Source organism: Phyllostomus hastatus, unplaced genomic scaffold (genome assembly GCF_019186645.2).
Source record: "Phyllostomus hastatus isolate PE091 unplaced genomic scaffold, TTU_PhHast_1.1 phas_scaffold_142, whole genome shotgun sequence".
NCBI classification, from domain to species: Eukaryota; Metazoa; Chordata; class Mammalia; order Chiroptera; family Phyllostomidae; genus Phyllostomus; species Phyllostomus hastatus.
This window is the reverse complement of record NW_025334010.1, coordinates 1-140,180: the sequence shown is the minus strand read 5'-3', so window position 1 is coordinate 140,180 and position 140,180 is coordinate 1. Positions and strand designations below refer to the sequence as shown.

The 140,180-nt window shown below is 49.9% G+C and overlaps 1 protein-coding gene, 1 pseudogene and 21 gene segments (V, D, J or C); all 23 read right to left on the bottom strand.

Moving 5' to 3' along the window:
• LOC123830964 overlaps nt 1-3,882 on the bottom strand; it is a 5,654-nt gene extending 1,772 nt beyond the window's left edge. Inside the window, 1 exon segment of the C gene segment in view lies at nt 3,638-3,882. Within this exon segment, the coding sequence occupies nt 3,638-3,867 (230 nt within the window).
• A 3,174-nt stretch (nt 3,883-7,056) lies between these two features.
• On the bottom strand, nt 7,057-34,769 carry LOC123830967. The segment is given in 8 exon segments: nt 7,057-7,303; nt 7,584-7,690; nt 7,818-7,835; nt 8,246-8,635; nt 13,123-13,165; nt 14,567-14,572; nt 34,259-34,557; nt 34,681-34,769. Coding segments are annotated over 8 exon segments (933 nt in total).
• LOC123830965 (anionic trypsin) lies at nt 19,611-23,085 on the bottom strand. The gene is made up of 5 exons (XM_045857585.1): nt 22,959-23,085; nt 21,797-21,959; nt 20,516-20,769; nt 19,964-20,100; nt 19,611-19,818 (listed from the first exon to the last, which is right to left on the bottom strand). The coding sequence occupies exons 1-5, from the start codon at nt 22,996-22,998 to the stop codon at nt 19,666-19,668; spliced, it is 747 nt and encodes a 248-aa protein (XP_045713541.1). The 5' UTR covers nt 22,999-23,085; the 3' UTR covers nt 19,611-19,665.
• Nucleotides 34,770-41,170: 6,401 nt separating the features above from the next.
• On the bottom strand, nt 41,171-41,811 carry LOC123830940. The segment is given in 2 exon segments: nt 41,171-41,571; nt 41,699-41,811. Coding segments are annotated over 2 exon segments (450 nt in total).
• A 5,869-nt stretch (nt 41,812-47,680) lies between these two features.
• Nucleotides 47,681-48,372, bottom strand: LOC123830939. The segment is given in 2 exon segments: nt 47,681-48,108; nt 48,242-48,372. Coding segments are annotated over 2 exon segments (477 nt in total).
• A 4,131-nt stretch (nt 48,373-52,503) lies between these two features.
• On the bottom strand, nt 52,504-53,153 carry LOC123830938. The segment is given in 2 exon segments: nt 52,504-52,931; nt 53,063-53,153. Coding segments are annotated over 2 exon segments (477 nt in total).
• Nucleotides 53,154-57,316: 4,163 nt separating this feature from the next.
• LOC123830937 lies at nt 57,317-57,954 on the bottom strand. The segment is given in 2 exon segments: nt 57,317-57,744; nt 57,876-57,954. Coding segments are annotated over 2 exon segments (477 nt in total).
• Nucleotides 57,955-62,192: 4,238 nt separating this feature from the next.
• Nucleotides 62,193-62,855, bottom strand: LOC123830936. The segment is given in 2 exon segments: nt 62,193-62,575; nt 62,707-62,855. Coding segments are annotated over 2 exon segments (432 nt in total).
• A 6,563-nt stretch (nt 62,856-69,418) lies between these two features.
• Nucleotides 69,419-73,290, bottom strand: LOC123830935. The segment is given in 3 exon segments: nt 69,419-69,735; nt 72,813-72,866; nt 72,977-73,290. Coding segments are annotated over 3 exon segments (456 nt in total).
• A 6,592-nt stretch (nt 73,291-79,882) lies between these two features.
• On the bottom strand, nt 79,883-80,701 carry LOC123830933. The segment is given in 2 exon segments: nt 79,883-80,307; nt 80,617-80,701. Coding segments are annotated over 2 exon segments (456 nt in total).
• Nucleotides 80,702-84,032: 3,331 nt separating this feature from the next.
• LOC123830932 lies at nt 84,033-84,873 on the bottom strand. The segment is given in 3 exon segments: nt 84,033-84,074; nt 84,192-84,490; nt 84,626-84,873. Coding segments are annotated over 3 exon segments (390 nt in total).
• LOC123830931 lies at nt 84,737-86,563 on the bottom strand. The segment is given in 3 exon segments: nt 84,737-84,759; nt 85,851-86,150; nt 86,460-86,563. Coding segments are annotated over 3 exon segments (363 nt in total).
• Nucleotides 86,564-90,241: 3,678 nt separating this feature from the next.
• On the bottom strand, nt 90,242-90,969 carry LOC123830930. The segment is given in 3 exon segments: nt 90,242-90,287; nt 90,385-90,703; nt 90,839-90,969. Coding segments are annotated over 3 exon segments (414 nt in total).
• A 5,858-nt stretch (nt 90,970-96,827) lies between these two features.
• Nucleotides 96,828-97,592, bottom strand: LOC123830929. The segment is given in 2 exon segments: nt 96,828-97,264; nt 97,400-97,592. Coding segments are annotated over 2 exon segments (486 nt in total).
• A 168-nt stretch (nt 97,593-97,760) lies between these two features.
• Nucleotides 97,761-99,294, bottom strand: LOC123830928. The segment is given in 3 exon segments: nt 97,761-97,773; nt 98,586-98,919; nt 99,228-99,294. Coding segments are annotated over 3 exon segments (387 nt in total).
• A 403-nt stretch (nt 99,295-99,697) lies between these two features.
• LOC123830927 lies at nt 99,698-103,395 on the bottom strand (annotated as a pseudogene).
• Nucleotides 103,396-103,616: 221 nt separating this feature from the next.
• Nucleotides 103,617-105,189, bottom strand: LOC123830926. The segment is given in 3 exon segments: nt 103,617-103,629; nt 104,454-104,787; nt 105,096-105,189. Coding segments are annotated over 3 exon segments (378 nt in total).
• A 6,071-nt stretch (nt 105,190-111,260) lies between these two features.
• LOC123830925 lies at nt 111,261-112,093 on the bottom strand. The segment is given in 2 exon segments: nt 111,261-111,682; nt 111,991-112,093. Coding segments are annotated over 2 exon segments (465 nt in total).
• A 2,000-nt stretch (nt 112,094-114,093) lies between these two features.
• LOC123830924 lies at nt 114,094-116,110 on the bottom strand. The segment is given in 3 exon segments: nt 114,094-114,156; nt 115,413-115,711; nt 115,847-116,110. Coding segments are annotated over 3 exon segments (411 nt in total).
• A 1,848-nt stretch (nt 116,111-117,958) lies between these two features.
• On the bottom strand, nt 117,959-120,865 carry LOC123830923. The segment is given in 3 exon segments: nt 117,959-118,389; nt 118,675-118,864; nt 120,850-120,865. Coding segments are annotated over 3 exon segments (637 nt in total).
• Nucleotides 120,866-124,617: 3,752 nt separating this feature from the next.
• LOC123830922 lies at nt 124,618-125,209 on the bottom strand. The segment is given in 2 exon segments: nt 124,618-124,991; nt 125,085-125,209. Coding segments are annotated over 2 exon segments (423 nt in total).
• Nucleotides 125,210-127,759: 2,550 nt separating this feature from the next.
• LOC123830921 lies at nt 127,760-130,362 on the bottom strand. The segment is given in 2 exon segments: nt 127,760-128,319; nt 130,248-130,362. Coding segments are annotated over 2 exon segments (609 nt in total).
• A 4,659-nt stretch (nt 130,363-135,021) lies between these two features.
• LOC123830916 lies at nt 135,022-135,654 on the bottom strand. The segment is given in 2 exon segments: nt 135,022-135,455; nt 135,557-135,654. Coding segments are annotated over 2 exon segments (483 nt in total).
• Nucleotides 135,655-140,180: the final 4,526 nt, after the last annotated feature.

Here is a 140,180-nt window from a genome sequence, read left to right as displayed (position 1 = left end):
TAACCTTCCGAGTATGCTATTTCATTTCTTCACCATCAATAGAAGCTACCTGTTGACTTCTCACCATTGCAGTAGTTACTAAAATGGAGCACTGGACTGGAATCCGAAGAGCGGGATCCAAATCGCAGAGCTGACTTGGCCCACCTGTGTGACTTCAGGACCTTGATTTCTCTGCAGCAGTTTTCCTGCTCTGTAGGGAAGCTCAGAACATTGATGGGGCAGAGTGGGAGTGAAGACCCAATGATGAAAGGATTCAGAACCCCCCCGCCCACAGCGGGTTATTTGTATCTGAATCTCAGCAGCTGAGGAGGAGAGGGGAGCTGGGGACAAGGGGGATATTTGGGGGCTGGGGTTGTCTTCAGATGACAGTGTGCATATGGCATAGTTTTGTGCACTCAGGTGAGGGCACCCTTTTGTGTGGCGTGCTCATGACCTTGGTGAGGTTCATGGAGCCATCCCAGCCATGCCTTCCCTGCCACGTCCCCCCCGCCCCAGTTTTCCTCAGCTCAGACAGAGCACAGTCTCCCCTGGTGTCACACTCAGGCATCGCCAACCTTCTCCGCCCCTTTGTTTCCAAAGCCTGTGTCTTTCCCCACCAGCAAGCTTCCTACGTCAGCATCTGAGGACATTACAGCAACAGATTGCTGCTCCCAGTTGTTGTCACGATGCCGTGTGTGTCCCGAGCCTGTCTACAGGGTCTCCGGGGCCACAGGTGAGGGGCATTCCCGTGGACCCGCGCAGCCTTCTGATTGGCCGGCTCACTTCCTCTGGGCTGTTCTGCTTCCATTGTATCCTGATCTGTGCTTTCTGTGCACGTTGTTTGTTTCTTTCTAGCCACTCCGTTAAACATTAAGAAACCTCGTTCTTACGAGAACCTACTTCAGCCTGGAAGATGGAGAAGACGCTCTTCTGACTGACGCGTCCTATGTCTGTGGCAGTGGGGTCACATCTGCAAGGTCACACAGGGTCCCGGACTTCCCCGGGGCCGCACACTTGGATTCAGGGCCGCGGGCAACCGTTTTGAAATTCTAAATAATTTTCTAACAAGAGCCCCCCACATTTGCACCCTGAGCCGGTCCTGCGTCCCTGCCTGTCAGCTCCCGGCCCTGCATGTCCGCCCTGCGCACTGCTCCTGTGTCCCCGAGGTCTTCACTGGCCGGCCCAGAGCAAACGGTCACGTCCCTACTGCTGCCCGCAGCTCCGGCTCCATCAACCCTTCCGCTCGCAGCCTGGTTAACTTGCTCTCGTCTCCGAGACCCTGCCTCTGGGATGCCCCCCCAGCCTTCCAGGGGTACCACACATGCACCCCTCTGACCCCTCACCCCGGGGGACCCCTCATACTGAGTATGGGACCCCTCACACTCGGTCACCAGTGTAGACATTACATGTGTCCTCTGAGCTGCGTGTGGCACTCCCCTCAGTGTTTACTGATGCGACGGGCAGGACAAGCAGAAGCAGGGGCTTTGTGACACTTGGAGGTGCTGTCTGCACAGCCCTGCAGTGAGAGCAGGCCGGTTATCCCTCCATCTTTGTGAGTCCCTGTGGGGCGTGTACTGGGGTGTGTGTGTGTGTGTGTGTGTGTGTGTGTGTGTGTTCTGCTTGTGAAGTGTGCAGTTTATCTTCCCGGTTCCTGACTCCCCTCTCACCCCCACCCCCAGGGCTGCACCCCATTATCCACAGGCCAAATCCTGCCTCTGCTATGGGACTGGCCTCAACCCCCCCTCCCCCTCCCCCACTGCACAGCGATCAGGGCTGGGGAAGGGGAGCACTGAACTACAGCCAGCCACCCCTTGCTGGATGCTCTACCAGGGCCTGCCCTTGTGAGCCTCACAACGTCCAGTGGGAGGCTCTGCTGATGGTGCTGCTCAGCAGAGGGAACTGAGGGTCACACCGACACATTTGCTCAAGGTCACGGATCATTAGAGAGAGTCAAGGGCTGAGGTCTGGGTTTACCTGGGCCTAACCTCCAGGCCTGTCCTCCACCCTGGCTGACCGCAGGAAGCCAGCGTGTCCTCTGGGCAACTCCAGCTGAGCCCCACTGGCTGCAGCTGAATGAGTCTAACGCAGCCCGTGCTTGTGTCTGGCTACCAGAGAATCCAGGGCACCCGGTTCTCCCCTCTCTGGCCTCGACCCCCTCATCACCAGGTGGCTCGGAAGGCCCCCCTCACCCCCAGCTCTGAGAGCCTCAGGCTGTCCTGACAATTTGCCTCACCTCACAGCAAAAGATCTGCATTTTAACGTATTGGTGACCAGTGACCTTCCCGCAGCATCCAGACCGTTTAAGGTGGAATACTTAGTGTGAAGACAATGGTTTCAGGCTGGGGGAGGGGGGTGCATCTGGGGGTGAGTGCGCCCCAATGGCCGAGGTTAAGGTCCCCCACCCCACCCAGGACCAGCCACCGGCCGGACTGGGTGCTGCACAGGCTGCCCTGGCCCCCAGGGGCCTGAGGCTGAGGACAGACAGGGTTTTAAATCGAATTTCAAATCCAAGCTTTCTAATATCAAACCCATGCTTATTTTACATCTAATAAAAGAAAAACCCTAGCTTTTCCTCAGTGACTCCTATTTCTCTGTCGTCCTGGCCGCCCTCTTCCACCGTGTTTGCCGTCCCTTTCCCTCCTCTGCTCAGGGTTCGCTCCACCTGCAGCTCCCGGGATCCGGGCCTGCGGGGTGCCCACCCGCCCAGCTCATCCCTGCTCTCTCCCGCCCCGCCACCGCCACCGAGTCCCCCCGGTGCGGCGGTTAACCCTCTCCTACCCTTTCCCCGGCCCGGGTAGTCCCGACTGAGTCTCCCTCTCCCATCGAGCAGCTCTCAGAGTGCTATTAAACCCCCTTCTCCACCGTGTCACCGTGTCCCTAAATGCCCCAGAAAGAAAAAAAGACCCAAAGCCCCCCTTACCCTCCGTCCACGTTCTCGGACCTTCAGCGCCCCACCCCTCTTTCCGCCTTCGCAGAGCCGGCCCTAGGGAGGGAAACTCGCCGCGTCCCAGCCCTGGCCACCCGCCCTTCTCCGGAGACCCCGGGGCTCGGGATGGAGGACTGGGCGGCATCGATTCTTACCTACGACCGTGAGCCTGGTGCCGGGGCCGAAGTACTGTTCATACGAGCACAGAGTGGCAGCCCCGCACGCAAACCCCTCCGCGCCACAGCCGCTTCCCTCTCCCCGGCCCCAGCCCGCCTCAGGCGCGGCGCAGGGGACCAGGTGCCCAGATGGGGAAAGACCCTGCGCCGCCGCCGTCCATCCCGACCCGCCGCCGAGTCCCGCGGCCACTCACCCAGCACGGTCAGCCGGCTGCCGGCCCCGAAAGTCAGGGCTGCGCCTGTAGTGCACGGCCCCAGCGCTCCCCACCAAAACCTGGCCCGCGCCGCTCACCTAGCACCAGGAGCCGCGTGCCCGGCCCGAAGTACTGGGTCTCTCCGTCACGGCCCCGGAGCCCCACACAAAAACCCGCGTGCTTCCCGCGCGTCCCTGGCGGGCGCCTCCGCTTACCTAGCACGGTCAGCCGCGTGCCCGGGCCGAAGTATTGAGTGTTTTGGCCCACAGCACCCGCGCACAGCACAAAAACAGGCGCCGCCACCCCTGGCGTCCCGCAGCGTCCCCACTGCCCCTCCTGGTCCCCCTGGCGCTCCTGCTTACCTAGCACGGTCAGCCGGGTGCCTGGGCCGAAATACTGAGTATCTGTGTTCACAGCCCCGAGACGCAGGACAAAAACCCTGGTGCTGTCCTCTGCGGCTGCCCTGCACTCGGCCAGGTCCCCAGACACGCTGGGCGCTGCGCAGCTCACTCAGCACCCCGATTCCGGCGCCCCGCGCCCAGGAGCGGCCCTGCCTCTGAATGGGGCTGGGTAGCTGCCCCCCTCTCTCCATCCCGTCCCGCGGAGCGCTCTGGACCCCCAGCTGCTTTCCTTACCAAGCACGGTCAGCTTGGAACCGTTGCCGAAGTACAGTTGTCCGGTGTTTGCACAGCCCCGGGGACCCAGGCGCAAACCCCACCTTCGCGGACTTGGCCCTTCGGAGGGTCCAGCGCCCAGTGTCTGAGGGCCAGGGTTCAGGGGCTCCTCCGGGCTGAGCAGCCGCCCTCCCTCTCACCTGGAGTGGCTCTTACCTAGCACGGTGAGCCGGGTGCCTGGGCCAAAGTGCTGCTCGGCGTAGGAGCACAGTGGGAAGGGGCTGGCCAGAATTCCTCCCCCTTCTCCACCTCCCTTGGCGAAGCCTGAGGGCCACCCTCCTGGTCCTTCCCGGCTTCCCTCTTCCCACCTCCAGAACTGGCGGGACCGGTAATGTGGACACCGCAGGAGGTCACCGCCAGTTTGCAAAGGGAATTAATTTGGCTTGGGGACAAGACGGCGGCGCGGCGGTGGTGGTGGCGGTGGAATCTGAACGCGGGTGTCGGTGGGGTGGTTGCGGCTGGAGCTGGGGGGTGTTCCAGGGTAGACCCTGCCTCATGATTCGTAAAACCTCTGTGGCCTCAGTTTCTTCATTTGAAAAATGGCATAATGTCTTTCCCATGGGGTCACTGTGAGTGTTGATGCTTAACGCACGTGCAAGCACTTTGTCAACAAAGGGCAGGTTTTAGGAGAGGTGCTGAGTGAGGATCCCACGTTGCCGCCTTGGCCCTCTGCATTCTGGGAAGTTGATTCTGGGGCAGAGAGACGCAGAGGTGTTCGCAGAGTCCGGGTCCCTGCAGGCCCTCCTCAGGGACCAGCCCCAGAGACCTGTCCCCATTTGGGAACTGCCCTCCTGGCACGGGTTGTGGGTATTTTTCGAGGCAGGGCTTTTTGTAAAAGCATCTCCTCCACTTGAATCATCGTGGCCCCCCCACTGTTGCCACAATGCTACACCATGATACAAAAAGGTTTCCTCCCCTCTGGGCCCCTTCCCCCAGCCACTGCGCAGAGGCAGGAAGCGCAGGTGGCAGAGGGTGGTCTGACTGCGGGTGGGGTGGGGGGAGCTGGGGAAAGAGCAACTCAGAGTAGGGTCTAGAGTGGGGAGGGGCGTGGGGAAGCGCAGTGTTTGTGGGGGTGGGGCGGAGAGGCCCCGCTCTGGAGCCGACAGCACTCTGAGCTCTTCTGTGTCACCAGGTCTCCCCTCTGGGGCTCACCGTGCCCACCTGCACATTTATAGTCGGGCGTGGTGGGAGGAGCCAGGGGTGGGGTCCATAGAGCAGGTGACAGCAACATAGGGGCAGCCTGTGCCGCTGCCCCGAAACCTCTATGATCCCCCCCTGCTTCCTGAACAGAGTCCAAGGTCCTTAGCCTTCCTTCAGTCCACAGGTATTTCATGAGCATCTACTATGTGCCGGGCCTCACACTGGTCCGTCCTGAGAGTGAGGTGCACCGACCCGCCTTTTCAGCCTCACGTTTATGACCCCTGTCTCTGAACCTTGTGCCCAGAAGCTCCCGGCCCTCTGGCTGCCTTGTTTCGGCTTTTGTGCGTGCCCCTGGGCGTCACAACCCCTCTCCCACACTGCTCACTGAGATCAGTCCTTCCTCTGAAGAACTTTTCCAGCCTCTCAGGCTCTTTCCTGAGGATCCCGGTCAGAAATCGGAGCACTAGCCTCTGGCTGCGTTTTAGCAGACAGCTCACATTGCTGTTTCCAAGCACCACTTTGTATCTCAGCTATTTCTATTCATGAACGATCCCTTTTGGGAGCAGGGGAGCTTGGGGACTGCGACTTGGATATCTTTATTTGCCCCCAACGTTCATAGCAAAGCATTGCGATGTATGCGCCCAACGTGTGTGTTCATACATGTGTGCATAGAAACGTGTGTGTGTATGCACATATGTGTGTGTGTGCACAACCCCCCACTTGAATGCACGCGTGTGCTGCTCTAGAGAAGGACGGCTGTGGGCTGTGCTCTGGGCCCTGCAGACGGCAGGGGGAGACGCTGTTTCAGGATGTCTGCTCCCCAGCTGGGTCGCTTTGGGTTCACCCATTCATTCACTCATGTATTCAGAGACAGTTTATGGGGTTCCCACAACGAACCAGGGTCCTCTGCCGCACCCCAGGGTTACCGTAATGAAGCACAGCCTTGTCGTCAAGGAGCTGACCGCCAAATGGGGGTGTCGGACGAGGGAAGAGGTGGTTTCTACCAGGTGTGGTGTCCTGCAGGATGTGTGCAGAGGGCACTGTGGCAGCAAAACATAGGGTGCGTTTCACCCAGCCCCAAGGCAGTGAGGGGCCAGGAAGCTCCAGAGAAGGCCTCCCGCAGGGGAGATGCTGGAGCTACGTCTTTAAGGCTGAGGAGCTCTCAGAGGACTTGACCTTGCTAGGTAGAGGGGTGCAGGATGGCCTGGAAGCAGGTGGCTCAGGGGGTTCGGGGGTGAGAGGAGGGGAGCAAGTGTGGTGGGAGGAGGTGGAGCACATGGCCCCCCCCCCCCCCCACACACACACGCCGTCCTAAGAACTTTGGACTACATCGCCACGGGGAGGGAGACAGCAAGGAGCTCTGGAAGGATTTCTAGAAATAGTGATAAGGCTGATCCTTGGCTTTAGGGAAACTATTTTCTATCCTTCCCGGCACGATCCAAGTGCCTCCATGCACCCGTTAAATCGCTGGGGAGAAATGTATAAACAAGTCTATCCCTCCAACTGGAAGACACCATGTCCAAACCAGCGCACTCTCTTCTCGGCTGGGAAGCCTGGCTGGTGACAAGGGAAGATGGGCAGGGCACTCAGCCAGACGACTGACAGGAACAGGGGCGATGTATGGGACACCACGCTTTGTGGGCCAGGGGGAAATGACCCTTTGATGGGTGGACACACCTGTGTGGGTCAGCTCTTCCACAGAGCACCTTTGTCCAGGTAGGTCTGAGGTTGCTATGGCCAACATCACCACGTACCCAGGCTGTTCGGGAGTAAGCCTCCTCACGCCCTACCCCCACCTTCCATTTTTCTGCAGTTCCTGAGGGGGAGGAGCAATGCCAGTCACGGGCAGGGCCCCTGGGTACCCGAGGCGACTGCACTTTCCCTGAATGCCTCTTGTTTCTATCCCAACTGGCATCCACGAGAGCTTAGAGGTGGGCAAAGGAGCTAAGTAGACACTGCAGGCAGAATCAAGCGAGAACAGGCCATTTTTATTGGTTCAGGCCATTCAGGCCCACCGGGGCGCCCCTGGGGTCAGGGAGATTGCAGTCACGAGCACCCCGCTGTGCAGGTACGTGGGGATGAGCTGAGAGACGAGAACGGCTCTTCAGAAGCACTGGCTGGGAATGGGAAAAGGGGAATCCACACTGGGGTGGTAGCAGGCTGGAAGTTCGTGGCTCTGCCTCTGAGCTGGCATCAGGAATCCTTTCTGTTGACCTGAAGGGGAGAAGGTTTCGGACTTACCCAGAGTGGTGGGGACTGAGAGGAAGCAGGATGGCCCACTGACTCTCTAGTGGGTGACCCCAACTTCCCTTTCCCTCGTGGCTCTTCCACTGAGATCCCAGAGATACCGGGCCTCTTCTAAGGCGTGCAGGTAAACCCCCTGTTCCCTCTGCCCACCTTGGATCCTGGCAGAGTCCCTGTACTCCTGGCTCTGAGTACATTACTGTGCTTCAATGTCACCTCCAACCTGCCCACCGCACCCTGCCCCTCATACCATGGCCATCAGCACCAGGGCGCTGACCAGCACTGCATACACAGTGGCCTTCCCCAGCAGGATCTCATACACGAGGGTGGCAGACAGGACCCCTTGCTTATAGGACGCTGTTGGCAGGAAGGGAGAGCAGGTAAGTACCTGTGAACGGGTATCTCAGCCCCGCCACCCCCACCATTCTCTGGTTCCACAGCAAAACCACGGGGGATGGAGAGCAAGAAGCAGAGGGTCACTTACCTGAGGTGACACCACAATCTGAAAGAAGAAAGGGGAGGGAAGTGGGTGAGCAGGTGACACACTAGGTCAGCCTTGCAGTCAGTGTGACTTGAGGCCCAGACCAGAGGAGCCCAGCACTGTCTGCCTTCCTTTGTGCCCATGAGGCCATGCTGTCCTTGACACGCACGGGGCGCATGTGGCAGCTCTGACACACGCCACACAGATGCTAAGCCACCCAGTCCGGCAGTGAGAGGCCTGGCAGCGAAGCAGCACGGTGTGGGGTCTGGGGAAGAACTCGTCCGAGGGGCCCTGTTCTCCTGCATGGTGGGCTTTCATGTCCCCACCCCACCCCTTTCCTCTGGACCTGGCCTTGGGGGTTTCCACACGCCCCCTCCCCCGTCTCCCTGGTCTGCCTCGCTGCTTGCCTGGCCCTCCCAGGCCCCGCTCACCTGCTCTGCCCCAGGCCCCAGCGCTGATGTTCTGGGTGGTGGGCTTGGGACCGTCCTTCTCCTCCCAAGCGTCGTCCTCTCCCAGCCCGTAGAACTGGACTTGGCAGCTGAAGTAGTTGCGGGGGTTGCTCCAGAAGGGGGCCGAGACCCTCAGCCGGCTGCTCAGGCAGTAGCTGGAGTCATTGAGGTCGGAGTGCTCCTTGTAGGGCTGGGGGTCGGTGCTGACCCCACTCTGGACCTCCTTGCCATTCACCCACCAGCTCAGCTCCACGTGGTTGGGGTAGAAGCCCGTGGCCAGGCACACGAGCGTGGCCTTCTGGGTGCGGGCGATCTCTGCTTCCGATGGTTCAAACACGGTGACCCGGGGTGGCTTCACCTTTTTCAGGTTCTCTGGAAGGGGAGAGGGGTGGGCACCAGGGTCAGTGTGAGAGCTGTCTGGGTTTGGTAGAGGCTGTGTGTGTGTGTGTGTGTGTGTGTGCACACTGAGAAGGAGGTCATTGTAAAACAAAATCGGCAGTAGGTCCTGTGTGTTTTGGTATTTCAGTCCCATTCTTTGTTGTCATTCTCTTTCAACTTTGCCACCTCCTTTTCAGTCACCCCATGTCCTCTCAGTCTCCCTAGGGGGACTTTTATGTCCCGATTTTCTTGGGTTTCTTTGCAAAGGCTCACCCTCAGGGCCTTGCTCGAGTATCTATCAGAAGAGTACGTCTGTGTATTTTTCGTCTTTGTTCAAAGCCCTCTTTGGGGCACGATGTCATCTTTGAGACTTAGAAGTGGCTCCGGCAGAGCTGAATGAGCCTGGATTTTGAGGCAGAAGATTCTCGCTAGCAATGTAACCCTAGGAACTACATGGCCCCTTTCTTGTTATCATTGCCCTGTTTCCTAAACTGTATGCATTTTACAGCTTGGACGTTTGCACATATAAGCATTAGCCTTCCTTGCCTAGAAGAGACACTTTCCCCGTCACATCTGACTATATTGTTTTCTCTAAACTATACTCAACTCTCTTTCTTTCCCCCCTCCCTCCTTCTCTGCTTCTGCCCTCCCTCCCTTCCTTTGTTTTTCTTTTTTCCTTTCCTTTCCTTTCCTTTCCTTTCCTTTCCTTTCCTTTCCTTTCCTTTCCTTTCCTTTCCTTTCCTTTCTTTTCTATTCTTTCCTTCTCTTTTCTCTTTTCTTTTCAGTGTAACCTGCTTTGAGGAGCCAAGGTGCCTCTGGCTACTATCTTCTCAGATGTCCACACTTCCTCCTACCCTGGGGCACATGGGGTGTGCGGTAGCTTGCCCAAGATGACTCCCGTGGGTCGAGACCTTTTTTCCTTCCACTGCTCAGCAAGCCTCCCTGCCAGGTTTGGGGACCTAGTTCACACCCAAGCTTTGCCGTCTTAAAAGCAATAAGAGCTTGGTCACTGGATAGGAACAAATCCCAAAGTCCCAATGTCCTTTCATCAGCGGGTCCATATTACATGCCCCTGGGCCTGTTTCCAGCCTGGCAGATGGGAGAGAAAGGAGTTCTCAAATTATGTGAAGACACGTCCCCACTTGAAGACACAGAGAGATGGGAGAAACCACGTCCATCTTTCCAGCACGCTCCTTCTGGTCAGCGTTTACTGAGCCCTGGATTCGGCTCTGTTTTGACCACAGGCATGAGGTTTGGCAGCGGCGGCGTGGCCAACCCAGATAGCTCTCCTTGATCCAAATTTGGGACAAGTTTCTGACAGGGAGGTTGAGACACAGGTCTGGCAAAAGGCTGACTCTGTGGCCCAGGGAACGTTGAACAACGGGAATGAAAAGAATGGCCACCGAAGGCGAGTCTTTCACCAAGGATTTTCGCTCCAAAGCCAGCCCCTGCCCGCGTGAGGGCCCCGAGCACCTGGCGTCGTTATTGCCGTTTCATACATGTCACTTTCTGATCGCGGGAGCCCCTTCCCCCAGAACCCAGGCGTTCTGAACCCCCGTGATCTGAACTTTCAGCTTCCATCACAGTCCTGGCTTGTGCCCCGTCTGTGGACAAAGCCTGGTCCAGCCAGCCAGGCAGCCAGTCTGGGGCCCACGTGTCCCCTTCCTCCAGCCTGGTCTGCCTCTCCAGCCCAGACCCCTCTGTCCCTGCCCTGCTCCTCCAACTGCTGGCTTCCCCCCGAAGCGTGGTAACGGGGTGTTCGTGTTTCACGATGGACCCCTAGCCCTGTAATCCCAGCCAGAGGTTTGAGAAAATGCGGCCTCCTACCTATTTCTCCTCTTCACGCCTTGTCGGTTGCTAAGGTGGCGTGGGTTTCCAGCTGTAGTGGTCTGTACGGACTTATGTCCTCCAGCCCCGACCAAGCACAGTGGCTCCAGAGACCCCCTCCCCCGCAGTTCCAGACAGGGACTTCTGCCCTCGGGGCTCAGGGTCACCCTTCACACCACCCCGGCCTCACCGGTCTGGACCCCCATGTTCCTGAGCCCTCCAGCAGCCACAGAAAGACACACAGGGGTCTCTGGAGACCAGCTGAGACAGAGGGGGAGGGTGATGAAGGCCAGGGCAGAGCTCTGGGCTGCAGGCAGGTGCCGGGCAGGCTGTTCACGTAGAACACAGAGCTATTCGCCACAGCGGAGTGAACAATGCAGGGACGGAGTTAAAACAGGAGGGAGAAAAAACGGAGATCAGATAAGAAAGGGAAAGTAAATCGACACAGCCATTAAAAAAGGAGGAGAAGAGAGAAGGAGTCTGGGGAACAACAGAAAGGGGAGAGAGAAGCACAGAGCCCTAAGACCCAGCAGGGACGTGGCACACACACAGCAGAGCCAGGTGGGGAGGCTCCGGGCAGGGTGGGGATGGCCCCCGAGCTCCGGCAGGAAAGGGGGGCTCTGATCCCGTCCTGACACCCCACTGCCCTCCCAGGGACCCATCACCGTGGTCCGACACAGGCACCCCGCCCAGTCTGGAGTTCAACCCCGTACCTGTCACGGTGAGCCTGGTGCCGGCCCCAAAGTTGAGGGGTGAATTATAGGAACACAGCAGCAGAGGCCTGTGGTAAAACCCAGCCGCGGTCTCCCTCCAGGAGGCAGACCTTAGCTACCTGACGGCCTCCTTTCCCTGCCTGGAGTCATGGCCCTGGGCCAAGAGATTCCGTTAGGAGGAAGACCAAAGCATGGAACAGGGAACGGGGAGCGAGAGGAAAGAAGAAGCAGCTCAGGAGGGGCATGCAGCCTGTGTAAGGAGGAGGAGGATGAACCAAGAAAGGGGTGAGGAGGCTGGGGACGCACTGCAGACTGAGTCCACCAAGCTGCACCAAAGCGGAGCAGATACAGCTCCTTGGGAGCCCCTGGGGGGATCCCTGGGGGCATCACAGAGTGTACTCAACCCCCTTCCACCAGGCCTGGGAGGAGCGCCAGTGTCCAGGTCCAAGGGACGGTGCTCTGCCGCCTCGGTCCTTTGCCTTACCTACGACAGAGAGTCGAGTCCCAGCTCCAAAGTGCTGCACCTCGTTGTTGCACAGCACAATGGACATGTACAAAACCCCAGAACCGGTGGGGCCACTCTTTCCAGAAGCTAGCGTCCCCCAGGGCTCCTGGGGGCTCTGCCCCGCTCACCCACACGCTCTGAGCCTTTTTCCTGTGGTGTTCTCAGTCTCTGTCCTTTCTAAGGGATCCTCCCGAGCCTCCAGCCTCATAACACACTCTCCCGGGGAAGCCTTTTACTTACCCAAGACAGAGAGCTTGGTCCCGCTGCCGAAAAACAGCTTTTCATTACCCACACAGCACGGAAGCCTCATAGGGAAACTGCCCCTGCCGCCCTCCTCTCCTCCTCCCCGAGGCCACCTGCCAGCTCTCTCCTTTTTCTCAGGTGAACTTTAGCTCCAGGCGGTAGGTGGAGGCAGCGGGACAACGCTGGCCCCTGAAATACTATAGTAAGAGGACCTATTCAGCCCCATGCACCCCGTGCCCCCTGCTTTCTCCTGTGTCTGTCCCCTTCTGTGTGAGGGACAAAAGCAGCAGGACTGTGGCGTCTCTACGTCCAGAGGCTCTCCATCTGTCACGGCCATGGTGGGGCCCCCTCCGAGGAGACGGAGAAGGACAAGGAGGCCCCTTCCTAGCGCACACCCCTCGCCTCCGTAGGGGAGGGGAGCCCAGACGTGGCCCAGCCAGCCCCTGGCGTGACTGGAGACAGAGCCTGTCCCTTCTCGGCTGCATCCAAACAAGAATTCAGATCTTTCCAACAAAAACGTGCTTTCACCTGAGCCCCCAAGATGGTGGCTTCGTCTGGGTCCCCACCCCTCTTGGTCAGCTCCCAGCCCTCCAGCCCCAACTCGCTTACCTACAACTGTGAGCCGGCTGCCCTGCCCAAAGAAGACGGTGTTTCCAGAACACAGCCTCCTGGGTCCATTTCAAAACCCCCCTGGCGTGCTGGATACAGCTGGGATCCCCGCCCTGGGGCCCTGGCCCAGTGCCGACACCCTGCATGCCCTACCGAAGCTGGCCCCGAGACCCAGGGAGGGAGACACAGTGTGGCCTCCCGGGAAATCCAGACAGAGGAAGGACAGGAGCCTCTGCCCGCGAGGAGAGACGGGCGACGTCAGAGACCGTGCACGGCCTCCTAGGCCTCCCCCTGCTCCCCTACCCCAGGCCAGCACTCGGAGGGGCAGCGCCGTCCCCTCCCCTTCTCTGCCCACTGCCTTCCAGGCTCAGCTCTCAGTTCCCAGGGCAGCCCAGGTGGCCGGGCAGAGGTGCCCTCCAGGGATCCTCGTCTGAGTCCTCCGCAGACGCAGAGATGGTGTCTCCTCAGCCGGGACCCCAGAGCCGGGTCACCCCTTCCTGCCCACATTTCCTGGGGTCGAGTCCTCCCTCCTGGACCTCCCTCTGCCCCCCACTCCACCCCACTGCCAGAGACCCTGGCCTTACCTACGACCGTCAGCCTGGTCCCTGGCCCGAAGGTATAGTCATAGTTAACACATCAGAACAGGACCACTCTGAAATGCACCCCTCGGCCCCGCCGTCCCTGCCAGGGGCCCAGAAGACCTGGAGCGTGTCTTACCTACAACCGTGAGCCTGGTGCCGTCTCCGAAGAAAACTTGGGTGTTTGCACAGTGACATGGGGCCAGGAGGAAAACAGAGGGAGGCGTGGAGAGGGGGGCCCTGGCTGGTCTGGGGGGCTCCAGGATGAGCGCTGATGGGAGCACCCCCCACCCCTGCTCTCTAGATGTTGCACAGGGCTGGTTCGGCTTTGGCTCCTGGGGCCACGGAACGAGGCTAGGGTCCATCCAGAGGGCCCAGGGCCCCTTTCCTTTCTCGGTGGTCTCTGGGGGTCTCTGAAGGGGATGTGGCCTGGAGAGGGGGACAGAGTCCCAGAACCCAGGTTTCCTCTGTCTTCTTCCTCTGTAGGATGGGTCCTCTCCCATGTCCCTTGCCAGTGACCTTGCCCTGAGATGCAAGGGTCTCCATGAGTCCTTCCCCTATGACCCCACTGAGGTGTCCTTACATGTGGGCTCTCTCTCTGCCTGGAAGTTTCAGTTCCCATCCAGGCCTGTCCTTACCCTTGGCCTTGAATGGGCAGTAGACCGGGGTGCACTGGAGGCATCCTGAACCAAGTCACCCTCGGGCCTGTGACCCTGGAGGCCTGCGGGGATGCGACAGGCAGAGGGGTTTTTGTAAAGGTTTCCCATAGAGATGAATCACCGTGGCCCCCTGTCCCCACAATGTTTCATCTTTGTACAAAAACGCCCCTCCCACAGCCGCCCCTCCCACAGGCCCACCCCTCAGAGCCTGGAAGCGACTGCCAGAGCAGCTGCCCTTTGAGGGGGTCAGAGTTGGGGGGGCTGTGACATCAGACCCCGCCCCGTGGTGTGAGGTGGCAGTGGCAGGGTCCCACAGGCGGGAGGGTCTCCCTCCTGACGCCACACCCTGTCTTCAGGACCTTCTTAGCTCCTCAGAGACCAGTGTCTTTATGAGACTGCCTGCCCCGGGGGGCTGGTTTTCTCCCCACCCCGTATCCGCCCCTCTGCGGGCTGCCGTCATTGCAGTGGGGAGCCGCCCTCCCTAGTAGCGGAAGCCCCCTTCTACCCTGGGCCTGCCCCTGGGGCTGTGGCATTCAGACGTCACAGCCTTCACCCAAGAAAGAGACCCTGAAACACTCAGACTCTGTCCCTTCAGGCCAACTCGGACCCTCCAGGGAGAGGTCTGGAGGAGAACGGACCGCCAGGGGCTCAGGGGCAGGGCTCCCCTGCGTGAGGACCGAGGGAGAACCGAGAGCCCAGCACATTCCAGGGGGCGTGGGTGGAGGACCCGTGTCTGTCACTGTGGGCCTCAGGTGTCGGTGGGAGGTCAAGGGCGCTGGGGAAGTGGGTATGGGGAGCTGGGGACAGAAAGTCTCAGGCACAGGACTCACGTGGGCAGACAGACGGTCACGCTTCCCCTGAAGGGCGGATGCATTTTACGTTGTTGGTCGGTATTTTAGTCTCCCTGCCTGGGTTGCCCTTGATTAACCTCCAGGTGGGCGGCCTACCTCTCCTTTCACTAAATGGCGCTTCCTTTTATCACCTTACAAACTCCGACTTAAAGTCTAGGGAAAAAAAAAGAGAGAGAGAAACTTGACCACCTAATGATGACAGAGTTACACGGAAAAATATACACAGAGTCCAGAGATAAATGACAATATGGGACACTTGCAGTTCTCATCGTAAGGGCCAGTATTTCCAATACATGATGAACTCCTAGAAACAAGAAAATAATCCAGCAGCCCAACCAACTGGGCAAAGAACAGGCGGTTCAGACCTAAGATCCAAACGGTGCTTAGCCACGGGAAAACACCCGTGCCGTGACGAAGGCGAACTGCACTCACACGGACCTGTTGCTTTCCGCCAACTGGGCCGCGCTGGATCGCGGGAGAAGGCTCCCTTGGCCGATGTGTGGTGAGGGATGCACTTTGACACCGAGTCCCCTCCTCAGCCACGGCTCTGCACCCCACAGTCACCCGAGGTCTGCAGGCGGTAACTGGAACATCGCAGAAATGTGAAATTTATACATTTTAACCTGCGTGTGGTTCCGAGTCGGTTGATGAGATCTCATGCTGTCCGGCTCCACCCTGCTCGGCCGGCCGTGGGGCACCGCCCCCCCCCCCCCACCCGCCCCCAGTGTTCGGCGTCTCCACGCTGTTGACACTCCGCCGACCATCAGTCACTCAGCAGGGATCTCAGCTGCCAGACCAACCGCAACGGAACCACTTGTGTTCCAGCCACCCTCCTTTTACTCAGTAGTGGCCCCAAAGCACAGCAGTAGTGATGCCGGCCATTCAGACATGCCAAAGGGAAGCCGTAAAAAAATGCTTCCTTTAAGTGAAGAGGTGAGTACAATACAGTGAGATATTTAGAGAGACAGGGAACACTCACATAATTTTTATTATAGTATATTTTAAAAATGGTTCTATTTTATTATTAGTTATTGTTGCCAATATCTTACTGTGCCTAATTTATAAGTTAAACCTTTATCAGAGGCGTATATGTATGGGGGGAAAAAGCAGTATGTGTAGGATTCGATGCCATCTGTGGTTCCCACTGGAGGCCCCCACTGGAGACCCCCGCTGGAGACCCCCCCTGGAGGTCTTGGACTGTATCCCCCGCGGGGGGAGTGGGGACCACCGTATCGATTGCTGAGAGGACTGCAAAAGGATACAATCGCTGTGGGGAACAACTTGGAAATACCTATAAAAATTACAAAACGCATTTACTTTTTCAACCAGAACTCTACTGATGGGAATTTATCCCATAAACATTCTTAAATATGAATTAAAAATGTGTGTAAACTATTTGCATTATTTGTAATAGCAAAATGTTGAGAAAAACAAGTGCCCCTTGGTGAGAGATCGGATAGGTAAACTGGGATACATTCACAAACTGGAATGCTATTCAGTGCTAAAAAATAAGGAGATGTTGCCCTTGCTGTGGAACGTTCTCTAAGATGCATTGTCAACTGGAAAAAAAGCGAAGCTGCAGAATGGCGTTCCTGTGTGGTACCATCTGTGCAACAAAGGGGCAAACTCAGAATTACACTTTTGTTTGTTTGATGCTGCAGGAACTAACACTGGGAGGGAAGGGACAAAGACGGAGAAAAGTGATTACCCATGAGGAATGAGGGGCCCACGCAGCAGCAAAGTGGAAATAAAAGTAACAATTTTCAGGGTCACCTTGTTTTGATTCTTGTGTCCCGGCTACATTATTTATGTAAAATAAAATAACAACATTTTAAAGGAAAAAATAACAAATACTGCTTTAAGTAATACCTCGAAATCTGCTACTTAAAAAAAAAAACAACCTACTTGTTTAATTTCCAAAGGTATTATTTTTCCCCAAGAAGATCAGTTTGCATAAGAAGCTCTTTCATGGCCGTGAATCTGCTGAATGAGCTTCCAGTCACTTAGAAAGCTTGTGAAAAATGCATATTTCTGAGAAGTCCCAGGATCTTTTCAATGACAAATTCTAGGATTCAGTTTACTAATTGGCTTGGAAATAAACAATCAAGCCCTAAATTACATTGGGTATTTCTATTTCAGTGCCAGGCCGGGGACCCGCTGCTTGTCCCAGACACGGGAGAGGACAGGTGCCAGCGTGGAGAACACCAGAGTGCTACCTGGTGGTGTCACGAGTGGGTGCAGCGGCGCGTCTCCTAGAATTTAGCGGAAAAACGAAGAGGGAGGAGAGACAGTCTGTGTATTTCACTCAGGCGTAGCGACAGACCTCACGACGCACGACCGCAAGCCCAAATCAAAGGCAAGACCCTGTCTTTATTCCTTTTCCACGTTGAGAAACAAGTTCATCAATGTAATGACTTATTTCGATTTATCTCGGTGTATTTTCCTGTCTTATTCGCTCCTTAGCCTACCGATAGTTGACCCTCTGAGTAAATTGCCTTTGGACCATCTAGTTGGGGACCCCCCTCCCAACTGGCCTTAAAAAGAATAACGCCACTCTGGCTTGGTATCGCAGCTATTTTTAGTTCTGCTGGGATTGGTCCCAGCTGCGCGATTCTGGCCCACTGTCACGTGACCAGCGCGCAAGCAGCTTTTTTTTCTTTTAAAGGAGCTTGTGCTGAGTGGGATCATTCATCATCTTGGGCAGCAGGGGGCACCCTTTCCTCATTTTTTAAAAACTGAAGTAACTGCACATTTCCACGTGGCCACTTGAGGGGGTGAGAAGAATGCGGATGGTGTTCCTGGGGACCGGAGTGGAAAGCCGGGCTACCTGCATGCCTTTCTCATGGTGTGCATTGCCCTGTGGGGAGGAGATACACAAATGACATCTTATATATGTGTGCAATTCTTGAAACCTCTGTAGCACGCGATGGCTCTCATGTTCACCTAAAATTTGTCTCCTGATTTCCTCAGAGGAACTGAGATCTGCAGGCCACATGGGTTGCCAGTCAGGCAGATGCAGAAGCAGAGCTGGAATCAGCCCCCAGGCCTTGCTTATGGTCCGGGCTCTGCTAGGTGCCCTTGCACCTGAGGCCGCTGAGGGCCCTGCCCCCAGGGAAGCCCACCTTCTGGCCCCTACCCAGGCCCTCCTCTTCTGTGTATGGGACCCTGGGCAAGCCGCCAAAGCTCTTCAAGTCCTGTCTCTGCATCTAAGAATAAGAATAATAATTATGACCGATTCCTCGTGGGGCCTGAAATAGTAAACATGTTAGTCACTAGGGCTTGCACTGGGAGAACAGCCTAGCAATCTCTCCTACTGCACGGGTTTTACAGCTTTAGCTGGTATCAGAATGCCTGGGAGGGCTTGGCAACATGCAAGTCGCTGGGTCTTGGCCAGAATTTCTGACTCAGTAGGCCTGGGGTGGGACCCAAGAATTTGCACTTCTCCTAAATTCCCAAGTGATTCTGGGGTGCTGGTCCAGGGATTTCACCTTGGGAAACATATATATATATATCCCCCCGCCATCTTCCTTTGGTACATTTCCCTTGGGAAATATATATATATATTCCCCCCCCATCTTCCTTTGGTACATTTCCCTCCACTCCTAGGTCATACTTTATTCACTCAGGCGCTGGGGGCCTCTTGTGTTCTGGGCATTGTTTAATCACTAGATATATCAGGATGAGCAAGACAAGATTCCTTCTCCCAGGAGCTCCCTGTCGAATGCCAAGGTAGACGCAGCGTGTTTACTAAGTTGCACGAGCAAAGCTGTCAGCAAGGACCAGAAAGGAAAACATCTCGCTCAGGCCCTGGGGCCACTGGCGCCAGCGCAGGGGCGAGGAGAAGAGAATCGGGGATGGGAAGAGTCAGAAAAGACTTCTCTGAAGGGTGTGAAGGGTCCAGTGGGAAGGCCGTCGAGCGAGATGCATTGTAGTGCTGAAGCTGGAGGTCAGAGGTGTGCGGCTCCTTGGAGGAACCACCAGGACTTCTGAGCACGGGAGCATTGCAGGGGAGAGAAGGAGCAGGGAGAGGGGCTGGGAATCCAGGCCAGGGCAGAGCCGTAACAGCGCCCCAGGCATCCCCAGGGTAAGGAGCTCCGGTCCTGTTTCAGAAGCTGTGGGAGGTCTGGAAAGGGATGAATCGGGATGTGCTGTAATATGCAAGACCCCTTTGCACGCAGTGTTGGAGAGTGGACAGGAGACCACACGCTCCCTCCGGAAGTGCAGTGAGGCAGGGAATGCATTGGAGAGACATCGGGGAACAGAGCTGATGGACCACAGAGGCCAGAGGAGAGACCGTGAGGTGGCCTGGAGAGAACACAGGCTTTGGGGCCAGGCAAATAAGGAGACTGCCCTCAGATCTACCATTGGCTAGACGAGGGACGTGAGTAAACCAACATCTGCTTTCTTGTCTGGACCAGTGGGATAACATCCACTCCAGAGGGGAGGGCGAACCACCCCTGGAAATGTCTGGAAAGCACTCAGTATGGTGCATACCCATTGGTATCATCAAGTATGATGAACAAAAGGCAGATTTCTCTGGAGCTTGAGAACTTGAGGCCCCGGGAAGACACGTGGGCAGGTTGTCAAGAACTAGGCCCAGTGGGGCTCTGGGCTGCCAGGAGGGAGCACAGCCTGGGTGAAAGCACAAGACAAAGGGACTCGGAAGCGGCCAAGGTGTTTGCACGGTGCTGGGAGCTGTGTCGGGCACTCACCAGCACTGTGCTCAAGTGCAACCACAGTCAGGGAGCCTCTGGCACGCGGACTTTCTGAAACGTACTTCCCACCAGAAAACAGCCTGTGCTCGCCCCCTGCGTATGATTTGTTTTGGATTCCATCTGCTGCTCAACTAGGATTCTAGGGAGCACAGGTGGTAAGGGGGTGCTCTGCTCATACGTAGGGGCCAGGGCCCCGTCTGGCCCCGGGGGTGAGGGATGTTTCCCAGAGCCGGCTGGCAGCGGTGGGAGCAGGCACAGACACAGGTGGCTGAATCAGAGTCGCTTTATTATTAGCACAGGATGGCAGAGGGATGGGCAGGAGCTTCAGCTGTTCTTGGCAATGGTCTCCTGAATCCAGTCCACGAAGTTGCAGACCCTGGTGTACACGCCAGGCCTGTTCTTCTGGGCGCAGCCGTAGCCCCAGGAGACGATTCCCTGGAGCTCTCCATTGCAGACCACGGGGCCACCGGAGTCACCCTGGGGATGAAGAGGACAGGACACACTTTGTAAAGAGTGAGAAAAAAGGGAGTACTGCCCCACAGCCTTGGCGGTTCCAGTCTGACTCCCCGGCAGGTCAGGGGAAGGAGCAGGTCAGGTCTCCGCATGGGAAGGGGCCAATCACCTGGCAGGAGTCCTTGCCACCCTCGAGGAAGCCGGCGCAGACCATGTTGTCGGTGATCTGTCCGGGGTAGGAGGCTTCACACTGTTCCTGGGACAGCAGCGGGGCGTCCAGGCACTGCAGCAGCTCAGGGTAGTTGACTTTGAGGAGCAGAAAGAGATAAAGGAAATGTGAGTAAGGCCAGGATGGGGGACAACAATCTGGGGCTGAACACGGAGGGCAGCTGGGAGAGGACCCCAGGAACATAAGCTGCAGCAGGCAACAGCGTTCTTTCTCCCTGGCTGGTGTAGCTCAGCGGATAGAGCGCCATCCTGCGAACCAAAGGGTCACTGGTTTGATTCCCAGTCAGGGCACATACTTGGGTTGTGGGCCAGGTCCCCAGTAGGGGGCACTCAAGAGGCAACCACACATTGATGTTTATCTTCCTCTCTTTCTCTCTTCCTTCCCCTCCCTAAATAAATAAAATCTTCTGTGTGCAGAGAACACTGAGAGAGGGTCTGGGAAATGTTGAAATGTTGGGAAGTCAGAGGGTAAAGAAACAAGGACCCCACTCACCACCAGAGCTCAAGGTGTTGCCCCAGCCAGAGATGAGGCACTGGGTGCCAGCGGGCGCACAGGCAGTGGGCAGGGCGATAGCGGACACCCGGCTACTGATGACTGCAGGCGAGGAGAGCTTGATCAGCATGATGTCATTGTCCAGGACCCAGCTGTCATAGTCGGGGTGGCGGATGACCTTGGCGGAGTTGATGAACTGCTCATCCCCCTCCACGACATCGATGTTGTGTTCTCCCAGCCTCACTTGGATGCGGCTGTCAAAAGGGAAGCGCCTGAGGACCTGTTCTCACACCCCCACTCTTGCCGGGGAGCTGCTCGAGGCGGGGCCGTGGCGATGTCGTGGGGCAGTAGAGAGCGGGTGGGCAGTGCGGGTATGACACCAAGAACTGTTCTGCTTCAGGGGCAGGTGTTAGTGGAGAGGGGATGGGGTGAAGGGGTCCAGTTGCAATGGCTCTTCAACCTGCTTTTCAAGCTGCCTTCTCCTGCACCCCCTGTTCCATATCTCCAATGTCAAGGGCACAGATGGGTGGCTTAAAGTCCCCCAGACAGTCCTGACCCTCTGTAACCTGGCTGAGTATAGCAGTGACATTCACTCCCTCCTGTCCTGGTCTGGTGAGCACTGTCATTCTGGATGATCTAATCCGGCGGGTCTCAAAGTGTGGCCCCAGGACCTTGGTAGACGTACGAAGTGTCTGTTCCCACCCCAGACTTGCTGAATCAGAATCCCTGGGGGTGGGGTCTGGCCTAGCTACCCAAGGTCCAGCCGGCCCTCCGGATGATGCCCATGCCCATTCAGCTCTGAGGCCCCCTGGTCTATTAGGCAGCGGTTTCCAGCTCTCTGTAGAACAGAACCACCGCAGAGAGAGAGAGAGAGCATTCAAAACTCACCAGCGTTCAGACACTCTTCCTGAAAACTCCGAATTAATTACCTTGGGATAGGACCCAGGCATCAGTATTTTTTCTTTTAACATTTCTTAGGTGTTTTTAATGTGCAGCCAGCTGGCAAAGGTTATTTGTGTGAAGTCCTTGCCTATTTCTCGGTCGGGTCTTACACCCTCAATAGCGCCCCCTGGAATGTTCTCAGGACTGTAGCCCCCACTGTTTTATCTGTTTTGGGTGTGAGAGTCCTCCTACATGTGCCACCCCGCCGTCACCCCCACTCCTGGGCATCAGCTGTCATGGACAACTCGTCCTCTCTGCATTCCCACCCATCTTACACGTTCCCCGCCCTCCCCAAGGCTGACCCGAGCTCCGGGAGAGGACCCCGCACTCGGCACTTACGACTTGTAGCAGTGAGCTGCGGACACCACCCACTGGTCATTGATGAGGGAGCCGCCACAGAAGTGGTAGCCAGAGTTCAGGGACACCTGGTAGGGGACGGAGTTCCTCTCGCAGGTGTAGCCCCCGACGATCTTGTCATCGTCGTCATCCTTGGGGAAAGCGACTTGGGTGGAGAGAGGAGGGAGAAACAGATTGAGCGGGATGTTAGGGGTGGAGCCGTGCACTGTGGCTGGATTGCACTAACTAGGACTCCTCGAAAGCACAGGGTGACTGACTAGCAGCCAGGGTGCACTGCCATCCCCGGTCTGTTCAGCGGAGGCGGTCCTCCCGAATCTCTCTGTGTGTCTGCAGGGCACACCGCTCGGTACCCCGCAGGGCTCCAGCCCAGACCCGGGGCATCAGGAGGCCAAGGACCAAGAAGGGTCCTCATAGTGCCCTCAGTGTGATATGACTCTGAATGCGGTTTTCATGCCCACTGAATACTTTTCTCTCCCTTATTCCTCACCTGTTCACTCCCCCCAGCTGTTTGAGCCCCCGATTGTCGGGATGGGTTGGCCCAGCTAGGAAAATCTCCGGGCTTGGTAGCTCTGACAGTACCCAGCTTCTCCCAAAGCTCAAATCTGCATGGCAAGGGCCAGGGAGAGCAGCCCCCAGGCCTATTCAATGGGACAGAGGTAGGCACTGTTATTGGCCAATAGAACAGTGATTCTCAACCTTGGCTGCACACCTAGGAATCTTGAAATGACATGGAAAATTTGAAAATTCAAGGCGCAGGCCGCACCCCAGGTCCTAGAGTTTCTAGGGCTCGGGCTCTGGCCTGAGTGTCCCTCCAGCCTCCCTAGGTGTATCTGGGGCCAAGGACAGTGCAGCGGAGCTAGCCCATCACCGTCAGAGCTAAGCCACAAGACCACTGGCATATTCCATGGACCGCCTTCCCCTGGCCTCCCTTTCCAGCCTCTCTGATGAAAGCCCTGGGATGGATCCATGATGACAGGCTGGGAGTAGAGTCAGGCAGAAGATGGACAGGTGAGGCTTAAAGACAGCCCAGAACAATGGGACAGAGGGGTGCTAGACAGGGGAGACACAACATCAGCAACGGCAGGGCAGGTATTTCCACCAGGAGACAGGGCTAGAGGGGTCTGAGGGGACGCGTGGGACTCACCAGCAGCTCCCACAAAGGCGAGGATCAGAAGTGGATTCATGGCGGCCAGCCTGAAATTGGTTGAGAGGTGGATGGTGGAGAGCCTTTATACCTCCCCGGGCGGGGGGAGGCGGGGGTGGACGTGGGGGTGGAGGGCCGCCGCTGCTCCCTGCACGAGCACACCTGCAGCTTTCCCCTTCCCAGGGCCTTGCGTCACTTCTGCTGTGTTTGGCCACTCTGTGGGCTGTGACCTGCAGGAGATTAGCAAACCTCCCTGCGGAGCACAGAGAGGAAGAGCAGCTGACTCCCAGAAGTGTTCCGGGATGGGGACAACAGGGGCAGCTGAGCCCCCACATGTACGGTGGGGCCTCCTCAAGCTGAGGAGGTGAGGGTAGGGAAGAGGTGAGAGAGAAGAATATCCAGGGCCCTGAGGAATCCTCTGACCTCGTGGAGACTGATGTAACTTACACTAAGGAAGGGCTCACATTGGGGGCGAATGGGGCGGCTCAGTGTCCTGGAGACCCCTGAGAGGAAAGGAGTCTCTATCGGTGACCCTTCTCTCAATGCTACACCAGTGGGCAGGAAGGTCAAACCCAGGGCTTGGGGGAAACCAGGATTCTAACAGGAAGAGGTGATGAAGAGGAAGAGGCAGAGTCTCTTGGGAGTCTGGGTTTGCAGCTGCTCTCCTGCCTGCTGAGGGTATGGAGCGGGTACTCGGAAAGCAGGCAGGGCAAAGGTTAAATAAGCGTCTGCCCAATACATCTGGGGGATGGAAGACCAATACCCCATTTCTCCTCTTCCCCACAATCAGAGACTTGGTCTTTCTCAACACTCATGCTATTATGGGGTCTCTTTTAAACAGCCTCCTGGTTGCCATGGGAATCTGCACAAACGGTGATGAAAATTGCCCTACCTGCTAAGAGCTGACAGCCTGAGCTAGAATGATGTGCTACAAAGCCAGATATTAGGAAGGGTTTGGAGGATAATCACTCTGGGCTGTGGCCGGAGGCTCAGCAGTGGGTAGAGGGATTAGCGCACGGTGAAGGAATCAAGTATTGGGTGGTCAAGAACAGAGACGCAGTGCACGTGGAGGGTGGGGGCGGGATTCGGAAATTTTCTATTTTAAACACAATGGGGCCACTGTGCTGGGCTCCATATGGAGTGAATCTTCCCCAAAGCTGATTTCAGTCTGGGACCTGCCATGGCCGCCAAGATGCAGCCCTGCGATTTTTGGAGGCACAGCCTGGCCAGCAGTATAGAGATGGAACTCGGCCACCTCGGAGTCTGTGGGAGACAGGCAGGAGGAGGAGCCCTCTGAGAAAGAGACTTCTCGGCTCCTCTCAGCTTGGGGTTAGCGAGGGGCAGGAGCCGGTGGAGTTCATCGAATTCTCTGAAAGGCAGAAACGAGTCAATGTTCTGGAGCTGAAGGAACAAGTGAGAAAAGCTCAGAAGTCTGGTGGTGAGACAGGAAGTAGGCTGGAGGAATGGAGTAAATGCAGACCAGAGTGAACTGGGGGGAGGGAGGCTGCAAACGCGGGGGGGCTCATGGGGCTGAGAGGGACCCAGGGGGCGTCTCCTGGTCCAGTAGCTGGCACAGCTTCTCACCGCCAGGAGACCCACCGCTCGGAGCTGGGCCCCGTCCTCACTGCGCAGCCTCCAACCATGCACGGGCCCGTAGCTCGCGGGGATCCTGCTATGCTGCCCGGTGCCCGACAGATTTTTACGAGCTTTCGCACACACCGTGCTGATTTTGGTTGGTGTTGAGTGTCCAGTTTAACGCCTCACAAATGTTTTCATTGTGAGGCATGGAGAAGAAAGCTGTTTCGCTTGATGGAAGATGAGGCCGAGACTCGCACAGGGTCTGCCTTGCCCAAGAACACGGATCTAAGAGTAGCCCCAAGGCCACAGGAGGCCTGGACGGAGTGGCGGAGCCTGGGAATCGTGGCAGGTGCCATGGAAAGAAGGTGTATTTGGCATCAAGTCAGAGGACAAACCACCTCCTGGTCCCCCCCCGATGCTTGTCTCCCTGGCAGAAATAGAAAGTTGAATAACCTTCCACCTGGCACCTGGTCTCAGAACCTTGCCTTACCATGCATGGCCCAGGACCCCTCTAGGACACATCTGGGCATAGATGACATACCTCTCTGCGCTCACAGGTAGCTGGCCCAGGTTATGGAGCCTCACTAGTAGGGGCTTGGTCCATAGTGTCACCCAATATGCTACTTCGTTTTATCCCCTTGTCGTGAGGTCTTCATAGGAGATCCCTCTAAAAGGGAACACCCGAGAGCTTGGGGCTTTTCTGTGCCAAAAGCCTTCAGACCATCCTTCTCCTGATATTTGGTGCTCCTTCTTAGAATAAACTATCATGCCATACAGACTATGAGGTCAGTTTTCTTTAAAGGAACCACCTTACAGGCAAAGAAGATCGCTATAGGTGGGGACCCTGACGTCACAGTCTAGGCTTGGATGCGCAGCATGGATCCAGGTGTGCAGGATGGATTCAGGCCCACCTTCGCCCCAGTTCAGTTTGGATAAGTCATGCAGCTCTTGGTACTCTTCGACCTGACCTATGGATTCCTTTGTCTATCTATATCTTTAAGACATTCTCCTAGTTCATGTTTAGTGCTTAACATCAAACTACTGTCTTTATTTTTCTTTTAATGATTCGAGAGAGAGAGAGAAAGGGAGGGAGAAGAAAGGGAGAGAAACACTGATGTGAGACAGAAGCATCGACTGGCTTCGTCTCGCACACACTGACTGGGGACCGTACTTGCAACCCAGGCACGTGCCCTTGATGCAGAGAGATCTGATCAGATCACTGGGGAAGAGTAGCAAGGGGCCGCATGAGGAGGTTACCTAAGGCAATGGTAAACAGCTTAGGACGGGATTGGCTCAGATGCTGAAGGCTCCCAGAGTGCAAGAAACTACGGGCAGGAAGGTCTGAAATAGAAGAAGGGCTCTCGGGATCTTAGACGGGCCAGCTCTCAGCCTCTTCTTCCCCGAGGGTGCCTGGGTGGTCGCGCTGCGGCTGCCTGCGTTTCCCAACAGACGGTAATTTGGATGGACTTTGTGTAGATTTTGCATGGGAAGGAACTCCGGGTGCAGCCTAGGATCAGGCTGGCCTGGCAGAGGGTGTCTGGGGTATTCTTTCTGGGGTGTTCTGGAGGGGACGAGCTCTGAGGCAGAAGCCTGCCGTTCTTCCAAAATGGTGTAGCCTTTGTACCTTAAGTTGTTTTAGTTTGTAAACTAACCCTACAGAAATAAGATAATTAACAGCTAACAGGGGGAATGGTGCTATAGGACTTTAGGAGAACATGGGAGTTAAAGAGTCTAGCCTGAATTGATAGGCTTAAGTGATGAAAGCTGTAGCTAAAAGAGTTAAAGAGCTTTTGCCTTGAGTGACTAATGCAAGTAGAAAGCTGTTATTCCAAAACTGTGCAGTCATTGAATAAAAACTCCTTTTCTTTATCACCAAAACTTTGCCTCTGGAATTTTGCCTGGAGGGTGGTGGTGGGCAGCAGGACCCCACTTGCTGTTTGGCAATACCCAAACCAGGAATCGAACCAGAGATCTTTTTGCAGAATGACACCCAATCAGCTGAGCCACACTGGCCAGGGCTCAAACCACTGTCTTTTAATTATGATAATATTGACTAGTTCCTCTGTGCTTACTGTACCAAACATTGTGTAAGTCTTTCAGGGACCTTGGAAACATTTTTTATTATCACGGCCACCTAGGGGGTTGCCCATCTGATAGATGCTAAAATGAGCTGTGCAGAGTGAAGGAGCCCACCCGAGGTCACGCAGCCAGTCAGCGGTGGAGATGGAATGTGACCTGGGAGTCTGACTCTGGGGTCTCTGTGCTCCGCCGCAGAACCTCCGGCTGCCCTTCCCCGTACCCAGCGCTCCGTGCGGCCTCACAAGGTGGGCAGGAGGTGCCATTCTCTTCTTTCTACCAGTGAGGAATCTAAAGCTCAGAGGCGAAGGGACTTTTCCAGGGTCCCCTGGCCGAGGATGAACAGATGATGCCAGAACCCTTCCCTCTTCAAGCCAAGTCCATTTCCCATCGTGTTGCTCCATGTTGGGCTCTTGCAGACCTCCCAGTGGTCTGAAACGTAGACTTTGGTCAGACTGCAAGTCGGTAATTTCTTTCTAAAAAAATATTTTTCTCCCCAAGTCCCCCCAGCTCAGGTATTTCTCCTCAGTTCTTAGTCTCCGGTGTCCCTTTCCACTCTCCAACCAGATTGTCACCTTCTGGGCTGTCTTTTCTCCAAAACCCTAGCTCCTTTCCTCATCCCTTATTTTTCTAGACAATGGATTTTTCCCCATGGCACAATTTCTCTTTTTCTGATAAGAACTATTTTCTTGAATATCTTAGACTGGAGATCACTGAGTCTGGGTGGTGCAGAACCACTCGGTGTGATCCGGAAAAATCGAAGAGAGAGGGAGGTGGAGGCATGGACTGGTTGTGGCCGATGGGCTACCCGGAGTAAGCTCTGCTCCTCCCCCAGCCCCATGCGATTCCCCACCCTGAGGCCAGGACACGTAGGCATGTTTTCTGCCCAGAGGGAAGATCTGAGTATGTTATGTATCCTTCAGCCTTCTATGGAGGGGTGAATGGGGAAGTCTTTAGCAATTGAGGTTATTTTTTTTAAACCTAAAGATAGGTTGGATCCTATAATACAACGTCTCACTGCCCACATTTCAGTCACTCTTTGTCCCTTCCCTGGACCTACTAAAACTGTGTAAGAGACCCCCGAGTCCATTGGAGAGTAAGCAGAGGAGATCCAGCAGAGAGTCCAGGAGGGCGACCCAGGTGGGGTGCTGTTACTGCAGCAGCCGCGACTTCTCCACGATACCCAGGGCTTAATGAATGACATGTGTATTTATTTCCCTAAATCATATTAGACTCAGATTGAACTCCCCAAGCCCAGTGTGGTGATAAGCCAGCTGGGCTCCCTCCACTCACGTGGCTCATCAGACTCTAGACTGGTTTGTCTGTTTGGAAGGTAGCCAACTGGTTGCCTACTTCCTATAGGCCGACCTGCCCTATAGCCGCATCTGCAAAAGGCTCCCCAGGTTCAGAAGCGCGTGCTCCGCCCACACAGGTGCCAGCCAGCACAGTTCTGGCTGGAGGACCAGCCACTTCAAGGCTGCTGTGTTTGAGCAGGTTCTGGGCTGACGTATCTAGAACCGATTACACCTGTTTCTTTCCCAGCCCTGGGGGCAGGCAGCAGCAGCGGGCTTGCCACATGTTGTTGGGCCGCCTCTCTCTCCAGGTATAAAGGTCGAAGCAGCTGTTCCCTCCTGTTAGAACCATCGAGTTCATTTCCTTAAGGGCTGACGTTGTCTAAATTCAAGTGCTTTTTTTCTCCAAGGAAGCCCGTACTGCGTGGCCAGTTTTCCTCTATTTCGGAGTCATATTTCTCTACTCAGTGTGTTAGTCCGCTAGGGCTGCCCTAGCAGAATACAGCAGACTGGGTGTCTTAAACAACAGGAGTGTATTTTCTCATGGGTCTGGGAGCTGGAAGTCCAAGATCAAGGTGTCGGCAGGCGTGGTTTTTCCCAAGGCCTCTCTCTTTGGCTTGCAGAGGGCCGCTTTCTCCCTGTGTCTTCGCACGGCCTTTCCTCTCTGGGCACGACCCTGGTGTCTCTTTGTGTATGTCCTCTCTTCTGATAGGGACACCAGCCGGATGACATTCGGGCCCACCCCAAGGGCCTCAGTTAGATTTAATTAGCTTTTTAAAGACACTGTCTCCACATACAGTCACACTCCACGACACTGGGGGCCAGGACTGCAACACAGGGGTTTTGAAAGAATACAACTCAGTCTATAACATTCAGTAAATTGTTCCTGGATTCCTGTGGTGGTGTGTGGTTTTTCTAAGCGGTAAGGAAACAGCGATGCAGAAGATAGAAAAGGTTCTTGCTTTCGTGGCATTTACGTGGATTTGCGTGCCAGCAGTGGGAGATGGACAATAACTAAGAATATACATTATGCATCTGTGGCCTATACATTCCTATCAGACAATGGTGATTAGGTGTAATTCAAGCAGGATAAAGTGATCATCGATGTGAGTGGTGGCTGGGGCGACAGTTAGTAAAGTGGTCTGGAAAGATCTCTTTGGGGAGATGATATCTGAGTTGAAATCTGAATAAGAAGGAGTCAGCCTTGTGAAGGTAGAGGAAGGGGTTTTGGTGAATGTCTGCTGAGTCTGCAACAGAAATGAACCAACACACACAACCGTTGCCTTTCAAATTAAATAACCCTGCCGTCCAGCACATGGAGTTTTACCTTGCCACCGTTTATTGACCGTAAAAACTGATATATAAAGGATGGTCACTAATACATTAAACTGTTCTTATGGAAGTAAATATAAAGTATGTTTTTTCACATAAAATTGTATTTATGAAATATTGTTGGGTTAAGAGAGTAAATTATAAAGCAGTATGTATTGTATGATCTAACTTCATTTAAATGATTAAAATGTTTATTTTAATAATCTATACATATGACAATAACACACATTTATATTGTAATTGAAGCAATTGTAATAATAAATAAAAATTTCCCAGACAGGACAATAGCTAGCCTCATGAAAGGAATTGCTAATGGTAAAGTTTCATGTATTACAGCGAGAAATAAATTTAGGCGGTAACTAAGTAAATTCCATGGTTCATCTTTACCAGGCACAGGGTTATGTGGTTTATATGGATAATTTCATCTCATTCTTATAGCAAACCCTCCTGATTCATTTTGTGGGTATCATTATTATCTTCACTTTATATATGAGGAGATGGGTAAAGAACTTGTGCAACTTTTTCAAGGTTAGACTCACTGATAAAGCAGTAGAACCAAGTTTTAAACTCACGTCTGTTTGGTGACAGAGTTCAAACTTCTAACCAGTGTTTTGCTGCTTCTTCGGAGAAACTTGGGCTTGTATAGGAAGGTACTCACCACGCAAGGCTTACCTGTAGGGGCAGGTGCCCGCTCCCGGGGGACATGGGAGCGTGAGGCAGGAAGGGAAGCTGGCAGGGGCCCACTAGCACGTGTGCAGACCAGGCCAGACCCACGGGACCCCGCACTGAGGCAGGAGCGAGAGGGGAATCGTTCCTGTGTGGAGCCGGGGTGTGGGAGGGGCCACACCCTTGGTGAAAGGGCAAACAGAAAAAATAATCCCACGGGCGGTCAACAATAAATATTGTTTTTCTTGGTCTTGGCTTAAGGTGGAGGACTTTAAAATTTCTTCTAAATATTCATGCCACTGAGTTGTCAGCCCTTCGGGGTTTGGGTTACACATTGTAGGGCCGAGAAGATACATGCTGAGAACTACAAAGTGAAATGACATTGGGTCTGTTCATCCCAACTGCTTGGCAGAGGCAAAAAAAATTTTTTTCTAAAAAACCCATCTTTTTTTAAAGATTTTATTTATTTATTTTTTAGAGAGGGAAGGGAGGGAGAAAGAGAGAGAGAGAGAAACATCAATGTGTGGTTGCTGGGGGCCGTGGCCTGCAACCTAGGCCTGACTGGGTGCCCTGACTGGGAATCGAACCTGTGACACTTTGGTTCACAGCCTGTGCTCAATCCACTGAGCTACGCCAGCCAGGGCCTAAAAACCCCATCTTATTCCAGGATTTAAAATATTCCCCAAGATGAATTCATAATATCAAGTTACATGATGCACAAGAAACTGAGCCACCCAGAGGGAGAATCAGCAGAACCTACAAACAAGAAAACCAGATGCAAAAGTCATCAGCAGTTGGCTGATCAAATTCTGAATAGATGCTTAATACCCTTAAAGAAATAAAGTAATTTCAAAAATACACAAGGAGTGAGGTACTTCCAAAAAGGGCCACTCCTTTTCATAAAAGACCCAAGTAGATATCCTAGAAATGAAAATTAATATAATTTAAATTAAAAAGTCAATTACAGGGGTAAGGGGCTCATTGGAGCTGAGGTGTGAGTTAGTAGACCGGAGAATGGGTCTAAAGAAATGACGCATAAGGCAGCACAGAGAAGTAAAAAGAAGGAGAATGTGAGTGGTGGAGTTTAGGTGACAGTGTGAGAGAGTTGAACACAGGATAGCCCTACACTGCAGGCCATCTCCTTCAATAACATGCAGACGGACAGCCACCTGTGTGGACTGACACCCCGCCCTTCGGAGGGTTACCTCTCGCCACTACCTTCCAGAAGCACACGCTATTGAACGGTAGTGAGCATTCCAGACGACAGTGCAGAGCTATCCAGAAAACAGGCCCATGCTTTTCCCATGGAGCCTCAGGTGTGGACTGAAGGCCAAGGTGGGGGGTGAAATAGAAGCAGGTACCATGTTACTTGCACTTGCTCTTGAAATAAAATTCTCCCTTCTTCCAGCTGTGCTCGAGTCTGGTCTTGACTATACGTTCTCCACTTATCACAGAAAACTCTGCCTGTCCAGCTTGCCAGTGTTGGGGATCAGATGATACCCAGTTCTGAGCGCCGTACTGAGGCTTTTGGTCAAGAGCTGGGAACGGCTTTTCGAAGGCAGATCTACCAGCAGGTAGTATAGCTTTCTTTACACCCAAAATCTTTGCACCTGCCTTGAGGGTCTCTTTAATGGAGAATGCCGTGGGCTTAACCACATATCCCTATTGGCCAGTATTGGCCACGAATACTTCAAGAACAACTGAGCCTGCTTGGTCTCTGGCCTAAGGTTGGCGGGGGGGGGTGGGCGGGACAGCTTTCATCCTAGCCCTGTTGTGCTACAGAACTCTCTGGGGCCCAGCCAGTGTCCTGCCTTACAGATGGCACAGTAGGGGACCAGAGCAGCACACCCACCTGTAGTATATGTTAACTCCGTAGTGAAGCATCACTTTGCTTTCTGCAGCGGCTGCTGTAAGTCACGGCAGCTGGTCTCTCACTTTAGGGCGGATACTCTAACATGTGCCACACCTCTGGACTACTCAAAAGCTCACCAATGTGGCAGGTCCCTGAACTTTGCAGGTTTTACCTTGGTCTAGCACGTGCATGTCATCTACGGAGGCACCTAGAGTGCTTTATCATTTTTATTCACCAAGAACAATCAGCATCATGCCATCAGTGTAACAGACCAGTACACTATCAAGATGACTAAGGGCCTTCTAAACTACCATATTTGGCTGTGTATAACAAGTACCTTTTTTTTTGCCCAAATTTCTTAGGGAAAAATGAGGATGCACATTACACATGGATATAATGATTATATACCATGGGTATAGTAATCCCATGTATCATGCGTGCAAAAATGCGGGGTGTGCATTATGCACAGCAAAATATGGTATGCTGATCCAGAACAGACTAAATAGAGCATTGAGATAAAATTGTTGAAGGGTATTTCTGAACCTGGCACTTGAAGGCAAACTATCTGTCTCCACCAAGCATTTCCAAACACTCTCCTGGAAGAAATTTTAGCCCCAGGCTCCCAGTAGCCAGCTTCCTGTCAGTGAATGGAGCCCTCCAGCTAGTCCTCCAAGTTCTCTCTCCCTCCCTGTCCTCCCATTCACACTCATACCCACCCACCAAACACACCAACGGCTGTCTCTGCCCCAGAACTGTGGTTTCCTCCCTCCAGCCTGGGTGTTCAGGCTCCTCTGGATGGGAGCTGGGGAGGAGGGACTAGGGAGGAGGCCACTGAGGTTCTTGCTCGGATCTTTGATCTCTGCCCAGCACTGTGTCTCCAACGCTGCAGAAGTAAGAGCTGCTGTCTTCGGGGCTGGCGTTGCTCACAGTCAGGATGGAGAAAGTCAGGTCCGGGCGGCTGATGGGAAACTTGTCCTTTGTAAATCCACTTTCGTAAGTGGCATCAGCGCCCTGATTCGCTGTTGCAATCAGTGTCAAGCTCTGCCCTGGAAGCTGACGGTACCAGAACATGAAGGTGAGTTGGCTGTCAGCCTGACACTGGATGGTCACGGAGGTCCCGCGTTGACAGATGAACCTGCTCGGCTTTTGAGAGACGACAGCACCAAACACGGAGCCTGGTTGCAGGGAGACAGAGAAACCCATGAGGGCTGACCAGCTTGTCCCCGGGCAGGAAGGTCTTTTACTATTTGCTCCAATGTTATCTTGGCTCCCAAAGAACCCTGTGGCACCGCCCTCCATTTTGTTCTGCCAACTGTTATTCTGTCAAATCCTCTAACCCAACACCCCCCACCCGCATCCTCTGGTGGACTCAGACCCTCCAATCCTCTCCTCAGCAGGAGCGTTAACCCCCGACTTCCCTGCCCTATAAGGCTCATACCTCGGCCCAGGAGAAGTAGCAGGAAAGTCAGCATCTTTCGATGATACCCTCACGTCTTCCCTGAGCAAAGGCACTAAGACGTCAAACTGAAGTTCATCTTTCCTCACCACGGTGTAGTTCCTTTCCTGTAGGTTGTCTGCACCCCTCCTGTAAGTAGAAAGTTGAGTTTCTGCAAAATATAGAGGAAATGAGTCTGCCCCCTAGTGGAGGTATCTGGCTCTTCACTCACAAGGAGTCCCAGCGAGCAACTGCCGTCCATCACTACGGAGTGCCGTGTGTATGTGCTACCCTTCAGGTATAAAGCAAGAATGGGGTGCAGCGCCGACCCCAGACAACTAAGGTAAAACTTTAGAATATGGGGGAACCTTATCACTCAGAATTTCAACTGTCTGTTGAATCTTCTTTGTCCCAAACTGCCCCCATTATTCCTCTCTCAGCCCATACTCCAGCAACCTGGCTTCTGCTCCCGATTTCCTCCCTCCCAATAAAATACTTAACTTTTGCATAAACGCTGAGCTGATTTTCTGAGCACTTAGTCAGAATTCAAATTCCACAAGGTGTCCCTTGAATCAGCACGTGGCCAATAAAATTGACCTAAAGAAGGAGTTTAAGCTGTGTGAGTACCCCCTAGTGAAATATTAATTAAGAGCAAAGAGGTAGAACAAAGTGGCAAATGATAGTAAGAGGGACGAGGATAAGAAAACAAACGAAAAAATGATAGAAAAAAATGGTAGAAAGGTGCTTCTTCCTTGTAAATAGGTGTGAGGACTTTTCCTCCTGGTTGGGGTTGAGTCTCATAAATTTAGGTTGGGGACGACATCCAGGTTTGGGCAGGCTACCCTGGGGATGGCCCCTAAGTGGGAAGTGCAAGTGAGTAGGGCATGAAAAATGTGCTGTGCTCCCCTGGCCACGATGTGTGTCCGTGGGCTTGGTTCCACTGAGGGGCCACCGTTTTTCCCAAGTGGCACACACATGCCACAGGAGCCAGTGTAACTCGGCCCCGAGTTTGGTCCCTGCCCTCTGGCACCTGCCCTTTTTGTGCAGGAGGGAGGCGGCCGTGCAGCACTGTGGGTTCACTGCTGGCGCAGAAGTACACAGATGTCTGGGAGGGCGTGGCCGACTCCAGGATCAGGGAGAAGCTCTCCTTCTGCTTCCTGGAGACACTGTACCCATCAGGGAAATCTCCTTTCTCAGTATTGTCAACCCTGTATGAATAATGGAGCAGCCGCAGCCCCAGACCTGGGTCTTGTCGATACCAGAACATTCTGTCGTGCCCCATATCCTGGGAACATTCCAACACAACTTTCTCTCCCCTTCTCTTGACCAGATGTCTTGCAGTTTGGGTTACTTTGGCATCCATGAGACCTGAGGAAGAAGGGAAAAGGAGGTGGAAAAGGAAGTCATCAGGAAGCCCAATAAGGGGAAAGTCTTGTATCCAGGGTCTAGAAATCATAGGGCAGGGGTTTGCCGTTAACTCCCCAGACTCACCTACTCCCAGGAAACAAAAGGCCACACCACAGAGGAGCCTGAGTCCCATGGCAGGTTCCAGGCCAGAAAGGGTCTTCCCACAGGCGCAGGCTGCAGGCTGATTGACGGCTGACTGACGTCTCCAACGTCACTGTCCCCGCCCACACTCGTGAGCCCTCAGTGGCCCTACAGATCCAGAGGGTTTAGAGCTGCGAGAGTGAAAGCCACTCTGTCTCCTTCGGGGGTGGGGTGTGTGTGTGTGTGTGTGTGTGTGTGTACGCGCGCGTGTATGTAGAAGGTTAACTCAGCAGGCCCCAGAAGCCTGTCTTACAAGGACGCGCTGGTGAGGCAGGCTCCCGGCCTGCACCTGGGAACCTGGGTTTCGGCAGTGTCTCGCCATTTAGCAGCTGGTGAGAGCGCCGTTGGCTGTGTCCAGCTGCCGGCCCAGGCCAGGAGGTGTACGCCCAACATCCACTTCGCTTCTCTGAGTCTGGACTGTTGGTTCGTGCTGGGCAGCGGGTGCCCGTGGGTTCTGCTGCGCTAGTGGGCTGGCGCTGCCGTCATGGGGGACAAGCAGCCGAAATGCATTTTCTCACTATTCTGGAGGCTAGAAGTCCAAGATCAAGGTGTCAGCAGGGCTGGTTTCTTCGGAGGCCTCTCTCCTTGGCGTGGAGACGGCCGTCTCTCTCTGTCTTCACAGGATCCTCCTTCTGTGCACGTCCATGTCCTAATTTCCACTTCTTATCATGACCCCAGCCCCACTGGATTCCAGCCCACCCCAACGGCCTCATTAACATGAATTACTTCTTGAAAGATCTTATCTCCAAATAGTCCCATGCTGTGGTATGGGGGTTAGAACTGCAACGTGAATTTCGAGGGGACACAATTCAGCCGGTAACACCAGCTGCTAAAAATACCTGGGTGCCGAGTGTCTGGTGGGCTTCTCTGGGCAGAAATCCTGCCCACGGGGCCTGCACGTTCATTGCCGGGTGAAACTGTGCACCCTCGCGGGGGGCGGAAAACACCGGACATCTCGCGTAGATTCTTCCACACCCTGCCTGCGTCTTTCCCCCCTGACCCAGCTGCGTACCCAGGTCTGCCACAAATCTCAGGCACGAGAGCAGCGGCATGCCGCGTGCGTGACCGTATACCTCCTGGGGAACCAGAGAAGCAACCGCGAGGCCCACAGGGTAAGGAGGAGTCGGCCAGGTGGACCTGGCGGAGGAGGCGGCGTGTACGTACATTCGTCTGGGACCTCTGGAGCAGGGCGGCAGTCACCCTGCAATGCAGTTAGTTATCCAGTGACTCCAAATAAGGTGTTGAGCCGGAGAAGGGAAACCCAGGGCCAAGAGCTGAACCGACAAAGACAGTTTGTGTAGAGATCAAGTCGGACTGGATGGTTGAATGCTGTTGCTGTTGAGAGTGTCGGTGACGGGAAACACGGCAAGCTCTGTTGACTGTGGGACCCTGGAGGGAGGCCCAGAGGACCCCTGCGTGTCTGAGGTCCAGGGAAGCGCCCTCCAGCAGGTGCTACCAGGGAGGCTGGATTGGTATCAGGTGAATTCTGACGAAGGGTCTGGGCCGAGGAAGGTGCAGCCACCTCCTCCCCCCTGGTGACACCCCTTTCTGGGGAAAGAGGAAGTAGCTGTGCAGTGCTGTGGGTTAACTGCTGGCAGGAATGTCTAGATGCCTGCAGGTTAGGGGAAATTCTTAGTATTACCTTCAAAGAGGCTGTATATTCTAGAGACTTCCCATCTGTCGGTTCCCCTGGCGCCAGCTGACTGATAGATCAGTTGCAGCCTCATTCCTGGCTCCTGTCTGAATCAGCACCTATAGGTCATAGTACATATTTTGGTCACATCACAGAGACACTTTCTTTTCTGACCCTGAAACCTAATTACCTGGGATTTCAGTGACACCGCCGTCCATACGCACTGTGGATGAACAGAGATGGTACCTGAAGAGAGAGTTTAGGAGGGACACCAGTGTATAAGCAGGCACCTGAGACAGTCTTAGTGTAGGGGTCTGGCCCACCAAGTTCAAGGTCATCCTGCCTGTTCCCATGAGGCACCTACTCTAAAGCCACAAAGGGCTGCAGACCAGGAAGAAGCCGCAGTGCCTGTGGCAGGTGACTTTATGTGTCGGGGCAGGGGCTCTGTGTTAGCTCTGGTGTTAGGACAATAAGACCTGGGTGCTGGAGTGCCGGCCTGTGACAGCGTCAAGTCCACCCCGCCTCTGTGCTCCCAGGCCGTTTTCCAAAGACCAGAAGCCACGCCCATTGTCTCCATGGCACCGGGTGGGACTTTTATGTAGACTTGTCAGCTCAGAATGACCGTAGCTGGTGGCCTCTGTTTACACAAGGCCAATAGCAGTATATTCTTATTTTTGTTGCCTTCTTAAACTTCTTTTGTAACGTTTAAATTCTTATTTATTATTCTCAATTACAGCTGACAAACAGTATTATATTAGTCTCGGGTGCTTAGGCTTCTTCTCTCTATGCACATTATCGTGTCAGCATGACACCAATTTTTATTAATGTACAGTGATCACATTTTCCAGCTATTTCCATAGCCCGGATCCTTAGAGCGAATCCTTATCATTTCCAGTGTCTCCCTAAACTCCTCCTCAAGATGGTTTTTGCAAATGTATCCGAATCTCCACGTTTACATTCATTCCAGTGACTGTCTTGTGTTAAAGATTTCCATCTTGAACAATTCTCCTTTGTGGGGGCCATGCAAGACTGTCCCCTCACCTGAGCCTACCATTAATCGTGCTCTGTCCCCTGCAGTTTGCTGACGGAAGCCCATCTGCCATTGAGGACCATGAGGCGGAAGGGAAGTGAGCGTAACGTGTGCACCCCTTTTCTCTTCAGCTCTCTCTCCAGAGCCGCACCGCCGCGCCACCCACCCCACCCACTCTGCCCCGCGGCCCTGTGCTCCCTTTTCACCTTCTGCGTTTTAGTCCAGACCCTGAGACGCATCGTTCTCCCAGCTTAGCCCAGGTCCAGAATGTGTTTCCTGTTCTTCACTTTTAGTTTTTATTCTTAGACATCCCCTTTTACTCCTTTCTACGTTTATTCAACCAAGGACCTATTTCATACCTATTTTTCATGTTCAAGGAGCTTGTAGGGAATCCTAAACAAAGTAGCCAGGAGAGCACTGTGGCTTCCCCTGAGAGGAGAGGGACCTGGGTTGCTGGGTGCTGCCAGGGGGAAATCTAGCATTTCATGTGTGTGTGTGTGTGTGTGTGTGTGTGTGTGTGTTTGTGTCCACATGGTTGTGTATCTTCCTCTCTCTTTTTTTTTTGCATGCAATTTCGTCCTGTTTACCTTTGTATTTCTTTTATCATGGTGAAACAAATATACACAATCAAAACTGAGTTCTGTTCAGGAATCGATTTTAAGGGTTGGTGTTGCATTGGGCTCCTGGCTTGTCCTCCCAAACTCCTCGGTTGCTGACATGGGAAGCTGGATGCCGTCCACGTGTTTTCATCACGACTGGGAGGGGCACTGAGTTTGTGGGACATGGCGATGAGTCCAGTTTGACGCGCTGATGGAGCTACTAAGAGACATTATCATGCAGGCAGCTGTATAAATTGCGCGGGTGCTCAGATCAGATACCTGCCTAGAATATATGCAGTTTGAGTTATCAGAATATTGACTTTTGTGAAAGTGAGGAACTTGGGTGAAATTGTCCGGGGCAAGTGTATAATGTAATAAAAGGTTGGAATACTGAAGAAAACCATTGTTAAGGGAATAAAAGAGAAAGAGTAGTCTGCCAAGAACATGGGCAAGGAGGGAACCCAAATTAATATTAAAACAAGTCATGAAAATTGTTCCATGCCTGAAAATCGACTAAATCTTGTGGACATTTCTTTAGCACGTGTGAGGTCGAGCCAGGTGTGAGTGAGACGCTGGAAGCCTCCACGGAGTCCGAGACCGGGTCCCTCTAAGGGGCAGGGCAGACTGAGAACTCTCCTGGTCCTGGGAAGCAGGGGCTGAAACGCAGACTAAAGTGGCGTCTAAAGCAGGCCGAGCTCAGGGCAAGGCTACCCCATCTCTAGGCCCTGACAGAACGGGGGCTTAGGGTCGTGAAATTCTATGTACGTATGAAGGGGTCTCTCTACATCATCATTGTCCCCCAGGCTCCCGGGGGACAGGGACAGTCGTCACTTACGATGACTTCCAGGAACTAAGATAATGTCATTTGGGTGGCGGATCGATTTCACAGGGGGTAGTCTTTGGTCTTATAACCTCCACTTACATCTCTGATTCAATTAGTATAATTCTATTTATACTGGAGATGTGATAAAAACTATAGTGGAAACCCAGTTTAGACCTAAAGAGCAGCACTTTTTGTGGTTTAGAAATGTCTGAGCCCTGGCTGGCATAGCTCAGTGGATTGAGCGCGGGCTGTGAACCAAAGCATCGCAGGTTTGATTCCCAGCCAGGGCACATGCCTGGGGTACAGGCCATGGCCCCCAGCAACCACACATTGATGTTTCTCTCTCTCTCTCTTTCTCCCTCCCTTCCCTCTCTAAAAATAAATAAATAAAAATCTTTAAAAAATGTCTGAGAAAGTCTTTCAGAAGAAAGGATGGCAGCCCCCGAAGCCTATGTGTGCAGCAGTGTGAGATGCCCCAGGAGAGAGCTCATCCTAAAGGGGGAGGGGGCGGGCTGGCAGGAGGGACCAACTCAGTAAGACAGCCATAGCTCTTGGAGGGATGAGTGGACTCTAAGCCCAGCGAGGGCTTTGTTGCCAGAATTTGTATCCTGGATGAGGTTCTCTGCATTCCCTGGTTCCACGTTATAATTCCCATTTTAGTGATTGGTGAGGAATGTACGTGATTCAGTGAGCCATTGCGCTCAAGTCTCTGTAAGACATTGGGGATCAAGAAACAGAAGTGCAGTCTTGTCCCTCCAACACAGAGAAGGGAAAGGAGAGGGAAAAGCTTGAGCGAGAGGCTTCCTCTTATTTTTCATTAATGGAGCCACCTACCACTTTGCAGGAAACAGTACCCAGGGTAACGGTGGAACCTGCTGGGAACAACGGTAGGGCCTGCTGGATTGCGGTGCTTGGGAAATAAAACGGTGCAGAGCAGAAGCATCAGCAGTGACTGACAGGTAGTTTAGGGCCCATCAGGAAAAGGAAAGAATCCCACGGTCCAGTGGTACTGAAGAGAGGCAATAACATCCTTGTCAGGGTGACATATGGCGTAGATAAACATGGGGCTGAAGTGGAGGAACAATAAACTCTACTATAGTGCATGATTTGTCTTGTTTATATACACATGTGAAGACCCCTGGGTTCTCCCCAGCCTGTACGGGAGGGGACTTTGCAGGGAACTTAGATCCTGGACTAGTCCGAGGGGTGTTGGAGAGCTGATGGAGAGAAGATTGGTTTATTGGTTCATTGATTCGCTTCACACTGCGAGTACTTCCTTTGGGCACACTGGAATGGTCCTTGCTCTCATCAGCCTCCATGCTGATTAGTGTGAACTTCAAATAACAAACAATTGGGGGTGTTAATTGCCGTGAGGTTAGAAGTTCAGGCTGCCATACAGCACCTAACAGAGGAACTGACCAAACCAGTCAGGTGTTCAAGGACATTTTCATGGGGGAAATAACTTCTCAAGTGATAAGCACAAGAATTATGAGTTAGGTATCCAGGTAGAGAGGGAGAGGAAGGGTGCTCCAGGTAAAATGAACGTTATAGGTGATGGCCCAGGAGTGAGTCAGCAGGGGGCATCCTTGGGGACATGAGACAGGAGGACCCCCTCTGGTGCCGAAAGAGGAAGTTCGCATTAGGGTGGTAGACAGGTATGCCAAGACCACATCAAGGAGGGTGCTTGTAAAGTAACATGAACTTGAGACGTTAGCTAGGTTCATGGAAGACCCCGATGGGTTTTGACTACTCAAGGGAGTAGTCTGTGGCTTGGGACAGGCAGCAAACTAGAGGCGAGGGTGGCGACTTGAAAGGTGGTTAAGGAATCAAGGTGACAGATGACATTCGCTGGACCATGGTGTTATCAGTGAGGTTAGAAAAATTAGTGAAATTTGCGGGGAATTTAATACTTAGAAATGCAGAGGGGCGGCCACGGATTGGTGCAGAAGGTGAGGACATCTCTGCCTTAGCCTTTGGTTGGACAGCAGGGCGCGTTGCTGAGATGAAAATGGGAGGTGTCGGATTTAGCAAACAACTCAGAACCTGCTCTTCCCCCGGTGACAACACACCCAGGAACAGGACCTAGAATATGGGAAAAAATCGTGTTGAGTGATTGGGTTGGAATGCAGTGTTCAGCTTGGGCATCAGTGAAGGTTGGTAAGGAGAAAAGATGGCAGGGTGTGTGAAATTGCTTTTGTGGGAAAGGAATTTCTTACCTCGGCAGACCAACCACAGTTCGCTTGTCCTGCCTGAACTTTGACAAGCTCACTGGGACAGCAAGTGAGAGCAAGACAGGTTGCAGACCTGCAGACCATCAGCCCGGAAGCTGGGGAGTGGAGGAGGGACTCCTATGGGCACAGATGGTGGGGGAAGGCGGGGCATCTGGAGGGAGGGGCCTCCTTGCTCTGTGGCTGCCCTTTTTGTGGGGAGGACCCTGGGCTGTGACATGCTGTGGATATACTGCTGGCACAAAGGTACAGAGAGGTCTGGCTGATGCTGGGTGACTCCAGGGTCAGTGGGAAATTTGTCTTCTCTGTTCGAGACACCTTGTACCCATCAGGGACATCTCCCTTTTCAATATGGCCCACATTAATGGAATAATAGATCAGCCTGAGCCCCAGTCCAGGGTCTTGTCGATACCAGTACATAGCCTCATGGTCCATATTCTGAGAACAAGTCACTGTCAACTTCTTTTTGGTCTCTGTGATGAGGTGTCTCGGCATCTGGGTCACTTCGGCTTCCAGGGGGCCTGTGAAGGAAGGAGACAGGGCTAGAGACAGCCAAGGAGGGCGCCTGGTGCTACTGCCACTAGGAAGGGGCTCCAGCTAAGACCTGCAAGCTATGTCCAAGGGCAGCCCACGAGTTCTGGGACTCACCTGCTCCCAGGAGACAAAGCACGACACAGCGCAGGAGCCGGGGCCCCATTCCCGCGTTGCACAGGTATCTGCCAGCTCAGGGGGCTCCCGTTGGTTTCTGTAATGTCTCCACCTGGCCCTCATTTCCAAGAGAGAAGCCACTCCCCTTTTCTCAGGGGGCTGGCGTTTAACTCGAGCAACAAGTACCCATCAGCGCAGGCTGGTGAGGCTTGTGGCCCCTGTCATTGTCCCTGCTGTGCTTTGAGGCTGCTTGTTTCTAAGCAGTTGACAGTGTCTGCTTTTCTACGTACGCTTGTCAAACTTGGCCGATATCTCTGCGTTTGGCAACTTTATAATGAAACTTGGCGTGGCATATTTGAGTATCACTTAGAAATGTGAAAACATGAAACTCACGCTATCATCACATCTGTGCTTTTAGACTAAAGAAGTCCTCACTTCTACTCTGCAGGAACGAATTCCCATTTCTATCTTTGTGGATAGCCACCAATGAATTTTTTTTTTTTTGCCACTACCTTTAAAAAGAGTCTCACGTGTAAAAACAGGCAAACCCACCCTTGGATTATCTTATTGGTCTGTATCAGTTCAAAGCCCTAGCTGCCGGGCTCTGTCCTCCTCAGCAGACTGGCTGTGGGCGCTAGCGGCTGCCCTCCTCAAGGTTGGGGTTTGGCGTCGCTCTCTTCCTTTCCCTCTCCTCTCTCCTTCTCCGGTAACCTCACGTCTCCACAGCCCACGCAGTCCCTCTCTGTGCTCTTCGCACCGACTCTGCTCTGCTGCCTTCTGCGCACGTGGCTCCCCAGGGAAGGTTCCTGCCCCTGAATGAGTGTGGCAGCCGGGCTGCTCTGGACCCACATCATGGGGACCCTGCCTGAAGCTGGGGTGTCGCTGCTTCTCTTCTCAGTCCCTCCTCCAGCTGCATGTATTGCTCCCTTTTCCGAGTCACTGAGTCCTTCCGGCACTGAGGTGACTTCCCTGGTGCTGCCCAGAATATCTTCCCCCTTGAATGCCTTTGAGATTCTCTTGGGCTTTGCTGGAACCAAAGTGTTCTTGGTGGGGTGAGGTGGCGTGAGGTGGGGAGGAAGGGGACAGGGAAAGGGACTGTCTCATCCCTCCTGATTGCTTCCAACCACAGCTAGACCTTCCCAGATACCTTCTGTATGTTGTCAAATTGTTGCCACCTTCAGGCAAGAACTGGGCCCTCATCCCAGCTCCAGGGCTGCCCTCAAACCTCAGAACTGGCTTTCCTGCCCCCAGCAGCCCCTGTTCCGTGCGAGTGAGGGACAGAGCTGCTCCCAGGACATGAACTCTGCTGTAAGAGGGGGTGTCCTGTCCTCTCTTTATATTTCTGCACCACTCCTTTCTGGAAGACTCGGTGGGGAACTTGCTGCTACCTCAGTGCTGTCCCAACAAGTCCCCTGTGGCCCACCTCCGGGCACAGGCGTTCTGGAGGGAAGGACAGCCAGGCCTTCCTCAAGAACCCGCCTCAAGTCAGTGATTCCGAGTTACCTAGCAAACCTCGTCACAGTGTACCCACCTCCGTAAAGTGGAACTCACTACCTGTTTCTGCTCCTGTCCATGGGGTTTTCCCAGGCTCCCTGGTGTGTCCAACACCATCGAGGTCCATAATGATACCGTCTAGAGGTACAGCTTGTCCCACGAGTTTTCCATAGTAGATTAACCCAAGGTTCTGTATTCCGATGTCCAACCACCTAATTCCTCTCCTCTGACATGAGCTCCTCCCCCTCCTGCTGGCAGTGGGGTTGCTCTGGTGTCTTTTTTTTTCAAGACACTAAAGTGCTGCTGTTAACCTGAGTTGTGATATGCTCACATTAGGAACTAGTTGCTGTAGCTTCCCACCCTTCCTTTCTAGAAGCTTCCCTGTGATCCCTGTTTCTCAGGGCTACCACATTCAAGAGTTTGGGGAACTCCACCTGCCCCATGCGGGGCAGGCTCCAATGTCCCCAACAAAGGGGCTAGGCAGAGGAGACAATCCTCTGGACGGCCAGGCCCCCCCCCCACAGCTGTTTCCCTCCACCTTGCACACTTGAACGCCCCTCCTTCTGTGCCATCCACCCCCGCCCGCCTGTCCCTGTACACCTGCCTTCTTTACTGCCTGCCCTCAGCCTCCTCTGAGGCCCCGCCTCATAAGTCTGCTGCTTCTCCCACCCACTCTTCCCGGGCCAGTGTCTCGGCGACAGTAGTTACGCCTGCCTCTACCAACTGAGGAGCCATTTCTCTGAAACCCCTGCAGAAGAAGAACACAGGTTCTATCCCTTTAAATATATAGAAACCTTTTTTCTGTGGGTGACCCCAAGCCCGGATGTCCACTGTAGAATTTGCACCACATGTCCAATCCTATTTTACTTACGCTCAGGCCATTTTGGATCTTAAGGAAGTCCCTCTGCCCTATGTTTTCCCATACTATATAATTGACCTTTAAAAGACCTCATGAGAGGTATTTGTATATTGGGGTTTCTTTTCATTGGTGACATGGTGTTCACTTTTATTAAGCTTCGTCCATCATTATCTGAAATGCAATGTTTATATTAAGGGATACCTTAGCGCCCTCTAGTGGAATAGTACTACTGAGGGCAGAATAACAGCCCCTGAAGGTGTCGGAGTCCTAATCCTCACAAGCTGTGAATGATTAGCTTGCAAAAGAAAATGAAGGTTGTGGATGCAGTTAAGACTGTTGATCAGCTGCCCTTGAGCTTAGAAGAGGACCCTGGATTATGCAGTTGGGCCCAATCTAATCCCACTGGTCCTTAAGGGTGGAGAACCCTTCCCCGCCGTGGTTAGAGGGAGACGTGAGCAGGGGAGAAGGGACACAGAGATGGAACATTGCGCACGAGGGCAGGATCACTGCACTCCTTGGGTTTGCCACTTTTCTGCAGAGAACATGGCCGCATTGATAAATGGCTGCTGTGGAGGGACTCAGCTCTCGGGCGTCCTGCTTTCCTTGGCCTTGTTCCCCATGGGTGTGGCAGATAGAAATCTGAGAAAGACCCTGATGACCCTTGCCCAAGTACTATCCCCTTCTTTTTGAGTGTGGGTGGAACCTATGAACATGATGAGCTATCACTCCTGGAATTATATTTTTGGGCAAGAGGGTTGTTATCCAGGTAGGTCTATTTTAATCTCTTGAGCCCTCTAAAAGCACAGTGTAGCAGAGGCAGAGGTCAGGGAACTTGTTGAAGCACAAGAAGAATTGAATGAACATCCTGGTTTTGAAGACGGAGGGGACTGGAAAGAGACTGAGGGAAACGCCCAGTGACAGCCAAGGATACAAGGGCTCTTTTCAAAATGAGGGGCTATTTTTTTTCCTCTCTTGATCAGAATCAAATTTCATCAAAATTTCCCCACACCTGTAGCGGAAAACTGAAGTTTGCCTTAGAAAATATGCACATTGGGTTAATGCCTAGTGAATAAGGCATTGTTCATGGCATTTCAGACCAGGGGCCAGGGCTTTGACTACAACAGGAATGGTGCCTTAGAGGGGACAAGAGTGGGAAAAGGGAAGTGAGGAATTTTGAGGTCAAGGCAGGGCTTCAGTGCAATCTTGTGTGGAATCTTCTCCTAACTGGGGTCAGGAGCCTTGAGCGCCCCGTTTCCTTGTTGGTTTGCATCTATTTTGTGCAGAGAGGAGGAGGCTGCGCTTCGCTGTGGACCCACTGCTGGTGCAGAGGCGCACAGAGGCCGGGTGGGTGCCGGCCAGCTCCGAGGTCAGGGGAAAAGGCTTCAGTTCTCTTCAAGAGACACTATACCCGCTGGGGACAACTTTTTCAATGGTGCCGGTACCAAGCGAATAAGTAGATCAGCTGTAGTCCATGTCCTGGGTCTTGAGGGCGCCAGTACACTGCAGAATGATTCATATTCTGTGAACATGGTAGAGTTAATTCCTTTTTTTGTTCCTGAGACTCTATGTCTCGGGAACTGTGTAACTACACAGCACCCTGGAGCTTATGGGGGAAAAAAAACATGATTAAAGAAAGATAGCGCCTGGGTCGGGGGCATGGATGCTATAGTCCCAAAGAAACATTTTCCTGTTGGAGCCTGGGAAGCCCGTGACAGGGTGCCTGACCTGTGCCCAGGACTCACCTACTCAGACAAGACAAAGGACGACACAGCAGAGGAGCCTGCTGCTCATGCAGCGTCAGGTGACATGCCCTCTGGGACTGCCATGGACGCGGTCTCTGACACCAATGCCTGTGTGTCATCTTAGGCAGGTGAATGAACTGTTTTGTGTCTCAATTTTACTGCCTGTAGTTTGTGCTAATAAAAGGACAAACCTTATAGAGTTGCTGTGAGAGTTAAATAAGTTAATACGGTTGGTGGTTATAACAATATACACAGGAATCACTCACTAAGGTTTAGCTTTCAAAGTGGTTAACTAGTAGTACTGCTACTAGTATCATCATTTATTATTGAGTCTAACTTTTGTGCTGGGGATGGTGTTAGGCAATCCACATATACTTTCTCAACTAAATAATATGTCTGGGAGCCACATATTATTGAGTTCACTTTAAAGATTAGGAAATTATCTTTAGAGAGGTTAAGTAGCTTGGCAATACTAAAACGTGACCAGATAAGTCTAATTCATATTCTAGTGAATATTTGAATAATAATTAGTACCACGCTGAGCTGACTGAGCCGAGGAAGACTCTGCCTGGCTTTTCTCCCTGGACGCCTCAAAACAGAGGTCTCCCCTGTGAGCCCACACTCACCCCTTCTCGGCACACGCAGGGCCCCGAGCTGACGGCTGCACTTTTGTCCCTCGCCTGCGTGTTGCCTGTTCGAAGTTGAGTCCCATGCAGGTGGGGACCAATGTCTCTCAGATTTGGCGTGTTCACATAAGAAGAAGCATTGGTCTGTGGAACAGCTTCCCAGTGGCCAAGGAAGTCTCCAGAGAACCAGGGCTGAAGACAGGGGAGTTGGTGGAGGGTTTTCTTTGCAACCACAGTTCCTGTCTCGTGGAAATTTAGTTAAAAGCCCACTGATTCAGAGGTAGACTGCTGAAAGCGGTTGGAGGCATGGAATGAGGACCTGAGGCTGTGGGGAGCAGGATCGGGGTTGGGACTTTGAGATACTGTGTGGGAAGTAACGAGCTGTAAGTGAGGAAGGAACCGTTGGTCAGAGACAGGCAGCCCAGGCAGCCATAGGAACCTGTCCCTGCCCCTCGGCCAGCAAAGGCCATCCTGCAGGTGGCCATAGGCAACTGTCCAGTCATATCACACTCACATTGAAGGACGCCGTTGTGCAAGCCCCAGGTGGACACTGCAGGTAGACACAGGGGAGGAGTCAGTCCCGCCTGCGAGCCTGGCCTCTGCCGGCCTAGGAGAGACTGACCCAGGGATAGCTTTCCGCTCAGAGTGATGCTCAGACCACAGTGGCCAGTCGGGGCTGAGGAGTCTGGGAATATTCCCAGTGGCTTCAGTAGCTGAGGGGCTGGTGAAGGTGGAACTCCCTCACCCTTGTGACTATGCTTTTTGTGCAGACCGTAGGGGTGGTGCCGAGATGGCTGAGAAGGGCTGGTCTACACAGGTCTTAGAGGAAAACGTCCCTTTCTCACTCTGGAGACCGCAGACTCAGAGGGCAGCTCCCCTTTCCCTGTGCTATCAACGTCATATGGATAATGGGTCACTAGTTGGAGAACAGACAGGAGGAGGTAAAGCACAGCACAGGGAGGAGAGTCAGTAATGACGTGACAACTATGTGTGAGCCTAGGAGGGTCCAGGAAACACTGGGAGGGAGACGCTGTAAAGTATATGGTTTTCTAACCACTCTGCTGTGCACCCAAAACTAATACAACATAATACTGAATGTAAACTGTACTTGACAAAAATTGAGGCGTAAAAATAGAAGCAGAGACAAAGAGGGTCAGTGGGCACGAGAGAAGGTTCAGTCCAGCCTCTGCAGTGAGAGTGATCACGTGGCTGGGACACTGACCCAAAGTGGCCCAAGGCTGAGAGAGAGGCTCATACAGCATCAACCACTCAGAGCTCTCGGGATCCCACACCCCACGTCCCACATGCAGGAAGCCTTCTGTGCCTTTGAGCAAGTAGCTCCCCCATGTGCCTGTCTTTCTGTGTAGAGGGCAGGTGGCCCAGAAATGCTGTGTGAGTAACTGGTGGCACAGAAGTAGACAGCTGTGTGGTTGGGGCTGGCAGTCTTCACAGAGAGGGGAAAGTTCATTTTCTCGGTTCTGGAGACACTGTAGCCATGGGGGATGTCTCCATTTGTAATGTCTTCGACATTGATGGAATAGTAGATCAGCCTGAGCCCCAGTCCTGGGTCTTGTCGGTACCAGTACATACAGTCATGATCCATATTCTGAGAACATTCCAGAGTGATGCTGCTTCCTGTCTTGGTGATCTTATTCCTTGGGGTCTGGGTAACCCCAGCATCCATGGACCCTGGGGGAAACCACACAGAAAGTGGAGGCAGAGCCAAGGAAGGGTCCTCTTGCTGCCGTCTCAAGGGAGAAGCACCAGCCAGGACCCAGCAGATGGAAGGCAGGGGTTTCGCCCCTCTGTTTCCCAAACTCACCTGTTCCCAGGAGACAAAAGGCCACACAGCAGAGGAGCAGGGAGCCCATGGCAGGGAGGGCCAGGGAGGGGCAGGGTGGAGGTGTTTCCAGGTCTGAGTGTCAGGAAATCAGGGCAGGGACATAGGAAAGTGTAAGGATTCAGTGCGTGATGTCATGGGCCCTCAGGACTTCCTAGGCCTCAGAGGAAGGCACAGCCCCGCCTCCTGTCCCCCCACAAAGGTCCAAGCTTCTTCCTCCCTTATTGCCCAGGAATGTGGCACTCCCATTTACTTACCGTATGTCCTGTGGGCTAAGGTTGAAATATTACTCTCTTGTTTTCCCTTCTTGTGTCTTTTTTGCCTTTGTCTGTCAGAGAGCAGTCTCTCTGGGGAAGCATCATTCTCCCAGGTGAACGGGCTTTCAGAACAATTCACAAGCTGATGAAATAGAAAGAATCTGGTCTCATTGGAGGGTTGTGACACTAACATTTCTCTTCTTTCTGTGTTTATACACTTTTTTCTAACTCAGATTAGGGTAGTTTATGCAATTTGAATATAGTCAGCATAAAGCTTGAAAGGTCTTTTTTTTTCTTCCTTCTTTTTTCCTTTCTTTTTTAAGAAGATTTAATTTATTTATTTTTATAGAGGGGAAGGGAGGGGGAAAGAGACAGAGAGAAACATCAATGTGTGGTGGGCTCTTGTGCGCCCCCTACTGGGGAGCTGGACCACAACCCAGGCATGTGCCCTAGACTGGGAATCAAACAGGGGACCCTTTGGCTCATAAGTCACCACTCAATTCACTGAGCCACACCAGCCAGTGAAAGGACTCATATTTCTGCTTACTTCTCACATGCAAGGTAGGCTAGGGACTTTGTTCAGTTATCTTAACTCAAGTCTCTACTCTTTTACACAACATTAAATTGCAACTGTTGTCCAGCTATGAAGGTGAGGACTGCAGAGCTTTGAGAGGCTATCATAGCAGGCCTTGGCCTCATTAGGAAGGTTGGGATTGGACGTGATGTGCTGGGTTATTCTGTAGGCTGACCTGGAAGGAGCTCTGCAGAGCTGAGAGAGAGCATTCAGAAGAACGGCCCAGTGAGCAGGGTGGCTCCATCAGCCAGGGCACAGAGGGCACGTGGCAAGGACTCAGTGAGACAGCCCATTAGGATAACACGTGTGAAGGGCTGCAAGCAGTCACGGACATTCACTGAGTTCTTGGGAAATGCTGTAATCACACAGCTCTCTCAGTCCTAATTCTCACTGCTTTGGCACTCAGATTTTACTATCTTTTCTCAATTTAGACTCCATTCATCTTTCTTTTATCTGCACCACCAGTCACGCTAGAACAGAAAATTCAGATCAGCAGTCTTTCCAACACATGCTTTGGTTACAGCAGCTAAACATGTGGGGGGTGCTGCTGAGTAAGGAGCATCCAAACCAAGTGCTGTCCTCTCTCCTCTCCCTTCTGCAGGTTGTCTCAATGGAAAAGTCTTCCGCTTTCATTCTGAGTCTCAAAGATTAATCCTAGGAGTCCCATTCCCCATCATCAGCTCCCTTTGCCCTACCTGAGGAGGACCCACTGTTGATATTCAATAAACTCCTTGCTCACGTCCTGCTGATCTTGGGGTTTTGAATTTTGGCTATTATAGCTGTACTCTCCAAGGATCACCTCTTCAATCTTTATGTATTTTATACATAGCAGCCGTGCGCTCCCGCTCACCCTTGCTTTTCCGTATGTCCTGAAGGAACGTGGCACCATGATTTGCCGAATCCTGATACAGCCTTTTCCCACCAGGGGCTCCTTTAAGGCCAAGGGAATCATTGAAGTCATTGCTGAAAGCTGGTCTTACTGTCACAGGAAGTGTTTAGGAAGGAACATAAATACATAAAATGTCACTGGCCCCTGCTGGAAAAAAGATGAAATGGGTGACTAGACACTGAAGAGATTTGGGAAGATTCTTTCTGATGAATTTTAAAGAGACAGGAAGGAGAGAGCCTCTGGGTGTTCTAAGTGTAAGAAGGAGGGATGTGAGTTGATGGAAGTCCTTGTATCACAGCAAAGGTGGTTAAAGAAAGAGGGAAGGACGAAGAGATAGATCTATCTTGAGTTAGGAGTAATAGATGAGAGGCTCAGGGCCTGCTCAGGTGAAGGTGAACTTGAAGGCAGAGTTGTAAACTGTCTTCCCCTTGTTTCCAGGCACTGGGATAACTCCTGTGTGGCCCAGCTTTCAGGAAGAGCTAGGGGAGTCTCTGGATCAGCTGCTGAGAACTTCTAAATATCAACAGTGAAGAATACAGGAATTCTCTTAGACAATTGCTGCATATGCCTGAACATACTTTATAACCCAATAAAACACCCTGTCTCATTCTGCAGTCCTCTGAGTCTGCTTATAGAACTGTGCTTAAGCAAATGCATTTTCTTCCTTTTAGAGTAAATTTGAAGGCAGGGTGGCATCTTGGAGGACTTAAATAAACATGCACAAGAACTCAGACAGCATGTCACTCAGAAGAAAACCCTGAGGAACTACTTGAAGACATACTGAGTTTATTTTCCTTCCCTCACTCCTCCCTTTCTTCCTTCCCTCTGTCTTTCCCTTGCTGAGTCTGGCCAGGTACTCCTCTAGGGACAGGAAGTTGGAGGGACATCAGTCTGAAATGAAAGAATCTGCAGTCTTGGGAAGAATTCACTGGCTCCCAGAGATCCCTCTGCAGGGAAGCCCAGGATTTACTCCAATGCCTTGAGGGAAAGCAGAATCTCCAAGCTGCATGCTCTGGCTCCACGTTGGAGAGCAGACAACTTTTCCTGCAATTCTGTACATCCAGATACTAACGCCAGGCTCTCTGCTCCTGCAGGTTCTGATTAGTCTCAGCAGAGGTACAAGTGTGAGGCAGTAGATGAAGGATAGCTTTTATAGGCCAGGGTGTCTAGTACTTGGACTTCACCTTCTGAGTCTGTTTTGATGGTAATTATATTGACTTAGAATGAAATTTCAGAAGCCAAGCTAGTCAATGTGTTCTTAGGATAAATGCAGCCAGCTATGGTCCTATGCAGGGGTTGAGCTTGGAGGAACTGGGAGAGAAATGGCTGGCAGGATACAGGGTCTGCAGGCAGGAACAGAAGAGAGTGGGGAATATTGCACAGTGGGTAGACACAGAGGCAAAGGAGCCATTAAAAACCACCTTGCATTTGAGATAGTAAGGAATGCTCTGATTGAAAATCATGATGTTGATGCAAAATGCTGAGGTGCATTCTCCTAGAAGAAGACTATTTGGCTAGACCCACTAGAAGAGAGACAGTCATAAGGGAGATCCATGTTTAACTTTTTGAGAAAACCCCATACTGTTTTCCACAGTGGCTGTACCAGTCTGCATTCCCACCAGCAGTGCATGAGGGTTCCCTTTCTCCCCAACCTCATCAGCACTTGTTCATGACTGATCTATTGATGATAGACATTCTGACTCCGAGATTCCACATATGGGAATGTATCCAAAGAAACCCCAAACACCAATTCAAAAAAATATATGCACCCCGCTGTTCATTGCAGCAGTATTTATGACAGTCAACCTATGGAATCAAACCAAATGCTTATTCATAGATGAGAGGAAATAACAAATGTGGGGTGTGTGTGTGTGTTTGTGTGTAAATATATGTATATATTTAATACAAGTTAATATAGTCATAACCCTAATATTTACTTGTTCATAAAATTGAATGTTTGTGACAGCATGGATGATCCTAGAGAGTGTTAAAAAAATAAGTCATGCAGAGAAAGACAAGTGCCATAAGATTTCACTCACATGTGCAATCCAATGAACAAAATAAATGAATAAACAATAGAAACAGACACATGGGTAGAGAGAACAGACTGGTGGTTGCCAGATGGTTGGGAACTTGGGGGACTGGGTGAAAGGGTGAAGGGATTAAGAAGTCCAAGTTGGCAGTTGGAGAACAGACAGGAGGAGGTAAAGCACAGCACAGGGAGGAGAGTCAGTAATGACGTGACAACTATGTGTGGGCCTAGGAGGGTCCTGGAAACACTGGGAGGGAGACGCTGTAAAGTATATGGTTTTCTAACCTCTGTGCTGTGCACCTAAAACTAATACAAAATAATACTGAATGTAAACTGTACTTGACAAAAATTGAGGTGTAAAAATAGAAGCAGAGACAAAGAGGGTCAGTGAGCATGAGAGAAGGTTCAGTCCTGCCTGTGCAGTGAGAGTGATCACGTGGCTGGGACACTGACCCACAGTGGCCCAAGGCTCAGAGAGAGGCTCACACAGCATCAGCCACTCAGAGCTCTCGGGATCCCACACCCCACGTCCCACATGCAGGAAGCCTTCTGTGCCTTTGAGCAAGTAGCTCCCCCATGTGCCTGTCTTTCTGTGTAGAGGGCAGGTGGCCCAGAAACGCTGTGTGAGTAACTGCTGGCACAGAAGTAGACAGCTGTGTGGTTGGGGCTGGCAGTCTTCACAGAGAGGGGGAAGTTCATTTTCTCGGTTCTGGAGACACTGTAGCCATGGGGGATGTCTCCATTTGTAATGTCTTCGACATTGATGGAATAGTAGATCAGCTGGAGCCCCAGTCCTGGGTCTTGTCGGTACCAGTACATGTAGTCATGATTCATATTCTGAGAACATTCCAGAGTGATGCTGCTTCCTGTCTTGGCGATCTTATTCCTTGGGGTCTGGGTAACCCCAGCATCCATGGACCCTGGGGGAAACCACACAGAAAGTGGAGGCAGAGCCAAGGAAGGGTCCTCTTGCTGCCGTCTCAAGGGAGAAGCACCAGCCAGGACCCAGGAGATGGAAGGCAGGGGTCGCCCCTCTGTTTCCCAAACTCACCTGTTCCCAGGAGACAAAAGGCCACACAGCAGAGGAGCAGGGAGCCCATGGCAGGGAGGGGCCAGGGAGGGGCAGGGTGGAGGTGTTTCCAGGTCTGAGTGTCAGGGAAATCAGGGCAGGGACATAGGAAAGTGTAAGGATTCAGTGCGTGATGTCATGGGCCCTCAGGACTTCCTAGGCCTCAGAGGAAGGCACAGCCCCGCCTCCTGTCCCCCCACAAAGGTCCAACCTTCTCCCTCCCTTATTGCTCAGGCAGGTGGCACTCTGGTTTACCCACCCTATGTCCTGTGGGCTAAGGTTGAAATGTTACTCTCCTGTTTTCCCTTCTTGTGTCTTTTTTGCCTTTGTCTGTCAGAGAGCAGTCTCTCTGGGGAAGCATCATTCTCCCAGGTGAACAGGCTGTCAGAACAATTCACAAGCTGATGAAATAGAAAGAATCTGGTCTCATTGGAGGGTTGTGACACTAACATTTCTCTTCTTTCTGTGTTTATACACTTTTTTTCTAACTCAGATTAGGGTAGTTTATGCAATTTGAATATAGTCAGCATAGAGCTTGAAAGGTCTTTTTTTCTTCCTTCTTTTTTCCTTTCTTTTTTAAGAAGATTTAATTTATTTATTTTTATAGAGGGGAAGGGAGGGAGAAAGAGATGGAGAGAAACATCAATGTGTGGTGGTCTCTTGTGCACCCCCTACTGGGGACCTGGACCACAACCCAGGCATGTGCCCTAGACTGGGAATCAAATAGGGGACCCTTTGGCTCATAAGCCGGCACTCAATTCACTGAGCCACACCAGCCAGGGAAAGGACTCATATTTTTGCTTACTCTCACATCCAAGGTAGGCTAGAGACTTTGTTCAGTTATCCTAACTCAAGTCTCTACTCTTTCACAAAACGTTAAATTGGAACTGTTGTCCAAGCTATGAAGGTGAGGACTGCAGAGCTTTGAGAGGCTATCATAGTAGGCTTTGGCCTCACGAGGAAGGTTGGGATTGGATGTGATGTGCTGGCTTATTCTGTAGGCTGACCTGGAAGGAGCTCTGCAGAGCTGAGAGAGAGCATTCAGAAGAACGGCCCAGTGAGCAGGGTGGCTCCATCAGCCAGGGCACAGGGGGCACACGGCAAGGACTCGGTGAGGCAGCCCATTAGGATGACAGGCATGAAGGGCTGCAAGCAGTAACGGACATTCACTGAGTTCTCGGGAAATGCGGTAATCACACAGCTCTCTCAGTCTTAATTCTCACTGCTTTGGCACTCAGATTTTACTATCTTTTCTCAATTTACACTCCATTCATCTTTCTTTTACCTGTACCATCAGTCGTGCCAGAACAGAAAATTCAGATCAGCAGTCTTTCCAACACATGCTTTGGTTACAGCAGCTAAACATGTGGGGGTGCTGCTGAGTAAGGAGCATCCAAACCAAGTGCTGTCCTCTCTCCTCTCCCTTCTGCAGGTTGTCTCAATGGAAAAGTCTTCCGCTTTCATTCTGAGTCTCAAAGATTAATCCTAGGGGTCCCATTCCCCATCATCACCTCCCTTTGCCCTACCTGAGGAGGACCCACTGTTGATATTCAGTAAACTCCTTGCTCACATCCTGCTGATGTTGGGGTTTTGAATTTTGGCTATTACAGCTGTACTCTCCAAGGATCACCTCTTCAATCTTTATGTATTTAATACATAGCAGCTGTGTGCTCCCGCTCACCCTTGCCTTTCCCTATGTCCTGCAGGAACGTAGCAGCAGGGTTTGCTGAATCCTGACACAGCCTTTTCCCACCAGGGGCTCCTTTAAGGCCAAGGGAATCATTGAAGTCATTGATGATAGCTGGTCTTACCGTCACAGGAAGTGTTGAGGGTGGAATATAAATACATAAAATTTACTGGCCCCTGCTGGAAAAAAATGAAATGATTGACTAGACACTGAAGAGATTTGGGAAGATTCTTTCTGATGAATTTTAAAGAGACAGGAAGGAGAGAGCCTCTGGGTGTTCTAAGTGTAAGAAGGAGGGATGTGAGTTGATGGAAGTCCTTGTATCACAGCAAAGGTGGTTAAAGAAAGAGGGAAGGATGAAGAGATAGATCTATCTTGAGTTAGGAGCAATAGGTGAGAGGCTGAGGGCCTGCTCAGGTGAAGGTGAACTTGAAGGCGGACTTGTAAACTTCCCCCTGTTGTCTCTCAGGCACTGGGATAACTCCTGTGTGGCCCAGCTTTCAGAAAGGGCTAGGGGAGTCTCTGGATCAGCTGCTGAGAACTTCTAAATATCAATAATGAAGAATACAGGAATTCTCTTAGACAATTGCTGCATATGCCTGAACATACTTTTAACCCAATAAAACACCCTGTCTCATTCTGCAGTCCTCTGAGTCTGCTTATGGAACTGTGCTTAAGCAAATGCATTTTCTTCCTTTTAGAGTAAATTTGAAGGCAGGGTGGTATCTTGGACGACTAAAATAAACATGCACAAGAACTCAGACAGCATGTCACTCAGAAGAAAACCCTGAGGAACTACTTGAAGACATAATGAGTCTATTTTCCTTCCCTCACTCCCTTTCTTCCTTCCCTCTGTCTTTCCCTTGCTGAGTCTGGCATGGTTCTCCTCTAGGGACAGGAAGTTGGAGGGACATCACCCTGAAATGAAAGAATCTGTAGTCTTGGGAATAATTCACTGGCTCCCAGAGAGCCCCCTGCAGGGAAGCCCAGGATTTACTCCAATGCCTTGAGGGAAAGCAGAAGCTCCAAGCTCCTTGCTCTGGCTCCACGTTGGAGAGCAGGCAACTTTTCCTGCAATTCCGTACACCCAGATACTAACGCCAGGCTCTCTGCTCCTGCAGGTTGTGGTTAGTCTCAGCAGAGGTCCAAGTGTGAGGCAGTAGATGAACGATAGCTTTTATAGGCCAGAGTGTCTAGTACTTGGACTTCACCTTCTGAGTCTGTTTTAATGGTAATTAAATTGACGTAATTGAAATTTCAGAAGCCAAGCTAGTCAATGTGTTCTTAGGATAAATGCAGCCAGCTATGGTCCTATGCAGGGGTTGAGCTTGGAGGAACTGGGAGAGAAATGGCTGGCAGGATACAGGGTCTGCAGGCAGGAACAGAAGAGAGTGGGGAATATTGCACAGTGGGTAGACACAGAGGCAAAGGAGCCATTAAAAACCACCTTGCATTTGAGATAGTAAGGAATGCTCTGATTGAAAATCATGATGTTGATGCAAAATGCTGAGGTGCATTCTCCTAGAAGAAGACTATTTGGCTAGACCCACTAGAAGAGAGACAGTCATAAGGGGAGATCCATGTTTAACTTTTTGAGAAAACCCCATACTGTTTTCCACAGTGGCTGTACCAGTCTGCATTCCCACCAGCAGTGCATGAGGGTTCCCTTTCTCCCCAACCTCATCAGCACTTGTTCTTGATTGATCTATTGATGATAGACATTCTGACTCCGAGATTCCACATATGGGAATGTATCCAAAGAAACCCCAAACACCAATTCAAAAAAATATATGCACCCCGCTGTTCATTGCAGCAGTATTTATGACAGTCAACCTATGGAATCAAACCAAATGCTTATTCATAGATGAGAGGAAATAACAAATGTGGGGGGTGTGTGTGTGTTTGTGTGTAAATATATGTATATATTTAATACAAGTTAATATAGTCATAACCCTAATATTTACTGGTCATAAAATTGAATGTTTGTGACAGCATGGATGATCCTAGAGAGTGTTAAAAAATAAGTCATGCAGAGAAAGACAAGAACCATAAGATTTCACTCACATGTGGAATCCAATGAACAAAATAAATGAATAAACAATAGAAACAGACACATGGGTAGAGAGAACAGACTGGTGGTTGCCAGATGGTTGGGGACTTGGGGGACTGGGTGAAAGGGTGAAGGGATTAAGAAGTCCAAGTTGGCAGTTGGAGAACAGACAGGAGGAGGTAAAGCACAGCACAGGGAGGAGAGTCAGTATTGACGTGACAACTATGTGTGAGCCTAGGAGGGTCCTAGAAATACTGGGAGGGAGACGCTGTAAAGTGTGTGGTTTTCTAACCTCTGTGCTGTGCACCTGAAACTAATACAAAATAATACTGAATGTAAACTGTACTTGACAAAAATTAAGGCGTAAAAATAGAAGCAGAGACAAAGAGGGTCAGTGAGCATGAGAGAAGGTTCAGTCCAGCCTGTGGAGTGAGAGTGATCACGCAGCTGGGACACTGACCCACAGTGGCCCAAGGCTCAGAGAGAGGCTCACACAGCATCAACCACTCAGAGCTCTCGGGATCCCACATCCCACATCCCACATGCCGGAAGCCTTCTGTGCCTTTGAGCAAGTAGCTCCCCCATGTGCCTGTCTTTCTGTGTAGAGGGCAGGTGGCCCAGAAACGCTGTGTGAGTAACTGCTGGCACAGAAGTAAACAACTGTGTGGTTGGGGCTGGCAGTCTTCACAGAGAGGGGGAAGTTCATTTTCTCGGTTCTGGAGACACTGTAGCCCTCAGGAATGTCTCCTTTGTTAATGACTTCGACATTGATGGAATAGTAGATCAGCCGGAGCCCCAGTCCTGGGTCTTGTCGGTACCAGTACATACAGTCATGAGATTTATTCTGGGAACATTGCGGAGTGATGCTGTTTCCTGTCTTGGCGATCTTATTCCTTGGGGTCTGGGTAACGCCAGCATCCATGGACCCTGGGGGGAACCACACAGAAAGTGGAGGCAGAGCCAAGGAAGGGTCCTCTTGCTGCCGTCTCAAGGGAGAAGCACCAGCCAGGACCCAGGAGATGGAAGGCAGGGTTTGCCCCTCTGTTTCCCAAACTCACCTGTTCCCAGGAGACAAAAGGCCACACAGCAGAGGAGCAGGGAGCCCATGGCAGGGTGGAGCCGGGTGGAGGTGTTTCCTGCTCTGAGTGTTGGGTGAAGCAGGGCAGGGAAATGGGAAAGTGTAAGGATTCAGTGCGTGATGTCATGGGCCTCAGGACTTCCTAGGCCTCAGAGGAAGGCACAGCCCCACCTCCTGTCCCCCGACAAAGGTCCGACCTTCTTCCTTCCTTATTACCCCGGAAGGTGGCACTCCCATTTACTTACCCTATGTCCTGTGGGCTAAGGTTGAAATATTACTCTCTTGTTTTCCCTTCTTGTGTCTTTTTTTGCCTTTGTCTGTCAGAGAGCAGTCTCTCTGGGGAAGCATCATTCTCCCAGGTGAACAGGCTGTCAGAACAATTCACAAGCTGATGAAATAGAAAGAATCTGGTCTCATTGGAGGGTTGTGACACTAACATTTCTCTTCTTTCTGTGTTTATACACTTTTTTCTAACTCAGATTAGGGTAGTTTATGCAATTTGAATATAGTCAGCATAGAGCTTGAAAGGTCTTTTTTTTTCTTCCTTCTTTTTTCCTTTCTTTTTTAAGAAGATTTAATTTATTTATTTTTAGAGAGGGGAAGGGAGGGGGAAAGAGACGGAGAGAAACATCAATGTGTGGTGGTCTCTTGTGCACCCCCTACTGGGCACCTGGACCACAACCCAGGCATGTGCCCTAGACTGGGAATCAAACAGGGGACCCTTTGGTTCATAAGCCTGCACTCAATCCACTGAGCCATACCAGGCAGGGAAAGGACTCATATTTCTGCTTACTTCTCATATCCAAGATAGGCTGGAGACTTTGTTCAGTTATCTTAACTCAAGTCTCTACTCTTTTACACAACATTAAATTGCAACTGTTGTCCAGCTATGAAGGTGAGGACTGTAGAGCTTTGAGAGGCTATCATAGCAGGCCTGGCCCTCATTAGGAAGGTTGGGATTGGACGTGATGTGCTGGCTTATTCTGTAGGCTGACCTGGAAGGAGCTCTGCAGAGCTGAGAGAGAGCTTTCAGAAGAACAGCCCAGTGAGCAGGGTGGCTCCATCAGCCAGGGCACAGGGGACACACGGCAAGGACTCGGTGAGGCAGCCCATTAGGATGACAGGCGTGAAGGGCTGCAAGCAGTAACGGACATTCATTGAGTCCTCGGGAAATGCGGTAACCACACAGATCTCTCAGTCCTAATTCTCACTGCTTTGGCACTCAGATTTTACTATCTTTTCTCAATTTACACTCCATTCATCTTTCTTTTACCTGTACCGTCAGTCGTGCCAGAACAGAAAATTCAGATCAGCAGTCTTTCCAACACATGCTTTGGTTACAGCAGCTAAACATGTGGGGGGTGCTGCTGAGTAAGGAGCATCCAAACCAAGTGCTGTCCTCTCTCCTCTCCCTTCTGCAGGTTGTCTCAATGGAAAAGTCTTCCGCTTTCATTCTGAATCTCAAAGATTAATCCTAGGGGTCCCATTCCTCATCATCAGCTCCCTTTGCCCTACCTGATGAGGACCCACAGTTGATATTCAATAACTCCTTGCTCACATCCTGCTGATCGTGGGGTTTTGGATTTTGGCTATTACAGCTGTACTCTCCAAGGATCACCTCTTCAATCTTTATGTATTTAATACATAGCAGCCGTGCGCTCCCGCTCACCCTTGCTTTTCCCTATGTCCTGCAGGAACGTAGCAGCAGGGTTTGCTGAATCCTGACATAGCCTTTTCCCACAAGGGGCTCCTTTAAGGACAAGGGAATCATTGAAGTCATTGCTGAAAGCTGGTCTTACCGTCACAGGAAGTGTTTAGGAAGGAACATAAGTACATAAAATGTTACTGGCCCCTGCTGGGGAAAAGATGAAATGGGTGACTAGACACTGAAGAGATTTGGGAAGATTCTTTCTGATGAATTTTAAAGAGACAGGAAGGAGAGAGCCTCTGGTTGTTCTAAGTGTAAGAAGGAGGGATGTGAGTTGATGGAAGTCCTTGTATCACAGCAAAGGTGGTTAAAGAAAGAGGGAAGGATGAAGAGATAGATCTATCTTGAGTTAGGAGCAATAGGTGAGAGGCTGAGGGCCTGCTCAGGTGAAGGTGAACTTGAAGGCGGACTTGTAAACTGTCTCCCTGTTGTCTCCCAGGCAGAGGAATAACTCCTGTGTGGCCCAGCTCTCAGGAAGAGCTTGGGGCAGTCTCTGCATCAGCTGCAAGAACTTCTAAGTATCAATAGAGAAGAATACAGCAATTCTCTTAGACAATTGCTGCATATGCCTGAACATACTTATAACCCAATAAAACACCCTGTCTCATTCTGAAGTCCACTGAGTTTTCTTATAGAACTGTACTTAAGCAAATGCATTTTCTTCCTTTTAGAGTAAATTTGAAGGCAGGGTGGTATCTTGGACGACTAAAATAAACATGGACCAGAACTCAGACAGCATGTCACCTGGAAGAAAACCCTGAGGAACTACTTGAAGACATACTGAGTTTGTATTCCTTCCCTCACTCCTCCCCTTACTTCCTTCCCTCTGTCTTGCCCTTGCTGAGTCTGGCAAGGTACTCCTCTAGGGACAGGAAGTTGGAGGGACATCACCCTGAAATGAAAGAATCTGTAGTCTTGGGAAGAATTCACTGACTCCCAGAGAGCCCCCTGCAGGGAAGCCCAGGATTTACTCCAATGCCTTGAGGGAAAGCAGAAGCTCCAAGCTCCTTGCTCCGGCTCCACGTTGGAGAGCAGGCAACTTTTCCTGCAATTCCGTACACCCAGATACTAACGCCAGGCTCTCTGCTCCTGCAGGTTGTGGTTAGTCTCAGCAGAGGTCCAAGTGTGAGGCAGTAGATGAACGATAGCTTTTATAGGCCAGAGTGTCTAGTACTTGGACTTCACCTTCTGAGTCTGTTTTGATGGTAATTATATTGACTTACAATGAAATTTCAGAAGCAAAGCTAGTCAATGTGTTTTTATAATATATGCAGCCAGCTACGGGCCTATGCAAGGGTTGAGCTTGGAGGAACTGGGAGAAAAATGACCGGCAGAATACAGGGGCTGCAGTCAGGAACAGAAGAGAATGGGGGTTATTGCACAGTGGGTGGACACAGAGGCAAAGGAACTATTAAAAACCATTAATGGTTCTTAAGAACTATATGCACTTGAGATAGTAAGGTGTGCTCTGAATGAAAATCATAATGTTTTTGGGAAATGCTCAGGTTCATTCTCCTAGAAGAACACTATTTGGCTAGACCCAGTAGAAGAGAAACAGTCATAAGGGAGATCCATGTTTAACTTTTTGAGAAAACTCCATACTGTTTTCCACAGAGGCTGCACCAGCCTGCATTCCCACCAACAGTGCATGAAGGTTCCCTTTTCTCCACATCCTCAGCAGCACTTGTTCTTTATTGATCTATTGATGATAGAAAATCTGAGTCAGAGATTCCACATCTGAGAATATATCCAAAGAAACCCCAAACACCAAGTCAAAAACACATATGCACCCCTATGTTCACTGCAGCAGTATTTACGACAGTCAACCTATGGAATCAAACCAAGTGCTTATTCGTAGATGAGAAGAAATAAAAAATGGGGTGTGCATATGTATGGATATATAAATATATGTATATATTTAATACCAGTTCATATAGTCATAACACTTTTATTTACTTGTCCATCAAATAGAATGTTTCTGAACAGCATGGATGATCCTAGAGAGTATTAAAGAAATAAGTCATATGGAGAAAGACAAGAACCATAAGATTTCACTCATATGTGGAATCCAATGAACAAAATAAATGAATAAACAATAGAAACAGACACATGGGTAGAGAGAACAGACTGGTGGTTGCCAGATGGTTGGGAACTTGGGGGACTGGGTGAAAGGGTGAAGGGATTAAGAAGTCCAAGTTGGCAGTTGGAGAACAGACAGGAGGAGGTAAAGCACAGCACAGGGAGGAGAGTCAGTATTGACGTGACAACTATGTGTGAGCCTAGGAGGGTCCTAGAAATACTGGGAGGGAGACGCTGTAAAGTATATGGTTTTCTAACCTCTGTGCTGTGCACCTGAAACTAATACAAAATAATACTGAATGTAAACTGTACTTGACAAAAATTAAGGCGTAAAAATAGAAGCAGAGACAAAGAGGGTCAGTGAGCATGAGAGAAGGTTCGGTCCAGCCTGTGCAGTGAGAGTGATCACGTGGCTGGGACACTGACCCAAAGTGGCCCCAGGCTCAGAGAGAGGCTCACACAGCATCAACCACTCAGAGCTCTCGGGATCCCACACCCCACGTCCCACATTCAGGAAGCCTTCTGTGCCTTTGAGCAAGTAGCTCCCCCATGTGCCTGTCTTTCTGTGTAGAGGGCAGGTGGCCCAGAAACGCTGTGTGAGTAACTGCTGGCACAGAAGTAGACAGCTGTGTGGTTGGGGCTGGCAGTCTTCACAGAGAGGGGGAAGTTCATTTTCTCGGGTCTGGAGACACTGTAGCCCTCAGGGATGTCTCCTTTGTTAATGACTTCCACATTGAGGGAGTAGTAGATCAGCTGGAGCCCCAGTCCTGGGTCCTGTCGGTACCAGTACATGTAGTTATGATTCATATTCTGAGAACATTCCAGAGTGATGCTGCTTCCTGTCTTGGTGATCTTATTCCTTGGGGTCTGAGTAACCCCAGCATCCATGGACCCTGGGGGAAACCACACAGAAAGTGGAGGCAGAGCCAAGGAAGGGTCCTCTTGCTGCCGTCTCAAGGGAGAAGCACCAGCCAGGACCCAGCAGATGGAAGGCAGGGTTTGCCCCTCTGTTTCCCAAACTCACCTGTTCCCAGGAGACAAAAGGCCACACAGCAGAGGAGCAGGGAGCCCATGGCAGGGAGGGGCCAGGGAGGGGCAGGGTGGAGCTGTTTCCAGGTCTGAGTGTCGGGGAAAGCAGGGCAGGGACATAGGAAAGTGTAAGGATTCAGTGCGTGATGTCATGGGCCTCAGGACTTCCTAGGCCTCAGAGGAAGGCACAGCCCCGCCTCCTGTCCCCCCACAAAGGTCCAAGCTTCTTCCTCCCTTATTGCTCAGGCAGGTGGCACTCTGGTTTACCCACCCTATGTCCTGTGTCAGTGAAGGCTGAAACTCTTTGTCCTCTTCCCCTACTGGGTCTTCCTTGCAGTCTGACAAGAGGCCCGCCTCTCCTCTCTCCACGGCTGCCTGTGCTGGCTGTCTGGGAAGCATCATTCTCCCGGATGGACAGGCTATCACTATAATTCACAATCTCTTCAAATAAAGGGAATCTAGTCTCATTGGAGGGTTGTGACACTAACATTTCTCTTCTCTCTGTATTCGTTCATTTTTTTTCTACCTCCCATCAGGGTGACCTATGCAATTTAAATATAGTCACCATAAACCTTTAAAGGCTTTCTTGTTTTTTTTTCCTTCTTTCTTTTTTCTTTTTTAAAAGATATTTATTTATTTTTAGAGACAGGGGAATGGAGGGAGAAAGAGAGGGAGAGAAACATCAATGTGTGGTTGCCTCTTACGTGCCCACTACTGGGGACCTGGCCTGCAACCCAGGCATGTGCCCTGACTGGGAATTGAACTGGCGACCCTTTGGGTCTCAGGTAGGTGTTCAAACCACTGAGCAACACTAGCCAGGTCCTGGTCATTTTTCTTTTCTTTTCTTTTCTTTTCTTTTCTTTTCTTTTCTTTTCCTTTCCTTTCCTTTCCTTTTTTCCTCCCTCCCTCCCTCCCTCCCTCCCTCCCTTCCTTCCTTCCTTCCTTCCTTCCTTCCTTCCTTCCTTCCTTCCTTCCTTAGAAAGGCAGTACTACTAACTTTGTTCCCAATTGCCACACTGTTCTGTAATGGCTGCTGCCTTTCTGGTCAACATATTCTGCATGAAGATTATTACTAAAAACATTGGCTCCTTGCATGAAGGTATTCACTTAACCTGTGTATGTAATTCAAAGAGATACTTAGCACCTTCACTCATGTTTTGAGCTAACTGAAAATAGTTGAATAAAGAGGTAACTTTAGCATAACATCAATTATTCCTGATATTAGCAGAAAGGTGTTCAATATTTCAATGCAACAGCTTAAAAACTTAGCACAGCTAACAATGATGGCATGAAATCCTCTCCATGTAATTAACCAATACTCATGATGGGAAAAGTTTTCTTTTTATATTTTCCTTTTGATTATGAAAATTTCTAGTACATGCAGATTAGGTATATTAGTATAATAGCCTCCTGTCCCACCTTCGATACGTACCAACTCTGGCCTCCCTTGCTTCTTCTCCATCTACTTCTGCGCCTCCTTTGTTATTTTACGTAGCTGCAGGTTTACTTAGGAGTACCCCAGCACGTTTTACACCTGCTGTATGCATTCTCTATGGCATAAACCAGTGTTCTCTCCCTTCTAATCCCTGTTTCTGGGTAGATAGAGTTCGCCATTAGTGATGCCAAGAGAAATGTGGACTTATTCCCATAACTTGCTATCCAGGGTCTCAGTTAATACACACAGAATAACTAAAACGAATATTATCATTTTGGATTTGTCCTTAACAGGAAAAATATCATTGCCCTAATTAGCCATTGTTGAAGTCAACACGCTGTTTTGCTGCCCCCTGCTGGGGACAGTGATCTGAGTGGAAGAGAGATGTGGGAGCTCAACTATTGCTATGCTTCGGGATCACGTGGGTTGAGAGAATCAAGACTCAGGTGCAGTGGATTCCTGCAGAAGTTTGCAGATGCAGGACGAGGAGAGGAGAAGCAGAATTCGCTCTGGGAGCAGATCTAGGCCAGAGCAGGCGAGCGAGACTATCATCAGAGAAATGGACGGAGGAGACACAAAGCTGGATGGTGATGGAACTGGGCAGAGAGCGGCCTCCGTGCGTGGGTCCAAAGCTCTCCCTGCTCCAGGAGAATATGAGTCGCGCGGCTGTCAGTCTGGCTTACGGGTCCGCTTCCTCCTCTCATTTGTGAATCATTGGTCTGTGTGACAAATACCTTCTGGAACCAAATGAGCCAAATGCGAAGTGACTTTTTCCTGCTGGTTGGCTTTCTGTGTCATAAGAAATGTTCGCCTACCTTCCACTCACAAAGATGTCTCCCTGTATTTTCCCCTACGGGATTTGTAGTCTTTGCTTTTACACTTAGCTCTAAGAATCTTCTCATATTGATTTTTGTTTAAGGTATGACATACCAGTAACATTTAGTTCTTTTCATGTGACTGTCCAGTTGTTACAACATCATTTGTTGAGAAAATTGCTATCTCGGTGCATTAAAATTTTCAACCCATAAACATGATATATCTTTCCATATTAATTTCATTTGCCATGGTTTGTAGTTTTACATTGAACATCTTTTGCTAAATTTATTCCTCTTATTGATACCATTGTATATGATATTTCTTCCTGAAAGTTAATATTTTGGTTGTTTGCAACTCGTCCAAAAACACTTGACTTTTTTCCATTGACCTTGTATCCTGTGATCTTGCTAAGTTCATTCATTATGTCTACTTGTGGTTCATTGATTCCTTAAGGTTTTCCATATAAACAACCATGTAATCTAAGAATAATGATCATTTTACTTCTTCCTTTACAATATTTGGGACTTTTATATCATGTTTTTGGCCTATCACAATGGTTAAGACCTCCATTATAATGTGAGAGAAAACATCGTGCTTCATTCCCAATTGTGAGAGGAAAGTGTTCGATACTCCCCACTAAATAGGATATCAGCTGTATATTTTTCATTGCTACCCTCCATCGGATTGACAGACTGCTTTTCTATTAGCAGTCTGCTGACAGTGTTGATATTAAATGTGTACTGGATTTTGTCAAAAGTTTCCCCAGCATCTGTTGGAAAGGTTGGATAATTATTCTTCATCATTCTGCTAAAATGATGAAATACATTGATTTTGAAAGCAAACCCGCTGTTTGGCCTGCAACAAACCTACTTGTTATGAGGTACTATCACTATATATGTATATACACATTTGGATTTGATTTGCTCATGTATTGGGAAGGGTTTTTTCATCTATGATCACACAGGATATTTTTCTGTAATATTTTTGTCAGATGTTGGCATCAAGATTTTGCTGGCTTCACATCGTGTGAAGTGTTCCCTTATCTTTATGGTCTAATGAAATGTTTATGTAAATTGGCTTTTTTTTCCTTAAATGCTTGACAAAATTCATCCAGAAAGGAATCTGGGTTTGTAGTTTTCTCTGAGGGGGTGTTTTTGATAAATAATTCAATTTCCTTTGCAGTGGATGTTTACATTTCTAATGTTATTGCAAATGAGTTGGCAGGTTGTGTTTTTCAAATCATTTTATTTCATTTATTGGCACTACTTATTTTTGATATTCTGACATTGTTTTCATGTCTGTTGTACCTACAGAGATATCTATTTTTATTACTGATATGTCCTTTCCCTTTTTTCTTAATTGCTATGGATTAATCGCTTTTATGAGTTGATCAAATTATGACCATGTTCTCCTCTAAATCCTTGAACATATTTTTATAATAGCTACTTAAAAGTCTTGTCTGAAATTTTCGACATCTGTATTGTTTCAGGGATGGATTTTATCGTCAATTTTCCCCTATTGATAGGCCGTATTTTTCCATTTCTTCCCATGTCTAATATCTTTTCATTGCATGATTGGAATTATGGATGCTACCACAATGTTGGAAGTCTAGTTTGGCTCTTATTTTTCTTGCCTTTATTTAGAGAGTGCCAAAATATTTGTCCTTAAAAGGAAGTTAATTTATTGGCAGATCAGCTGGATTCCCCCGGAGGCCTCGTTAGGGCAGTTCTGGGGTGCCCGACTCTGAGAGCTCTGGGGGACGCCTCTGCTGAGGGCATGACCGAGGCGTTCAGTGAGGTCTGTCCACTCAGGCTGGTCAGAATTCAGAAGTCCCAGTGAGAGCACAGAAGTACAAAATCATTGTTTTCTGTCTCTCTCTCATTCTTGATTTTATCTATTTTTTTTAAATTGTCATCTGCATCTGTATGGTAAACACTAACAATGATGTGTTCTGGGAGAAGGTGGGGGCGGAAGAGAAAGATGAGAACCTTTTTACATGGCTAGAACTGGCAACCATCTAGAAAACTGCGTAATGCTGTACAGAGAGGGTGTCTTACCCACTTTTAAGTGGCATTTGAGACTCACAGCAATTCTGAAGAGCCCTCTAGTGGTACTTTGATACATAGAGTAGCATGCGTGTAGGGCATTTCAATGACTCAGCAACCCTGATTCTGGGCATATAATCCTGCAGTCCTGGGTACATACAGCTATCTGTACAAGCATTTTCAATGCTGGCCAGAAACTAGAGGGAAATTGGGTGTTGCCCCTGGAGGAGGGTGAAGGGACACTGTGCATCATTCAGAAGCAACAAACTAGACGTTCATACAGAAAAATAATGAAGTGTTTCCCTCACGTGGAGCTGAGTGGAAAATCCAAGAGAAAACTGTACACGCAATAAAGTTGGATTTATGTGACTTTAAATACATATGAGACAAGAGGTGCGGACTCCGTGCATGGCTGGGTCATGACCAGCCTGCGGTTGGCCCTGGGATTTTAAACCCAGGTTTGGAAGGAACGGGGCTGCTCTTTATCAGTGTGGCGGGATGGTGACAGCTGAATCTGTGACTTTTAGTGACCATCTTATCATTGTCATGAAGACTGGAGGGAAAAAGACAGACAGACGACAGGGAAAGAAAAGAGGGAGCAGACAGAATAAGAGAAAGAAAAATGGGAGCTGGAGAGACAGCCATTCCAGACCCTGGCCCAACTGTTCTTGTTTTTGTTTTGCTTTTCCCCAGAATTGTCTGTTCATCATTCCTTGAATGCTGCTCCACACACATTAACCTGGTGTGAAATTCCACGGTAGCTCAAGCAAACTCCAGCTGACTTCCGTCACAGCCCAATGCGCCAGCTGCTTCCTGAGCTGTGTCCGGGATGCGTTTGTGCACGATGAGCAGCTGACATCCCAGCACTGTGGCCTGGCTGCTGGCGCAGAAATACACAGCCGAGTCGCCCAGCTCAGAGGACTGGATTTCCAGGCTGCACGGGGAAGTTTTGGGGCAATCTGCTAAGAATCGCTCTTTCACCAACTCATTTTGATCAATAATATCTTCGTTCTGAAAGGAAATCAAAAACTTAAACTCTTTTTTCGGGATCTGTTGATACCAGTAAACAACAGGGTGTCCTTTTTGGGGGGTGCAAGTCATCCTTGCTTTCTGTCCTTTGCCTCTGACCAGATATCCTGGAGTCTGAGTGACTTGGGCACCACTAGAACCTGTAACAGAGGGAAAAGGAGCTCAGAACGCTCGGGAGGGACCCCGACAAGGGGGTTGGCCAACCCAGAACAGGATTTTTCTTTTGTGGTGAAGACTCACCCGCTCGCAGGAGACAAAGGGCTATGCAGCAGAGGAGCCTGCAGCCCATGGTGGCACTGAGGTGGCAAAAGAAGGAGGCTTTGTACGCCCATCGCAAACTTCCTGTGACGTGATCCCTTTGCAGACTCGTAACTGTCATGTCACTGCTTCGTGGTACTGGGCGAAACCGCCTCCTGGGGTCAGAAGGAAAGCTTTTATCCCAGCTCAGCAAATATAACTAGTTTATATTTTATTCATTTTAAAACTGTTCATTTAAAACATTCTGTGTGTATGCATATATATATATATATATCAACAGACACAATAAATCTACATTTTAGAAACTTAGACAATAAAGATAAAATCAAACACCACATATCACTGGCAAAGATGATCAATGTAAACACCCCAGTGATATTCTTTCCAGATCTTTCCTTCTCTAGATAGATAGGTAAACCGATACAAAATATATTATTAGCAGTTATTGAAGAGTGTTTTTTTGTCATTGATGTGAACATCAGCCTCTAACTCAGAACTGGGCCCCGCTTTTGATGATTAATTATCTAATTATCTTTTAATATAATGCAGATCCCAGCTGTTACTGTTGTTTGTATGATTTGGAAACTAGCCACTCCTTTGTGGAATATTTCACCTTCTTGATATTTCAGGTGTATTTTGTTTATTTATTAGTGTTTGTCTTTAAACAGCTACTGTTTTTTCCCCTGATTTTTCTCTCTATCACCCTTTATTCTAAATAGTGCACTTCTTTATTTGGGACCTAGTGTTGCTTACTCCCTTCCTCCTCCTCCCCTCCCCATTCCAGGAAAGTAATGTCAACATCTTAATGTGTATCTTTCCATGAGTTTCTCTCTGCTCCTCCCGTTTGTTCAATGAGGCTGTCTTCTCCTTATTAAAATATTGGTATCGAATGTGTACACGAGCACTTGGCAGCATGCCAATACGGTGAGCACTTGAACAAATAACCTCGTGTAGGAAATAACATACGGCCAGAGTCTTTGAAATCACTTGTTTCTTTTTCCAGACCTCATCCCCTGCTCTCTGACTCTGCTGTCGATCTTTCTTTACTTCTGATTTATGTTTTGACACATAAGCATGCAGAGAGGTCCGGGAAGGACACCTAGCAGAGGGACACATCTGGAAAGTTACAGCAGAGGCTGTAGCGGGGCTGCAGGCGGCCTGTGGTTTGCACACAGGCGGGCGGTGGCTGCGCCCCGCTGTGGTGCAGCACCAGAACACAGGTACAGGCCCGTGTGGTTGGCGTGGGCCAAGCGCACAGTGAGAGGAAACAGCCCCTTCTGCTCTCGGGAGGCGCTGTAGCCTTCACTTACGTCTCCTTTCTGCACATCTTTCTCCACCGTTGAGTAATAAATCAGCCTCAGGCCTTGTGCTGGGTCCTGCCGGTACCAGTACATGGCGTTGTACCTCAGGTTCTGTTTACACGTCAGGGTCACGTCCCCGCAGGCCCCAGCGAGGCGGAATGAGGGCATGTAGATATCAGCACCCATGGGTCCTGTGGGGTAAGGGTGCAAAGGCTGGGGACAATGCCCAGAGGGGAGCCTGGCGCCGTTGCAAAAAGGAGGTGCCGGAGAGGGTCTGCACCCCCACACAGGAATTACCGATGAAGTGTTGGACTCACCTGCTCCCAGGAGACAAAGGGCCACGGAGCAGAGAGCCCAGCTGCCCATGGCGGGGGCGGGGTCTTTGCGAAGCTCAGACGCAGACGCTAGCAGAGGCACAGGGGAGAGGCTGGGTGGGCTCTAGGGCTCCCCCTAGCTCCAAATGCAGAATCTGTCATTGCTATAAAGGGACTGCCACAGCTGACTGCAGATGGGGAGATGAAGGTTCGGAGAGATCAAGTCTCATCCCTTCTGTCTGCAGAGTTCTTTATGTCCGTTCTAAATGGACAAGTGCCTGCATGGTGAGAAGACCGAATACCCCACTTCCCAGTCAGAGACACACTCAGAATGCCATGCGCCTGCGCACTAGCTGTGGTGAGACCTAGGAAGAGAAGTACCTACAACCATCAGAGTTGATTGTCGGTCTATCACCTGCTGTTTCCCAGCAATGCCGTAAACTAGGGAAGCTCCAGGTAGAGGAGGTTCAGATGTTCTGTTGTCATAAAATAAGGTCGATTCTTTCCGACCTCTGTGTTTATTACAGTTAATACAGTAGAGATGGAGTAGAGGCTGCTCCATTTAATTCAGCGACAGCAAAGGGTCCTAAGCCCGCCATCCCCTGGTGGTGGTGGATTGGAGCAGGGATTTGGGGAACCGCCTGGGTTTGAGTCCTGGTGCTGCCCCTTAGCACCCATGTCACCTTGAGCAAGTCTCTTCATCTCCATTTGCCTTGATTTTCCCATCTGTGGAATGGGTGTAATGAGTATCTGCTTCAAAAAATACACTAATGTTGTGAACCTTATACAAATAAGAAATTTAGAACAGTTCTTAATACAGAATAAGCACCAGATTCATGTCTGCCATTATGGTTTTCTGGGCCTTGCGTTCTAGTGCACAGGATTTAGGAAGTTAGCACCATGTCAAGGGAAATTAGACATTTACTGACACTGGATGGCACCAGCATAGGATTGCCCAGCATCGAGCTGAAATGTGTAGGAGTGTGAATTCATTATTGTGGTAGATAAATCATTTGTTTTTAGGTCTGAGATTATCTGCGGTGAAAGATATTTTCATGATGAAACTTGAGGTTGGAATCTGTTGGCTTAGAAACTGTCGAACTGTTGCCGTCCCTTCCTGGAAGAAAGGAGAGAGAGAGAGAGAGAGAGAGAGAGAGAGAGAGAGAGAGAGAGAGGGAGTGATGTAATGATTTAGACTGAGGGTCGTTAGCAGGTACAGCAGTGCGGGTGGAACTCTGAGAAAACACGTCCTGACAAGGTGTTCCCACGGGTGAAGGCTTCAGGTTTTCGGTCCAGCTGCAAAGCTGAGGGTCTTGTGCCCCCTCCAGGGGCCCGTAGCTCTGCTGGGGCCATGAACGCCTCTGGCAACCTGATGAACCCTAAGCGCCCCTTGTCAGAATAACATTTTAAATCCATAAAGTAGGATACATCGCATTACAAAGGAAACCAATTAGTATTGTGCAATGCCGTTATCAAAATATTTTAAAAGAAATTTATGATGTATTAATATGTTTGTCGTTAAAATTTGTTAAATAAAGTATATCCTGGTGAGTCTGACAGCTGCCATGATTTTAAACCAGTGATGAGAGTGAATGATATTTCCTCTGTGTACTGTGATCAGAAGGTACCTTCGACTTTCATATCAAATGCAATGTATGCAAAGACCTCCAACCCTATCACTGACTCTGTCACAGGTACTGCACTTTCTGGGGAGAGGGACATATTCTGTGTCTTGATTGCCATGCTGGTTATATGGTTGTAAAAGTTTGTCAAAATATATTGAAATGTATGGGTAAAATGAGCATGCTTTATTGCGTGTATGTTATGTTGGTTTTAAAAGTTGCATGAAAAAATGAATGAATGAGTGAATGAATGAGTGACTGTAATGAATGAATGAATAAAGGTTGCATGATTGTAGCATTCTGAGGGAGGGAGCTGCTGAGTTTCCACCAACTGAGAACATCATGAATCCCTTTTTAAAAAAAAAATGTATTTATTTTTAGAGAGAGGGGAAGGGAGGGAGAAAGAGAGGAAGAGAAACATCAATGTGTGGTTGCCTCTCCCGCACCCTATACTAAAGACCTGGCCCACAACCCAGGCATGTGCCCTGACTGGGAATCGAACCAGCAACCCTTTGGTTTGCAGGCTGGCACTCATTCCACTAAGACACATGAGTCAGGGCTCATGAATCCTTTAAGGTGGCTCTAGGTCTGGTTCCATGGAATGTGCTGGGCAGGTGAGCAGGGTCCAAACAAGAGACCTCTGTGACCTGCCATTGTCCTCACTACTGAAGGCACAGCTTTGCTGGGTGAAGGCCACAGAATTGCCTATTTTTATACAGATGGTTAGAAATACATCACCCTCGTGAAAGAAAAAAAATGTTTCTTGGGTCTTTCCTTTGCCGGACACCCTGGAAACTGGGGAATCCGAGCCCCCCTTACAGAGTCCTTCTCCTTCCCGGGGTTCTGTCCCCTCCGCTGTGGGAGACATCGCTTCCTGCTCACCTCGCGTTGCCACGGGGGAGTTTTTCCTCCTGGCGTCTGCTCTTTCAAGTTGGGTTTCTGGTCGCTCCTTCCGCCTACTGCATGCACCACTGGTTTCCTGAGCGGGGCGCACGGCGCGTTTGTGCACTGGGACGAGCTGGCACGGCAGCACTGTGTACTCGCTGCTGGCGCAGAAAAACTGAGCCGAGTCCCCTGGCCCAGTGGGCTGGATTTCCAGGCTGCAGGGAGAGTCTTTGAGACATCGAAATGAAAATCGCTCCTTGACCGCTTCTGCTCGGTCAATGATTTGGTCATTCTGTAAGTAAACCAAAAACGTGAGCTCTCCTTCCAGCTTCCGACGATACCAGTAAACATAGCTATGTCCTTTTCTGGGGACACACTCCATCCTCGCTTTCTGTTCTTTTCCTTTGACCAGGTGTCTGGGACTCTGGGTGACCTCGTCGTCCACAGAGCCTGTGGAGGGAGAGACAGAAAGTGGAGAAGAAGCCTGGGGGGCAGCCCAGCATTGCAGACCCAGAGGAAACCATGGCACCCAAATCCCCGAGGTCACGGCAGGAACCCACCTGCTCCCCAGACACAGAGGGCCACGCAGCAGAGAAGTTTTAGGCACATGGCTGGCTCAGGAAAAGAGCAGTGGCAGGTGGCCATCCCTTTGCAGCAACCTCCTTGTGACACGGTCGCTTTGGACAGAGTCCCCAAGTACAGGAGACTGAAACATTTCAGAGGAAGTGGGGGAGGCCAGCAGAGCTGGGGTGAATTCACTGGTGTGCGTTTCAAGCTGCTTTTATCTTCGTTTTCCCTGCCTCTGCTCTTTCACCATTTTTGTTACAAAATCACGTACACATCACTTATTTCTTTGCTTGTTTAACCTGTGCATTTGCCTTCCCCCTCCTCCCTTCCATGTCAGACGATGAGTGATACAGCTTAGGGTATATCAGTCACAGCCTTTACTGTATGTGTGAAACCATGTAGAAGCTTCTTACATTAAAAAATTAAATGTTGAGCCCTGGTACGGTGGCTCAGTTGGTTGGAACGTCATCCTGTACACCAAAAGGTTGAGGGTTTGATTCCCAGTCAGGGCACGTACCTAGGTTGTGGGTTCGATCTCTGGCTGGGGAGGGTGCAGGAGGCAACCGATTGATATTTCTTTCTCTCTCTCCCTTTATCTTTCTCTAAAATCAATGCACATATCCTCGGATGAGGATTAAAAAGTTAAATGTTGAATATGCAAAGCAATATTTATGACAAATATGCAATGCATCTAGGGAAACAACAAAATGAATACTCTTTCCTGAACCGATCAATGTAGGAGATAGATTACCGCTGAGAATTTTTAAGCCTCTATATTATTTTTTAAGATTTCATTGTTCTTTCATCACCTTGTCTGAGTAACCATAACTCTGAAGTTTATGTTTTAATTCATTTGTTTTTCATTATAGCCTTTAACATTCATGTAAAAGCCTGTAAACTAGATATTATTTAATGTGGTATGTCTTTGAAATGTGTCTAAGGGGGAATCATTCTGTTCGATTTTTTTTATGGCATGGTCATTTTGCATTCAATGCTGTGTGAAATTAAAATGTTGATGCATATAATTTTAGATAATTGATTTTTACTAATGTATAGCATTCCACTCTATTCATTCACTAGAATTTATCACCCACTCTTGAATGGGTGTACGCTGGTTTTTTTCCCTAGGTGTTTATGCTGCTACAAACAGGACTGCATTTTTGTGCATTTCTCTGCATGCCTAAATGCAGGGTTTTCCTGTCCCAGGGAAGGGAAGGACTGCCCCGGGTCACATTGTCACCTTTGCATGATGGGACAGAATGCTTTCCAAATTAACCAAGCCAAACAACTAGTGCCATCAACGGTTTGTGAGTGTTTCACAGGCTCCACATTTAAGACTCAGTTGGTGTTTAATGTATTTTTAATTTTTTCCAGTCTATGAGGTCAAAGCCATTTCTCGCCACAGTTTTAGTCTGCATCTTTCTGACAACTAAGGAGGCCGAACGTATTTTTAATATGTAAAACACCGGTGTTTCCTGTAAACCGCCCTTTGCCCAGATTTCTTTTGGGCTGATTAGCCATGATTCATTTGTAACAGTTCCTGACAGCTTCTGGATGCCAAACCTGTGTCACACCTGGTCACGTGTGCTGCTCCTTGTGCTTTGCCCTCTCCGGGACGGTTTGTCGTCATTGTTGTTGAATCTCTTAATTTGGTAGAGCTTATCATTTGGGGGAGGGGCGCGCTTTTTAATTCTTTAAGAAATTCTCCCGTCGCTCAAGTTCATAAAGATATACTCCCGTGTTATTGACCCAAACAGTGAGCATTTAGAATTTTGCACTCAAGCATTTAACTCATTTAGAGTTTATTTTTGCTTCTGTTCTGAGGAGAGGAGTAATTCCTCTTTCTCTCTGGGAATCACCACTTGTCCCAGAAGAACCTGCCGTGTGCTCCACCACTCCCTGTACTGGTGGGCAGGTATCCGTGTGGGCGTATTTGTGACGTTTCTGCTGTTTTCCGGTCGTCTCTTCACTGACACCTGCTTGTTTTCCTGAATTATAAAATAATTTAATGGTCAGCAGGGCAAGTTGCCTCTCTTGGTACTTCTTCAGGATTTCCTTTCCTCGTCTCGTCCCTCTTTTTCACTTAATTTTCAGATGACTCTTGTCACATTTCATTTAAAAAAGGTATCTTTTGTGACTTTGATTCGTGCTGCATTGAATACATAGATGATATTCAGAAACTGGAATACCTTCACTGGGGGATTTACTTATTCATATTCATGGTACACATCTCCACTTATTTCAGATTTTTAAAGTGTCTTCCTCTAAAATTTTAATAATTCTCTGCATTAAGGTGTTGCTTGCCTTCTAATAGATTTGCTCTTAGCTTTTATGTTTTATATTTTATGCTACTATCTACAAATGGCCTCTCTCTTTAAAATACATCTTTTGACAGTTGATTGCTAGTAAATGGAAATAAAACTGACTCATAGTTGTGTGAAATTTGGGAAACGCATTACATTTGGTTATTAATAATGAAATGCTTCCTTAGATTCCTGTGGGTACTCTCACCCTTTACTTCTCGTCCCACTGGCTGGAGGTTCCGCACATTGATGAAATGAAAGGGTGGTGGCATTGATTTACTTATTTACCGATTTTGAACACATCATATAGCTACAGGTACAGATAGATACATGGTAAATTCTACAGGGGGAGGGAGGGTTTACAGTGTAAGATCAGATCCTGCTATCTCAAGGACCTACTGGCATCCCAGGATACCTGCAAATCATTCTCCAGCCAGTGCCTACTGTATCTCACCTGAGGTACCTGACGTGTCTAACAATTTCTCAGATGAAGGAAGGTTTGCGCCTGCTCTTGGCGCTCCAGAGGTGTTTCACAGAAAGACCCACATCACCCCCTAGTGGTCACAGGAGCAAGTTCATCCGCTGCTCTCTGATCTCGCACTGCCTTCGCCTTCCCTGAGTTGCTGAATGGGGAGTAGACCGCCCCACGCTGTGCGGCGGCAGTCAGGTACCTGCGCTGCCAGAGCAGAATTAGGAAACAGGCAGTCCTCGGCGTGGTAACTGTGTATGCACACAGTTGTTACTAGTAATTAGTCACACGATTATTCAGTTATTAATCTAGTATTGATTGATGGCTTATCAGTACGATTTGCTCCTTCCACCTTTTCCAGGCACCATTCAAGGTGACTGCACCCCTTAAATCCCTCTCCGAAGGGTTCTGCTCTTCTCCGTGTGTACTCCAGCATCCAGGGATCCTGTGCGCTTTCATCTTTCCACTTACGCTAAATGTCCCGGATGTCTACCCCCATCCCGATCCATTCTCGGAGTCCCTGGCTTGTGCAACCACTGCTTTCTGCGTATTCCCAGGCAGACCCTGTCTCGGAGGCGCCCCCAGGCTCCAGTAAGCCACGATCTCCCTCCCACGTGGCCCCCCAAATCCCTCCAGCTGTGGCCATCATCCCCAGTCCTCCCTACCGCTCGCCCCTGCTGCCTATCAACGACCAAGTCCTTGGATTTTACTTCTGACCCACCTTTTGCATTTCTCATTGTCTTCCTAGCTACTCTGTCACCTGCCTGTGCACCTGTGTGAGCCAGTTCTTTTCTCTGCAGCAGCTCTCTCCATGTTGCCCCTTACTTTTTGCATGGTAGCCAGGACAATCACAAAACATGCATGCATGCATGTGCGTACACACACACACACACACACACACACACACACATTAATCTTGTCACTACAGAAGTCAAATGTCCAAAACCTTAGGGGCAGAGCAAGGGGTGTATACATAGGAATTCTCTGTATCTTCTACTCAATTTTGCTGGGAACCTAAAACCGCTCTTAAAAAATCTATGAAAAAACTCAATGGCTCCTATTAATTTTTTTTTGTCAAATTCCACATTATGTACTTCGATTGATGAGGTCATGAATGGCCTGATGTCTGCCTGCCTGTCTCCCACCTCACCCACACTCACCCCCTTCCTCACGCGCTGCTCCTGCCACGTGACTCCACCTTCCCATTCATTGAGCGTACCAGTCTCTTTCCTGCCTGACACATTTTGCACCGGATCTTCCAACCGTGCCCATCGGTCCACTCTGTGCCATGCCACCTAATTAACTCCAGCTCATGCTTTAGGATGTGCCTCTGTTGCCTCTGTGTGTGTGTGTGTTGGGGGAAGAGAGAGAGAGAGACAGAGACAGAGAAATAAGAGTCTATCTCTTCCTCCATCCACCACTGGATCTTAAAGGGTAACCTGGTTTCAAATACAACCTAGCTTGGAGAGTAGAATATACATCCAGAGCACAAAAAGAAAGAGCTCCACTTCTAAAGAATTGCTCACTTATGTCATGAAAAAATTGGAGGAAATATAGCACTTCTCTGTGGTGGTCCTAGCCCAAGGAGGACAGAACACAGATTTGGACTGGATCACATTCAGTGCCGATTGTCACCCTCCCCTGAGATAACACGTGTGGACGGCGGGCTGTGTCTCAGACACTCTGTCGGATTAGAAAAGGCAAGGGTGGACACAGCACCCACCCACGCTGACATAGGAATGCTATAGCCTTAAGCTTGATGTACAGGAGGGAAATAAGTGACTGCTTGACATAGGTGTGTTATCACTGCCACACTTCATGCCAGAACCTAAAATACTCTTGTCTTTTTCCTGCCATCGGCAAAGAAAGTGGCGGAGTATCTAAATATTTTACTAGCTCTCTTGTCTTGGCTGAAGATGCCAAGAGAGTAGGGGCAGCAGAGTAGGGGCATCTTAAAATTAAAATGGGTCCCTGGGTTCAGGGACAATGAAAGCCGTCTGGGAGGAGGTGACCACAGCCAGGTGGGGCGTTTAATCACCAGGACCAATATAGTGATTATCTGCAATATGGTCATCATATAACGTGGCAGCGTGTCTGTGTCTGAATTGGTTCCCATCTTATTCGTTCAGTTTGACTTTGGTGTGGGGCAGAGTCTTATGTCCACACCTTCATTTTCTTTTTTTTTTTAATATTTTATTTATTTATTTTTAGAGAGGGAAGGGAGGGAGAGAGAGAGAGAGAGAAACATCAATGTGCGGTTGCTGGGGGTCATGGCCTGCAACCCAGGCACGTACCCTGACTGGGAATCGAACCTGAGACACTTTGGTTCGCAGACCGCGCTCAATCCACTGAGCTACGCCAGCTGGGAACGCCTTCATTTTCACGCGTGGTTCTAAGCGCCTTCCCCCTGGTTCTAGGTACACAATCTCTGCATCCCAATCTTCCACAAATCTATTCCCTTCAGGTATGTTTTTTTTCTCTCCTTTTGAATCTCATTAGTATATGGTTTGATTAATCTTTATCCTTGGTTCATAACACACAGGCACTATTATTGACTCATAGTTATTATTTATTTAAAATGTTGTAGGTACTTGTGCATCACCTCCCCACACCTAGTCCAACACTACATGCAAGGCAGGCTGTGACGATCTTTAGATCGAGCTTTGTGATTTCTCCATCCTGTCTCCTGCCACTCCCCATGCAAGTCCCTTATCAAACACCATCCTGCATTTCGTCATCATCATTCCTTGCCAGTGTGTGTTGGTAACCGTGTGACAGCCAGCTCTCTGGAGGAAATACAGCAAGTCCTGTTCTGTTGTGTCTGCTGATTACCGTGGCGTAAATACTACCGCCGTGGCTGGGTGATTTCAAGCTACCAACATGATGTTGCTGAAATCGGGGTCGGGAGAGATGCGTACCATCAGCAACCACGAGCTGGTAAAAAGCCAGTTTCAGCAACATCTGTTTCTTGTTTTCCTTTCCATGTAATTTTATCGAATGTATTTGTAGTGGTGAAAATTATTTTCTGGACTTTGTTGTTTTTAGCTTTATCGAAAGTGCCTCATGCTTTACATAATCTTACCAGGGTCAGTTTTTGCCCTGCTATTTTATATTATATGGGTAAGGCTCACCTATAACATTGCTCATCACCGGCGTCCGCTCATTTTGACTGACACGTGTAGTTTTCCATTGCATGAGTGCCCTTCTGACGTAGTGGAATTCCTGGGTCATGGGACATAGGAGTGATCAGCTATATGAGATAACGCCTAACTGTTTCCAAATACCACGTCTGCTCCTACCAGGAATCCTGAACAGTTTGCATTTTCAAGCTCTTTCTATTTCGTTACTCAAGTGCATGTAAACGAAGATGTCATTGTGTCTTAGCTCACATTTGGCTGACTTCCCCCGTGAAGTTAATGATCTCCTCAACTGTTCACTGGTCAGGGGTGTTTCCTCTCTTAAATGTATGTCACTTTCTTTTACTTATCTTTTTACTGGGTCCTACAAGATGTGGGGTCAATGTAATTTTTCTGTGTTCCCTAGGAAAGGATTTTTGGGAGGGGCTGATACTCACTGCCTCACTTAGGACCTTCTGGTTTCTGAGAGAACTTTCTAGTTCTGTAGGCAAGCCGCGTTGTCTGATGTCTTTCTTACATGCTCCGCCTGCCTTCTCTCCCTTCCACATCTTTCTCGAGAGCCAGCTCAACCAACACCTTCACTAAAAACACCGTATTTGCCACATCATGAAATTTGTCCAGGAGAACTGTCTGTGCTTGGCTGTCTTACGACGGTACCTCCAGGGCCTTGGACGGGGGCAGGATGGTGCCGAATGTCTCAGAGAGCCAAATGTCAACGGTATAGAAAACACACAGTGTTTTATAGAAGCATTTCGAGATCTGCCTAGGCGATCATGTGCAAATCTATCCAAGAACATAGAATTAATACAGGGCAGAGTCAGAAAAAAATCCAAGTTGAATACATTTCCGCCTAAGAATCTGTTCATGTCTGTTGGCCACTTTGTAGCCCTAGTTCCAGGTGCTGTTCAGATGCTCTCCTCATTTTTCTCTTTTTCTCTCACTTTTTGCCCTCTCCTCTCTTCCCTCTCTCCCCACACACAGGTGGCTCCCTCAGAGGAGCTGTGGTTTCCCTCCATCCACCACACCCCCTCCCACAGGGTCCCCCGGGCTGGGTGCAGGGGAGAGGGGCAGAGGTTCCTGCCTGGGCCTCGCATCTCCGCCCCGCGCTGTGTCACGGGCAGCACAGAAGTAGAGGCCGCTGTGCTCAGGGCGCGCACTCGGCACCGTCAAATCCGAGAAAGACTGGTTTGGGTGGCTGATGCGAAAGCTGTCCTGGGGGAAACCTTGCTCGTGTGTGGCGGGCGAGCCCACATTGGAAGTCGCCATCAGGACGAGGCCCTGATTCGGGAACTGCTGATACCAAAACACAGTTGTGGCCTGAATGCCCTCTGCACGGCACTCGATCGTCACACGGGTCCCACGTGCACAGACGACCCTGCTTGGACTCTGAGAGACGCCAGCACCGAGCCCGGAGCCTGCAAGAAAAAGAGGTCAGAGCCCTGAAGGAGGCCAGCAGGACCGTCCCAGCTGACCACAGGCAGGAAACTCAGGGCCTCGCCCCTGCCCCTCCCCTGTTCCTCCAACCCCCAGAGTCCCGTTTGTGGGTGAGATCTTCTTGTCGGACTCCCTGGGATGAGAAGCACCCACCTGCCCTGACTGGTGACCTCTCACTTGACCCCTCTCCTTGCCATCAGCATAGAAAATCCACCAGCCCTGGCCACCCCCTCACTCATGCCAGCACCCACGCACACCCATCCAAGACACTCAGATAATCAGGTTCTTACTGGGCCCCAGAAGCAGCAGAAGCAGCAGCATCCTTGGGTGATGGCCCCACACCACACAGGTCTCAAGAGGGGTGTGACCAGCCCTTCATTCTTCCTTTCTCCACCCCCAGGATGGATGAACCTGGGAGGGTGTTTCCAGATGCTCTGGGTGCTCTCTTCTGCCCCCTGGTGGGGATCTGTCCCAATGAGGCAGGGTGCACTGCTCTTTCTCCCTATTGGAGAACCAGACAGACAGTGGGGGAAGGGGCCTTGGAAATGTTCTGATTCTACTCCTAACTGTATAGTGATACACTGAGACCTAGAGCACTGAAAGGAATTAAACGAGTTTTGTAGACTCACATAAGGAAAGGAGTGTATGTTTGTGTGGTAAGTGGTGTTATGGTCCCTTCTCCTGTATCATAGCCTCAAAGTAAGTAGTGGTAAGTAGGGAGAGCTTTTCTTTTCCCCAATTGAAAACGCCTGGGTTATACTGTGATTGCTGAGGTGTGATTCAAAGAGGGCCCTGTGGGATCACAGGGCCAGGCCAGGCACAGGGACCAGACATAGAGCCAGGCAGCGGGCTCTGGGTTCCAACTCCACCCCAACTCCTGTGTTCCAGAGCCCTTGGGTCGATTTCAGTAACTGACCACCTTGAGCCACTTGGTTTTTCCTCCTGCCTTTAAATTCATGCTTTTAACTTTTAAATTCAGCCACAAAGAGTGGGTCCAGGAAACACTAGGCCCCCACTGTCTACCCCCAAAGAGCAGGTCCCAGGCCCCTGCAGCTCTCTTACCTGCAGCCTTGCTCTGTGACCTCAGGTGTGCTGGGTAATGAACCTGTGTCTTTTCAAAGTGTCCTGACGGTGTTGCCCAGGGAGTCTAGGGGTCACAACAAGAGCTAAAGGGCTGGGGCAGCCACAGCATTGGTGATCGGGGGCTGAGCCCTGCACTCAGCTCTGACTCCACTGGTGCCTGTGAGACAGCTCACGCTTGTCTCACCTCCTACAGCGTGTCGGCTCCTCTCCTTCCACACTGTTTGTGAGATTCACCCACCCATGTTGTGCAAATGATGTTTACACATTTGCTTCCTTTTATTCTGTTGCATGCATATGGCACTAGTGATCTACTGCATTGTTGATGGGCACTTGAGTGTTTTCCAGTGTGAGGTCACTGTGGAAAAACCTGCTGGAATCGCAGGTTCCTCTCACGTCCTTCTCTATTTCCTGGGAATTCTGGGATATTGCTTCCGTTGGTACACGGGTCACAAGTTGGCTTTCTGAGTTGCCTTATTGGCTACTAATGACTTCCATTATTAGTTTAAATTCAGAAATTATGTTTCTTGTATGTAAAAATATTAGCCTTCTTTGAGGACATTTTTCTATAAAATGTTCTTCCTAGTTAATAATAGATGTGACAACTTCTCAAAAAATATTATGGGAACATTTACTGATACTTTAACATTTGGATTTTCATTTCCTACAACTCTTACAGCTCGGTTGTAGGAATGGGGCCTATTATAAAACTTTACAGCTAAAGAGTTCTTTCAGTAGCAGGGATAAGCAAATGGCTAAAACACATACAAGAGACTGCACAAACCATTTTGCTTAACTTTTTACTTATTTATTTTTAGAGAAAGAGTAAAGGAGGACGAGAAACATCCATGTGTGGTGAACTCTTTTGCACCCCACACTGGGGACCTGACCCACCACCCAGACATGTGCCCTGGCTGGGATTTGAACCCATGACCCTTTGGATCTCAGGCCAGTGCTCACTTCACTGACCCACACCAGCCAGGGCAAGACTGTGCAAATCTTGAGTGCACATTACGAGTTTTACAGTGCAAATTTTAACATCCAGTGTGGTCCACATGCTTTGTTTTGTAGATTACTGACAGGAGGCACTCTGGGCCCCTGCTACTTATGCCCCAGGGGACAAAGAAAATCAAGGCTCTGTTTCTTACTGTCTTCTGCTTAATCTCCTTCTCTCATTGGACGGACAGCCTTGCCCCAGCCCATCACCTGTGCAGTATGACCCGCACACAGGGAGCACGGAGCTTTGGGGCTGTGTCCCCACTGCCCAGAAGCCCCTGACCCAGCAGCTGGCTGCAGGAACAACTGATCCAGAAGTATCTGTGAACATGACTGGAAAAGTCAATGCAAAGTGATTTAGATCCATCCCACTCTCAACGTTTGGTGAGTTCCCTTATTTGTTAACATTTGTTAGAGAACATTGGTAGCTTTGAAGGTTTGGAGGGCCCATCACACCACACTTCCCAGTTCAAATCCTACTCAGGGGCCGCTGTCTCTTGCCCACCTCCGCAGCTCAGTGCAGCACTATCCGTGTGCGTCCACCTGGCACAGAATGTGGGAGAAGAAAGCCGAAGCTGACGTAAATTCAGGAAGAAATCACGATAAAATGCATGGAACAAAGTTTGTATGTTATGGTCAGGGATTTTGACCATGTTTCCAGAAATGGCTGATCCCAAGGAAACACAAGGCCACCCAGAGCAAACGGGGGTCTGTAAACACTGCTATCAAGACTAAAATAAATCCAATCCAGTATGCTCAGTGGTATGTAATGGGAGGGTTAGTCTGAATACTATTGCCTGCCATTTGTTTCTAGAAACAGAATTATGTGATCAAACTAAAAGACTTAAACAAATGCAGTTCCAAGAACTAACACTGCCTGTCTTTTAGTTTGACATACTTGTGGTAGATAACAAAAGGAGAAAATACACCGAGAACATAAAGACTATTTGCACAGGAATACTGACCACCTCTCTGCTGATTAGTCCAGCAAATATTTCCCTGGAGTCTGAGTCTGTCTTCTAATTGCCAACTGTGCATTCACAGGAGTCCAGCAGGTATTCAATGCAGATACCCAAGGAAGAGCCACTAGACCCCAAAACTGAAGTGTGATCAATAACTTCCCTTCTCTAATTCTTCCACTTTCCCCTATGGCAGTTTCTGGGGGGCGAGGTGGCGATGACCTGTATCCAAAAGTGATACCATCATCCTGTCCTTCTATAGCTCCCATGTGCCATATCACTCTGCCGGACGTGTCCGGTGAAACCTACCCCTCATCCCACAGCTGGCCTCCTCTTTGAAGCCCTTCCTGCTGTCCCCAGACAGAATGGACGTGCTACTTCTGGTCCTGCCTGACGCTTCGGATTGCAGCACACATTGCGTGCCATTTGGTTACAATATTCGTTGTCTCTGTGGTGTTCTCCCCACTGGGCTTTGTTATTTTCCTGAAACAAGGAATCCTTTTCACATCATTTCTGTTTTCCAGTGTTTGGTAAAGTAGAAAAAAAGAGTTGATTTGTGAAATCCCCCTTTCTCTCTCTGCCTCTCTCTGTCTCTCTGTCTCTGTCTCTCTCAAACAGACAGATAAATAAATAGGTAGATATGGAGTGGATGGCTGAAGCACTGTGCCGTTCTACATGACATAGTTATAGCAGCAGCTGCTGTGGGTGGTGGGCTGAGGTGGAAGAAGGCGGGCAGGGCCAGGTTATGAGCACTACGAAGCCCTGCCACCTGGTGAGCAAGCAGCCCTGGGGACCCATTTATGCACACACAGGAGGTGGCTGTGCCCCACTGTGTCTAAGCTGCTGGCACAGAGGTACACAGCTGTCTGGTTCTTCCTGGTCGATGGCACGGTGAGAGGAAAGAATGCCGTCTTATCTCGAGAGGCCTGGTAGCCTTCAGCCAGGTCTCCCTCCTCAACACTGGTTTCACCTCTGGAGAAGTAGATCAGCCTCAGCCCCTGCCCGGGGTCCTGTCGGTACCAGTACATGGCGTCATGGCCTAAGTCCTGTTCACAGTGCAGGGTCGCATCTCGTCCTTCCTCTCTGGACAGGTATTTTGGGGTCTGCATGATTCTACCACCCAATGTGCCTGTGGAAGAAAGAGGAAGGTTCTCAAAACACAGCCCAGGAGAGTGCCCCTACTGCTGTTACGGGAAAAGGCTTAGTTATACCTGGAGTGTGGCACCTTCTGGACAGGAATTTGCTCCCTGAACCCAGGACTCACCTGCTCCCAGGAGACAAAGGACCACACAGCAGAGCACCTGGCTGCCCATAGTGGGAAGGGGGCCCTCTGGTAGCTACAGGCACTTGCAGGACAACAAATGAGGAAAAACACTCAGCTGTCGGGATCCCCTGCTTCTGTGTGCAGAATGTGCAGAAGGCTAGGGAGACAGTTGGAAGAGACCCTGGAGGTATTAAAGTTGGGCTCCCTAGCTTTCTAGATGAGGAGAGAGAGTGGAGGAGACCTGGACTCCCTGCACCCCATCCCCTTGTGCCTCCCTCTGGCCTGAGTGGCTGGCTCCCAGCAGAGCCTCACTGTGATGGGCCCGCTGACTGTTCCCATCCTAGTGAAGGTGGGGTTTGCTCAGGACAGCAGTCTGTAGACAAGTGGGTCACATGAGAGCGTAGCATGCATGTTTACTCCCATCACTTTAGGGATACCGCTCTGCTCCAATCCATCCTGCGTTCACGCCATGGCTCTGTTTTTTCCAGAACCTTCTCCCTCGCTGGTTTTACTGTTGACATTTTTAGTCTCTTAATTCTTTCCCTGCTTTTCTTCAGTGCCTGAAGTAGAGTTCCATCTGAGTGTTCCATGGGTTTCTTTTAATATATTCTTCGTTTCTTAGATAAGTGTGTCCTCTGTTTCATTTCTATGCAGAGTTCAATCAAAAAGGTTTTCTCTCCCTGCTTTTGCCCTTTATGTTCATAATTTTTCAGCTTCTTGTTTAGGGTGGTTATCTTCAACTGCTCACTTCAATATATTTGTTTGAAGTGTAGACTTAAGTTTTACTTTTGACACAAGATTGTTTTTTATGGGGAGGGGGACACTGGAAAGGGTTGTTTTTCTCTATCCCATGGATTTTGTGTTCCTTTTCTTCATTGTCATGCTGTTGGGATGCCTACAATATGCACAGTTTGATGGGATCATTCTCCAATTTTCTAGGCAAGTGTCAATGCCTCAGTAAGTTGTGTTTTATGGGGTAGAGGTGGGTGGTGAGATTGCCACTTTTTATCATGTATAAGAAGCACATCCCTGGAGTTGCACAGACCTCGGTTTACAGGTTTATATTCTCTCTCCTCTCTCTCCCCACACACAGTTGGCTCCCTCAGAGGAGCTGTGGTTTCCCTCCCCCCACAGCCCCTCCCACAGGGCTCCCAGGGGCTGGGTGCAGGGGAGCTGGGCAGAGGTTCCTGCCTGGGCCTCCCATCTCCGCCCCGCGCTGTGTCACTGGCAGCACAGAAGTAGAGGCGGCTGTGCTCAGGGCTCACACTTGGCACCGTCAAATCCGAGAAAGACTGGTTTGGGTGGCTGATGCGAAAGCTGTCCTGGGGGAAACCTGGCTCGTGTGTGGCGGGAGAGCCCACATTGGAAGTCGCCATCAGGACGAGGCCCTGATTCGGGAACTGCTGATACCAAAACACAACCAAGGCCTGAACGCCCTCTGCATGGCACTCGATCGTCACACGGGTCCCACGTGCACAGACGACCCTGCTTGGACGCTGAGAGACGACAGCACTGAGCCCAGAGCCTGCAAGAAAAAGAGGTCAGAGCCCTGAAGGAGGCCAGCAGGACCGTCCCAGCTGACCATAGTCAGGAAACCAGGGCCTCACCCCTGCCCCCTCCCCTTTTCCTCCAGCCCCCAGTGTCCCCTTTGTGGGTGAGATCTTCTCATCAGACTCCCTGGGATGAGAAGCACCCACCTGCCCTGACTGGTGACCTCTCACTTAACCACTCTCCTTGCCATCAGCACAGAAAATCCACCCGCCCTGGCCACCCCCTTACTCACACCAGCACCCACGCACACTCGCCCAAGACACTCAGACACTACAGCTCTTACTGGGCCCCAGAAGCAGCAGAAGCAGCAGAAGCAGCAGCATCCTTGGGTGACGGCCTCACACCACACAGGTCTCAAGAGGGGCATCACCAGCCCTTCATTCTTCCTTTCTCCACCCTCAGGATGGGTGAACCCTGGAGGGTGTTTCCAGATCCTCTGGGTGCTCTCTTCTGCCCCCTGGTGGGCATCTGTCCCAATGAGGCAGGGTGCACTGCTCTTTCTCCCTATTAGAGAACCAGACAGACAGTGGGGGAAGGGGCCTTGGAAATGTTCTGAGTCCACTCCTAACTATACAGTGATACACTGAGACTTAGAACATTGAAGGTGATAGGGAACTCAAGAGTTGGAAAATGTTTAGTTTAAAGGTAAACAATTAATAAGCCTAGTAGGTAACACATATGATAAAGCTATTGTCTCAGCAACTGCAGGTATGGAGGGCTCACCACTCCCAGGAGAGACAGGGACCCCCGGGGCTCAGCTGGAGACCACCACCTGGGGCACAGCTGGGGACATCCCAGCCTCCAGGAGAGACAGAGGACCGCCCGCCCGCCTGCCCGGGGTTAGAATGCTGCAGTTCTTGCTTTAATTTTCCCTGAATCTCAAAAACCCTCCTCTCATTTTCATCTCTTTTATCAAAACGCTGACTGGGAAGGACATGTAAGATGGTCCATAAGGGTCTTACGAATCTGCTGTCTTCTCAGATTGCCAGCCTTCTGAAAAAAGCGCCCAGAAAACCAGTCTCTGTGTATGTGATTGGGTTCGGTAGGGGACAGGCAGCCCGAAGGTCGGCTTTTCAGATTTCGGAGGGACTTAAAGGAGTTGTTAGACTTTTGTGAGGAAAGGAGTGTGTTTGTGTAGTAAATGGCATTAAGGTCACTTCTTCCAGGTCACAATGGCCTCAGAGTAAGTGGTGTAAAGTCCCAACAGTTTTGTTTTTGTTTTTGTTTTTGTTTTTGTTTTTGTGGTGCAAATGCCTGAGTCATGCTGTGATTACTGAGGCGTCCACTTCAAAGATGGCCTTGTGGGATCACAGGGCCAGGCCAGTCCCAGGGACCAGGTAGAGACCCAGGCAGCAGGCTCTCAGTTCCAGCTGCCCCACCCCAGGCTCCTGAGTTCTAGGGCTCTTGGGCTGATTTCAGTGACTGATCACTTTGCGATCCTTGGTATTTCTCCTCCTTCCTTTACATTCCTGCTTTGATGCTTCACATTCAACAATAAAGACTGAGTCCAGGAAACACTAGGCCCCACTGTCCATCCTGAAAAGCAGAACCCCAGGGCCCTGCAAACTCTCTCTACCTGCAGCCTTGCTGTGTGACTCAGGTGTGCTGGGTAATTTCCAGGACTTGTCAGCCACAAACCTGTGTCTTTTCAAAGTGTCCTGACGGTGTTGCCCAGGGAGGCTAGGGGTCACAACAAGAGCTAAAGGGCTGGGGCAGCCACAGCACTGGTGATCGGGGGCTGAGCCCTGCACTCAGCTCTGACTCCCCTGGTGCCTGTGAGACAGCTCACGCTTGTCTCACCTCCTACCTTGTGTCAGCTCCTCTCCTTCAACACTGTTTGTGAGATTCATCACCCATGATTGTGCAAATGATGTTTACACATTTGCTCTCTTTTATTCTTTTGCATACATATGTCACTAGTGATCTGCTGCATTGTTGATGGGCATTTGAGTGTTTTCCAGTGTGAGGTCACCGGGGATAAAACTGCTGGGACAGAACATTCCTCTCACGTCCTTTTCTGTTTCCTGGGAATTCTGGGATATTGCTTCAGTTGGTACACGGGTCACAAGTCTGCTTTCTGGGTTGCCTTATTGGCTACTAATGCCTTCCATCATTAGTTTAAGTTCAGAAATTATGTTTCTTGTACCTAATAAATATTATCCTCCTTTGATGATATTTTTTATGCATTTTTTGTCCTAGTTAATAATAGATATGACACTTTCCTAAAACTTGTTCTGCAAACCTTAGTGATATTTCAACCCTTTGGATTCATTTCCTGCAACAGCTCTGTTACAGCGTGCTCATGGCATGGGGCTGTGAGGAAGTTGCCTGCGTAGCTGAAGGCGTCTTTTCAGTATCAGGGAAAAGCAAGCGGTTAAAATACTTATAATAGGCTATGCAAACCTGAACTGCATGTGTAGCTGTTTTACAGTGGAAATTTAAAATGCAGAAAGGTCATAGGCTTTCTTTTGTAGATTTTTTTAGTGACAAGAGGGACTCTGGACCCCTTCTAGTTATGTCCAAGAACTATAAGGCTGTCTGTCTCTTGCTGTCTGTCTCTTACTGTCTTCTGCTTAATCTCCTTCTCTCATTGGACAGAGTGTCTCCCCCCAGCCCAGCACCTGTGGAGTGTGACCCGCACACGGGGAGCAGGGAGCTTTGGGGCTGTGTCCCCAGTGCCAAAGAAGTCCCTGACCCAGCAGCTGGCTCCAGAAACCACTGATCTGCAAGTGTCTGTGCATGTGACTGGAAGCGTCAATGCAAAGTGATTTAGATCCATCCCTCTCCCAACGTTATGGTTTGTTCCCTTGTTTGTTAACACTTGTTAGAGAACATCGGTGGCTGTGACGGCTTAGAGTGCCCATCAGACCACACTTCCCAGTTCAAATCCTACTCAAGGGCTGCTGTCTCTTTCCCACCTCTGCAGCTCAGTGCAGCAGTATCTGTGTGCGTCCACCCTGCGCAGAATGTGTGGGAGAAGAAAGCCGAGGCTGACACAGAATTTGGCAAGAAATCGTGATAAAAATATGTGTAGAGCAAGCTTTGTAGGTTATGGTCAGGGATTTGCTACATGTTTCTATAGGTTGCTGATCCTAAGGAAACACAAGTCTGCGCAGAGTGTGTAGGGTCTGTAAATACTTAGAAGAACGTTTTAAAATATATGCAATCCAGTATGTTTTGTTGCATTAAGGGGGGGGGGTTAGTCTGAATACTACAGCCTGCCATTCATTTCTAGAAACAGAATAATAGGATCAAACAAAAATGTATAATCAAATGCAGTTCCAAAAACTAACACCGCCGGCCTTTTCATTCAATATACAAAGGCAGACCAGAAAAGGAGAAAATACTCTGAGAGGACAAAGACTATTTGCAAAGTAATACTGACCACCTCTCTGCTGATTAGTCCTGCAAATGTTTTCCTGGAGCCTGACTCTGTCTTGTAAGTCCCAAGTGTACATTTAAAGGAGTCTAGTAGGTATTTTTATGCTCATCCTCAAGGAGGGGCCACTAGAACAAGAAACTCAGTTGTGTTCAAAACTGTCTCTCCACGTGTTCTTCCAGCTTTCCCCCAGGCCATGCCTGGGGGTGGTGGCGATCACCTTCATCCCAATGTGATACATCACTCCGCCTGCCATAGCCCCCAAGGCCCATGTCTCTCTGCCCAGGCTTGTCTGTCTAGTGAAACCTACTCCACATCTGAGTTTCATCTCATAGGTGGCCTCCTCTTTGAAGCCCTTCCTGGTGTCACCAGACAGAATGGACGTGCTACTTCCTGTCCTGCTTGACGCCTCTGATCATAGGGCGCGTTGCATGACACGTGGGTATAGTATTTGTCGTCTCCACATTTCCTCCCACTGGGCTTTGTTATTTCCCGCATGGAAAGAATCATTTTCAGCTCACTTCTCTTTTCCACTGTTTGGTAAAAGAGAAAATAAAATGTTGACTTTTAAAGTCAACCGTGTCTCTCTCCGTCTTTATCTCTGTCTCTCTCTGTCTGTCTTTCTTTCCCTCACATACAGATAGATGGATAAAGGGGGCTAGGGAGTGCATGTCCAAAATAACATTTCATTCCACAAGCAAGGTGATGGCTGCAGCTGCTGTGGGTGGTGGGCTGAGGTGGAAGAAGGCGGGCAGGGCCGGGTACTGAGCACAGCGAAGCCCTGCCACCTGGTGAGCAAGCAGCCCTGGGGACCCATTTATGCACAGACAGGAGGTGGCTGTGCCCCACTGTGTCTAAGCTGCTGGCACAGAGGTACACAGCTGTCTGGTCCTTCCGGGCGGATGGCATGGTGAGAGGGAAGAATGCCGTCTTATCTCGAGAGGCCTGGTAGCCTTCAGCCAGGTCTCCCTCCTCAACACTGGTTTCACCTCTGGAGAAGTAGATCAGCCTCAGCCCCTGCCCGGGCTCCTGTCGGTACCAGTACATGGCGTTATGGCCTAAGTCCTGTTCACAGTGTAGGGTCGCATCTCGTCCTTCCTCTCTGGACAGGTATTTTGGGGTCTGTGTGATTCTACCACCCAATGTGCCTATGGAAGAAAGAGGAGGGTTCTCGAAACACAGCCCAGGAGAGTGCCCCTACTGCTGTTATGGGAAAAGGCTTAGTTATACCTGGAGTGTGGCACCCTCTGGACAGGAATTTGCTCCCTGAACCCAGGACTCACCTGCTCCCAGGAGACAAAGGACCATGCAACAGAGCACCTGGCTGCCCATAGTGGGAAGGGGCCCCTGAAAGCTACAGGCACTTGCAGGACGACAAATGAGACAAGAGACTTAGCTGTGGGGACCCCCTGCCTGTGTGTGCAGAACGTGCAGAAGGCTAGAGAGACAGTGGGAAGAGACCTTGGAGGTATTCAGTTTGGGCTCCCTAACTTTGCAGATGGGGAGACAGAGTAGAGGAGACCTGGACTCCCTGCACTCCATCATCCCCTTGTGCCTCCCTCTGGCCTGAGTGGCTGGCTCCCAGCAGAGCCTCACTGTGATTGGCCCGCTGGCTGTTCCCTTCCTAGTGAAGGTGGGGTTTGCTCAGGACAGCAGCCTGTGGACGAGTGGGTCACCTGAGAAGGTAGCATGCATCTTTAGTGCCATCACTGCATGGATACCGCTCTGCTCAAATCCGTTCTGCATTCACGCCAGGGCCCTGTTTCATTCCAGAACATTCTCCCTGGATGGTTTTACTGTGGACATTTTTAGTGTCTTAGATGTTTCCCTGCTTTTCTTCAGGGCCTGAAGTAGATTTCCATCTGAGTGTTCCATGTGTATCTATTAATGCATTCTTCATTTCTTAGAGAAGTTTCACTTTTGCTTCCATTTGTTTTCTGAGTTCTATCAAATTTTTTTTCTTTCTCTCTCTTTCTGTCATTTCTATTAATAATTTTTGAACTCTGGTTTAGGGTGGTTATCTTCAACTGCTCATTTGAATATATTTGTTCGAGGTGTAGACTTAAGGTTTCCTTTTGACACATGATGTTTTTTATGGGGAGATAGTTGTAGATGATTTTCTTTTCTCTGTCCTATAGATTTTAGATTCCTATTGTTCATGTTCATAATATTTACAATACACAGCTCAATCCCGTTGTCCTAGCAAAGTCCAAATGCTTCTGGAATTATTTTTGTGTGTGGGGGGGAGGGTCATATGATTCCTCTTATTTCATAATTGTCATCTCTTTTCCGGGACTCTAAAATTTCCCCTATTTGTTCTTTTTCTCCTTCCCTCTCCAGTAGCCCGACGAGCTTTCTTCCTATCCTTTAACTTTCTCCCCCCACCCAATGCCCCTGAAGCTGAGTATTCAGGGGACCATCTCTTTACATTTCGTGTCTGGCCCTTTAAAGGAGTGCACTTTGACCCTCTCCCTCCAGTCCTGCTCAGGTCTGACTCTATGGGAATGGGAAGGGGGTGGGGCACTTCCCCTGGGATCTCTCCAACCCTCCTCAGACCTCTCTGTTTGCAGGCAGTTTCTCTGCTTCCCCTGCTCCTGCAGGGCAGGGAGAGGAGGGACCCCAGTGGTGCAACTATTTCAGAAAGTCAAGAGGCAGGAAACTCAACAGAGCAGCGTGGTTTATACCTGTCCTGGTGAGGGGAGGCGTCCTCGGTACTAGGCAACTGAAATGGTTTTGCATGTCTCTGACTTTTAATTTTCTGAAATAGTTCCATCAAAGCAAAGGAGAAGAAATACTATTTTCTAGGTAACCAGTATCTGTTCAGTGATGAGATTTAAAGACTTATTCAAAGAGATAACAAAAAGTTGAGATGATATGTTTCTAGTGAACAAAATTTGGGGGCCAGACCTGTCTCCAAAATTTCCCACAGGTTTCTCCAACTCCATTTTCTCCACTTCTTGGGTGTCCTATAGCAGCTCAGCCACCAGGCCACAAACCAGGATAATTCCAGAAGGATAAGGGGATGCACAGGCTCGCATACAAGCACAACCTTTGAGAAACACAGACCTTGATTTATAACTTTATATTGTCATTCTCTCTCTCCCCTCTCTCCTCTCTCCCCACACACAGGTGGCTCCCTCAGAGGAGCTGTGGTTTCCCTCCCCCCACACCCCCTCCCACAGGGCTCCCCGGGCTGGGTGCAGGGGAGAGGGGCAGAGGTTCCTGCCTGGGCCTCCCATCTCCGCCCCGCGCTGTGTCACTGGCAGCACAGAAGTAGAGGCCGCTGTGCTCAGGGCGCGCACTCGTCACCGTCAGAGATGAGAAAGTCAGACTTGGGTGGCTGATGGGAAAGCTCTCCTGAGGGAAACCTGGCTCGTGTGTGGCAGGAGAGCCCATATTGGAAGTCGCCATCAGGACGAGGCCCTGATTCGGGAAATGCTGATACCAAATCATAGTTGTGGTCTGAAAGTCCACTGCACGGCACTCGATCGTCACACGGGTCCCACGTGCACAGATGACCCTGCTTGGACTCTGAGAGACGACACCACCCAGCCCGGAGCCTGCAGGGACAGAGTCAGAGCCATGAGGGAGGCCAGCGGGACCAGTCCCAGCTGACCACAGGCAGGAAACCAGGGGCTTTGCCCCATACCCCCGCCCCTTTCCCTCCAGCCCTCAGACTCCTGTTTGCTGTGTGAAATCTTCTTGTCGGAGGCCCTGGGATCAGAAGCGCCCATCTGCCCTGACTGGTGACCTCTCACTTGACACCTGTCATTAGGATCAGCACAGAAATGCACCAGCCAAGGTCACCCCATCGTCATTCCAACATGCACACACACTCGCCCAAGCCACTCAGGTAATAAAGCTCGTACTGGGCCCCAGAAGCAGCAGGAGCAGCAGGAGCAACTGCATCTTCGGGTGTTGGCCTCACAGCTCCAGGTCTCTAGAGAGGTATGACCAGCTCCTCCTTCTTCCTTTCTTCACACCCAGGATGGATTCAAGGGTGGGGCTGGGGGAAGGTAGCTGCTGCTGAATCCCAAGGATGGTGCTCTCTTCCGCCCCCTGGTGGCCATCTGTCCCAATGCTGCGGGCCCAGGGCTTTTCCTCCCTCCCAGAGAAGGATACACAGGCTGCTGAAGGGGCCTTGGTCAGGTCTGATTCTACTCCTGAGTTTATAGATGATACACTTAGACCTAGAGCACTGAAGGGACTTAAAGGAGATTTTGAGACTCACATCAGGAAAGGACTATGTGTTTGTGTAGTGAATGGCATTACAGTCACACCTTCTGTGTCCTAGACTCAGTAAGTACTGTTAATTCATGAGAGTTTTTTCTTTCTTTTCTTTTCTTTTCTTTTCTTTTCTTTTCTTTTCTTTTCTTTTCTTTTCTTTTCTTTTCTTTTCTCTTTTCTTTGCTTTTCTTTTCTATGCTACTCCTGGGTTATACTCTGATTGCTGAGGTGTCACTTCAAAGACGACCGTGTGGGATGACAGGGCCAGGCCAGGCACAGGGACCAGACATAGAGCCAGGCAGTGGGCTCTCTGTTCCAGCGCCCCCTCCCCCCAGGCTCCTTTGTTCTAGAGCTCCTGAGTTAATTTCAGGAACTGGCTGATTTCGTTCACTTGGTTTTTCTCGTCATCCTTTCAATTCAGGCTTTTAGGTTTTAAATAGAACCATAGAGTGGGCCCAGGAAACACTAGGCCCCCACTGACTACCCCAAAGACCAGATCCCAGGCCCTTGCGGCTCTCTTACCTGCAGCCTTGCTCTGTGACCTCAGGTGTGCTGGGTAATGAACCTGTGTCTTTTCAAAGTGTCCTGACGGTGTTGCCCAGGGGGGCTAGGAGTCACAACAAGAGCTAAAGGGCTGGGGCAGCCACAGCATTGGCGATCGGGGGCTGAGCCCTGCACTCAGCTCTGACTCCACTGGTGCCTGTGAGACAGCTCACGCTTGTCTCACCTCCTACAGCGTGTCGGCTCCTCTCCTTCAACACTGTTTGTGAGATTCACCCACCCATGATTGTGCAAATGATGTTTACACATTTGCTCTCTTTTATTCTGTTGCATGCATATGGCACTAATGATCTACTGCATTGTTGATGGGCACTTGAGTGTTTTCCAGTGTGAGGTCACCGTGGATAAAGCTGCTGGAATGGCACGTTCCTCTCATGTCCTTCTCTATTTCCTGGGAATTCTGGGATATTGCTTCAGTTAGTACACAGGTCAGAAGTCTGCTTTCTGGGTTGCCCTATTTACTACTAATTACTTCCTGTATTATTTTAAATTTAGTAATTATGTTTCTTATACTTAATAAATATTATCCTTCTTTGATTATATTTTTCTATAAATTGACCTTCCTGGTTAATATTAGATGTGAAGGCTTCTCCAAAACTGTTCTTGAAACATTTATTGATATCCCAAAGTTTTTGAGTTTCATTTCCTACAATTCCCTTGGTCATGGGAATGGGGGCTATGAGGACACTTCACAGAGAAAGAGTTCTTTTCAGAATCAGAGGAAAGCAAACAGTTAAATTTACATAGAAGAGACCATATGAATCTTGAGTACACATTACGAGTGCAAATTTTAAAATCAAATAAAGTCCACATGCTTTGTTCTGTAGAGTTCTTTCCTGACAGGAGGGACTCCGGACTCCTGCACTTGTGCCCCAGGGGACAAAGATAATCAAGACTCTGTGTCTTACTGTCTTCTGCTTAATCTCCTTCTCTCATTGGACAGAGTGCCTCGCCCCAGCCCATCACCTGTGGAGTATGACCCGCACACGGGGAGCAGGGAGCTTTGGGGCTGTGTCCCCACTGCCCACAAGTCCCTGACCCAGCAGCTGGCTCCCGAAACCACTGATCTGGAAGTATCTGCGAACATGACTGGAAGAGTCAACGTAAAGTGATTTAGATCCATCCCACTCCCAATGTTTTGGTTTGCTCCCTTGTTTGTTAACAATTGTTAGAGAACATTGGTGGCTGTGATGGCTTAGAGTGCCCATCAGACCACACTTCCAAGTTCAAATTCTACTCAGGGGCCGCTGTCCCTTCCCCACCTCTGCAGCTCAGTGCAGCAGTATCCGTGTGCGTCCATCTGGCACAGAATGTGTGGGAGAAGAAAGCTGAAGCTGACGTAAATTCAGGAAGAAATCACGATAAAAATATGTGGAGCAAGCTTTGTAGGTTATGGTCAGGGACCAGAAGTTGCCGATCCCGAGGAAACACAAGGCCACGCAGAGCAGACGGGGGTCTGTAAACACTTCCACAAAGACTTTAAAATACATCCAATCCAGTGTGCTCAGTTGTATGTAATGGTGGGGGATTAGTCTGAATAGTACAGTCTGCCATTCACTTCTACAAACAGAATTATGTGATCAAACAAAAGTACATACACAAATGCAATTCGAAAAATTAACATTGCCTGCCTTTTAGTTTGACATACTTGGGGCAGACGAGAAAAGGAGAAAATACACTGAGAACATGAAGACTATTTGCAAAGTAACACCGACCACCCCTCTGCTGATCATCCTGCAAAGATTTCCGTGGAGCCCGAGTATCTCCTCTAAGTGCCAACCGTGCATTCACAGGAGGAGTCGAGCACGTACTGTATGCACATACCCAAGGAGGAACCACTGGAACTGAACACTCAGGTGTGAGGAGTAACTTAGCTCTAATTCATCCAAATTTCCCCTATGGCCTTGTCTTGGGGTGGTGGCGATCACCTTTATCCCAATGTGATACCATCACTCTCCCCTGCCATAGCCCCCAAGGCCTGTATCACTCCGCATGGCCTTGTCCGTCTGATGAGACCTACTCATCATGTGGGTTTCCTCTCACAGGTGGCCTCCTCTCTGAAGCCCTTCCTGGTGTCACCAGACTGAATTGGCCCGGCTCACACCTCTGATTGACAGGCATATTACATGCCATTTGGTTACAGTATTTGTCTTCTCCGTGATTTTCTCCCCACTGGGCTTTACCACATTCCTGAAAAAAGGAAGCATTTTCTGTTCTTTTCTGTCTTCCAGTGTTTGATAAAGTAGAAACAAAAGTTGACATGTAAAATCAACCCCTCTTTCTCTACCTGTCTATAAGATAGATAGGTACATACATAAATGGTTGCACTGATAGAAAGGAAGGAAACTGAGACTAGCATTTTCTAATGTATGTTCATTTTAGCATACATAGACACATACACAGATAGATAGATACATGCATAGATAGATAGATAAGGACTGGAAATCTGAAATAATATTCCATTCCACACGGCATGGCGACAGCCTAGCGGCTGTGGGTGGTGGGCTGAGGTGGAAGAAGGCGGGCAGGGCCGGGTACTGAGCACAGCGAAGCCCTGCCACCTGGTGAGCAAGCGGCCCTGGGGACCCATTTATGCACAGACAGGAGGTGGCTGTGCCCCACTGTGTCTAAGCTGCTGGCACAGAGGTACACAGCTGTCTGGTTCTTCCGGGCAGATGTCACGGTGAGAGGAAAGAATGCCTTCTTCTCCCGAGAGGTCTGGTAGCCTCCAGCCAGGTCTCCATTCTCAACAATTTTTTCAGCTGGGGAGAAGTAGATCAGCCTCAACCCCTGCCCGGGGTCCTGTCGGTACCAGTACATGGCGTTATGGCCTAAGTCCTGTTCACAGTGCAGGGTCACAACTTGTCCTTCCCCTCTGGACAGGTATTTTGGGGTCTGAGTGATTCCACCACCCAATGTGCCTATGGAAGAAAGAGGAAGGTTCTCGAAACACAGCCCAGGAGGGTACTCCTATTGCTGTGAGGAGAAAAGGCTTAGTTATACCTGGAGTGTGGCACCCTCAGGAGAGGAATTTGGTCCCTGAACCCAGGACTCACCTGCTCCCAGGAGACAAAGAACCACACAGCAGAGCACCTGGCTGCCCATAGTGGGAAGGGGCCCCTGGTAGCTACAGGCACTTGCAGGAAGACAAATGAGGAAACACACTCAGCTCTGGGGACCACCTGCCTGTGTGTGCAGAATGTGCAGAAGGCTAGAGAGACAGTGGGAAGAGACCCTGGAGGTATTGAATTCGAGCGCCCTAACTGTGCAGATGGGGAGACAGAGTGGAGGAGACCTGGACTCCCTGAACCCCATCACCCCCTTGTGCCTCCCTCTGATCTGAGTGGCTGGCTCCCAGCAGAGCCTCACTGTGATTGGCCCGCTGACTGTTCCCTTCCTAGTGAAGGTGGGGTTTGCTCAGGACAGCAGCCTGTAGACAAGTGGGTCACGTGAGAGCGTAGCATGCATCTTTAGTGCCATCACTGCATGGATACCGCTCTGCTCAAATCCGTCCTGCGTTCACGCCAGGCTGGTTTCATTCCAGAACCTTCTCCCTGGCTGGTTTTACTGTTGCAATTTTTAGTCTCATATATTTCCCTGCTTTTCTTCAGGGCCTGAACTAAATTTCCATCTGAGTGTTCCATGGGTTTCTTTTAATATATTCTTCATTTCTTAGGTAAGTGTGTCCTGTGTTTCATTTCTATGTAGAGTTCAAACAAAAAGGTTTTCTCTCCCTGCTTTTGCCCTTTATGTTCATATTTTTTCAGCTTCTTGTTTAGGGTGGTTATCTTAAACTGCTCACTTCAATATATTTGTTTGAAGTGTAGACTTAAGTTTTACTTTTGACACAAGATTGTTTTTTTTGGGGGGGGACTCTGGAAAGGGTTGTTTTTCTCTATCCCATACATTTTGTGTTCCTTTTCTTCATTGACATGCTGTTGGGATGCCTACAATATACCCAGTTTAATGATATTATTTTTGCAGTTTTCTAGGCAAGTGTAAATGCTTCAGTAAGTTTTGTTTTATGGGGTAGAGGTGGGTGGTGAGTTTGCCACTTTTTATTATGTACAAGAAGCACATCCCTGGAGTTGCACAGACCTCGGTTTATAGGTTTATATGCTCTCCCCTCTCTCCCCACACACAGATGGCTCCCTCAGAGGAGCTGTGGTTTCCCTCCCCCCACAGCCCCTCCCACAGGGCTCCCAGGGGCTGGGTGCAGGGGAGCTGGGCAGAGGTTCCTGCCTGGGCCTCGCATCTCCGCCCCGCGCTGTGTCACTGGCAGCACAGAAGTAGAGGCCACTGTGCTCAGGGCGCGCACTCGTCACTGTCAAATCCGAGAAAGACTGGTTTGGGTGGCTGATGCGAAAGCTGTCCTGGGGGAAACCTTGCTCGTGTGTGGCGGGCGAGCCCACATTGGAAGTCGCCATCAGGACGAGGCCCTGATTCGGGAACTGCTGATACCACAACACAGTGAAGGCCTGAACGCCCTCTGCACGGCACTCGATGGTCACACGGGTCCCACGTGCACAGACGACCCTGCTTGGACTCTGAGAGACGACAGCACCGAGCCCGGAGCCTGCAAGAAAAAGTGGTCAGAGCCCTGAAGGAGGCCAGCAGGACAGTCCCAGCTGAGCAGTCAGGAAACTCAGGGCCTCGCCCTTGCCCCCTCCCCTGTTCCTCCAGCCCCCAGAGTCCCGTTTGTGGGTGAGATCTTCTCATCAGACTTCCTGGGATCAGAAGCAACCATCTGCCCTGACTGGTGACCTCTCACTTGACCCCTCTCCTTGCAATCAGCATAGAAAATCCACCAGCCCTGGCCACCCCCTCACTCACGCCAGCACCCACGCACACCCACCCAAGACACTCAGATAATCAGGTTCTTACTGGGCCCCAGAAGCAGCAGAAGCAGCAGAAGCAGCAGCATCCTTGGGTGATGGCCCCACACCACACAGGTCTCAAGAGAGGTGTGGCCAGCCCTTCATTCTTCCTTTCTCCACCCCCAGGATGGATGAACCTGGGAGGGTGTTTCCAGATCTTCTGGGTGCTCTCTTCTGCCCCCTGGTGGGGATCTGTCCCAATGAGGCAGGGTGCACTGTGCTTTCTCCCTATTGGAGAACCAGACAGACAGTGGGGGAAGGGGCCTTGGAAATGTTCTGAGTCCACTCCTAACTGTATAGTGATACACTGAGACCTAGAGCACTGAAACGAATTAAACGAGTTTTGTAAACTCACATAAGAGAAGGAGTGTATGTTTGTGTGGTAAGTGGTTTTATGGTAACTTCTGTATCATAGCCTCAAAGTAAGAAGTGGTAAGTAGGGAGAGCTTTTCTCTTTCCCAATTGCAAACGCCGGGGTTATTCTCTGATTGCTGAGGCGTCCACTTCAAAGACGGCCCTGTGGGATCACAGGGCCAGGCCAGGAACAGGGACCAGACATAGAGCCAGGCAGTGGGCTCTGGGTGCCAACCTTGGCCCAGGCTCCTGTGTTCCAGAGCCCTTGGGTTGATTTCAGTAACTGACCACCTTGAGTCACTTGGTTTTTCCTCCTGCCTTTAAATTCATGCTTTTAACTTTTCAGTTCAGCAACAAAGAGTGGGCCCAGGAAACACTAGGCCCCCACTGACTACCCCCAAAGAGCAGGTTCCAGGCTCCTGCAGCTCTCTTACCTGCAGCCTTGCTCCCTGACCTCAGGTGTGCCGGGGAATGAAGCTGTGTCTTTTCAAAGTGTCCTGGCAGTGTTGCCCAGGGGGGCTAGGAGTCACAACAAGAGCTAAAGGGCTGGGGCAGCCACAGCATTGGTGATCGGGGGCTGAGCCCTGCACTCAGCTCTGACTCCACTGGTGCCTGTGAGACAGCTCACGCTTGTCTCACCTCCTACAGCGTGTCGGCTCCTCTCCTTCAACACTGTTTGTGAGATTCACCCACCCATGATTGTGCAAATGATGGTTAAACTTCTGCTCTCTTTTATTCTGTTGCATACATATGACACTAGTGATCTATTGCATTGTTGATGGGCACTTGAGTGTTTTCCAGCATGAGGTCACCATGAATAAAGCTGCTGGGATGGCACGTTCCTCTCACGTCGTTTTCTGTTTCCTCAGAACCCTGGGATATTGCTGCAGTTAGTACACACGTCACAAGTTGGCCCTCTGAGTTGCCTTATTGGCTACTCATTACTTCCGGTATTATTTTAAATTCAGAAATTATGTTTCTTGTATCTAAAAATATTAGCCTTCTTTGATGATATTTTTCTATAAAATGTTCTTCCTAGTTAATAATACATGTGACAATTTCTCAAAAAATATTATGGGAACATTTACTGATACTTTAACATTTGGATTTTCATTTCCTACAACTCTTACAGCTCGGTTGTAGGACTGGGCCTATTATAAAACTTTGCAGCTAAAGAGTTCTTTCGGTATCAGGTATAAGCCAATGGTTAAAACACATACAAGAGACTGCACAAACCATTTTGCTTAACTTTTTACTTATTTATTTTTAGAGAAAGAGTAAAGGAGGAAGAGAAACATCAATGTGTGGTGAACTCTTTTGTACCCCCAAGTAGGGACCTGACCCACAACCCAGACATGTGCCCTGGCTGGGATTTGAACCCATGACCCTGTGGATCTCAGGCCAGTGCTCATTTCACTGACCCACACCAGCCAGGGCAAGACTGTGCAAATCTTGAGTGCACATTACAAGTTTTACAGTGCAAATTTTAACATCCAGTGTGGTCCACATGCTTTGTTTTGTACATTACTGACAGGAGGCACTCTGGGCCCCTGCTACTTATGCCCCAGGGGACAAAGAAAATCAAGGCTCTGTCTCTTACTGTCTTCTGTTTAATCTCCCTCTCTCATTGGACAGAGTGTCTCGCCCCAGCCCATCACCTGTGCAGTATGACCCGCACACGGGGAGCAGGGAGCTTTGGGGCTGTGTCCCCACTGCCCAGAAGCCCCTGACCCAGCAGCTGGCTCCAGGAACAACTGATCCAGAAGTATCTGTGAACATGACTGGAAGAGTCAATGCAAAGTGATTTAGATCCATCCCACTCCCAAAGTTTGGTGTGTTCCATATTTGTTAACACTTGTTAGAGAACATTGGTAGCTGTGAAGGTTTGGAGTGCCCATCAGACCACACTTCCAAGTTCAAATCCTACTCAGGGGCCGCTGTCTCTTGCCCACCTCTGCAGCTCAGTGCAGCAGTATCCGTGTGCGTCCACCTGGCACAGAATGTGTGGGAGAAGGAAGCCGAAGCTGATGTAAATTCAGGAAGAAATCACGACAAAATGCATGGAACAAAGTTTGTATGTTATGGTCAGGGATTTTGTCCATGTTTCCAGAAATGGCTGATCCTGAGGAAACAAAGGGCCACCCAGAGCAGACTGGGGTCCGTACACACTTCTACCAAGACTAAAATAAATCCAATCCAGTATGCTCAGTGGTATGTAATGGGAGGGTTAGTCTGAATACTATTGTCTGCCATTCACTTCTAGAAACAGAATTATGTGATCAAACTAAAAGACTTAAACAAGTGCAGCTCCAAGAACTAACACTGCCTGCCTTTTAGTTTGACATAGTTGTGGTAGATGAGAAAAGGAGAAAATACACCGAGAACATAAAGGCTATTCACAAAGTAGCACTGACCACCTCTCTGCTGATTAGTCCAGCAAATATTTCCCTGGAGTCTGAGTCTGTCTTCTAATGCCAACTGTGCATTCACAGGAGTCCAGCAGGTATTCAATGCAGATACCCAAGGAAGAGCCACTAGACCCCAAAACTCAAGTGTGGTCAATAACTTCCCTTCTCTAATTCTTCCACTTTTCCCTATGGCCGTGTCTGGGGGGTGGGTGGCGATGACCTTTATCCAAATGTGGTACCATCATCCTGTCCTTCCATAGCCCCCATGTGCCGTATCACCCTGCCCGGACGTGTCCGTCTGGTGAAACCTACCCCTCATTCCACAGCTGGCCTCCTCTTTGAAGCCCTTCCTGCTGTCCCCAGACAGAATGGACATGCAACCTCCCGTCCTGGCTGACGCTTCAGATTGCAGCACACATTGTGTGCCATTTGGTTACAGTATTCGTTGTCTCTGTGGTGTTCTCCCCACTGGGCTTTGTTATTTTCCTGAAACAAGGAATCGTGTTCACATCATTTCCGTTTTCCAGTGTTTGGTAAAGTAGAAAAAAGGAGTTGATTTGTGAAATCGACCTCTCTCTCTCTCTGCCTCTCTCTGTCTCTCTGTCTCTGTCTCTCTCATACAGACAGAAAAATAAATAGGTAGATAGGGAGTGGATGGCTGAAGCACTGTGCCGTTCTGCATGACATAGTTAGAGCAGCAGCTGCTGTGGGTGGTGGGCTGAGGTGGAAGAAGGCGGGCAGGGCCGGGTACTGAGCACAGTGAAGCCCTGCCTCCTGGTGAGCAAGCAGCCCTGGGGACCCATTTATGCACAGACAGGAGGTGGATGTGCCCCACTGTGTCTAAGCTGCTGGCACAGAGGTACACAGCTGTCTGGTTCTTCTGGGCGGATGGCACGGTGAGAGGGAAGAATGCCGTCTTATCTCGAGAGGCCTGGTAGCCTCCAGCCAGGTCTCTCTCCTCAGACACTGGTTTCTACCTCTGGGAGAAGTAGATCAGCCTCAGCCCCTGCCCGGGGGTCCTGTCGGTACCAGTACATGGCGTGATGGCCTAAGTCCTGTTCACAGTGCAGGGTCGCATCTCGTCCTTCCTCTCTGGACAGGTATTTTGGGGTCTGAGTGATTCCGCCACCCACTGTGCCTGTGGAAGAAAGAGGAAGGTTCTCAAAACACAGCCCAGGAGGGTACTCCTACTGCTGTTATGGGAAAAGGCTTAGTTATACCTGGAGTGTGGCACCCTCAGGACAGGAATTTGGTCCCTGAACCCAGGACTCACCTGCTCCCAGGAGACAAAGGACCACACAGCAGAGCACCTGGCTGCCCATAGTGGGAAGGGGGCCCTGGTAGCTACAGGCACTTGCAGGACGACAAATGAGGAAACACACTCAGCTCTGGGGACCCCCTGCCTGTGTGTGCAGAATGTGCAGAAGGCTAGAGAGACAGTGGGAAGAGACCTTGGAGGTATTCAAGTCGGGCTCCCTAACTGTGCAGATGGGGAGACAGAGTGGAGGAGACCTGGACTCCCTGCACCCCATCATCCTCTTGTGCCTCCCTCTGGCCTGAGTGGCTGGCTCCCAGCAGAGCCTCACTGTGATTGGCCCACTGGCTGTTCCCTTCCTAGTGAAGGTGGGGTTTGCTCAGGACAGCAGCCTGTAGACAAGTGGGTCACGTGAGAACGTAGCATGCATCGTTAGTCCCATCACTGCAGGGATACCGCTCTGCTGAAATCCATCCTGTGTTCATGCCAGGGCCCTGTTTCTTTCCAGAACCTTCTCCCTGGCTGGTTTTCCTGTTGCCATTTCTAATCTCTTAGATGTTTCCCTGCTTTTCTTCAGGGCCTGAAGTAGATTTCCATCTGAGTGTTCCATGGGTTTCTTTTAATATATTCTTCGTTTCTTAGGTAAGTGTGTCCTCTGTTTCATTTCTATGTAGAGTTCAAACAAAAAGGTTTTCTCACCCTGCTTTTGCCCTTTATGTTCATATTTTTTCAGCTTCTTGTTTAGGGTGGTTATCTTCAACTGCTCACTTCAATATATTTGTTTGAAGTGTAGACTTAAGCTTTACTTTTCACACATGATTGTTTTTAATGGGGAGGGGGACACGGGAAAGGATTGTTTTTCTCTATCCCATGGATTTTGTGTTCCTTTTCTTCATTGTCATGCTGTTGGGATGCCTACAATATGCACAGTTTGATGGGATCATTTTCCAGTTTTCTAGCCAAGTGTCAATGCTTCAGTAAGTTTTGTTTTATGGGGTAGAGGTGGGTGGCGAGTTTTCCACTTTTTATTATGTACAAGAAGCACATCCCTGGAGTTGCACAGGCCTCGGTTTATAGGCTTATATGCTCTCCCCTCTCTCCCCACACACAGATGGCTCCCTCAGAGGAGCTGTGGTTTCCCTCCCCCCACAGCCCCTCCCTCAGGGACCCCCCCCACCCCTGGCTGGGTGCTGGGGAGCAGGGCAGAGGTTCCTGCCTGAGCCTCTCCTCTCCGCCCAGCGCTGTGTCACTGGCAGCACAGAAGTAGAGGCCGCTGTGCTCAGGGTGCGCACTCGTCACTGTCAAATCCGAGAAAGACTGGTTTGGGTGGCTGATGCGAAAGCTGTCCTGGGGGAAACCTGGCTCGTGTGTGGCGGGCGAGCCCACATTGGAAGTCGCCATGGGGACTAGGCCCTGATTTGGGAACTGCTGATACCACAACACAACCAAGGCCTGAATGCCCTCTGCACGGCACTCGATGGTCACACGGGTCCCATGTGCACCGACGACCCTGCTTGGACTCTGAGAGACGACAGCACCGAGACCGGAGCCTGCAAGAAAAAGAGGTCAGAGCCCTGAAGGAGGCCAGCAGGACCGTCCCAGCTGAGCAGTCAGGAAACTCAGGGCCTTGCCCCTGCCCCCTCCCCTGTTCCTCCAGCCCCCAGAGTCCCGTTTGTGGGTGAGATCTTCTCATCAGACTCCCTGGGATCAGAAGCGCCCATCTGCCCTGACTGGTGACCTCTCACTTGACCCTTCTCCTTGCCATCAGCATAGAAAATCCACCAGCCCTGGCCACCCCCTCACTCATGCCAGCACCCACGCACACCCACCCAAGACACTCAGATAATCAGGCACTTACTGGGCACCAGAAGGAGCAGAAGCAGCAGCATCTTTGGGTGATGGCCCCACACCACACAGGTCTCAAGAGAGGTGTGACCAGCCCTTTATCTTCCTTTCTGCACCCCCAGGATGGGTGAACCCTGGAGGGTGTTTCCAGATCCTCTGGGTGCTCTCTTCTGCCCCCTGGTGGGGATCTGTCCCAATGAGGCAGGGTGCACTGCTCTTTCTCCCTATTGGAGAACCAAACAGACAGTGGGGAACGGGCCTTGGAAATGTTCTGAGTCCACTCCTAACTATACAGTGATACACTGAGACTTAGAACATTGACGGTGATAGGGAACTCAAGAGTTGGAAAATTTTTAGTTTAAAGGTAAGCAATTAATAAGCCTGGTAGGTAAGGCATATGATAAAGCTATTGTCTCAGCCACTGCAGGTATGGAGGGCTCACCACTCCCAGGAGAGACAGAGGACCGCCCGCCCACCTGCCTGGGGTTGGAATGCTGCAGTTCTTGCTTTAATTTTCCCTGAATCTCAAAAACCCTCCCCTCATTTTCATCTCTTTTATCAAAACGCTGACTGGGAAGGACATGTAAGATGGTCCATAAGGGTCTTACGAGTCTGCTGTCTTCTCAGATCGCCCGCCTTCTGAAAAAAGCGCCCAGAAAACCAGTCCCTGTGTATGTGATTGGGTTCAGTAGGGGACAAGCAGCCCGAAGGTCAGGTGGCTTTTCAGCTTTGGGAGGGACTCAAAGGAGTTGTTAGACTGTTGTGAGGAAAGGAGTGTGTTTGTGTAGTAAATGGCATTAAGGTCACTTCTTCCAGGTCACAATGGCCTCAGAGTAAGTGGTGTAAAGTCCCAACAGTTTTGTTTTTGTTTTTGTTTTTGTTTTTGTGGTGCAAATGCCTGAGTCATGCTGTGATTATTGAGGCGTCCACTTCAAAGATGGCCTTGTGGGATCACAGGGCCAGGCCAGGCCCAGGGACCAGGTAAAGACCCGGGCAGCAGGCTCTCAGTTCCAGCCGCCCCACCCCAGACTCCTGTGTTCTAGGGCTCTTGGGCTGATTTCAGTGACTGATCACTTTGCGATCCTTGGTATTTCTCCTCCTTCCTTTACATTCCTGCTTTGATGCTTCACATTCAACAATAAAGACTGAGTCCAGGAAACACTAGGCCCCACTGTCCATCCTGAAAAGCAGAACCCCAGGGCCCTGCAAACTCTCTCTACCTGCAGCCTTGCTGTGTGACTCAGGTGTGCTGGGTAATTTCCAGGACTTGTCAGCCACAAACCTGTGTCTTTTCAAAGTGTCCTGACCATGTTGCCCAGGGAGGCTAGGGGTCACAACAAGAGCTAAAGGGCTGGGGCAGCCACAGCATTGGTCATCAGGGGCTGAGCCCTGCACTCAGCTCTGACTCCCCTGGTGCCTGTGAGACAGCTCATGCTTGTCTCACCTCCTACAGCGTGTCGGCTCCTCTCTTTCAACACTGTTTGTGAGATTCACCCACCCATGATTGTGCAAATGAGGTTTACACATTTGCTCTCTTTTATTCTGTTGCATGCATATGTCACTAGTGATCTACTGCATTGTTGATGGGCACTTGAGTGTTTTCCAGTGTGAGGTCACCGTGGATAAAGCTGTTGGGACAGAACATTCCTTTCACATCCTTTTCTGTTTCCTCAGAATTCTGGGATATTGCTTCCGTTGGTACACAGGTCACAAGTTGGCTTTCTGAGTTGCCTTATTGGCTACTAATGCCTTCCATGATTGTTTTAAATTCAGAAATTATGTTTCTTGTACCTAATAAATATTATCCTCCTTTGATAATATTTTCTCTATACATTTTTTGTCCTAGTTAATAATAGATATGACAGCTTCTTAAAACTTGTTCTGGAAACCTTAGTGATATTTCAACCTTTTGGATTCATTTCCTGCAACAGGTCTGTTACAGCGTGCTCATGTTATGGGGCCAGGAGGAAGTTTCCTGTGCAGCTGAAGACGTCTTTTCAGTATCAGGGAAAAGCAAGCGGTTAAAATACATATAATAGGCTATGCAGAGCTGAAGTGCATGTGTAGCTGTTTTACAGTGGAAATTTAAAATCCAGGAAGGTTATAGCGTTTCTTTTGTAGATTTTTTTAGTGACAAGAGGGACTCTGGACCCCTTCTACTTGTGTCCAAGAAGTATAACGCTGTCTGTCTCTTGCTGTCTGTCTCTTACTGTCTTCTGCTTAATCTCCTTCTCTCATTGGACAGAGTGCCTCGCCCCAGCCTAGCACCTGTGGAGTGTGACCTGCACATGGGGAGCAGGGAGCTTTGGGGCTGTGTCCCCACTGCCCAGAAGTCCCTGACCTAGCAGCTGGCTCCGGAAACCACTGATCTGTAAGTCTGTGAAGATGACTGGAAGAGTTAATGCAAAGTGATTTGGATCCATCACGCTCCCAACGTTATGGTTTGTTCCCTTGTTTGTTAACACTTGTTAGAGAACATTGGTGGCTGTGACGGCTTAGAGTGCCCATCAGACCACACTTCCAAGTTCAAATCCTACTCAGGGGCCGCTGTCTCTTTCCCACCTCTGTAGCTCAGTGCAGCAGTATCTGTGTGTGTCCACCTGGCACAGAACGTGTGGGAGAAGAAAGCCGAAGCTGACACAGAATTTGGGAAGAAATCCCCATAAAAATGTGTGGAGCAAGCTTTGTAGGTTATGGTCAAAGTTTTCCTACATGTTTCCAGAAGTTGCTGATCCTAAGGAAACAGAAGTCTACGCAGAGTGAGTGGGGTCTGTAAATACTTACAAGAATGTTTTAAAATATTTCCAATCCAGCATGTTTTGTTGCATGAAATGGGGGGGTTAGTCTGAATACTACAGCCTGCCATTCATTTCTAGAAACAGAATAATGGGATCAAACAAAAATGTGTAATCAAATGCAGTTCCAAAAACTAACACACCAGCCTTTTCATTTGATACACAATGGCAGACCAGAAAAGGAGAAAATACTCTGAGAGCACAAAGACTATTTGCAAAGTAATACTGACCACGTCTCTGCTGATTAGTCCTGCAAATGTTTCCCTGGAGCCTGACTCTGTCTTCTAAGTTCCAAGTGTACATTTAAAGGAGTCTAGTAGGTATTTTTATGCTCATCCTCAAGGAGGGGCCACTAGAACAAGAAACTCAGTTGTGTTCAAAACTGTCTCTGCATGTGTTCTTCCAGCTTTCCCCCAGGCCAGGACTGGGGGTGGTGGCGATCACCTTCATCCCAATGTGATACGTCACCCCGCCTGCCATAGCCCCCAAGGCCCATGTCACTATGCCTGGCCTTGTCCGTCTGGTGAAACCTACTCCACATCTGAGTTTCATCTCATAGGTGGCCTCCTCTTTGAAGCCCTTCCTGGTGTCACCAGACAGAATGGACGTGCTCTTCCTGTCCTGCTTGATGCCTCTGATCACAGGGCGTGTTGCATGACACGTGGATATAGTATTTGTCTTCTCCATATTTCCTCTCACTGGGCTTTGTTATTTCCCGCATGGAAAGAATCATTTTCAGCTCACTTCTCTTTTCCAGTGTTTGGTAAAGGAGAAAATAAAAAGTTGACTTGTAAAATCAACTCGTCCCTCTCTCCGTCTTTCTCTCTGTCTCTCTCTCTGTCTTTCTCTCTGTCTCTCTCTCTGTCTTTCTTTCCCTCACCTACGGATAGATGGATAAAGGGGAATAGGAAGTGGATGTCTGAAATAATATTCCATTCCACATGGCATGGTGATGGCTGCAGCTGCTGTGGGTGGTGGGCTGAGGTGGAAGAAGGCGGGCAGGGCCGGGTACTGAGCACAGCGAAGCCCTGCCACCTGGTGAGCAAGCAGCCCTGGGGACCCATTTATGCACAGACAGGAGGTGGCTGTGCCCCACTGTGTCTAAGCTGCTGGCACAGAGGTACACAGCTGTCTGGTTCTTCCTGGTCGATGGCACGGTGAGAGGAAAGAATGCTGTCTTATCTCGAGAGGCCTGGTAGCCTCCAGCCAGGTCTCCCTCCTCAACCCTGGTTTCACCTCTGGATAAGTAGATCAGCCTCAGCCCCTGCCCGGGGTCCTGTCGGTACCAGTACATGGCGTTATGACCTAAGTCCTGTTCACAGTGCAGGGTCGCATCTCGTCCTTCCTCTCTGGACAGGTATTTTGGGGTCTGTGTGATTCTACCACCCAATGTGCCTATGGAAGAAAGAGGAGGGTTCTGGAAACACAGCCCAGGAGAGTGCCCCTACTGCTGTTACGGGAAAAGGCTTAGTTATACCTGGAGTGTGGCACCCTCAGGAGAGGAATTTGGTCCCTGAACCCAGGACTCACCTGCTCCCAGGAGACAAAGGACCACAGAGCAGAGCACCTGGCTGCCCATAGTGGGAAGGGGGCCCTGGTAGCTACAGGCACTTGCAGGAAGACAAATGAGACAAGAGAGTTAGCTGTGGCAACCCCCTGCCTGTGTGTGCAGAATGTGCCAGAAGGCTAGAGAGACAGTGGGAAGAGACCCTGGAGGTATTCAGTTCAGGCTCCCTAACTGTGCAGATGGGAGACAGAGTGGAGGAGACCTGGACTAACTGCACCCCATCATCTCCTTTTGCCTCCCTCTGATCTGAGTGGCTGGCTCCCAGCAGAGCCTCACTGTGATTGGCCCGCTGGCTGTTCCCTTGCTAGTGAAGGCGGGGTTTGCTCAGGACAGCAGCCTGTGGACAAGTGGGTCACGTGAGAACATAGCATGCATCTTTAGTGCCATCACTGCAGGGATACCGCTCTGCTCCAATCCATCCTGCGTTCACACCAGGGCCCTGTTTCTTTCCAGAACCTTCTCCCTGGCTGGTTTTACTGTGGACATTTTTAGTCTCTTAGATGTTTCCCTGCTTTTCTTCAGGGCCTGAAGTAGATTTCCATCTGAGTATTCCATGTGTATCTATTAATGCGTTCTTCATTTCTTAGATAAGTTTCACTTTTGCTTCCATTTGTTTTCTGAGTTCTATCAAATTTTTTTTCTTTCTCTCTCTTTCTGTCATTTCTATTAATAATTTTTCAACTCTGGTTTAGGGTGGATATCTTCAACTGCTCACTTGAATATATTTGTTTGAAGTGTAGACTTACGGTTTACTTTTGACACATGATGTTTTTTATGGGGAGATAGCTGTAGATGATTTTTTTTCTCTGTCCTATAGATTTTAGATTCCTGTTGTTCATGTTCATAATATTTACAATATACACAGCTCAATCCCGTTGTCCTAGCAAAGTCCAAATGCTCCTGGAATTATTTTTGTGTGTGGGGGGGAGGGTCATATGAGTCCTCTTATTTCATAATTGTCCTCTCTTTTTCAGGACTCTAAAATTTCCCCTATTTGTTCTTTTTCTCCTTCCCTCTCCAGTAGCCCGACGAGCTTTCTTCCTATCCTTTAACTTTCTCCCCCCACCCAATGCCCCTGAAGTTGAGTATTCAGAGGACCATCTCTTTACATTTCGTGTCTGGCCCTTTAAAGGAGTGCATTTTGACCCTCTCCCTCCAGTCCTGCTCAGGTCTGACTCTATGGGAATGGGACGGGGGTGGGGCATTTCCCCTGGGGTCTCTCCAACCCTCCTCAGACCTCTCTGTTTGCAGGCAGTTTCTCTGCTTCCCCTGCTCCTGCAGGGAGAGGAGGGACGCCAGTGGTGCAACTATTTCAGAAAGTCAAGAGGCAGGAAACTCAACAGAGTAGCGTGGTTTATACCTGTCCTGGTGAGGGGGAGGCATCCTCGGTACTAGGCAACTGAAATGGTTTTGCATGTCTCTGACTTTTAATTTTCTGAAATAGTTCCATCAAAGCAAAGGAGAAGAAATACTATTTTCTAGGTAACCAACATCTGTTCAGTGATGAGATTTAAAGACTTATTCAAAGAGATAACAAAAAGTTGAGATGATATGTTTCTATTGAGCAAAATTTGGGGGCCAGACCCGTCTCCAAAATTTCCCACAGGTTTCTCCAACTCCATTTTCTCCACTTCTTGGGTGTCCTATAGCAGCTCAGCCACCAGGCCACAAACCAGGATAATTCCAGAAGGATAAGAGGATGCGCAGCCTGGCAAACAAGCACAACCTTTGAGAAACACAAGACCTTGATTTATAACTTCATATTGTCATTCTCTCTCTCCCCTCTCTCCTCTCTCCCCACACACAGGTGGCTCCCTCAGAGGAGCTGTGGTTTCCCTCCCCCCACACCCCCTCCCACAGGGCTCCCCAGGCTGGGTGCAGGGGAGCAGGGCAGAGGTTCCTGCCTGGGCCTCTCATCTCCGCCCCGCGCTGTGTCACTGGCAGCACAGAAGTAGAGGCCGCTGTGCTCAGGGCGCGCACTCGTCACCGTCAGAGATGAGAAAGTCAGACTTGGGTGGCTGATGGAAAAGCTCTCCTGGGGGAATCCTTGCTCGTGTGTGGCAGGAGAGCCCACATTGGAAGTCGCCATCAGGACGAGGCCCTGATTCGGGAACTGCTGATACCAAAACACAGTTGAGGCCTGAAAGTCCACTGCGCGACACTCGATCGTCACACGGGTCCCACTTGCACAGATGACCCTGCTTGGACTCTGAGAGACGACAGCACCGAGCCCGGAGCCTGCAGGGACAGAGTCAGAGCCATGAGGGAGGCCAGCGGGACCAGTCCCAGCTGACCACAGGCAGGCAACCAGGGGTTTGCCCCCTGCTCTCTCCCCTTTCCCTCCAGCCCTCAGACTCCTGTTTGCTGTGTGAAATCTTCTTGTCGGAGGCCCTGGGATCAGAAGCGCCCATCTGCCCTGACTGGTGACCTCTCACTTGACACCTGTCATTAGGATCAGCACAGAAATGCACCAGCCCAGGTCACCCCATCCTCATGCCAACATGCACACACACTCGCCCAAGCCACTCAGGTAATAACGCTCATACTGGGCCCCAGAAGCAGCAGAAGCAGCAGGAGCAGCAGCTGCATCTTCGGGTGTCGGCCTCCCACTGCCAGGTCTCTAGAGAGGTATGACCAGCTCTTCCTTCTTCCTTTCTTCACACCCAGGATGGATTCAAGGGTGGGGCTGGGGGGAGAGTAGCTGGTGCTGAATCCCAAGAATGATGCTCTGTTCTGCCCCCTGGTGGCGATCTGTCCCAATGAGGCAGGCCCATAGCCTTTCCTCCCTCCCAGAGAAGGATACACAGGCTGCTGAAGGGGCCTTGGTCAGGTCTGATTCTACTCCTGAGTTTATAGGTGATACACTTAGACCTAGAGCACTGAAGGGACTTAAAGGAGATTTTGAGACTCACATCAGGAAAGGACTATGTATTTGTGTAGTGAATGGTATTACAGTCACGTCTTGTGTGCCATAATCTCACAGTAACTCCTGTTAACTCAAGATAGTTTTCTTTTTTGTCTTTTGTGTTTTTTTGCAGTACAAATGCCTAGCTTATACATTGATTGCTGAGGCGTCCACTTCAAAGACAGCCGTGTCGGGTAGCAGGGCCAGGCCAGACACAGGGACCAGACAGCGAGCGAGGCCACAGGCCGCCTTCTCCTCCCCCGCGCCGCCCCCCCCAACCTCCTGTGTTCCAGAGCTCTGGGGTTGATTTCAGTAACTGACCACCTTGAGCCACTTGGTTTTTCTCTTCCTGCCTTTAAATTCCTCCTTTTATGTTTTAAATTGAAGCATAGAGTGGGCCCAGGAAACACTAGGCCCCCACTGTCTACCCCAAAAAGCAGATCCCAGGCCCCTGCAGCTCTCTTACCTGTAGCCTTGCTCTGTGACCTCAGGTGTGCCGGGGAATAAACCTGTGTCTTTTCAAAGTGTCCTGGCGGTGTTGCCCAGGGAGGCTAGGGGTCACAACAAGAGCTAAAGGGCTGGGGCAGCCACAGCATTCGTGATCGGGGGCTGAGCCCTGCACTCAGCTCTGACTCCACTGGTGCCTGTGAGACAGCTCATGCTTGTCTCACCTCCTACAGCATGTTGGCTTCTCTCGTTCAACACTGTTTGTGAGATTCACCCACCCATGATTGTGCAAATGATGTTTACACTTTTGCTCTATTGCATTCTGTTGCATGCATATGTCACTAGTGATCTACTGCATTGTTGATGGGCATTTGAGTATTTTCCAGTGTGAGGTCACCGTGAATAAAGCTGCTGGGATGGCACGTTCCTCTCACATCATTGTCTGTTTCTTCGGAATTCTGGGATATTGCTTCCGTTAGTACACAGGTCGCAAGTTGCCTTTCTGGGTTGCCCTATTTACTACTAATTACTTCCTGTATTATTTCAAATCCAGATATTATGTTTCTTGTACTTAATAAATATTATCCTTCTTTGATTACATTTTTCTATAAGTTGTTCTTCGTAGTTAATATTAGATGTGAAGGCTTCTCCAAAATTCTTCTGGAAACATTTAATGGTATCTTAGAGTTTTTGAGTTTCACTTCCTACAACTCCCTTGGTCATGGGAGTGGGGGCTATGAGGAAACTTCACAGAGAAAGAGTTCTTTCCAGAATCAGAAAAAAGCAAATGATTAAATTTACATAGAAGAGACCATACAAATCTTGAGTGCACATTACGAGTTTTACAGTGCAAATTTTAAAATCCAGTGTGGCCCACATGCTTTGCTTTGTAGATTACTGACAGGAGGCACTCTGGGTCGTTGCTACTTATGCCCCAGGGGACAAAGAAAATCAAGGATCTGTCTCTTACTGTCTTCTGCTTAATCTCTTTCTCTCATTGGACAGACAGGGGGCCCCAGCCCATCACCTGTGGAGTATGACCCGCACACGGGGAGCAGGGAGCTTTGGGGCTGTGTCCCCACTGCCCAGAAGTCCCTGACCCAGCAGCTGGCTCCGGAAACCACTGATCTGCAAGTGTCTGCGAAGATGGCCGGGACAACCAAGTGAAGCGATTTAGATCCATCCCACTCCCAAAGTCTTAGTGTGTTTGTTTGTTTGTTAATAATTGTTAGAGAACGTTGGGGGCTGTGATGGTTTGGAGGGCCTATCAGAGCACACTTCCAAGTTCAAATCCTACTCAGGGGCCGCTGTCTCTTGCCCACCTCTGCAGCTCAGTGCAGCAGTATCTGTGTGGGTCCACCTGGCACAGAATGTGGGAGAAGAACGCTGAAGCTGACGTAAATTCAGGAAGAAATCCCAATAAAATGCATGGAACAAGGTTTGTATATTATGGTCAGGGACTCCTTACATGTTTCCAGAAATTGCTGATCCCGAGGAAACACAAGGCCACACAGAGCAGATGGGGGTCAGTAAACACTTCCATGAACACTTTAAAATACATCCAATCCAGCGTGCTCAGTTGTATGTAATGGGAGGGTTAGTCTGAATACTACAGTCTGCCGTTCATCTCTAGAAACAGAATTATGTGATCAAACAAAAATAGGTAAACAAATGCAGTTCCAACAAGCAACACCACCTGCCTTTTCATTTGATATACATGTGGCAGAAGAGCAAAGAAGAAATACATGGAGAACATGAAGACTATTTGCAAAGTAATACTGACCACCCCTCTGCTGATTAGTCCTGCAAATATTTCCCTAGAGCTTGACCTTGTCTTCTAAGGGCCAAGTGTACATTTATAGGAGTCTTGTAGGTATTTCTGGGCTCATACCCAAGGGGGAGCCACTAGAACCAGAAACTTAGTTGTGTTCAATAACTTCACTTCTAATATTTTTTTAAGTTTCCCCCAGGCCATGCCTGGGGTGGTGGCGATCATCTTCATCCCAATGTGATACATCACCCGCTCCCGCCATAGCTCCCAAGGCCCATGTCACTCAGCCTGGCCTTGTCCGTCTGGTGAAACCTACTCATCATTTGGGTTTCGTCTTACAGGTGCCTCCTCTTTAAAGCCCTTTCTGGTGTCACCAGACAGAATGGACGTGCTACTTCCCGTGCTTGGCTGACACCTCTGATTGAAGCATGCATTCATTACATGAGATTTGGTTATAGTATGTGTCTTGTCCACACTTCTCAGTCCTCTAGGCTTTTGTTATTGTCCTGAAGGAAGGAACCATATTCTGCTCTTTTGTTTTCCAGTGTTTGGTAGAGAAAGGAGTGGGTTTGTAAAGGCAATCTTTCTTTCTCTCACACTCACACACACACACACACACACACACACACAGATATGGATAGATAAAGAGATAGATAGGCAGTAAATGGCTGAGGTAACGTCCCATTCCACATAGCAAGGTGACAGCAATAGCTGCTGTGGGTGGTGGGCTGAGGTGGAAGAAGGCGGGCAGGGCCGGGTACTGAGCACAGCGAAGCCCTGCCACCTGGTGAGCAAGCAGCCTTGGGGGCCCATTTATGCACAGACAGGAGGTGGCTGTGCCCCACTGTGTCTAAGCTGCTGGCACAGAGGTACACAGCTGTCTGGTTCTTCCTTGTCGATGGCATGGTGAGAGGGAAGAATGCCGTCTTATCTCGAGAGGCCTGGTAGCCTTCAGCCAGGTCTCCCTTCTCAACAATTTTTTCTGCTCGGGAGAAGTAGATCAGCCTCAGCCCCTGCCCGGGGTCCTGTCGGTACCAGTACATGTAGTCATGTCCAAAGTCCTGTTCACAGTGCAGGGTCGCATCTCGTCCTTCCTCTCTGGACAGGTATTTTGGGGTCTGAGTGATTCCGCCACCCACTGTGCCTGTGGAAGGAAGAGGAAGGTTCTGGAAACATGGCCCAAGTGGGTGCCTCTACTGTTCTTATGGGAAAACTCTTAGCTAGATCTCGAGCTTGTCATCCTCAGGACAGGAATTTGCTCCCCGAACCCAGGACTCACCTGCTCCCAGGAGACAAAGGACCACGCAGCACAGCACCTGGCTGCCCATAGTGGGAAGGGGCCCCTGGTAGCTACAGGCACTTGCAGGAAGACAAATGAGGAAACACACTCAGCTCTGGGGACCCCCTGCCTGTGTGTGCAGAATGTGCAGAAGGCTAGGGAGACAGTGGGAAGAGACCCTGGAGGTATTCAAGTCGGGCTCCCTAACTTTGCAGATGGGGAGACAGAGTGGAGGAGACCTGGACTCCCTGTACCCCATCCTCTCGTGCCTCCCTCTGGCCTGAGTGGAGGCTCCCAGCAGAGCCTCACTGTGATTGGCCCGCTGGCTGTTCCCTTCCTAGTGAAGGTGGGGTTTGCTCATGACAGCAGCCTGTGGACAAGTGGGTCACGTGAGAACGTAGCATGCATCTTTAGTCCCATCAGTGCATGGATACTGCTCTGCTCAAATCCATCCTGGGTTCACGCCAGGCCCCTGTTTCATTCGAGAACCTTCTCCCTGGCTTGTTTTACTGTTGCCATTTTTAGTCTCTTAGATGTTTGCCTTCTTTTCTTCAGGGCCTGAAGTAGATTTCCATCTGAGTGTTCCATGCGTATCTACTAATGCATTCTTCATTTCTCAGATAAGTTTGTCTTTTCCTTTCATTTCTTTCCTGACTTCAATTAAAAATTTTTTTTGTCTCTATTTTGCTTTTTCTGTTTGTAAATTTGATCTTCTGGTTTGTTTTCTTCAACTGCTTGCTTGAATATATGTGTTTGGATGGTAGGCTTAAATTTTTCTCTTGACACATGATTGTTTTGTGGGGGAGACAGTGGAAGGTGTTTTTTCTCTGTATCTGATGGATTTTATTGTTCATTTTTATGACTTTAATAATATATACAGTTTAATCCCATTGTTCTAGCAAAGTCCAAGCACTTCAGTAAGTTTTGCTGCTACGGGGTGGAGGGTGGTGTGAGTCCTGTAATTTCATAATTGTCATCTGTTTTCCAGGACTCTAAAATTTCCCCTATTTCTTCTTTTTTCCCTTGACTACCCAGGGTCAGAGGACTCTTCTTCTTTCCATTTCGACTTTTTTTCCTCCCTCAAAACTCAGTATTCTGAAGTCCTTTTCTTTAGGTCTGGTGCCTGGCCCTTTAAATGGAGTGCACTTTGACCCTCTCCCCATCCAGTCTGGCTCAGGTCAGACTCCAAGGAGACAGGAATGGGGGCTCTTCTCCTGGGGTCTCTCCAACCCTCCTCAGCCCTCTCTGTCCCCTAGCAGTTTCTCCACTTCCCCCTGCTCCTGCAGGGCAGGGAGGGGAGGGACCCCAGTGTGTGCAACTATTTCAGAAAATGAAGAGGCAGGAAACCCGGCAGAGCAGCGTGGTTTATGCCCGTCCCGGTAAGGGTGGGCATCCTCAGTACTAGGAACTTGAAATGCCTTTGCATGCATGAGCCTTTCGATTTTCCAAAATTGTTTCATGGAATAGTGGAGAAGAAACTGTTCTCTAGGTTCCCACCATCTGTTCAGTGATGAGATTTAAAGAATTATTCGAAGCGGTAACAAAAAGTGGAGATGATATGTTTCTCATGAGCAAAATTTGAGGGCCGGCCAAGTCTCCTGTATCTCAGACAGGTATATCCAACTCCATATTCTGCATCTCTGGGGTGTCGTATAGCAGCTCAAGTACAAGGCCACAAAGCCAGGATCGTTCCAGAAGGGTAAGAGGCTGTACAGCCTGGTGCACAAAGCTCAACCTTTGAGGTACACAGACCCTGGTCGATAGGTTTGTATTCTCTCTCCCTCTCTCTCCCCCTCTCTCTCCCTCTCTCCTCTCTCTCTCTTTCCCTGTCTCCCTCTCTCTCCCTGTCTCTCTCTGTCTCTCCCTCTCTCCTCTCTCTCTCTCTCTCTCACTTTTCCAGCTCCCCACTCTCCCGAGTGTGAGAAAGAAACATAAACTTCTGGAACCAGATTTTTCTCCTATGGAAAATGAAGAAGCATTTCCTTTGCTTGATTATCTTGCCTTTTCAATAAAATTCTGTATTTAAAGCGTGCACGGAGAGGACTTGAAATAGACTATGAAGTAAAGAAAGGAGAAGTGTGAGTCAATACATATTTTGCTTCAGAAATTATGTCACCTTTTGCACGGGGCAGAGTCCGAGTGGGGGAGCGCGGGCTGGGAGGCTCCTCCCCCCGCTGTGGCTGGGTGGGGGCGGGGCCCGGAGGAGGTTTGTGCTCTGGGAGGATGTGACTCTGAGCTGGTGTGGAACGTGGAGCTGGCACAGAAATACACGGCGGAGTCACCGGGCTCTGCCGGCAGGACGTTGAAGGCGCTGGGCCCCTCTTTGGGAAATGTGGCAGAAAAGCGTTTTGATGGCAATCCTGACTCGTCCATGATTTGTTGTCTCCGCAGGGAAATCATGAACGTCAGCCCTTCCTCCGGGAGCTGCCGATACCAGAAAACGTAAGTGTGGCCTTTCATGGGGCTGCACGTCAGGGTCGCCTCCTGTCCTCGCTCCACGACCAGGTGTCTGGGGTGCTGGGCGACGCTGGCATTCGCGGGACCTCAGGGGAGAAGAGATGGCATGAGACTGAGTCCTAAGGGCAGAGGAAGTTCGTAGCTTACAATGAGGCAACCCAAGGTGAGCGCAAATAGCTCTGAAGTTTCCTGCGTCCCTTTAAAAATTCACCTGAGTTTTGCTTTTTGGCCCATATTGCAGTTTTGTTTTATAGAAATGTCAGTCCCTTTCAGAAGGTCTTGGGCCACGCGGAGGTCCAGAGCATGTTTGAGACACAGCTAAGGAGCCGCAGACAACGCTGCGTGATGCCGATCGTCAGCCCCGAACTCACCTGCCCCCAGGAGCCAGACGACCACCCAGCAGCGGAGCGTGGAGCCCATGGCAGAGGTGGGCACAAGGAGGGCCCGCGGGCAGCGCAAGGAAGCTCGGCCTGCAGCAGCTCAGGGAGCTCGGCCTCACAGCTGCCTCCCGGGAGGTGGGTCCTCCTGTGACGTCACCATCTCCAGTGGATCCCACGGTCTCTACAAGTGATCTTGTACATCAGTGGAATGAGACACCTTTTTTTTCCCTTAGAACAATACAAACAGCCTGGTTTAGTGTGCGTTAGTATAGTGTCGTGCAGGGAAAGCTGAGGGAGATGAGCACGTTCGTGATTGGTCCTTAGTTGATGAACGATTCATTTTTCACCCCATCCCTCTCCGTGTTTTATTTTTTGTTGCATCTATTGGGGTGACATTGGTTAATATAATTATGTAGGTTTCAGGTGTACCATTTGTATTAAGTCATCTGTATGTTGTACTGTGTGTTCACCACCCCAAGTCCAGTCTCCTTCCATCACCGTTTATTCCTGCCTTTATCTTCTTCTACCCTCTCCATGCACATTTTCTTATTATTTGCTTGTTTGTTTCCCTTGTGTTGGGACACGCTATCTTTCCATTTGGTGCTGCTGAGCAGAGAGAGTGACCAGGTGGGATCTGTAGGTTCACAGGGAGGCAGAGATCGGGTGGCTGGGGAAAAGAGGAATAATTAGAGGCAGGAAATGATCTGACTCAGTTTCCTTCTTTCCTCCCTCATCTCAGCTAAGCGATCACTTCAAGCTGAAACAATCCTATGGTTTTGTGGTTCATAATTTGTTTTGTTTATCTCTTGTTATTCTATTTGTGTTTTTAATATACGTACCTATTTCAAAGAACAAACATTGGAAAAACGACAAACTCTCCCTCTCACCTCATGTCCTTGGACTCTGCGCGTCTCTCTGAATTATTCTCTTTAATCACGGACGGGCTACTGATGCTTGAGGGGTCTTTCTTCCTTCCATTCTTCTGTTCTCCTTCCCTGCCCCGTGGCAGTGAGTAGAAATTACGGGAAAGCCCGCTTGTTGCTGGAAGAGTGAAAAGAAGAGTCAAAGAAGAACGAGATACGATCCCACCCTGGTAGAGTTTACAGGGCGCCTCAAGGCGATGCAGCCTGTGCCTCCAGAACCCCCCAGGCTTTGAGTGATCAATACGATCACGTTCATCTCTAGTGCCCAAATCATGGCTCACGGCTCCGTCTTATCAATAGCAGGATCCTAAGGCCTCCCTCAAAGGCTCTCATTATTTGGGGGAGAATTCAGTAAGTAGGCTTCTGCAAATGTATAATTCAATCAAAATGCAGCTGCTCAGAGTCAGCACAGTTATTTCTTCTGGAAATACTCTGAATTGCCCACAAATGCTTTGGATGGAAATGCCGTCACTGAGCACCATGCCTAGCCCACAGGGATGTTTTCTGAATGCTGTTAGAGCCACCGGCCCTCAGGCTGCTAGGGCAGGGTTGGAGTTTGCACAACCTCGGGGAGAAGAATTGTCTCATCATCTCTGAGCTGACCTGGTTACTTAGGGCCCAAAAAACTATGCAACTTGTGAACAGTTCCATCAGCTGGATGTTACCAGGCTTCTGTCTGCAGGCTCAAACCCAATCCAAGGGGTTAGGACAGATGCCTTAACCATCCAATTTTACTCTTTCCTGTCCACTACTGCGTGTTCCAGAGCAAACCTCCCTCTCACTGTGATGAGTACCTAACAGATTCAAGCAGCAAGCGTGTGTTGGAATCTTCAATGATCAGACAGAGTATTGTCCAAAATGGGGCTCTTTAATATGTAAAAGAGGATATAAATTAATAATTAATATTATTAATATTAATAATTATTCCAGGACCACAGGCCTGGACCAGGACAGCCATGGTAATCAGAGCCTTGGATACATGGATGACTTTTCTTTCTTTCTTTCTTTCTTTCTCTCTTTCCTTATTTCTTTCTCTCTCTCTTTCTTTCTTTCTTCTTTTTTAAAATTGATTTTTAGAGCGATAAACATTGATTTGTTGTTCCACTTATTTAGGCATTTATTGGTTGACTCTTGTATGTGCCCCGACTGGAGAGCGAATCCGCAACCTTGTCCTGTAAGGACGGAGCTCTCACCAACTGAGCACCTTGCCAGGGCGGGTGGACTTTCTGACACGTTCCTTTACCGCCATCTGGCGTCATTGGGGAGATTGCAGGAAATAAAAATGTAACATTCTCTTTGACATGACCACATTCCAAGTCAATGCCAACGTTGAAACCTACGGGAATGACCCCTCATGTCCCTTCCAACCAGATGGTCTCTGGATCTGTGTTGTCCCCATGTCCAGTGACACTCAGCGATTGCCGGATGGCTGCAGCGTGTCTCCCACAGCAGTCCCTGGTGGTCACACACGTGGGAAAACATGAGGATCCACACCGAATCAAAGAATCACAGTCATGTGGGACCTTGGAGCCCAAACAGTGCAGGTCTCTTATTTTAAACAGGGGAACGCCAAGTCCCAGAAGGGTGAGGGCACTTGCCAACGTCCTGCAGCTAAAAATAAATACATGACTTAATTTAATTAAACTTTTAAAAGTCCCGAGTTAATTAGGAAGCAGTTTTCCTGACTTCAGTCCCAGTGTCCCTCTGGCTCTGGAGCCTGCAAGAGAGAGAAAGGAGAAGCTGGGTGTTCGAAATTACAGCGTTGAAGTCCATGCTTCCGGGGCCGCTGGGCGGGGACTTGAGGTTTGAATTCCCCGGGGTGGCCCACGAGCGCGGATTCCTCATCGGCGTCCCTCCTCCCTTCCCCTGGAGGGGTCGTGGCGGCTGCACCCTCACAGATGTTCCCACGCAATCACGGCCTCGGGGAGGCTCAGCGGTGGTGCCAGGGCCGCCTGCACCTGCAGCCGTCACACTCGGTTCTTCCACCGAGAGCTCACGGCCTCTGCAGGGCACGTTGGTGGGCAAGCAGTCTGCGGGGGAGATGGGTTTGAGATAAAATCAGTCGGGGCTTCTTAGTGTGTTCGTACTATCAACCTCAGATACCTGGTGTTGCTGGGGGGCTGTATTTAGAAACTTGGGATCCACAGACCGCCTGATTCCGCTTTGCTGTGGAGGGGTTTCAGCAGCCCAGGGGCATGCCCTCTCAATCACTGAAGGGGCAATCTGTGGTTCTGCTCTCTCCTGGGGGCAGCTGGAGACCCCACAATCACCCTGCTCCTTCTGGGGCAGAGAGGTGAGGAAGGGGCCTTTTCAAGTGTCTTCGTGGACTTGCGGGGAGAGGAAGAAGCTGGCGCCTGAGTTGCACCCTGGAGGGAACTGACCCGGCCTCACCCTGCCGGTACCACCGAGGCGCAGAGACACGGAGCAGGGTCCGCCAGCTCTGTGGGCTGGGTCTTCAGGGTGAAGTAGGTTCCGTTGGGTCTTGTCGGGCATTCCCAGCTTAGCCTCAGGGTTTCAGTATTGGGAGGAAATCAGGAATTCCATTTCCTGCCTGAGATTTTGTCGATGGCAGTAAACAAATACGTGCCCAGAGACTGGATCACATCTCAGAATCACCCCCGGCCCCACGTGTGTGACCCTGGGCCAGGGACTCCGGCTGCCTCCCCGGCCTGTGTGTCCCGTGGGAGAAGAGAGAGCCATAGAGAGTGAAGGGCAGCCCGAGGAAAGCGGCTTCTACCCAAGCTCCCCTGCACTCCCGAGCTCACCTGCCTCCAGGAGACAGAGCGTGGGTCAGGCGGAGGAGCCTGGTGCCCCGGGCACGGTCAGCAGCCGGATGACGCTTTCCCAGCAATGGTTTCTCATGCGCCACAGCCAAGAGTTCCCTGGGCCCCACAAGGTAGGATCTGGCTGGGACATCCCACAGCCCCGGGGACACCTTCTGCGGGAGAGGGAGAATCCGTGCTCCAAATGTTTGGCTGCACGTTTATTTTGTTACACGGATATGTCAGCAGGCTCCAACCCACCTGAGGGTTCTTAGGGAAGCCGAAGTTTAGGGACAACATAAGAGGAAGTGGAAAAGAGAAAAAGAGTAAGAAGAAACAGAAAGAGCAAGAAAATGGTTGAGGACTACACTAGAGTTGCAATTTTATCAACCTCAAGAAGTTCTCTTGGCTGAGTTCTCAAATTTCAGCATGAACAAAAATCACCAGGGAGTTGGCAAAATTATATTTATTCCTATTGCCCACCTCCAGAAATGCAGACTCTGACATCTGACCCAGTCCTAGAATATACCTGTTGAACCTACACTTTAGGTGACACTGAGGCTTGTTGTCTCAGACCAATTAAATTTTTTTGAATAGAGATTTTAATAGGCTGCACTAACAAAAAGACTGCTTAATGCATTAAACTGGAATGCTAAAATTTAAGTAGGACACGGAACAAGAGAAATTTTTCTGAGAGAGGAATATTTAATAGACTGATTTAAGTTCTAGAAATTGCATTAGAAAAAAAATAGGTGGGAAACAGGAAACCTAATTGAAAACAATTTGACTAAAGCTGAAAGAAGAGAAACTTCCAGAACCTAAGCTTTAGTCAATATTGTCAAATGCTTCAAAGAGAATAAGCAGGCAGAAAAACAAAAATAAACCTTTGGTCTAGAAAGAGTATAGTTTTAATCTTTAGGAGGATAGTCTCAGGAGAATGCAAATGGTCCCGGAAAAAGCTGAAGAGAGCATTCGAAGGACTCGCCCCTCTGTGGGAAAGCCAAGGCATGGGCCCGCGGGGTCCGACTGGGTTCGGAGAGGAATGGCCATGGCCACGGGGAAGCACTCACTCCTGAGCCCTGGGAAAGGGGCTTAGAAACGGGCCATGACACTGGATAGACCAGAAAAATGGGGGCTTCTGCTTCCAGGGGTCACAATGAAAAGAAGTACATTCGGACTTTGAGGAGTTAAGACAACTGGCATTAGCTTATATTGAAGTAAGAGCTGATGCGACTAGACAGAGTATATACACTTCGCTAAAGCTGAGTGGTGGGTGCTGTAGCAATGACCAGTTTGTAAGCGGAATGATCACCAAATTTTAACAGAGGTGCTCGAACCCGGTGTCTGCTCGATGTGATGGAGTGACCTCGCTAGGTGGGGCCGATGCCAGGACGCCTCCTTTCGTGTACATTCGATGATGAACCTGTTGTTCCCCATCACAGTTTGGACCACATGCCTGAGGGTGTTTTCGTGTCTGCATCCACTTTCCGTTGCACAGTAGGTGTTTTGTCACTGCGAACACATTAGTCTGTTTTTTTCCCTCAGCTCTAGGGATACCAGTTAGTGACATTGTAGGTAGGGTCTAAATTGACATGCTTTTTGCACTACCTGGATTTAATTTCTCAATAAAGAAATTCACCAGAGTTCCCACTTGGTCTGACATTCTAAAAACTAAGGATTGAATTGTCTCTCGAATTCCTTCTCTTTTCCTAGGTTCTCTGTGTCCTGCAAATGTAGTAATACTCCTTCGTTCCTCACTTGTGAGGGACACCTGTTGGGCGTCCTTGATTCATAAGGGTCAAAGTGACGAGCCCCAAGCTGCCACATTGTTTAAAATAATCCCACCCTCTTGGCTAATGTTGAATTTTCCAAGAGCATGTTCTTGAGTAAAACAGATTCATTTTTTTCTCCTGTTTCCTGGATTTGTAATCTAGCGAGAGGGAAGGTCAAGTTGGCCCTTCTCAATGTGGCTGAAGTGCTGGCATCTGAATCTATAAACTCGTACCCACTGTGAGATCTAAGAAATGGGGAAGGAAATTAATAACAAGGAAGAATATGGGCCCAACAAGACGGAAAAGGAAATGAGTTGTCAAATCAGCCGTGTGATGATTCCAGGACTCCATTCTACTTTGTTCTGGAGAAATCCCTGTGTCCTTGCTTTGGTGCCGTGGGCTATTCATTTAGCCTGGCAACAAATTCCACTTTGGTGTAAGCTGGCTCTATCTAGGTAGCTTTCATCGCCTTTTGACCTAGTGAGCCACCTGCTTCCTGAGCCGGGCCCAGGGTGAGTTTGTGCAGCAGGCAGAGCTGATATTTAGCACTGTGCGTTTAACGCTGGCGCAGAGATATGTGGCTGAATCCTGCAGCTCCACACCCTGGATCTCCAGTCTACAGGGTGAGTTTGGGGGACACTCAGCTAAAAATCTGTTCTTGGGCATTTCTGTTTCAAAAACATTTTTGTCCTGGAAGGAAACCAAGAACTTGAACTCTTTTGCCAAAATCTGTTGGTACCAGTAAACATAACGATCACCCTGTGGGTGGACACAAGACATTGTCACATTCTGTCCTTTCCCTGTGATCAGGTGCCCTGGGGTCTGGGTGACTTCTGCTGCATCAAGGGAGCCTGGGGAGAGAGCAGACAGAAGTTGGAGGCCTAGCCCAGGGGGGACACTGGTGGCAGGAAAGGGGGAGCTGACAACTCGGAGCAGGGACTTACCTGCACCCAGGAGACAGAGGACCATGGAGCAGATGACTGCGGCGCCCATGGCAGACGTAGGAAAACACAGAGTCAGGTGGCGTGCCCTGAGGCTTCCTCGGCTCCCACCTGCAGCTGCCCTGTGATGTGATCACTTCGTAGAACCCAGCAGCCTTTGCATGAAGACACCTTTGCTTTTGTCACAGTGGAACCACTGCTTTAGCTGTCATCTCCAGCTTCTTAATGGATTTTTTAAAATCTATATATCCTTATGAATTATTCTCCTAATGATTAACCTTACAGACATACTAACACAAAAACATGTATTTGTTTCTCTGCTTGCTTGATCTTTTTGAAGCATTTGACAATATTGATTATTCTAAAGTTCTGGAAATTTCTCTTCCCTCAGCTTCATTCACATTATTTTTAATTAATGCATGCCTTTTTTTTCATGTACTTTCCAGCACCTAATTCTATCCATTAAATTTAGGATCCTCCTCTGATCAAGTGAAAAAAAAAAAAAAAGAACATGAAACAACTATACTCAGTTGTTGGAAAAGTCGACACAGGACTGTGATTCTTCAAAAGCAAGAAAAAAAAAGGGGCCATGTCCACACACAGTGGGGGTGGGGGACAGAACATGAAACATTTTCTGAGTTGAGTAGACAGAGGTTAAAGGTTAGAGGGAACAAAGGCAGCTAGGGTTCATGAGGAAGACTACCAGAGAGGAGAAAGCTACACAAAGAAATCTGCAAATCTTCATTAGGACCAGAACTTTTGTCTCAACAGTATCTGTATAGGATTAAACTAAAAAAAAAAGCAATTGAGAGGGCTCTGGTTGAATGGCTCAGTTGGTCGGAGTATTGACCCCTACACTGAAAGGTGGTAGGTTTGTCCAATCCTCTGTTGGGGTGCACATGGGAGGTAACTGGTTAGTGGGTTAATGTCTCTCTCTCTCTCCTTCCTTTCTCTCTAAGATAAATAGACTTATCCTTGGGCGAGGATTAAACAAACGGACATTAGAGAGGAACCACAGAGAAGATTCACCAGCATCCCCAGAATGGCCGAGCTTTAGCAGCGGGACAGGATTAGGCTAGAGCAGGAGAAGGCAAATTACAGCCCAGAGGCTGGCCATCTGAGATGTAAATAGTTTTTAGGGTGAGAAGCATTTCCACAATGCCAGCATGAAGAGCTTGTCAAAGCTTTCTAGAAAAAAAAATAACTGCTGAAAGTTTAGAAACAACCATTGAAAGCCTTTGAAAATTAACTCAAGAGGCTCTGGCTGGTGTGGCTCAGTGGACTGAGCTCTGGCCTGAGAACCAAAAGGTCACCAGTTTGATTCCCAGTCAGGGCACATGCCTGGGTTATGGGCCAGGTCTCCAGTTGGGGGAATGTGAGAGGCAACTGACCAATGTGTTTCTCACTCATTGATGTTTCTCTCCCTCTCTCCCTCCCTTCCCCTCTCTCTAAAAGTAAATAAATAAAATCTTTTAAAAAAGAAAATTATCTCAAGAGCATACAGCAAGGACCCATCCATTCCCCAGGGAGGGGCAAGTTGCCAGCTCTTCTCATTGCCACCAGTTGCATGGTGTGGAAACTCTGTTCTGGCAAATGCAGCCCAGGCCTCTGGTTCCTTCCTCCTTGGAGCACCCACGTGTAGGGTGGCCCCTCTGTTCCAGAAACAACAGGCCAAGAAGAGTTGGTCCCAATCCTTCCCATTCTGGCTTCCTTGTAGGGTGGAGATTCCATGGTGGGAGGGGCAATCAAGAAGAGCAAGGCATACCACCCCATCCAGGGGCCCACCCAGAGAGCAGGGGCCCCCTCCAAGGGAAGTGGGCCACCGTCCCTGCCCCCTGCTGTGGAGCCGTGGTGCAGAGTTCTGTCCACGGGATGGGGCAGGCCACAGGCATAGCTCAACCTTGACTTAGGGACCCACCAGGCCCTGCTGACCTTTTCTTCTGACTTTTCTTATGAATGAACTTCTTTGCTGCCTTCCCTCCTTTCTTCTTTCCCTCCACACAGGGGTCACGGTTCTCCCGGGCCCCTCAGTCCTTCCCGTTTTCTCTCACAGGCATTTTCGAACCCAGGCTCGGCCCCCGCTTCTTGGAGGACCTGAACCAATGCCCGTGGAGCAAACCCTAGTAATTTTAATGTATCTTCTAAAGCCCCACATCGAGCTTTGGCTAGGAGTCTTGTCTGTGCCGCTTAAATGGTTCATCGATTTACATCAGGTGAAATATTTAAGTGCGTTGGGAATAACGCACGCTCCAGGCAACGCCTGTGCCTTTGAATCTGGAATGAGTTTTTAGAGGTTCTACTTGTCCTTATTGATAAGAAACCTGGGGGATGGCCTCAGCATGCCAACGAGGGCGACTTCTTCTCCTTCGGGGGAGGATTTATGGGAGGGGTCTACCTCTTACCTGGGTCTGCTCTTACAAGGGGGTCAACCTTTTGGCGTCTCTGGGCCACACTGGAAGAAGAGGAGTTGTCTTGGGCCACACATTAAATACACACACACTAATGAAAACCAAAAAATTTAATGTTTTAAGTAAGTTTACGATTTTTGTTGGGCCTCATTCATAGCCATCCTCGGGCACATGCGGCCCGTGGGCCATGGGTTGGATGCCCCTGCTTAATATACTGCTAAGTCTCCAACTTAAATTAAAAAACAAAACAAAACAGAAGTTTCTATTTGTCTACTGCAGAGAACAGAGCAGGGGATTAAAGTGATTCTGGGAAAACACCACCAACTGAATGCTGGGCGAGTGTAACCACGTCTCCACGCTTGGCGTAACCGTCCAGGGTTTTGTAGGTCTACGCCAACCCCCATCTGCACAGGGGATGATGACAGGTGGGAACCCGCTTCCCACGGCAGCTGTGGGAGGCCAGCGAGGTCTGGAGAGGGTGCGTGGGCCCGGAGCAGGTTTGTGAGTGGCGGGGAGGCAGCGCTCTCCCTCTGTGCCTTTGCTGCTCGCGCAGAGGTACAGGGCAGAGTCGCCCAAGCCCGGCGCACGCACGCTCAGCGAGCAGAAGGAAGTGTTAGCCCGGCTGGGCTGGAAGTTGTCCGAGGTGTCTGTTTCTTTGTTAAGTATCTGGTCATAGTAGTAGAGCAGCAGCTTTGGGGCTTGGCTCAGCTTCTGTTGGTACCAGTACATGGTGTCGTGACTCAGGTCCTGAGAACAAGTCAAGGTCACTGGTTCCCCCGTCCTGGTAATCCGGTATCTGGGGCTCTGGGTGACCGTGGCACCCACGTGACCTGCAGAGAAAGAAGGAACATTTAGAGACAGAGTCAAGAGGGAGACGGATGTTGCTGCTGTAAAGAAAGACACCGAACTGGGGACGTGATGGCTTTAGTTAAAAATGCCCTCCTGCCCAGGACACACCCGCTCCCAGGAGACAAAGGGCCACACAGTGGAGAAGCCTGGGGCCCATGGCAGGGCCAGAGCAGGCGTGGGGCATCTGTTCGTCCCAGACGCTGGTCTCTGGGTTTGGAGGGGGGAGCTCTGAGAGCCCCTGGTCTCTGGGAGGCAGGTCTGCCTGTGATGACAGAGCTACTGTTGACGTCACCAGGGCAAGGGCCACTCCCTGTGATATTGTACGCAGCTTCCTGCGTGGTGGGAGAGGCTGGGCTGGGCTGGATCAGGCATGAAGCAGAGGAGATGTCTTCCCATTTGTCCCTCTTCCTGTGTCTCACTCATGTTCATCCAGTCCTCTCCTCACTGCTTACATCCTTTAAGGCCGGTCACACGTTCCTCAGCGCATGGCTAGCTTTTGCTCAGGTTGCACTTATAAATCTATGGCGTCCTGTCTTTAGTTTGTTATCTACGTCTTTGATGCATGCAAGTTATCTGCCCACCAGCCCCACCTGAATGTGGCAATCAAGCCCTGTCCTTTCCACAGCACACCAAGGAAATCGGTGACAACACACTGCCCCCTTGTGGCCACTAGAAAAGTGTGGGGAGCAGCCTTTCCACACTGCGGGAGGAGACCCGTGCCGTGGGTGAGGACACGGGCGGCTTAGAAATGTGCCTAGCCCCATTCTGCTCCTACGAGGCCCGTGCCCTGGGACCAGCACATGCCAGGGGACTGGCAAGCATCCCTAAAGGTAACATGGCCCCATTGTGACAACTGGAATTGACCTCTGAGATGCTCAGGGTCGGCTGACACGTCTCTGTGTGGGGCTAACCCACGTTTTCTCCATTTAAAAAGCAGATCGATGGAGAAAGGAAAACCAGCTTTTATCGGTGTTCATCAACTTGGCCATCCCACTCACAAACAGGATTTAAAAAAGTGTTTGGAAATGGATTTATGTGGGACAAACGTAACTTCAACTTACCACCACCATTGCCACCTCTGTCAGGGAGCAACCTCCAAACCAGGAGTCAATGAGTGTTTACTCCTGTTTTTATTTCCATCGGGGAGTCATGCAAATCGTGGGGAGAAGGGGAGTGGCGATGTGGCCACAATCGGAGTCCCAATCCCTTTCAGATCAGAGCAGCGCGGTGAGCAAGAATCACACCGTGCCTCCCCCGCTCTCCCCCACACCCCCAATGGGACGACACCCTCACCTCAAAAACAGAGGTGGCAGATGGAGCTCTGTGAAACGAGCCGCAGGACCCGGAGCACGGACGTGTCCCAGATACTCTGGCATTTCAAGAGTTAATGCCAGTTCTGCCTCTCTCCTCCTCCTGGCGGATGCCGCTCAGGGGAGGACTTCTGTCTAGAGCTGCCAGGGGGGGTGAGGGGCAGGCGGAGGGCCCGTTTTCGCGCAGGGAAGGCCTGAGTCTGCAGCACTGTGGTGGGGCTGCTGGCACAGAAGTAAACTCCGGAGTCCTCTGGCCGTGCAGGCTGGATCTTCAGGGTGGAAAACGTCCCTTCGGTCCTCTGAGCTGAGAACCGATCGGCGGGCATCCCTGATTTATCCCTTACGAGCTCTTTCAGGAAGCTGATCAGAAAGATTATTTCCTTCCCCGTGGCACGTTGGTACCAAAGGAGAGTCTCATGTCCAGAAATCGGGTCGCATCTCAGAGTCACGGCCTGTCCCTTCTCTATGACCCTGTGGCTGGGGAACTGAGTGACTCCAGCGGAGGCGGGTCCTGTGGGAAAAGGCGAGAACATAGAACACATAGGAAGAGTGTCCTGGGCAAAGGCCACGTGGACACATTCCCACAAGGAAGGACTCACTTGCTCCCAGGAGACAAAGGGACACCAAGCCGAGAAGTCTGCAAACCATGGCAGGATCCAGAGAGAAATAAGGACAGGACCGGTACGGAAGAGCAAAAAATGAAAGCAAATCCGAGTCCCCTTGGCCCTGTAAGAGGTGTCCCGTAATGATATCACCGTGGTCGCCAACACCTGTAGTCTCAAGAGCGCCCTCTAGGGAAGAAGAAGCGTAGCAGAAAGAGTGAAGTTTCTCTCAAGTTTGTCCCTTGAGGGACAATGAAGGGGTAATGAAGAACCACCCCTCAGGCCAACCACATTGACCTGTTTCTGCATTTAAACAGGAACCATCCTCCTACATGGTCATGAAAAAGCTGCCACAGTAAACAGTGTAATTTCCTTTCCAGGTTGATAAGTTTTCATCCTCTCGGAATAAAATGTAAGGCCTTAAAAGTGCCCCTGCAACTTAATACCTGACCAATAAATGTTTTGGTTCAGTTATGTGATTTAATTAAGGTGTACCTGGGATGCTGTTTTATGGGCCAGGCAGCTTCCTAGGACAGGGGACACGGCGTGCAGACACACCCCCATTGGATAAGTGAGGGAAAGGATTCAGATATTTACAAAGAGATCAAAAGCACCCAAAGAAAAGTGGATCTGGGTCTACCAGGTTTCTGTTCTTATACTAATCTGCATGTGTGTGTTGGAGATAATAAAGTGCGATGTTACAGGTGAGTGGAATTATGTACATGGCACATGGACACAGACAATGTGGGGACTGATTGAGGGAGGGGAGAGGGTGGGGCTGGGTGGAGGTGCGAATGGTGGGGGGAGGAGCGGGAGCAACTATAACAGAGAAAACAATAAACAAAGTGAATCTCCAAGAACGTAAAATGGTAGAGCCATGCTGGGAAATAATTGGGTAGTGTCCTTGAAAAATAAAAATATGCTTCCCATATGACCCAGCAATCTCAGGACTCTGGGGCATAAATTGACCCCAGAGGAATAAGAATTTATATCCACACAGAACTCTGTGCACAAAAGTTCGTGCATGGCCACTTAACTTGTCATCGTCAAAACTTGGAGACAACCAAAATGTCCGACCACAGGTGGGTGGCTACACAGGCTTTGGTGCATCCGTGCCGTGGAGAGCTTTTCAGCAATAAAATTTAAAAAAAAGAAGAATTACTGATAAATGTAACAAATCAGACGAATCTCAAGGGCAATGCGTGAGTGAAAAGAACCAGTCTCAAAAAAGACCACCTACTGTATGGGTGCATGTGTAAAACATTCTCAAAGTGACATCACAGAAATGGAGAACTGATCGGTGCTTCCCGGGGATCAGGGATGGCGTGTGTGTGTGTGTGTGTGTGTGTGTGTGCTTGGGCAGACTGCGGTGCCACGCCAGTTCTGTATCTTGATTGCATCTTCATACGTGAATACAAATGACTTCGAACTGCTTGCACTTGGCGACAAGGTTAGTTTCCTGGCCTCGAGATCTGAGGATAATTAGGGAAGATGTGACCATTGGTGGGGACAAGATGAAGGGTACACTGGAAGCTTTCATTCTCCTTTGTAAGTTCCTGTGAATCTACCGCTATTTTTAACTGATAAGTGAAGGAAAGGGGACTTCTGAGATTGTGAAAAGGGTGTCTTGTGACAATTAGAAAGATAATCACGGAAGAGTTAGAAGAAAGTGGAAAGGGCTGAGCAGACCCGAGGACATAACCGTAGTCCCACTTAACCACTGCAATGGCACGGGCACAGGCAGCAGGGACCACTGATGACTACCTGAGACAGTCCGCCTGGGTGATGATTGGAGTGCAGCAGCTGCACCGTTTTAAGCTGCTTCATCACTCGAAAGCCCCATGGATACATTAACCCTCTGCCTTGGACTCAAGCACTCTCTGTGAAAATTTGTGAGCAATGCCAGGAACCAGCCCCTACTGCCTTTGTTTCTAGAAGTTTCCTAATGTGATACATTCGGTGGATTGTGTCCTTGGCTTCGCTACTGAGAGGTGGGGAACTAAACCCCTGCCTGCACTCTGATAGCAGGGAGCCCCAGAAAGCCGGCTAGGGAGGCATGGGGCTAGAGGGGAAGCAGGAGGTTTCTGCACAGGGAGGGGGCGACTGTGCAGCGCTGTGGCTAAGCTGCTGGCACAGAGGTACACGGCTGAGTCCCCGGGTTCTGTGGGCTGGATCTTCAGAGCGGAGAACGACTCATTAGGCATCTGAGCTGAGAATCGCCCCTTGGGCAGCCCTTTGTCATCCACAGGAATTTGATTGCTGAAGTAAATAAGTAACTTTATGCCCTGCCCCGATGTCTGACTGTACCAATAAAGGACAGGGTGGCCTGAAATTGGCTCACAGCTCAGAGTCACTTCTTGTCCCCTTGTTGTCACCTTGTGCCTGGGTGTCTGGGTGACTCCAGCATGTGTGGAATCTGTGGAAGAGGACAGAGTTTGGGGACAGATTAAGACACATAAATGGAAACAGAACTGGGACTATTAACAAAATGCAGATTCTTAATTTCTGGGGACTCACCTACTCCCAGGAGACAAAGGGCCACCCCACAGAGGAGCCTGGTGGCCATGGCAGAGTGAGGCAGGAGGAGGCCTCACCCAGACGAGGCCCTTGTGAGCCTGAGCACAGGGGCAGGGCTTCTGGTGCCTCTGGGCTGCACAAGGTGGAGAGCGACATGGCTCTCTGTCGTTGCACAAAGAACCTCCGCCCACAGGCGAACATCAGTTCTGTGCAGCAGGTCACTGGGACGGTCTCACGGGTCCCGGGACCCAGCCCTACACCTGGGCTCTTTCTGGTGAGAAACACCGATCATGTTCGGGCCTCGACCACCCCTCCCTGCTCTGACTTCACACATCTCTTTCTTTACAGCTGAAAGTTCTCCTTCGTTTTAATTTTTAAAAGATCTCTAATGCACTGAAGAAATACTGGGGAATAATACTTTACCAAAGGACTTGGCAATGACTGAGACAAATTTATATGGAACACAGCACTAAGCATCGCCCTTCTTCAACCTCCAGTCTTGCTTTGTTGAATTACTGGGAAAAACTTGATCTGTACATCTCATAGATTTGTCCTGGCTCACATAAATTTATAGTAACACAAGGCATACCTGAAAGACATGTGCTTTTGTTTTTAGCAAAGTAGAAAGAGCTTCTATGCATCATCATGTAATTTCTAAAATTTGAGAAAATACACAAACAGTCCTATGCATCAGTAGATATCAATCTATATCTATGCATTTGCCTGATTTCTTTATTCCTGTATATGTTTTCACATGAATGGGATCATATCCTAATTTGAGCTTCATTATTAAGTTATTGTATGAGCTTTATTAATTACGGATTGGATGGTTACAAAGTTTCTTCTTTTTTAAAAAATATTTTACTTCTTTATTTTTAGAGAGAGAGGAAGGGAAGAAGGAAAACAGCACTGTGTGGTAGCCTCTCACCAGCCCTCAACCGGGGAACTGGTCATGACACAGGCAAATGCCCAGACTGAGAATCGAACCTGTGACTCTTTGGTTCACAGGCCAGCACTCAATCCACTGAGCCACACCAGCCAGGGATGGGGTTTCTGATTTTAGCAAAATGACACCAACACACCAGGTCAGTGGATATAGATTCTTTAAATGTCAGCAAAGCGTCCTGTTGATCTCTGCATTTCCTGTGCACAGCGGCGAACCAACGGAAGTCCCTTCACTGAGGATCAGAGAATCCCTGTCAGCGACCAGGCTGTGTCGTCATCACTGCTGAATGCTCTCAGTGGCTCAGAAACCCCCACTTTGCCATCCAGGGCTGCCCAGAGGGAGCTGGATTTGTCACGATTGAGAGTGTGGTCTTAAACCTTGAACCTGGTTTAGACAACGGGAGAATTAAAAACATATGACTTTAGAAGCTCTTAAGTACATGAACTGAGGGTCAGTGGCTAAAGGAATCTTAGGAGGATGGTGCTGAATTAGTGAGAAGGAAACCAATATGAAGAGGGAGGAGAATGAGATGATCGAAATGGCAATTTTGGAAGGAGCTTTTTGGTATCTCACCCCACAGACAGGAATGACTGAAGTGTGTCTGAAAAATGTTGGAGGTAAAGATTATTGAAAGTCAGGAGGTCAGGAGACTGAGACACCAAACCCCTGTGGAAAGTGTCTGTGTGATGGTGACGTCTCCAATGGTGACATCCTCACTGGTGGGGAGAGGAAGTGAATGAGGACGGATCTGACGATAGGGAAGTAGCAATAAGTTCAGCAACAAAGGGCGATGTTCTGAGGCATGTGTGTGAGGGGTGGGACTGAAGCCGGGAGAGGGGCCTGGTCTGGAAGAATCAGGGAGGACCCAGGAGGATAAAGAATGCACTGAAATTGGGCATCATGTGTTTGATTCTATGTTTTGAAATAAACACAATACACACTTTATTGCATGTCCTCCTTAAAGGGCAGAGCACCTTAATGGAGTAATTAAGACAATGATAAGTGGAATCGGGCTACATGCTACAACCCTAGAAAACGTGTGTGGGGGGCGCAGTGAATTCTCTTAGCCCCTTAGAGAAAGAGAAGAAGGGAGGGCTGAGCAGCCATTACCAGGAGCTCCTACCATTCAGATGCAGAGGCCGGTGCAGGCAGGCAGGAGCACACACAGTACGGGTAACTGAGGTCTGACTCTCAGGTGTGCAGAGTGCTGAGCCCACAGACAGTGTGTGAGGGAAACCTAAAGCTCATTTCCTACATTGTTTACTATGAGACATTTTTTCTCTTGATACCTTATCCTTTCTGTGCTTGTCATGCCCCAAACCCATGCATGTCTCTTGGTGATAGCAGAGCAGAGAAGTCTTTTACACAGGACATCTGGGGACTGATGAGAGAAGGGGAAGCAGGAGGTTTCTGCACAGGGAGGGAGCGACTGTGCAGCGCTGTGGCTAAGCTGCTGGCACAGAGGTACACGGCCGAGTCCCCGGGTTCTGTCAGCTGGATCTTCAGAGTGGAGAGTGACGCACTGGGCATGCGAGCTGAGAATCGCTTGTTGGGCATTCCTGTGTCATCCAGAGGTTTAGTATCACTGAAATATATCAAAAACTTTATGCCTTCTGCTGAGGTCTGTCTGTACCAGTAAAGGTAGTCATGGCCTGAAACTGGCTCACAACTCATAGTCACTTCTTGTCCCCTCTTTGTCACCTTGTGCCTGGGTGTCTGGGTGACACCAGCATCTGTGGGCTCTGTGGAAGAAGACAGAGTTTGGGAACAGATTAAGAGACATAAATGGAAACAGAACTGGGACTATAGAAAGCATACAGAATCTTCATGTCTGGGGACTCACCTAATCCCAGGACACAAAGGGACACCCAGCACAGGAGCCTGGTGGCCATGGCAGGTGGGGCAGGAGGAGGATTCACCCAGAAGAGCCCCTTGTGATGGTGAACCGAGGGGCAGGACTTCTCATTCCCCTGGGCTCCACAGGGTGGAGCGTGACATCACTCTCTGTCATTGCTCAAGGGACCTCCTCCCAAAGGGGAGAACAGTTCTGCACACATGTCCCTGGATGCTCGCATGTGTCCTGGGATTTGGACCTGCACCAGTGCCCTTCCTGGCGAGAAACACCAGGTGTCTTTCTGGCCTGTACGACCCCTCCCTGCCCTGACATCAAACATCTCTTTACGTCATGGCTTAGGATTCTGCTTTGTTTTAAAAAAAAAGATTCTCTATGCTCTGCAAGAATTTCCGAGGTGATATTTTATAAGTTCCCCAGCAATAAGTGAGGAAGGGTTGTATAGAACAGAAGGCTAGGTAACCCCACTCTGTCCTTCCTCCAACCGCACTTTTGACATATCGTAAGAACAAGTTGATCTATAATGTTTGATAGATTTATCCTTGCTCATATACATTTTTAGTAAAACATATGGCATATATAAAAGATCTATTCTTTTCTTTTAATCAGTGTAGAAGCAGCTTCTATACATTATCTTGTAATTTCTGAAATTTGACAAAATGTATACACATTCATATACATCAGTAGATGCACATCTAGTACTATTTGCCTGCTTTCTTTGCTCATACAGATATATTTTCACATGAATGAAATCATATCCTATATTTTGAGCTTCATTATTTAGTTATATTATGGTTATATGGCTTTTCACATATAATAAAAAAAAAAACACCAGAACACCACCAGGTCAGTAGAAATAGATCCCTTAAATGTCAGCAAAATGTTCTATTGACCTAAGCACTTCCTGTGCACAGCGGGGAACCAATGGAAGGCTCTTCGGTGAGGATCAAGAATTCCTGCCAGAGACCAGGCTGTGTGTGGTCACTGCTGAACGCTCTCGGTTGACTGAGGAACTCCTGCTTTGCCTTATGCAGGTGACAAGATGGGTTTACCGGGCTTGATACTATAGTCTCTAACCTTGAATCTGGTTTAGACAATGTGAGAATTAAGAACATGTGAGTTTAAAAACTCTTAGGTACAGGAACCGGGGGTCAGTGGCTAAAGGGATCTTAGGAGGGTGGTGCTGGACTAGTGAGAAGAAAACCAATGTGAAGAGGTAAGAGAATGAGATGATTGAATGGCAGTGTTGGAAGGAGCTCATTGGGGTCTCATCCCACAGACGGGAATGACTGAAGTGCATCTGAAAAGTGTGGGAGGTAAAAATTATTCAAAGTGAGGAGGCCAGGGAACTGAGACACCAAACCCCTGTGGAAAGGGTCTGTGTGATGATGACATCTCCAATGGTGACAGCTTTACTGGTGGGGAGAAGAAGTGAGCGGATCTGGTGGTAGGGAAGCAGCAAGAAGTTCAGCAACAAAGGGCAATGTTCTGAGGCATGTGTGTGAGGGGTGGGTGGTGAAGCCAGGAGAGGGGCCTGGTCTGGATGGACAGGGAGGTCCCAGGAGGATAAACAAGGCACTGAAATTGGACATCATGTGTTTGATTCTGTGTTGTGACATAAACAGAGTAGAAATTCTATTGCATTTCCATCTTAAGGGCAGAACACATTAATGGAGTAAATTAGCACAATGATAAGTGGAATTTGGCTATATGATACACCCTTAGAAAGTGGGGGGATATCTCTTAACAGTTTAGAGGGATTGGACAATGGAAGTCTGAGGAGCCATTACCAGGAGTACCTACCACTCAGATGGAATCTAATGTAGGAAGGGAGAAAATAACAGTGAGAATAATTAAGGCCTAATCTCTCAGTATGCTTACTTTTGAGTCCACAATGTATCACAGTCCCCTAAAACCCATTTCCTACATTGTGTCCTTCAAGGCATTTTTTCTCTTGATACCTTATCCTTTCTGTGCTTGTCATGCCCCAAAGCCAAGTATGTCTCTTGGTGAAAGCAGAAAAAGGAACTTTACCCAGAACATCTGGGGGCTGGTGAGAGAAGGGGAAGCAGGAGGTTTCTGCACAGGGAGGGGGTGACTGTGCAGCGCTGTGGCTGAGCTGCTGGCACAGAGGTACACGGCTGAGTCCCCGGGTTCTGTGGGGTCGATCGTCAGAGTAGAGAACGACTTATTAGGCATCTGAGCTGAGAATCGCTCCTTGGGCAGCCCTGTCTTGTCCATAGGGCTTTGATTGACGAAGTAAATCAGAAACTTTATGCCTTCCACCGAGGTCTGTCTGTACCAGTAAAGGGTATCATGGCCTGTAATTGGCTCACAATTCATAGTTACTTCTTGTCCCTTCTTTGTCGCCTTATGCCTGGGTGTCTGGGTGACTCCAGTATGTGTGGGCTCTGTGGATGAGGACAGAGTTTGGGAACAGGATAAGGAACAAAAATGGAATCTGAAATTGGATTATAAAAAATGCAGATTCTTCATTTCTGAGGACTCACCTACTCCCAGGAGACAAAGGGCCACCCAACAGAGGAGCCTGGTGGCCATGGCAGGAGGGGGGCAGGAGGAGGCTTCGCCCAGAGGAGGCCCTTGTGCACGTGAATAGAGGGGCAGGGCTTGTGGTTCCTCGGGGCTGCACAGGGTGGAGAGTGACATGGCTCTGTGTCACTGCTCATGGGGCCTCCCCCCAAAGACAAACATCAGTTCTGTGCAGCAGGTCACTGGGATGGTCTCACCAGTCCTGGGACCCAGCCCTGACCCTGGGCTCTTTCTGGTGAGAAACACCGATCATGTTCAGGCCTCTACCACCCCTCCCTGCTCTGACTTCACACATCTCTCTCTTTATAGCTGAGAGTTCTCCCTTGTTTTCATTTTTAAAAGATCTCCACTACACTGAAAAAATACTGGGGAATAATACTTTACCAAAGGACTTAGCAATACTGAGACAAATTTATATGGAACACAGCACTAAGTAAGCATCACCCCTTTTCCACCTCCAGTCCCACTGTGTTGAATTACTGGGAGAAATGAACTGTATGTCTCATAGATTTGTCGTGGCTCATATAAATTTATAGTAACACAAGGCATACCTGAAAGACATGTGCTTTTGTTTTTAGAAAAGTAGAAAGAGCTTCTATGCATCATCATGTAATTTCTAAAATTTGAGAAAATACACAAACAGTCCTATGCATCAGTAGATATCAATCTATATCTGTGCATTTCTCTGCTTTCTTTATTCATATATGTGTTTTCACATGAATGGGATCATATCCAATTTTGAGCTTCATTTTTAAGTTATTGCATGAGTCTCACTATTTACTGATGGTAGGGTTACAAATATTCTTTTTTTTAGGACTTTATTTTTTGTTTTTAAAGAGAGGGGAAGGGAGGGAGAGGGAGAGGAGGAGAGACAGGAATGTGTGCTTCGCTCCTAGGCCCTCTACTGGGGACCTGGCCATCACACAGGCCAGTGAACCAACAGCCTTTTGCTTTGCAGGCTGGCACCCAATCCACTGAACTACTCCAGCCAGGGATGCAGCTTGTGATTTTAATAAAATGACACCAACACACCAAGTCAGGGAAAATAGATCCTTTAAATGTCAGCAAAGTGTCCTATTGACCTATGCATTTCCTGTGCACCATGGTGAACCAATGAACGTCCCTTCAGTGAGGATCAGAGAATCCCTCTCAGCGACCAGGCTGTGTCGTCATCACTGCCGAATGCTCTCAGTGACTCTGGAACTCCCACCCTGCCATCCAAGGGGCCCAGAGGGAGTGGATTTACCCACGGTTGACATTAAAGTACCCAACATAAACCTGGTCAGGACAATGTGAGAATTAAGAACATATGAGTTCAAAAGCTGTTAAGTACATGAACTCACGGTCAGTGGCTAAAGGAGTCTTAGGAGGCTGGTGCTAAATAGTGAGAAGAAAACCAATAGGGTGAGGCAGGAGAAGGAGATAAATGAAATAGCAATTTTGGAAAGAGCTCATTGGTGTCTCATCCCATAGACGGGAATCGCTGAAGTGCATCTGATAAGTGTTGGAGGTCAAAATTATTGTGAGTGAGGAGGTCAGGAGACTGAGACACCAAACCCCTGTGGAAAGTGTCTGAGTCATGGTGATCTCTCCAGTGGTGACAGCTTTACTGGTGGGGAGAAGAAGTGAATGAGGACAGATCTGACGAAAGGGAAGTAGCAATAAGTTCAGCAACAAAGGGCGATGTTTTGAGACATGTGCGTGAGGAGTGGGTATTGAAGCCAGAGAAGGGACTGGTCTGAGAGGAGCAGGGAGGTCCCAGGAGGATAAAGAATGTGCTGAAATCAGATGCTAAATGTTCAGTTTTATGTTGTGACATAAACACAGTAGATATTTTATTGCATTTCTATCTTAAAGGACAAAGCACCTTAATGGTGTAATTAAGAAAGTGATACATGGAATTTGTCTAAATGAAGGAACCCTAGAAAATGTGAGTGTGTCGTTGGGGAGAAATCTGTTAGCATCGTGGAAGGACAGGAGAATGGAGGACTGGGAAGCTATTAGCAGAGGCTCCTACTATTCAGACGGGCTGGGCAGTGCAGGAAGGCAGCAACGGGCACAGTGT

Coding starts and splice junctions, on each gene's coding strand:
- LOC123830965 (XM_045857585.1), bottom strand. CDS start 22,998: ATGAATCCACTTCTGATCCTCGCCTTTGTGGGAGCTGCTG. Junction 21,960..22,958: donor CGCCTTTGTGGGAGCTGCTG/GTGAGTCCCACG, acceptor TCTCCACCCAAG/TCGCTTTCCCCAAGGATGAC. Junction 20,770..21,796: donor GCAGCTCACTGCTACAAGTC/GTAAGTGCCGAG, acceptor CCCTTTTGACAG/CCGCATCCAAGTGAGGCTGG.